The following is a 144,179-nucleotide window of genomic DNA, read 5'->3' on the forward strand; positions in this document are numbered from 1 at the left end:
TGTTTGCTCTGCTGATTATTAATCCAGACACAAACACACACACACACAGACACACACATACAGTGATCAAATCTGTTCGGCTGTTAATAAGTCTATTCAGGCCGTGAGTGCTGTCAGGTAGTAAACACGCACTTATCAGACTTATCAGAGCTTTGGGTTTATCTAACAGAGTACCAAAGCCTGGCTTATTCAGCCTCCAGCTGTCACTCTCCTCACACTATTCACGCTCACTGAAGCATATTTCAATGATGAAAATAACTTACAAAGTTTTTTTTTTATTATTGCAGATTTTGCTAAAATAAATAATGTACCATGTATTGCTGCTCTGACACAAATGAATAGATTCACTAGTGCCATTCATTTTGGCTTAATTAGAACAGACTGAAAAAAAAATTTATATATATATATTTTTTTCAGTCTGTTCTAATTTAGCCACAATTAATGGCACTAGTGAATCTATTCCATTGTGTCAGACAACATTATGGGTTACATACCAGAGTTCAAAAGAGGACAAATTGTTCGTACACGTCTTGCTGGCGCTTCTGTGACCAAGACAGCAAGTCTTTGTGATGTATCAGGAGCCACGGTATCCAGGGTAATGTCAGCATACAACCAAGAAGGAAGAACCACATCCAACAGGATTAACTGTGGACGCTGTAAGAGGTAGCTGTCTGAAAGGGATGTTCAGGTGCTAACCCGGATTGTATCCAAAAAAACATAAAACCACGGCTGATCAAATCACGACAGAATTCAATGTGCACCCACATATACATATAAATATACTCTATATATATACTCTACATATACATATACTCTACATCATCTATTTGCATACTGGTTGTGCCCCAGGGTTCACAAAATATTTACAATCCAGTGTTGAAATTTTAACTAGGAATCAATGGAATGTATTTGTCTTATAAAATATGATCAATATTTTGATTTTCTTAGCTATTTTTCAGCAAATATTTAAATACACTGTGCATATTAAAAATAGAAAGCAACAAATTAAAGTGAGGTTTGTATACAAACCTTCTCACCGAGAAGTTTTTTAAGAGCACCAGTGATAAAATCTCCTACATCCTCAGTTGGTCAGATCATTTGATTCTTCTAATGAAAAACAAATGTCTCCAAAACAGCAACTTTACAGGAGAGAGAAAAAACCTTCTAAACTTTCAATGGAAGAAGAGTTTATTTCAGGTCATTGTGAAGTATTTCTATTGGCCAATTCATCAAGAAATTTGGACACAGTGTAATGGTTGTAGTAAACCAAAAATTGCCATATATGAAGATACTTGTTTTTTTACTGGACAGTGATGATATACAAAAAGTCTGACTTAAGCTAATTTAATAGCTTTCCAAGATGGCAGCTACCTTCACTGAACTAATTTCCATCATTCATCTTCAATGGGTAAGTGATGAAATTTTTACTACTATAGAAAGTTTACTTCTTATTTATTAAGGCTATAGACTATATATATATTGCATAGTTGTTTAGTTTATTGAGTTTATTAAGATTATTTTCTGAATTTTCAGTCTGTGGCTGTTAAAAATTTTTTTTTCTCTTTTCAATCAGTATTATCAAAATTTTGAATTATGATTAGTTGGTTCTACAGCTCGACTGTAGAATAAACCATTGCTAATTTTTAAAAAGCCATTTCAACTGTCATATGTTTTTGTGTTTCCTGTAAAACATGATTATTTTAGAAAGATGTTGGTAAGTGTTGCAGATATGTTGCAGATGTGCGTAAATATTGTGTAAAATGTATGATCTCCTCACGCTTCATAAGCAGGCAGTTAGACTGTTGTGCCACCCTGTAAATTATCCAGCACTCAAATTGCAGTCTAATGAAGTCCTTCGGGCTGTATCTGCGCATGCGTTAATGAGGCTGTGTAATGTTTCTGAGCTACCTAAGATAATTTAAAGCCCGTGCACATGCGTCACGCGCGCTCCCGAGTGGTTTCCCTGTGTTCCCCTCTCCCTTTTGTGTTTCATGTCATTTTGGTCGCGCGCGCGTGTGTGTGTTTGGTGGGGGTTTTGAGATAATGCATGCAGCAGGTCTGCTCGTGAAAAGTCTCCGTGTTTCGCGAGCGTTTTCATTTCAGCGTAACTTTTGCTTTGCTACTTGTTGCGCGCGCGCCCCTCGTGCTCCTCTGCTCTGCGCGTGCTGTCAGTCAGTCAGACAGTCCCTGATGCTGAATCCGATTCCCCCCGATGTCTGACGAACAGCAGGAGGGGGTCCTGGAAGAGCTCAAGCAGCAGCAGCAGCCCCATGCGCCTGCGTCCCCGCCTCTCGCGCCCGGGCCAACCGAAGACCCTTCCTCACACCTTCTCCAGCTCCACCTCTGTCCTCGCGCGCGGCGAGCGTCAGCGCCGCTCCCGCACAGCACGCACACACTCTGCGGCTGCGGGCACGCGCCCAGCATCCCCAAGCCCCTGGTGGAGGTGGGCTCTCTGCTCCGCCCGCGGCAGAGCGCCCAGAAGCGCGGGGACGCGCATCTTCAGCACCTCGGACAGCGCGGCCCCGGCGGCCATGAGAACCACGAGACCCACTACACCGAGCACGGAGTAGACCCCGGGCACCAGCGCGCGCTCCCGCACACGTAAGTTCTGCTCTCTGATGTTCCGCTCGAGGGGGATTTAGGGTGAAGCTGAAACCGACTGAACACTCTGTACAACTGATACTAACTCTGATACTTTCAGACCTGCTAGATATAACTGTTTGTTGATTCATGAAGTGAAGAAAAATGCCATGAAACAGAGTAATAATGTAATAATAATGAATGCAATTCATTAGATATCAATACTAGTGCTAGTACTGCTGCTACTTCCATGATCAATATGATGCTACTACAGTTTCACTTTATTTGCATGAACCATTATACATGGCATCATAGATGCTGAACTAATATTTAACTAACAGTCAACTAAATGTCTATTAAATGCAGCTCAACCGCAAATTAAATGTAATTATTTTCTATAGAACATAACCCCAAGCTTAAGTCTAACCTCAACCAGTAATCAACCCTAACTGTAGCCCAAACCTTGACCTAAGCCTTAGCCCAAACTTAAATCCAAATCTTATTTTAAGCCTAATCTTAACCCTAACCTAAACCTTAAATCTAATCCTAAATCTAACTGAAACCCAAACCTTAACTAAAACATTAAATCGAGTCCAAAACCTAACCCTAACCCTAACCTAAAACTAATCTTAAACCTAACCCTAACCCAAACTTTAACCTAAATATAATCCTTAACCTAAACATTAAATCTAAGCCTAAACCTAACCCAAAACCAAACTTTAACTAAAACATTAAATCTAATCCAAAACCTAACCCTAACCTAAAACTAATCTTAAACCTAACCCTAACCCAAACTTTAACCTAAATATAATCCTTAACCCAAACATTAAATCTAATCCTAAACCTAACCTTAACCCAAACCTTAATCTAAAATATAATCCTAAACATAACCTTAACCCTAACCCTAACCATAACCTTAAATCTAATCCTAAATCTAACACTAACCCAAACCTAAACCTTAAATCTAATCCTAAACCTAACCTTAAAATATTAAGATTAGAGTTGTGGTTAGAGTTTGGTGTGGGGTTAGATTCAACAATTTACTTTCATCTTAGAGTTAAATTGCATTCATTATAAATGCAGTTAAATGTTGTTGATGATGATGAGCTGCTTCATTCTTCTTTTACAAAGTGTCTTGTCATCTGTCAGCACATGGTTCCCATTCTTATCGTTCTGGGCTGGGTTTCCCAAAAGGTTCATAGCACAAGATGATTCTAAGATGGTCAAGTGAGCTTCAGACTGAGCACTGTTCTTAATGCTAAGATGATTCTGTAAAACTGGGCCCTGGTAGTTAAGTCACTGCCCTTCTATGACGGGGCAACTAGTTTATTTATTTTCTGGTCTGTTTGTTTGCTTGTTTAGTTGAATGGTTGGTTGTGGGTTTGGTTGGTTGTTTAGAGTGAAGTTAAAAAGCCTGAGATAACATACCAATTTAAAACACTTAAATAAGATTAATTTTAAATAAACAGCATAAACATTTTGATTTTGAACAATTAAAACAAAACAAACAACAAAGAAAAACAAGGACATTATAGTTTCATGATAAATATAAAGTTCATATAATTTTGCATAAACTTAGAAAGTAACTGATTTCAGAATGTTTCAGAGCTAGGTCAACTTGAACAACAAAAACTCAACTTACAAATTCTAGTAAAAAATATTTACATTAAGAGCAGGCAGTTTGACTGTTGTGCCACTGACTGTTGAACTGTAAAACTACACTGAGTTTATTTTAAGCACTACATTTTTGGAGGGCACAGACACACTGTAAAAAGGTTTGTCTGTTCAACCTAAATATGGCTTCATGAGATAACAAGCAGTTGAACTGGTTTCACTCAATTTAAATAAACACACAAACCATTATTTGATGTAGAGAATGTTCAGAATTTGGGTTAAATAACCTGAATACTGTCCTAGAGTTGACAGAAAACAGTTAGTTAATGTACAAAATATTTCAACTGCTGCTTTATTACTTACTTAGGTACATTTTTAAGTTGAGCTCAACTTAATTTGTGCCTTAATAGTGTGAGTTATGAGAAGCTATGATGGAACTAAGTTGAGTTATTGAAAAATCTGTAATCAGTTGCTTTTTATTTTATGGTAGCCTGATAGCCTTTTTAATATACATTTTAGAAAATAAAACCTTCCAAAATATATTTTTTGTACAGTTTCTATAGTGCTCTCAGTTTGGATTTACTTATGGAGTGACTGACAGCACTCCTGGTTCTGTGGTCAGGAAATCAATGTCAGTTCTGTTTCCTCTTACAGGCAGAGGTAAACGCTTTGTTGGGGCCTGCAGGTAGGCTGCCATTAAACACAGACTGCAGGTTTAACCTTTTCACAGCTTGACATGCCCCACCACAGACCTCCACAGCAAAGCCTTATATATGTAACTTAACAGGAAAGCCACTATGTGGGAAAAGTACTGGGACTTCTGATCATTGATAGTTTGTTCTGATAATTCAAGAGTATTAAATTAAAGATTGCTCTGCTTTGGTTGGAGAAACTGTCTCTCCCGTGCAGAAAAGTTACTACTACTATGTTGTGAAGTATTGATTTAATTGCATTGCAGTGGTAAGACCACTAGTGAGGTCAGGAAGTTGTATGATGATCACCAAGAACCTAATACTAAACCCCCCAACTTATCCTTAATGTTCCACTATTCCACAATTCAATACTGGGGGTTTAGGCATGGTGCCAACAAGTTCAAGTTTTGGTGCTCCAGAGAGTCCTAGTTGAATTTCTTTTGGAAGTACTAGGCTCTCTACAGTGACTAGACAAGCTAAGTGTGTGTGTGCATTTGCACATCTATGCCAGCAAGGAGAAAGGACGTATACAAATATTTGGATATTTTTGACACATAGAGTTGGTTTTCTGAACAGGGATTAAGCCTAGTTCTAGAGCACATATCACTTTCTATAGAGTCTATAAGTAGGCTTAATGACTGTCTGGGAAAACTGATCACTGGGCTTAATTTAATGTCAGTGTGTCTTTGCTTTCGTAACCAAGGGAAAAGTATGCATGTAGTAATTCTCTTAATTAATCATGGGTGTGTGTTTCGGGCGTAACATGCAATAAACCTGGACCTGTCCAACACTTCTGTAACAAGTGTGCTTGTGCTGACAAGTCACTGCCAAGATAGCAATGAAAGTCTGAATGTTGATGTGTGTCTAGGTTTCTTGTTTTTTTTCAGTTAGTGATGCACCAGTGTTGGCTATTGCCAAGATGGCAGTATGCCAGAAATTTACCTGAATACATTCACATCAACATCACCATGCCCATCAGCATACATATAATGTATTCACAAGCACTGCAACTATTTAATCTACACAAGCACAAGGCATCAATATAGACTGTTGGCAAGGTGTAAGATAGCAATGAGCATCGTGATATGCCTTGAGCTGGATTTAAAAAAGGGATCATAGTGAATGTGGTTGATCTTAACTTAACTTGATCCTAATTTATGTATAGAACTACATGGATGTCCTCAAATGTATCAAATTATTGATCTTTTGGCAATAGCTGCATTGATGTAATGTATAATTCATTGAATTGAATTGATGTATGTTTTCTATTCAGTGCACTGCTTTGTCCAGTCTGCCTGGATCCCTGTTTATAATGGTCAAGGGGGGTAAAGCAGGTGGAGTGGGGGTTTAGACGAGGCCTCATATCCACTTTAAAGACACAACTCAGACTGCAGCTCTCCGCCGACATCCCTCTATATCCCGTTCCTCGCTCAGCCCCTCAGACTGCTCACAGTAATGAATCCGGCTGCCTCTGCGCTGATAATGATCCAGCTGGCCTCACGCTGAATAGACTCTGATTAAAACCGATGAGAGAAACACGCTGACTGACCCCAGGACTCACTCACTGCCTCGCCCTGTTATTAGGGCCAGATTTGAGTGGGTACCAGCTTCTTTCTGAGCTTATTTTACAAAGTTCTTCCGGCTTTATTTCAGTCACAAAGCTGTTTCTAGAGGATTTGTGGCACTTTTGGGCACATTGTGCAGTGCTGTGAGTCAGTGGAGGGAATTTGTGGGTTTTGCATGTAAATTATGAGATCATGCCTGTCAGCTTTAGTCGGGAGACTGCAGCTGAGACTGATCTGGGACCAGGGCTAGCTCCAACACTCTGCACTCAGAGATTAAGAAATACAGATTCAGAGATTTGAATGAGTTTATCTCTAGTGGACAAATTTGAACAAATGCATATAAATGAGAGAGATGGACTCTCTAGTGTTCTCTAATTAAAATATAGTCAGGGGTCAGATTGACTTAATAAGGGTTTGTTTAATACATCCAGAAATCTGACTTTAGAGAAGCATGGTCAGTGCAACAAAAGTGAAAAAATGTGTGTGTTTGGCCCTGCCCACCCCCATATGTTTCAATGACAAAAAAAGCCTATTTTCAACCATTAATGTTGTTTAAACCTTTTTCTATTTCTCTGTGTTAATATTGCCACATTTTAATGTAAATCCAAAAATCATTTTTTAAACATTATTCAGCTTTATCATAAGAAGGCGGAGTTAAATTATGAAGGAAATGATTGACAGCCTTGGCCGGAAGTATAGTCCAGCTATAGTTAATCATGCTATTATTGATGGAATGGTGTAGTTCTGTAGGTCACAATAACTGAAGACACTGAATAACGTTTTAAAGTTCTTAGCAGGTTTTTTTTTTGGTAATTCTGATGTTGGTGTAAAATTGGCCAGTGTGACCTAATTAGTTGTTTGCCAGCCAGCTGATGTTGGCACAGATAGACATGCTTAGATCAGCAGTATTTGTACGCTATCTTGGCTAGTTCTCTTGTAAAGTTAATTTTCTGGTGTGGACTGATTGCAAATAGCAATCAAAACATTATTTTTTAATTTTAATAATTTACTCTGTGTTCTGACACTTTTACAACATCTTGCTGGTTAAACTGAACCACAGAAGCTTTTTTCAGTAGCAAACAGTAATAAAGTAGATAAACTCCAAGTGTAGTTTAATTTACTGTTGAAGCATCACACAATCTAGTTTGTTTCTGGTCTTGCAGGCTGTGCTGGAACCTCTGGCTCTTGTGTGTACTATGCAGACTCTTTTCTTTCTATAGAACAGAAGGGAATAGGACCATGGCACCCAAGATTCTCATTAATCCGAAACTAGTTTTACTTTCCATATTTTCTCTTACCTCTACAGTTCAGGAACTGTAAGAACTTTATAAACTTATTTTTTAACAAAAAGACCCAATGGAGGTTTGAAACTTGCATTACTGCATTTCTATTACTTACAGAAATAACATTTTAATTTCACAAGTTTAAAGCAGTATTATGTAAGACCCAGATGTCTACTAATTAGTAATTATCATGTTGGATATCAATGTAAGTGCAGCAATAACAGGGTCAGGAGAACTTGCAGTATCAACAATGCTTCATCACTTCAGATTAGTTAAAAAAACAGGTTTACACTATTAGGATTAATATATAGTCTTCACAATATATAATATACAATATATATATATATATATATATATATATATATATATATATATATATATATATATATATATATATATATATATATATATATATCACATAGTATCATTTTTTTGTATTAGTGAGTAATTTTACGTTTTAGGAAATAATTATTATAATAATAATTCTAGTCACTGATTTAAAGAACACATACCTTTGTACATGACACGACTTGGTGTAAAGTTTGGTATCACTTTATAATACTTTTTTTATAAAACTATGCAGAAATTCATTTTAATGAATGAATTATTTTTTTTTAATATGAAGCAAATATGCAAATGGGACATGAGTGTGTGTGTTAACCTTTTAGAGCTGCTGTTCAGAAAGAGAATCGGAAGAACCCCACTAAGCACAGTGCAGTGTGATACCCCTCTCTCTTCTGAAGTAAGCTCATGCCTTAAATAATGAATAATAATAACAATAATAATAATAAGGGTCATAATCATTTTTATTTTAGACAGCCAAGCGTGTGACTATAATACTGTGTATATTATTAATTGTTAGATTTACCAGGGCACAATATAGTCAGTGTTATTGTTACCAGCAATTAAACAGCAGCAATTATGCAGTTGCAGGAAAAAGTATGTGAACCCTTTGGGATTATTTGGATTTCTGAATAAATTGGTCATTAAATGTGTTCTGATCTTCATCTAAGTCACAACAATAGACAAACACAGTCTGATTAAACTGAATATCACACAAACAATTATGTGTTTGCATGGTTTTATTGAACACATCATGTTAACATTCAAGCAGAGACTGTAAAAAAAGATGGACGCCGTGTCGCCGTTCAAATGTATTCAATGAAAATAAAGCCGAAAATCTTCCGCCATGTTGGCGATTCTGATACCTGAGTCTGCACAGTAGAGACCAGAGGAGGGAGAAAGACTGTGGAGAGACAGCCTACTCATTTAAATAACCCCACCCCTGAGGGCTGCCTCCACAGAGATCACACAGTCTATGGTCCCACCCATACAGTCATTGGTCCCACCACGGCCAGGTGTAACCCCGCCCTTTTACAATAATCACACCTTTTTGAATAGAGCTGAATAACATTTTAAAAAGCGAATTCTGTGAGGATATGAAAATTTGACAATATAAGCAGAGGTAACACTAGCTGTTGCATTTAAATAAAGGAGGTAGAATTACAGTATATTGGAAAAAAACGTGATTGAAATTTGTTCTGTTTTGCCATTGAAACCTATGGGGATGGGTGGGGTTACACAGCTTTCTGCAACTGAACAGCAGGGGGCGCCCGACCTGTGGTGGCTTCACTTTTGAGAGACGATGCTCTGTCCAGCTATACACAGTCTTTGCATTCAAGTAATCCCAAAGGGCTCACATACTTTTTCTTGCAATTGTAAAAGTGTATAGTTAGTAAGAAATTCTCTAGAGGATATACAAAAGTCAGTAATTATTGTTATTTATATGATGGAGGCCACCATAGAGGTCTCTGAATGTTCCTCTCAGTATAAGAAGTCCCTGAATGTCCCTCTTAATATGTTGATGGCCTTATGCACTTACAAACAAGCGAAACAGTGAAGAAAGCATACTTTTCATGTGTGAAAAGCATTTTGACATTTAGCTCACACTTTGAAGCACACTCACTTCCTGGACGTGTGATTATGACACAGATAATGGAAAAGTGGAGGATTCTCAGGATAAAGTAACAAGCCACTCCGTCCACACCCCTCCCCCAGTTTACCAGTGAATAATGATCGCCTGTCTGCTTAAGACACACCCATACACAGCCACTCTAATAGAGTGATATGTGATAATTAAGTTTCTCAGATGTGAGATTGCAGAGTAGATGAGATGACCTGAAGTCCCAGCTGCCGCACAGGTGTTTGGGAAGAAGTCTGGCATGAGCTTCGGAAGATTATCTTAAGACTATCTTAGCTGTCAGAGAGATAGATAGAGAGAGTGGGAGTCTGGTAGACCAGAGAGAGAGAGATAAAAACAAACAAAAAATACATTTAAATGAGCGCATTTCTCTTCACAGACACTCTCCATCCAATATGGCTGAGCTTGAGGTAAACCCCAAAGAAGAATGGGCAAAAATCCTAGCCTATAGAATTGCAAAGCTGGTAGAGACACACTCCAAAAGACTTACAGCTGTATTTAGAGCGAAAGGTGGTCCTACAAAGTATTCAGGGGGGCTGAATACAAATGCACACCACACTTTTCAGATTTTATTCGTTAAGAAAAATGATGTATCTTTTTCTTTTCACTTCACAATTACATACAGTAAAGTTTGTGTGTGTAACATAATAAAAATATGGAAATGCAAAATGTGTTTAAATACTTTTCAAGACTCTCTGGCTATGTTAGTAGACCGTGTCAAAAGCACCAACACATCACTACCTAACACGTTTGAAAGTGTGTATATGTGTATGTTATCTTGTAATGTATCACTAGGCCCAAACAGCAATGTGAGGTATTGCATTTCTGGGTCAGAACGACCTTTAAATAGAATTAATTTGGGTCATAAACAGAGAAACACACTTCATTTGTAAATATATTCTGTTTGTATGTTTACACTAAGTGCTAGTGTAAATTAGCATTACTCTGGGACTCAGATTGCCGGTTCGAATCCTGTTCATGTAGCTTGCCATCGGCTGCCAGAGCCCTGAGAGAGCACAGTTGGCCTTGCTCTCTCTGAGTGGGTAGATGGCGCTCTCTCCCCACATCACTCTAAAGGGTGATGTCGATCAGTACAAGGCGTCTGTGAGCTGATGTATCGGAACGAGTCCCTGCACTTTTCTCCGAGTGTGCTGACTACTCGGCAAGTTCGAAAAGAGGCAGGGGGCTAGTCTTCACCCTCCTGGTGTGTTGGGGCATCACTAGTGATTGGTGGTTTCCTAATCAGTGGGTTGGGTAATTGGCTGTGTAAATTGTGGAGAAAATAGGGAAAAAAAAATTAATAAATAAAATTAGCATATTACTCTCAGTATACAACCAGACAGATGAAGTATTTTTTATACCTACTTTGTAGTTGTGGTTTTGGTATTAAACTTGTATCTTCTCATTAAATTGGATAAAAAAAACAACAACAAAAAAAACGTATACTTACAAAAAAATAGTGTATGTCTGCCTTCTTTGTTTTACTTAATGCTCAATGTTTTGGACACCCCTATACATTTCTCTGTTCCAGAGAGTCCTATCATATTGATAGATACTTCTTTACAGGGACTAGGCCAAAGTGTGTGTGTGCATTTGCACATCTATTTCAACGGTGACTGAACCATAAAGTAGCTGAAACTTCCATTATAATGCGGTGTAACAAACCTCTTTCTAGAATCACATATTCTGAGGAGACTCTACCCATCAGCCTATGTTGCATGAATGAAACATTACAAATTATGCCTTATGTACAAAATATGTATTTCCACATGGAAATATTTACACCTCAATATACAACCAATTCTTAGTCAGAACGTGTGATCTTTAGGTTTAGTCTCTGAACCAGATGAGCTTCTGTTTGAACAAGAATACAAAAAGAAAAAAGAAAAAAGGACTGGCCTTACCAGGTGAGTAGTCAAAGTTCATTGAAGGGTTGATTCACAAGGACTTAGTAGGAGTCGGCCAATCCGAAGCCATCCAGAGTGAGCCATGATCATCACTGTCTTTAGCACCCATGAGGAAGTCCAATAAAGTTGGAGACATTTTACTGTCCATAGTCCATTTAAACCCCAGAACAACAGAGCAGTGCACTCAAAAAAGTCCTTCTACAAAGAGAAACACATCATCAATACCATATCAAATCCAATTTAGAAAAACACAGTTCATATGTACAATGCATTCATTCTGATTTACTTACACAGGGCTAAAAACACACAGGTTTCCCAAAAGAAGGACTTAAACTACACAAACAGCATGTGAGCAGCAAACAAACTGATTATAATACCTGTACCTGTAACCTGTAACCTGTCACTCTCTCTCTCTTTCTCTCTTCTTTTCTTTCTCTCTCTCTCTCTCTCTCTCTCTCTCTTCTTTTCTTTCTCTCTCTGTCTCTCTCTCTCTCTCTCTGTCTCTCTCTCTCTCTCGCTCACTTGTAATTGTGATTCCAGCTGGTCCTTTTGTTCTGTGATGACCAGCACTTGCTGAAAGAAAGAGAGAGAGAGAGAGAGAGAGAGAGAGAGAGAGAGAGAGAGAGAGAGAGAGAAGGAGAGCTTGAGAGGTGAGGTCAACAAGGACAGAGCAGAATAAACAGTCATTACTCGTTTTCACTCTTCTTGTGTGTGTGTGTATGTGTGTGTGTGTGTGTGTGTGGTTTGTTTTTGTATTGTTACTATTTTTAAGCCACATTTAGTCTTCTTTCTCAGTAAAGAGTCTTTGTCTTCAAATAGTCAGAACTGATTTATCCACATAATCCACATATAGTGTGTGATCCTGTTTACATTAGTAGGCTATTGTCACTCAAGAAAACAGATTTTTCATCAACATGTGATAGAGATCTGATTTTTTTCAGGGCTGAGTTAAAGTCAAACAAAAAAGAAAAAATAAATCCCAGTGACAGGTAAAGGGAGTAATTGTGATTATCTTGTGTTAATAGTATTTTTAATTGAATGGATCATACACTAATATTATATGTTAAAGGACATGATACAGGAACTAGCTTTGTGTCCACTGACTTTTGCCATGTCCCATATAAGCCAAAGAACACAGCACTGACCTTTGGAGGAATATGTGTGGATTAGGGTCTCCTGCAACCAGTTGCTTGACTCCAGTCACTGCCAGTCCACTTGCTGCCAGTCACATTTGTTACCACGCACTGTGCTAATGTCCTCTGTGGTGATACCCAGTATACACATGACACTGTGGATGAAAGGGATAAATATCCTATCTATCACCCACTATCAAGCCTCATGCTTTAACTCCTATAGTTCACGTGGCCTTGCCATGAGCACACTGGTCATTTTTAATGAAAATACATCCAGTAAACCAGTGACAGGGTTATGTCACTGTCACCCCATCTTGCAACATACTGGACATACAGTAAATTGTCAATACAACAAAACATCTTAAAGAGGTCTTGTGGAGTCTTTGCCTTGATGAGACAGACCTGTTTTTGCTGGCACAATGGGGGTCCTGCATTAAATATTACCTCAAACCTTTCAAGCATGGTTCTTCTTGCTCTTCATCATTCTTAACCAACTAGGACCTGGCGTCCACATGTGTGGACATCACATTTTGAGTTGTCTAGACCACAATACTAAATAAGGCCATTATACTGTCGCCTAATGGTGGCAGAATAGTTTAACATAATATAGTTTTGATTTTGTTCAGAAATTTAAATACATTTAAACAGTAAATACAGTACACAGTGTTCCAAATTATTGTGCAAATTGGATTTAGTTCTCATAATAATTTTTTTGTTTTTGTTTTTCAATTAAACTCATGGATGGTATAGTGTCTTAGGGCCCGTTGGATCACTGAAATTAATCTCAGACACCTGTGATAATTAATAAAGTTTACCAGGTGAGCCCAATTAAAGGAAAACTACTTAAGAAGGATGTTCCACATTATTAAGCAGGCCACAGGTTTCAAGCAACATGGGAAAGAAAAAGGATCTCTCTGCTGCCGAAAAGTGTCAAATAGTGCAATGCCTTTACTTTGTTTTGTCTTTGTGTTGAAGCAGCACTTCAAAAAAGCCATATTGCTTAAAGGGGCACTATTGTTGTTTCTCCTTTTGTTTTGCACTCATCCAAAAAAACAATGCTGCTGAATTCAGGCCCAAAAATTTTTTTTGCAAATCAGTACTAATTGCGACTTCATTGTGTTCTATCGAAATATAAAACTAAAGTCCTCATATGTGGACATACTTTATGTAAAAAGATTATTCTTTGTTTTTACTCTACTCATGTGCCAATTAGCCCAAATAACAAAAAGAAATAAAAAATGCATGCCATGCAAAAGTTTAGGTCTTAGGAGGTTAAACTATATAGGCTTGGTGAAATAGGGCTTATAGGACCATGCCCATTTCTGGTTTAAACATGGATACAGATTTTATTAAACAGATGAAAAAGGCATTGTGCTACACTAACCTATACAATAATGGTAGTTCTTGGTTGTTTGAAACAAGAAACATTAGAAAATCGTTCATAATTGTCCCATATATCTGCCTGTATGTACTGTATTTGTAAAAAGATTTTTTTTTTTTTAGTTCCAGGCACTGGGTGGGTGACCAACAACCGACCCTCCCCTCTCACTCCACCAACTTCCACACCCTCCACACACACATGCAGACACACTCACAGCTTTATGCCACTGTTCGCTTTCACCCAGCGTGACACCCACTCTCAGGTCTCACGTCCTTTCATGTCCCTCAGGGAACATGCGCTGCCTGAATGGGTTCCATTTTCACCCAGTCGCTCATTCTTTTGATCTCTCTGGACCCTCCGTCTAATCATCTGTCTGCTTTTCCCTCTTTTCTCTTCTCCTCCGTCACCTCTTTCCTTCCACTCTGCTGAACAGGGAGATGAACCATGAGTACCAATGCTAACATGGGTGCTGTTTACATGGGTGATGCTTTTTTTTCCCTGAGCAACTATTGCCAAAACAACTGACCTATCCATGCTTTAGGTTGGACAAGTTTAACAGGATGTTAGAATGCTTTAGCTGTTTTAGCATTTCTGGCTAGGGTCTTTCTGCTGCAGCCACTGAGTAGATTGAACTATTGATATATGGATGGGATGTTAGCTCAACGCAACTATTCAAGCTGTACTACTCAGTTTTCATGTAATATTTACAGTATGTAGCAATAAATATTGAAAAAGTGAAGGTTGTACCAATGGTCTTTGGTAACACTTTATAATAACTTTCATTAATATATATATTTTACATAATGATCAGTATATGTGAACAAAGAATTTGAATATTAACAAATGCTCACTTATGACACTTATTTATCAGCATGGGTATTTATATTAAAAATGTTAGTTTAAATTAAGTAGTTAATTTAAAACTAGGCAAATGTTTATCAATTACAGTTCATGTTGCCTGTGCGTTCATTAGTATTTACAAATGTGATAGCAACTTTTTATTTCCAAAAATGTGAAAAATAAGTTATTATTCATTAGTTAATGGTATATTAATGAAAGTTATTATAAAGAGTTTATTTTTATTATTCCACAAACTAAGCATTTTGTAATAGTAAAATATGAGTGTGAAGAACTATTTAGATGGTTTCAACACCTATAGTTGGTTTGCTCTGGTCCAAATTATTTAGCAAATTTGTAAACTTGGAGAATTTTCCACTTGGTTTGGTTTGATTTTTACACACAAAAAAAAAAAAAAAACAAGTGTATGTGTGTCCCAACAAACCATGTGAAAAAAATGTTCAGACCTGTCTGGGATGGGAGAAAAAAAGTAAATACAGGAAGAAGGTCCTGGTGCACATTTCTGTGTAGTTTAACATAGCATGTTAAAAATATGGATTGTCAAACTGGCTATGGGAGACGTTTAGCTCAGACTCACAGAGAGCTCCTGATAGTTGGGTCAGATCTAGGTCAGATCATGTAATCGCTCCACAAATGAATCTCCAGAGAGCTGTTGCACCGGACAGAGGCCACCTCCTCTCAAGGGTCTTGGTTAAACTGTAAAAATGAACCAATTAAGTGTAATTTATCCAGACTAAAAAGTGCAGGTGTGAAAGCACCCTCAAAGGATTAAAGACTCTTCACTTTAGGTAAAGGTTATTTGTTAACTTAAGGGCACTTCACATTCAAACTCAAATATTTCTATTAAATGTACATGCCACTTGTCATAGTACAGGAACTAGCATTATGTTCACTGATTTGCCATATAACGTAGAAACAAAATGACATCGCACTGGCCAGTGTTCAGCCTCTTTTACAACATAACAGCTTACATCAAGTGTGGACAGTGAGGTAAAACTTTGTAATTTGTTGCTCTGTTGGGCTACACTGAGCGGTTAGCGGCTAATGCTAATGTTCTATCCTTAGTGCTGGAGAAATTTGTAAAGCTAAGCTTACAGTAAGTAAACAGAAGTGCTTTACTCACCCAAAGTTTTCAGGAGAGAAATCTCTGTAGATTAACATCCAGCACTCGTTTGACTTTTTTTTTTTTTTTTAGAATTACAGATTTGTTTACTTAGCTTAGCTTTACTTAACTTAGTTAACCTTCTCCACACCCAGCACCACTCAGCAGCAAGACCTGCTGAATTAGAAGGAAAACATGGCAACACCACTGTTCCTTACTAGTGAAGCATAATGCGCCTAATGATCCGGTGGACCTCATGTATGAAAATAGACCAGTAAATAGACATTCTTTATAATCTAGTGGGCCTTATAGTGTGAAAAATGCAATAATGTTCATTAATGTACGTGTTACAGTTACATGTTTTCCGTTTCCCCCAATTTGTTCAATTTATAAGAATAATGGGATTTATCACTATAAGAGCATAGCTGTGAACAGTAAAAACACATAGACTCTTTCGATAAAATGTATGAAAATTCATAGGATTGGTGAATCAGGCTTAGTACTCTTCCTGGAAAAAAAAAACAAAAAAAAAACATTCTTCTATGGAGTCACTACAAACAACTTTGTAGCATTATTATTTTTTAAAGTACAACCTGAATCCTTAATACCAATCATATGCATGCATAGAATAATAAAAAAAATAAATAAATAAATAAAAATATAAATATATATATATATTTAAAAAAAAAGTAATGACCAAATTAATAAACAACATTTCTTTAAAAGAAAATTGCTCATGGCCTGTAATGCACAACAATAAGTCACATGCCAGGCTTGATTTGGCCCCTGTGATCAGTGCTGTCTGCTGTTTTTGTTTGCCGTCGTCATCCCAGTAAATATGAAATGAGATTATCAGAATATAATGAAATAAGCTGGAATGTCCTGGGGCCCATCAGACGTTAGTAAATAGCTTTTCATGCCAAACTGTTTGAGGTTTGAGAGGAATGTTAATGCTATGTTGAATGTTGAGAAGCAGAGATTTTATCATGCTTTAGTTCTGTGGTCATTCAGTGCCTCAATAAAGCTCCATTCAAATTAGCCTTTAATTTTGTTGGATAGCCTTTATCTTTGATTGCTGCACGCATTCTCTGCAGCATTGTTCCAATAAACGTCTGCAACGTCACAAGATTTATTTCAATCCAGTTTTGCATTGATTTAATTTTTCACCAAGATCTTACATGATGGTTGATGATGGTAGAGTCTGACTGCTGCACATCTCAAAGATTCTCAATGAGGTTAAGGTCTGGACTCTGTGGTGAACAATCCATGTGTGAAAATGATGATCTCATGCTCCCTGAATCACTCTTTCACAATTCCAGCACCATGAATCCTGACATTGTTATCTTGGAATATGCTCGTGCCATCAGGGTAGAAAAAATCCATTGATGGAATAACCTGGTCTATATTCAGTATATTCAGGTAGTCAGCTGACCTCATTCTTTCAGCACATACTGTTGCTGAACCTAAACCTGCAGACCAACTGCAGCATCAACCCCACATCATTTGCTTAGTTTTAAATCCAGGTGGAGATTTTTTTTTGGCCAGGGAGTGCATATTTATAAAGGCATTTTCTTTTCTGAAATCAAGGGCATTAAAAAGAGTCAGAGCTTTTACTTTTGTTGCAGTAACTGTCTCTACTGTCCTGAGAAGGCTTTCTATCACATTCTGGAAGGCTGCTGTGAGGACTGGATTGCATGTAGTACTATTATCCTAATCGTATTGGATGGAGTGCCATTATTCCAGAGAACACAGTTCCACTGCTCCACAGCTCAATACTGAGGAGATTTAAACCCCTTTTGCACATGCCTTGGCAGGGATTTTCTCCTGGAGTCATTCAGTGCAGTAATAATATGTATAGCTAATGGCATAATTGGCCCTATTGGTAGTTTGAAGGGACCAGGGCCCGAGATATTGCATTGAAAGCCTCCAGAGTCTGGTGGCAGTGCCACGTTTTAGCCTTCCTCACCAGTGTACTGTACATATCTCAGCTGAAGATCTCCACAGCAGCAGACCACGTTTTGTCAGATATAATTGCATGAAAAATTAATGATATGATTATGAATTGATGTTGAAAGGTAATCTAATTTGTCTGTGTGTGTCTGTCTTATCGCATTAGTAATCGCTTATCTGAAGCATTAGTTACAGCATATTTTATAATATCACACAATGTGACTCCAGGTATTACTATTCAAGGACTACCGTGGCTCTTTATTCTTAAACTAGTGTTTAATTCTGTGTGAAAAGGGATATTTTTCAGTTTTTCAGCTTAAAAGATACGAGATATATAAGCTTTATCATCTCTTACTCTCTCTCTCTCTCTCTCTATCTTTCTCTCACTCTCTCACTCTAGCTCACTTCTACTTGGTTTTGAATTAGCATGAAAATGACAACTGTTACTTTCCTGCAGGTGGAGGAAGGCCTTGTTTGATCTGGGTTTAGTAAATAGGTCAGCGTCTTTTGTGGATGGCTAAATGTAATTTACAGAGTAGAAACACCCACCCCCCTCCAAAAGACCCCCTAACAACCCCCCCAACAGTGGTGAAAGGTTTATTGACAGGCATACAGTGTGTGTGGAAGTGTGTGTCCATGTGTTTGTGTGCTTGAGTGTTTATGTGTGTGTTTGAGTGTGTGTGTGTGTGTGTGTGCATGTGTTTCAGGGGCTTGTATTGAGTGAATGGATTTTCCTGTGTTCTTGTTCACCCCCCGAGGATTGGGTTAGAAGGCTGTGTGATCAGGGGGAGCTGTCCTAGTCTTGGAAGGTCACATGTGCCACTTATAACACACACACACACACACACACACAGTCACCATGTTTCAGTTTTCCAAACAGAGGACACATGAGGGGAAAGATGAACATCCATCTTGGAAATAAAGCTATGCCCTGGAAGCCTTAAGTTGACCTCTACTCTAGGCACAAATCTCTGTGGATGCAACAACAACATAGTAATACAGTGAATGCTGCACATTAATACATATACTTAATATACTACACACACAAATGTATTGGGACACTTGATCATTCATTGTTTCTTCTGAAATAAACAGTATACAAAAAGAGTTTATCCTGCTCTGTTGTTACTTTTTATTGCATTCAGTGACAAGCAATACTGAGGCCGGGTTATTGTATGTTTCACCACCCCATCTCATCCAGATTCATCCCAAAAGTACTTAATTTCAGAGAACACAGTTCCACTCTTAAGCTAGCAGTAGCTAAGCAGTGATGGGGGTAACGGCGTTGAAATAAATGGCGTTACTAACGCCGTTACTTTTTTCAGTAACGAGTAATCTAACTAATTACTCTGACTGTAACTATAACACGTTACCATTTCAGACACCTCGTTACTGCACGTTACTTTAGCCGCTCAATGAACCTTTTTTTCACTCATACAGACAAAGAGTCACAAGGGAGAGGAGGATGAGACCAGGGTTTCTCTAGGGGTCCGCAGGCTCATCCTCAGAGGAAGACAGTTGTCTGTAGTGAGCACTTTAAATCAGGGGTCTCAAACTCACGGCCCGCAGAGCGATATTTTGTGGCCGTGACTTGAAATTACATTTTACTGTTAGTGCACCAGCACAGCGCATCCTATTCATTTCAATAGAGAGAGTGTAACGCAACAGTAACGCAATAGTTACTTTTATGGTGGAGCTACTCAGTTAGTAACTTAGTTACTTTTTTGTTGAAGTAACTAGTAACTATAACTAATTACTTTTTCAAAGTAACGTGCCCAACACTGTAGCTAAGGCATCCAGTTACTTCTAGCAGAGCTATGGCTTGTTCTCCATAGATATTATTGCTAAAAAGCATGCAATATTACTAAATTACTAAATAAATTGCCTGAAGCTTGCTTGAAGTGTCACACCTTCACCTGTGTTTGTCTTGGGTTTTACCTTTTTTGGTCCCATGTGCTCCTGTCCTCTTTGAGCACATGTCCCTGTTTTGTTGTTGTTGTGTCTTCGCCCCAGCCCCGCCCTGTCATTAGAGTTCCCACCTGTTTCATTTGTAACCCCGCCCCCTAGTTACATTCTCAGGTGTCCCATGTCTGTGCCTGTGTATAAATACCCCTTGTGTTCCTTTAGTCTCTGTTGTGCTTGTTGTTTGACCGGTCTTGTTTTACCTTGCTTTATTGTGTGATTGTTGTTAGTTTGAGCCTCAGTCCTGCTGTATTGTATAAAGTTTCTGATTTGGTCTCTTTGGTTGTTTGTTTCTTTGTTTATTTATGCTTTTTTGTTTGATATACCTTATTAGTCCTTTGTTTGTTTTGTAGTCTTTGTTTTTTGTCTTAGTTTTTGTTCTTAGTTTTTGTTTTGTAATGGTAACTAATAAAAAGACTGACTTGCATTTGAATCCAGCTTTAAAATGTTACATGACGGAACATCTGTGAATGCAGTAACTAGCTCTAGCTGTACCTTGATTAGACCTAAACATATTTTCTAGCTTATATATTCTCCTGGAAAAAGCTGTTAATATATATTTTTGTAACATTTTAAACATTTAAACAAAAAGGATTTGCCTGCTGTCTTTTTATATATATCTTTTTACATCTATATCTGTTTTGCTCTGGTCTGAATCAGTTAATGAGTTTATTAACTTGGATCATTTACCATTGGTTTAGTTTCACATAGGAACAATTCAAGCACGGCAAAATGCATCACAAAAGGTGATGTGAGAACATTTTCTCTACTTATTGGTCAGACCTGTCTGGGGTAAAAGCAAGAAAGTAAATACAAGAAGAATGTCCTGTATTCTGTACAAGGGCATGTTTTTGTGTCATGTCAAATGGAGCAATAGCAAAAAAGTACCTCACTGGCAGCTGAGTTGGCTCAAGGATATATCATGTTCTCACAATAAACAACCATTCTAAAGTTTAGAGACAGCTTATCCTTAAGGGTCTTGATGAAGTTGTTTTATTCTGCCCAAAGAGAGCCTACCAAGAGCAGAATCTGATTATGCTAAAATGTGCAAGTTCTTTTAGTCCAAATATGCATCTAGATATGATTACTGTATTAACACCTGTGCAAATGATTTACACCAAGTGTGAAAACAAACCAGTCCAGTCTGATTCAGGTGGACTAAAGAGTGCAAGTGTGAAAATGCCCATGCTTGTGCCCCAAACAAACCATTCGCAGCCAGCCTACAGTTGCCTTCTTGTATGCACATATCAAGGAAAGACAAACAAAGTTTGACTGGGCATCTGAAGAAGATCTCCATTATGCTTCCTCAATCTTTCCAGTTCAAAGGACTGTTTGGAAAGGCTCTAACCATGGCAGCATCACTGTCTCTCACATGCATGTACAGTATGTTCTTCTTGTTAACTGTCAGGCTGGACGGTCACCAGACATTACACACCTTGCTGCATTTATTGGCCATGTTTGACTGATGCCACAACCTTCATTCCCTCAAAGTTGATGTTCCAGATGAAGCAACATGTCTTATATCTGTGACCTATAAAAAACGCAAAAAACACATTATGGTGGGAGTCACACATGCGTCTATGGTGGTCCTAGTTCTCTGGAGACAGAGGCATTTTCTAATTTCTGAAGTACCCTTGGGATTCCTTGTACATCAAGAAAACTGATGCAATCTCTACAAAACGCCTCTCTGATAGACCTGGGGGAAGCTTGGCATCAACCTGGAATCAGTGGGAGATAGCCTAGGTGGTCTCGGAACAAACATCAATCAGATAAAGCTTCATGCTGCTCATCTGGCACTTCAGGGGAGTGGCAGCTGCACCTGCAGATGAATTAGTACATGCCATGGTTTCAGTGCATTTATTTGCCAGTGGAAACTCAACCTACTGCCACCTCCCTCTCAAATACCCCCCTCGGCCTGGATGTGATGATGCTGGATTGGCTAGAGCAGCTGCTGTGCACTTTCCCCAGTGTCCTTTCATCCTGGCTTTATTATACAGAATTCACAGTCGAAGCCTCACTTGTGCTTCACTGGTGGGCTGCCTCTATTGATGTCGCTTCTAGAGGTCTCACCATGGTCTCTCCCACTCAAAACGCAGGACTGATGTCTAGATTCAAGCCAGCTTGGGAAAGAGACATAACTGATGAACATTGTGCCATCACTCTGGAAACCTATTCATTATGCGAATGCCTTGTTGAGATTATTAATAACAGTCATTTGAAGATGTTTCCAGAGTAGTGACGATTCGCTGCCTTGGCTCTTATAAGGCATTCTGGTCAAAAACAATTTCTTATGAACTATGAACATTTCTGTGTGTGGTTTTGAAATAAATAAGGTATCCCATTACTTGGATAGTTGGCTTATAGATGCTAACATCACATTCATCTAACATTTTACAGTATGTCTATTAAATACAACTTGATCCTAAGCTGAATGTAATTGATTCTATATAGAACCTAAATGTACCTCAGCTCTAACTCTAAGCCTAACCTCAACCATGAATCAACCCTAAAACCTAACCCTTACCCAAACCTTAAGCTAAACCTTTAATCTAACCCTTAACATAACCCTAAAATGTTCAGGTTCAGGTTAATGCCAAGTGTAGGGTTACATTCAATAGAGATTTATTTACCAGTACTTTTAATTTTTTAACTTTTAACCAGTTGCATTGAATAGACATGCAATTGACTGTGATTTGAATGTTAATTGAGCACGAATGAGGTGTCTACATTAAACTATCCAAATAATGTAAAGAAAAGACAATTGACTACGAAGACAATTCAACAAACTTACACTTATAAATCAACTGCATGCAATTAGCCTAGCCATATATTACCATACATGCAGTGCCTATATGTGGCTGAATGTATAAACATGTATAAACATAAAATAAATTAAATGACAGCAAGGTAATTGTGCCAAACATAAATTTGAATTAATGGACACTATATAGTTTTGGTGCACCTAAACTGACATAAACTACTTCTATTTACAAAACTGGGCTGTAGATGCACACACACACACACACACACACACACACACACACACACCAAGTTTAATATTAAAAATCACAAAAAGCTTTGTACCTTAAGAGTGGATTTTCCCTCTCCACTCACCCAGAAGTCTGCTGGGGTTCATTGATTCATTGGGATAAGGTTGATTTTTTTGTCAAGCAAGTGAAAGATTTGCACTTAGGTAATTAAATTTTGGACAAATGAGTGTATTCAGATAAATTGGGTTGCACCTATTTCTGAGACAGATGTACAAATGCACACACACACACACACACACACACACACTGCTTGTATAGTTATAATATATTGTAATTCAATATATCGTCATTGTCCATTGAAAAACAGGTATCTCCATTTTTGTTGATTTTTAGTTTGCCACATAATTTCAAATTCACAAACTCTCCCTTACACTGTGTCACATATTTTTGGTGGAATGAAGCCATATAAATTTTCCAAAATTACCTGAACTAAACTCTTTTAACATTGACTTCCATTGGAAGTTACGTAGGTTTTATCTCTCTCCAGTTAAGTTACTGTTCTGGAGATACTTGTTTTTCATTGGACATTAACACAGTAACCATATTGAACAGTACCAGAAGATTGTTAGCAGGTACCCTCCTCATAGGAAGGGTTTCCTCTTAATTCTCTAAAAGCCCATTGAGTATTGACTCATTCTGAGGTCTGATTAGTTTCAACAGGCTTTTAACCCAATTGAGGCGTTTAAAAATAAGATTGTTGCGATTAGTTGATTGTGCCTATGCCATATCTGTTGATCCCTGTCTGACACTTTTCCATCTTTCCTTGTCTTTCCATGAGGTCGGAGATAATGCATCGCCGGCACACCACCCTGCGGGAGAAAGGGCGTCGCCAGGCCGTCCGGGGCCCTGCGTACATGTTTAACGAGCGTGGCACCAGCCTCACCGCGGAGGAGGAACGCTTCCTCGATGCTGCAGAGTACGGAAACATCCCCGTTGTCCGCAAGATGCTCGAGGAGTCCAAAACACTCAACTTCAACTGTGTAGACTACATGGGTCAGAACGCGTTACAGTTAGCAGTCGGTAACGAGCACCTGGAGGTTACAGAGCTTCTCCTGAAGAAGGAAGGACTTGCTAGAGTTGGTGATGCTCTCCTCTTAGCTATTAGCAAAGGTTATGTACGAATCGTTGAAGCCATCTTGGCTCACTCCTCGTTTGCAGGAGGGCTGAGACTAACACTGAGTCCCCTGGAGCAAGAACTTCGAGATGATGACTTTTACGCATACGATGAAGATGGAACTCGCTTTTCACAAGACGTAACCCCGGTGATTCTGGCCTCGCACTGTCAGGAGTATGAGATCGTGCACATCCTGCTGATGAAGGGTGCCAGGATTGAGCGACCTCACGACTACTTCTGCAAGTGCCACGAGTGCATGGAAAAACAGCGGCGTGACTCCTTTAGTCACTCACGCTCACGCATGAATGCGTATAAAGGGCTCGCTAGTGCTGCCTACCTGTCGCTCTCAAGCGAAGATCCTGTACTGACTGCTCTGGAGCTCAGCAATGAGTTAGCCAGGCTTGCTAACATAGAGACTGAGTTTAAGGTAAGAGCTTATGATTATTATTTTCTTATTAGTTATTCATATAGCTTGAAAACCTGCCAAAAAGACACTGTAGAAAGATACTGTATTTTGTTCTGAATCACTGTGTCATTGCAACAGTAGACCCATTGATATACGGGGGTTGGAAAATAAACTGAAACACCTGTCATTTTAGTGTGGGGGGTTTCAAGATTGGTGACCAATCTTCATTAATTGCACATTGCACCAGTAAGAGCAGAGTGTGAAGGTTCAGTTAGCAGGGTAAGACACAGTTCTGCTCAAAATATTGCAATGCACACAACATTATGGGTGACACACCAGAGTTCAAAAGAGGACAAATTGTTGGTGCACGTCTTGCTGGCGGAGCATTTATGACCAAGACAGCAAGTCTTTGTGATGTATCAAGAGCCACGGTATCCAGGGTATTAAGGATAATGCCACAAGTTGTGCTAACTAGAAATCAAATGTTATGACCAACATTGGGTAAAAATCCCTGCAGAATTACCCAGAAGACCCTGCTCAACAGAAGAGTCAAACTGAGCATGTGCAGAGTAGTTGGCTTGGCCTCAACTAGAGTTCAACTACAGTTTGTAGTTTTATGCCAACACAAATTATTTAGTTAGGCCAACTTTTAACAAGAAACTTAATAATTGTAGTAGTTGAGGCAATTAGTTTGCCATAGTTTGCAGTGCAGTTCAATGTTTTTTTGTTCAGTTGACTCAAAAATCAGAATTAGGAGAACAATTTTAAGTTTTTTTTTTTTTTTACAGTGTAAAATTATTATGACAATTTGCCCAAATTATATCACAATACTCAATGTAGCCAAAGAAAATTCTATAAGATCTTCACAGCATCTTTGTTACCAAAGAGGAGAAAATACTCTTAAATAAGCAAATACCAGGAATTATGGATTTTTTGGTGTCAGTTTCACAGAATTTTACAACCATAATTATAAATAGTTTAGAGCGCCTAGGTTTAAATAAAACTATTGATTTTGGATTCCATGTATCGATAATGCATCGCAAATGAAAACAATATGATATACTGCAGTATTTTGTCCCACCCTTAGTTTAACATGCAAGCAGCAGAGAAGGTGTTTTTAGGTAGAAGGCAGATGGGAGGATGTTAGAGAGGAGGAAAAGAGAGATGAAATGACAGGAGAGGAGTGGAGTGGAGGGGGGGAGGAAAGTGAGGAATTAGGGGATGAAGAGCAGACGTGGCAGTGGTGCGGGGATATTAGGGCTCAGATGGCAGTGTGTGACTTCTCTACAGACTTGTAAATTAAAGAGTCTCTCCTGCAGGAGCTTGTGTAATTACCCGCCACTCATATCTCTACAGATGTGTGTGTGTGTGTGTGTGTGTGTGTGTGTGTACGTGCATGTATGTGTGGCTCTGACCCAGTGAGTGTGTGTGTGGGGGTGGGCGGGTATCTGTTTCCAGGGTAAAGTGAGGTAAAGCAGTCTGGCAGTCATTACTGGTGTAAAGAGAAGTACACTCACAGCATCTGCGTCTTCATACAGGATGACTTCAGAGCTCATACTGACTGCAGTTACAGAGCAGGAGGAATGATGGGACAGAAAATGGAAATTCTCAGGTTGAACTAAGGATGCTAAATTAACCCTTTAAAGGTATAGTTTTGCTAGAAAGCACTTAGTACTTGCTCTTTTTTAAATACAGTAGGTCCCTCTGAGCTTCTTCTGAGGACTTAGGGCTAAACACATCTAAAAACATTACCTGCATTAAAGTGGCAGTCTGTATTATTTAGTTTCTATACTGACAGCAGAAGCACTTCTGAGTGGAGAAGGCATAAAATATTGTGTTTAATGGTACCAGTGTGCTGGAACGACCATCCCTGCTAAGCCTGATATATTCATTCTAAAAACTGGGGTGTCGGGTTGCTTTTGTCGGGAGTTCTTCTTCTGGTCACATCATGCATCTTTACGTACTTACGTCACACTTACAGGCTCTAAAAGGGGATACAGCTCAGTTTTACTGAACGCGAGAAGCTGGTGGAGCAATGGAGACTTCAGAAGGGGGAACTCAGAGCTCATTCAGTAAAAACAAAGTGTACAGTTGAAGTAAAGTTTCTGACTGAGCGCTCTCTCTCTCTGACTGACCCAAATCCCAAAACTTACAGACATCAGCCTTAACCAATAATAAAAAACAAACAGAAAAACGTGTAAATTAGAAAAAGGCCCCCGGACTGGCCTTAAATCTTAAATTAGGATTCATGAACTCAACCACCTTGGCTTGCAACCGCCCACTGCAGAGCTGGGAAGGCAGCTCCACTGTGCTGTTATCCAATCAGTAGCGTTACGTTTGCATATCATCAATATTTATAACGTCGCTGTCCAATGAAAAACACTTATCTCCAAAACAACAACTTTACAGGAGAGAGAAAAACCTTGTAAACTTTCAATGGAAGTCAATGTAAAAAGAGTTTATTTCAGGTAATTTTGAGGAGGTTCTATTGATCCGTTCAGCAAGAAATTTTGGCACAGTGTAAGGGACAGTTTGTTCAAATTATGTAGTAAACTAAAAATCAACAAAAATGGAGATAAGTGTTTTTCATAGGACAGCGACAATAAGTAAGAGACAATATCCTGTCTTTCTTTACTGCCCACTCCTCAACCGAACTTGAAACAGCATTTAGCTGACACTGTTGGTTTCAGCATCACTCTGACAGTGTTTTTTCACCATCTCTCAGGTTCTGGGTTAAACACTGCTCTTTAATTTTTGGTCTGTTTTCACTCATGCTCAGACTGAGAATTCCAAAAATAATCCAGTTAAGAATACGCATGCACTGAGAAATCTGATTACTGAGCTAAAATACAACTCTCTTTACCAGATTTCCTAATCGGATTACTAGTATTCACTCCATGCATGTAAACACTCTCAATGTCAGCTTAGCAGACTTGAGTATAGAACCTAGAACCATGTGATCAGTACTTTTACACTACAACTTACAATACAAGAACCATGTTCACTTCCATTATGGGCCATTATAGAGACTGAAACTGGTTTAGAACATAGACGTATAGTGAATTTTCCTTATACCAATAAAACATTTCTTTTATTTCTGGAAGCATAAGAGTTTCCTTTTTGTCATCAATCAAACAACACTTTGATCCTGCTTTTATTTTAAAGAGTATTCTGTGTTTTCTTAATGGACCAAACACAATCAGACAGTCTGCTAATGGTAAAATCAGGTAGGACTCTCAGGTGTGAACACAGGTTTCTGAATGTGTCAGGAGCTCCTGCAAACCTGTGACTGTGCCTGTTTGCCTGTGGGTTATAATGAGTCTAATGTTTCAGATCTGGAGTTTGAAGGTTTTAATAGGATATGATGGAGATATCATATCACAGAGCATGTCCTTCCTTGGAAGTTTGCCCTGCTGAGCAGATGCCAGTGAGATGAGTGGAGCAGTCGGTGTTTTCTGGATCCAGCAGTGTTTAATAACTCTGTGTTCAGGGAATTAAATCAGTCAGGGGACAGAGATTATCTTCTGAGAGATACTATGTTTCAATTTGTTTTCTGTTAAATGAGCTGTGGGCTAATTAGAATTAGCTCATGAACATGCTCTTTATTTATTTGTACTTTTTTCCCTGTGTTTTCTTTATTATTTTTTATTTAATTTGTTTTTCTCTGTTTTAACCTCAAGCTTTTAATTTCATTATTGTTGAAAATAACTTTTCAAAAACACAAACACTTCTCATATGCTCTGCATTAGGTGCTATATAATTAATATGCACTTCTATGTAATAGGTTAGTTAATACATTATATTTAAAGAGATCCTTATCAAAGCAGTTAGCAAGTATTTACTCTGCAAAACACTACTATTAAAATAAATACAAATAAAATGAATGCGATAAGTGCTGATTTTATGTATTTCAGTGTGTTTGTATAATATTTCACAAGCTTTTTCCTGATGAACACAGTATTTGTAATCATCATGTAATACCTGGTTTGGTTAATCAGTGCTTCATTAGGTGAAATCAGGTGAGCTGCTGGTGGTGGTGAATGTGCAGTAGCACATTTATTGTAATGGCACACTGACTTTCTGAAAACAACAAGAAAAAAACAGACCGCTCTAGTTTTACTGGACTGTAATTCAGTGCATCAAATTATTCATCTTATTTTTTTATCAATCGTTATGCTCTTTATTTCGAAAAAGGTGCTGTGGCATAAAAGGTTATGTGCAATTTTATGTGACCCGGCTTGGTAAAAGACTGGAGCCTTACTTTCAGAGCTTTAAGCTACAGAAGACGATATTTAGGGTCATGGTTGTGATGCTATCATTGCAGTGGTGATGCTAATGGTAATGCTTATGATGCAATAGCTAAGCCATTATGCTTGGTAATGCTAATGCTACCACAATGATGCTAATACCACAATAGCGATGCTGAGAAATCTTTTTTGTTGGAGTAACTGTCTCTACTGTCCACGAAGGTAAGAATGATCACCACTCCACCTCATCCAAAACTCCCCCACTCATGCCAAAAGTACTGGATGGAGCTCCATTATTCTGTACAAATCCACATATCATTCGTTCGTTAAATATTTTATAGAGAATCAAAATTGTTCTTTTTCTAAAAATCTGAAAATTTAAATATTAATATATATATTTTTTTTTGCATATAATACCAAAAAACAAATAATGGCTTGTATTTTCCGTTTTTTCTTTTTTTTTTTTTTTTGATAATCCGCTTTTAAACTGCTGTTACAGGGCTGCTGTGATTACCATCAGTTATCCACATTTTTTACCTACTGATAGGTTGTTTTATATTCCCATTTTTGTTTGGATCATCAAATAAAAAATAGAAACAAGATTTTTTTTGTTTGTTCTATACTATACTATTATATAATTGTAAGATTTTGATGCTCAACTGAATATTAAATAAATGAATGATACATGTATATACACATTGGAGATGCACGTGTGACAATGTACCTGCCCAGCTAGCAATACAGCAGATATTTACCTGAACACACCTCACCCATTGGGGTAGATACATATTAATAAGCGCAGTTGCTAAATGTGTGTGTGTGTGTGTTTGTGTAAAAGTGCAACATCACAAAAACAATAGAAACAGAGCAGCTTTTTTGCAGCTTTGTTTCCTTGTATGGATTAAATGTATACGGTGAATATTACTTAACTTTTTAAATAATTTTAAACTGGAATATCTTGAAATAAATTAAAGTACCTCTTGATGTAATTTTAACGATACGCACTTTCAAAATGCACTTTCATTCCCCAAAAACTGTGAACTTTACACTCATTCACTTTACCAGACTTAAGCTATATACCATATTTGCACTACTGTTATACGGGTTCTATTTATACTGTCATTCCATCTCAATCACCATCAATATTGCACTATTGTCTTATGTCTTACTTATGTTTATTGTGTCTTGTTGTTTTGTACATATCGTGTCTCCCACTCTTTTACATTATGTATCTTATTTCTTTTTACTTATATTTATATATCTATTTCTCCCCACACTACTGCACCTTGTTTCTGTCTCATGTATGTCTATTTGTGTTCATGCTGTATTGTACTCATAGTGTCTCCCATTCTTTCTTATATTATGTCTATTATCTGTACCTGCTGTCAAATTGGGAAGGAGAGTAACGTAATTTCAATAAAACTACTTGACTATATCAAATTAAATTATTGCATAGCACTAATGATGATTTCTGTACTGGGCAGATATTTACATTATGATTTTGGAAAGATTATTTAAATTCTGATTTAATCCAAAACTTTATTTTAGATACTCGTCTGTGAAAATCGAAAGCGCTGTGCCATTTCAGAGTGTTGCACGAGTTTTTCAAATAAACTTAGTGATAAGCTGTCAGATCTGTTTAAATGCTTCTTGCATTGTTATCACCGTCCCTCGGAGCACACTGCCACCTGCAGTGACTTCAGTACTGTTCCAGAGGGCAGCTTCAGTGCTGTTGCTATTGGCGATGAGGCCGGTTGCTGTGGGCGACATGTGTCCTGGAGTTCCGTGGGCTCTGCTGAAGGAATTCCCAGGTTTAACACTGATGATTGAATCAGACTGTTTAAGGCTTACGGGGTATTCTACAGTAGTCTCATTATTCTGTAGCAGAGCTTTAAGAGGACTGGTAGGGATTCAGGTGTATCTCATGAGCTCTTACTGGAGACAGTCTACCATGCATGCTAATGATCATGAAAAGCAGATAAAACTTCATATGCATCAACAAAAAAAAAAAACAATTACAGAGACAACTGGAATTAAAATAAGAAACTAAGGGCATTTGAAATGAGAAGGAAATATGACTTTTAGTCCATAAAAAAACAGAAGCAGTAGCATGACCCTTTGAGTTCAGTCAGCTGCATGTAGTAAAGGAAAATATACATTTTACCCTTCGTCAGTCTGCCTGCTCTGGACTCTGAATGAGACTCAATTCTCAAAGACTCCAATTCCCAGCATGAGCATGCACTCACATTGGACTTACCTGACTTTCCTGGCATTCCCGCTCCCAAGTTACTTATTGTTTGCACCTGGCCTTTCCTGTATATACACCCCTTAGTTTGCTTTGTTTCCTGATGAGTATTATTTATTATCTAGTTATCTAGCTCTTCTACGACACGTTATCTTTGTTTATTGCCTTTGTTTCCGACTCTCGATTTTTTAGCTTGCCCTCGCTAGTGTTTATTTCCTTTGCTGTTTTTTTGCATATTCCACTACTCTTTTGCCTTTTTACCTTTTATTGCTGAATTCTCTGTGCATGACCATGTTGTGCCCGACTACACTCTGGTATGTTGTTTAGATTTGCTGGCTGTTACTGACCCTGCTTGTCCCTAACTACTCCTGTAAGTCTGGCCGCTTTGTAAATAAACAGTGTGTATGGTATCTGGTTTTGTCACGTCTGGTGCTGTTAGCTCCTCTGTCCCTTCCACACCAAGCTCTAATGGAGGTTCTCAGGTCAACAACTACACTACCCAGAATGCACCACCTGCTGACATCACGCACTCACCTGATCACGTGACACCCCACCTGCTTCCTCCAGGAAGTCCCGAATACTGATTACTGGCACTATAAAGGTGCACGCCAAACAGACTACCACGCCGCGTATTGTAGGTTCTCCTCTTTACAAAGCGTTACTTTATCTCTTGTCTCAGTTTACTTTGTGTATGACCTTGCTTTTGTTTTCTCGACGCCGATTATTGCCTTTGCCTCTGATACTGGATTGTTTGTGTATGACTTGGACTGTGTTTTCACTACTGCCTCTTGGATTACCTCTGATACTGGATCTCTCGTGTATGAACTCTGGACTGGTTATCGTTTCTGGTATGGTTTTGCCTTCATTACTCTGTTTACTGGTGATCACCCATTTCTCTGTATCGACTCTGATTACATCTGTTTATTCTTATAATAAACACATTTTGATTTGATCAGTATCTGCACGTGTCTGCCATTCTGTACATACCATGACAGGTTTATCAAATTTAATCATATGGATACTTCATATTTATTTTATTTTATTTATATTATTTTTTCTTTTGAACAAACGTATTGGAACAGATCATCTTAAATTAGACTTAATATTTAGCTACAGATATTTTGCTTGTAATAACTGCATCAGGCCTGTGACCCACGTAACTTTTGCAATCTTCATTTGTGTTGTTTTTTTTAGTTGTTTTCAGTTTGTTTTTGGGGATAACTCACTTCAGTTTCCTTTTTAGCAGGTAATGCATGCACTATAATGCATGCTCTATAGGATTTAAGTCTGGAGATTTACTAGAGCAGTTTAAAACCTTCCACTTATTGCTGCCTATATTGCTTGCATAAAACGTTCTCTTTTTTTAACTGAGAGTGATGGCCTTGAGATGGTGTTGGGATTGTGGCAAACATGTTAGATTACCTCCTATCATTGATAGTGTGTGTGTGTGTGTGTGTGTGTGTGTACGTGTGGTAGTTACAGATGCCTTGTGTGTGGAGATCTCCACACACAAACCTCCTGTCAGACCTCAGTCATAACAATGCGTGACAGGACAGGGGCAGCGTTCATGAGCTTGACATTTTCATCCCGGGTAATTTATCACACTGCCGTCAGTGACACCTCACCAGGAGGGAGGAGGGGCTTAGTTTCAGACAAAGAGGTGGAGGGGAGTATAAGTATAGATTATAAAGAAAGGATGCCAGGTTACACACTTATCTTTGTGTGCATTTGTGGGATTGTCAGTATGACTCAGTATGAGATGTATGATGTATGCAGAAAATCAGATCTGTACATCATTCATCCATACCTGAAATTCCAGATCCAAGTCTTTACCATGTTTCATCTGTTTGTTGTTGCATACATTTCATAAAGAACTACAGTATGCTACAGTATGCTCTGTTTTCATCCCTTGCATGGCCTGCGTCTCTCTAAACTTGATGTTAATTGGTTTGTAGAAGCATGTATTGTCAATTAAATCAGTTGCTTTTCCAGGTGTTTTGTCACCAAATTATGTCTCATTGTCAGAATCTGACTCATGTTGAGTGTGCACGTCTCACAGCAGAATTAGTGTAGCTAATTAGCTTCAGACTCCTTTTATTTTTATTTTTATTAATACACAGTTACAGTAGATACAGCAGTCACTAATGTAATCTTTTGCACACAGACTGCTATGAGATACTTAAAGCTATGGTACACAAAGTGATGTCATATTTTGGAAAACATCACTTCTATTTTTCTTCTTCTATTGTTTAATACGTGATAATATCCTGTCTTGACTTACTGTAATTAATCCAAAAGTCCAGAATCTTCCAAAATAGACACCTTAAGATAACCAATGGAAAACATCCAAGCCTGATCCTTAGTGAATTAGTCATGTTTTTACTTTACCCTCCACATTTATTCTTTTATAACAACTGTTTCCAGCTTCCAGGGCTTTGATGCAGTAAGTCAGATGCAGTAATCTTTACTGTATTTTTATATGGATCAGCTAAATGTAACTATAACCATAACCATAGCCATAACCATTCCTTGACCTGTTCCAAATGCAATCACACACTTGAACTCGTGCATGTACAGGGATTTTTTTTTTTATCCCAGAGCTGTGTAATCCAGTGCTCTCTTATAGAGCGGAGTGCCATTTGTCTTTCCTCAATGCTGAATGACTCTGCTGATTCTGTGTTTGAGATTTTATCTTTTTTCTCAGCTTTTCTTTGGAACACTCTGTCCAAGAACAGAGTGCTATAGAGCAGACACAGATAAGTAAGCATGTATCTGCATGTGTGTGTGTGTGTGTGGGTGTGTGTGTGTGCAATGACAACTACAACAAAACGAAGAACAACAATGATAGGTCCCATTTTATAATGTATCTTTAATAACAATGTAGTTACATATTAATAATACATGTAATGACATTGTAACTACTGGTGAAGTACATATTGTTACAGACTGATTACAGTTTTACAGGTTATGTAATTGCACTTGTGTCAATGTTTCAATTCTGGATTGTGTGTGAGTATGGTGAGTGTACTTACACGTGTCATAGTGTGTGTGAATTGTCACAAGTAAAAGTGTGTGTGTGGAACATTTCTTCAACTGCTCTTGCCTTGTATTAAATTAGGGCCGTGACTCTATTTGATTACTAAATATCATTATTCAGATTTCATTATGGCAAGATGGACCAAATATTCTTTTGGCACTGATACACATGTGTAATTAAATAACCTAAACAGCTGTAATTAACCTGTAATAAAGTGTACTTCACCAGCAGTTATTACATGGATTGATACAATTGCAACTACACAGTTATTAGAGACACTTATTTTTAAGTGGGACCCAATATGATTTAGAAAACTTTCTTAGTTTTTAAAGATTTAATTTCAAGAAACTCGATTCAATACTCGAAGTGATAAGGAAAAAAGGGGTATTTATACTAAAACAGACCGGGTGTGAGCAATCAGAAGCTGGGAGAGTGTGAACGCCAGCAGAGTCAGGAAGGTCCGGTGTGTGTGCATGCTGGGAATTGGAGTTTTTGTTGTCTGAATTAGAGTCCAGAGCAGGCAGACTGATAATGTCAGCCTTTCTATTGGTCTAATCATCATAGAACTTTAATAGAGAGAGAGAGAAGAACACCTTACCGATTTAAAAAAAATCCCCCCCCCCCAAAAAAAAAAAAAAAATTAAGATATTTAGAAAGGTTTTTGCATGACATGGGTGATGTACAAGCTATGACAGTACTAGAACTTGTTGGTGCTGTTCGTGTCGACCAGAGGAGGATGGGTCCCTCTTATTGAGTGTTGGTTCCTCCTAAGGTTTTTCCTGTTAGTGTTTTTCTTTGCCACTATTGCCACCACCTTGCAACTGTTGGCACTATCACTGTGGTGATTAATCATAAGTACAGGCTTGGGCCCATATTTTTGTAAAGCTGCTTTGTGACAACATTTGTTGTAAAAAGTGCCATATAAATACATTTGAATTGAGTAGTCATTCCTAATATTAAAACTGGACTTAATTATACTGCAAATTTGCAGTATTAAATTCAAACACTTACAGTGTGTTAAATTAACTGTGCCAAATTTGCAGCCTTGAACGTTATTTAATAAAATTCATCACTAACTGTCCTGTATTCTCTGTAATTCATGCATAGCATACGCTTTTATAGCTGCATACAGCATACCCAGGGTTGGCTGTTAAACCCGTTCTAATGCTTCTCCTCTAGTTTGCAAGTCTAATATGCTCTGGAATGATATTGCGGAGTTTAGGAGATACATGAGAAAATGATTTTCCAGCAGCTGAGCTGTAAGTGGTCTGCAGGAAGCCGGCCTCACCTGATTGAAGTGGTCTGCTCGGCCTATTGCGCTTCACAGATCAGTGAGGAATGCTGGAGCTGGGATATTAATGGCTTTAGGTGTAATAAGCAAGACCTGGAGGACCTGAAGAGGAAGCGGGCGACTGCAGTAATAAATGCCCTGACTCTCGTCTCTCTCTCTCTCTCTGTAATGAAATGGAGCATGAAGGACATATTCACAAAATGTGCTTCACCTGATATGAATACAAACAATGTATGTAAATGTGTTATATAAATTACAGGAGTGTATTATATTGTTGCTACCATTACATCTATCAGCTCAGCATGAGGTGAAGCATTATTCTGCCAGAATGACCTGCCCTACACATCCATATTACACACACACACACACACACATACACAGTAAATTAGGAAAGGGACAGTAGGGGCTTTGTTTCAGTCAAAGAGGTGAAGGGGAGTGTCACTGTCATGCAAAACATTTAAAATAGTCAATTATATAATATTAAATGTTCAATTCTAGAGCATTTCTATTGGTCCATTTGTTCTGAAATTTGAAGTAATGTATAACACAACTTCCACATTCAAAATGTTAAAGAAAAAATGCAGAATTGCAAACAACGGAGATACTGATGATATATACTGATATACAGATATACAAGCTATAGAATAGAACAGTTTAGTAGTTCATAGTTTTTTTTATTATTTTAAAATATGTATCTATTTTTGTCTCTTTATCTATTTATACATAATAAATTAAATGTCAAAAACATACATTTTACAAATACAAAATGCTTAGATACATTGATACATTTATACGTTGTTGCTGTCATGCAAAAAACCTGGTGCCTCCAAATGTCTTTTTATATTTATAGGATAAGTTAAATAATGTTATACATTTCAATGTAGGTCAGTGTAAAAAGATTCTATTGTAAGTCATTTTTAATCATTTCTATTGGTCCTTTAATCCTGAAATTGTCAGGGTTGCAGCAAGGGAGACATGGAGACGGACGCAAATGCAAATAATATTTAATAACAAAGAAAACAAATAAACATGAAACATACAGGTATAAATTAACAAAACATGAAAAAAACTAGAACAAGAAAGACAAGACTAGCAACTTTAATAGACGTGAACACTTACAAGAACTGACAAGCTAACACTGAAAACAAAGGGCTCTACATACAAGAAAGGGGACATATAGAAACAGGAAACACCAGGGAACAGGTAACAAGGGGGCGGAGCTACAAATGAACACAGGTGAGAGGACTGAAGACAGAGGTGGAGAGAAACACGGGAGGTACACACAGAGCCACATGCACAGAAAAGATACATAAACAAACAGGAGGGCAGGAAAAACACAGATACGGACAGGAGAGACACAGAACTGGAAGAGAACATGACAGAAATTTGACCAAAAATTAAACAAATACAGGAAAAATATATTTGTTTGAATGACCGTATGGTGAATGTGTCAGATCTGTCAGTTATGATAAAAGAAAATATTTAAAAAAAAATAATAATAAAAAGCTGTTTATTTTCATCTGTAGTTTTTGTGTTGCATAGGCTTTTAAAGGTGAATATTTACCCAATATTTACACAATTTAAAGAACAACTTTCAGATTAAAATAATAAAATAAATTAGAACATTGAGATAATGCATAAGGGCTATGATATACAAGTTACAGCTCTGCCAGTAAAAAAAAAAAGAAAAGAAAATCACATTAAAACTAAATAAGTTAATAAATGTATAAAATGCATCACAAGTTGTTCTGCTTTCTCTTTTTTGCGTGTTGTAAGGTGTTATCTTGTTATAATGTGTTGTGTGGCCTTTAACACCTGCGTATACTGTGTTGGCTGTTATTCAGGGAATGTTCTTCACCTGATATGAAAACAAACACAATGTATGTAAATGTATTATATGTATTATTGGAGTGTATTACATTGTTGGCCCCCATTACATCTAACAGCTCAGCATGAGGTGAAGCATTATTCTGCCAGACTGTCCTGCCCTACACACACACACTCCCTCTCTCTCTCTCACACACACACACATCAGGCAGTACATTAGGAAAGCGAACAGTGCAGTGGTTAATGTAGTGAATCTGGGCTGGATCTGCAGCTGGAAATGTCTGTGAGATTAGACTGCAGTTTTGAACATTAGGCCTAAAAGCATACTGTAGTATGAAGAGCAGTGTTTGTGTGTGTCAGACTGACCTGCACTGCACTATGAAAAAGAAAAAGCAGAAAGGAGAAAGCAGGTCCTGGTAAGTTTGAAATTCAATTGCGTCTACAATAGTCTCCTCACATTCATCCTGTTACCTGAACCTACGGGAAAACCTATCCACACTCCGCCCACAAACATCTGTCTCATAGCAACCTTTAAGAGGATGCTGTACAGAGCACTAGTCAAAACGCTGTTCAGCCTGTTATCTACAGGATCTTTATTTGGAGTCATAACAGGAAGGGCTAATTGTGTTTAAAGTGCTACACTGGCTGTCAGGTGGTGCGTCCGTCAATGAGTGTGTTTTTATGCACTCAGTAATCCGATCACAATGGGCTTTCTGTTGTTATCTGATTATTTAAGTGGTCAGGTAAACAGAATACTCTGATTTCTTAGATAGAATAAAGACCTTAGAATTTCAGTTAAGAAATCTGATAAAGAGAGTTTAGCTCAGTAATCAGATTTCTCCTTTGGTCTGCAGTGTAACTGGATAGGACATACAATTGTTAAAAAATAATACTCCATCTTAGCAAGCAAGAGAGAGAAAGTGGTGACCTTATAACTTTTATATTTATATATGTATATATATAGCTCTGGAAAATTTTCTTTGATTTTACCAATTTGTAAACCTCTGGAATATAATCAAGAGGAAGATGGATGATCACATGCCATCAAACCAAACTGAGCTGGCTGAATTTTTGCACCAGGAGAGGCATAAAGTTATCCAAAAGTAGTGTGTAAGACTGGTGGAGGAGAACATGCCAAGATGCACGAAAACTGAGATTAAAAACCAGGGTTATTCCACCAAATATTCATTTCTGAACTCTTAATGCTTTATGAACGTTATGTGAACTTGCTTTCTTTGCATTTGAGGTCTGAAAGCTCTGCATATTTATTTTTATTTTAGCCATTTCTCATGTTTTAAAAAGGTTTATCCTTCATTGCTGTTGGGATTTGACTGCATATAGTGACCCAAGCATTAGCAAACACACATATATATATATATATATATATATATATATATATATATATATATATATATATAAATATATATATATAAATATATATATATATATATATATATAAATATATATATATATATATATATATATATACAGTATATATGTATTCTGTAGTATATTTAGACATATAGTGTCCACAGAGATGTTCTTCCTTCAGAAATCACACACCCACATGACACTGATAGCACTTGTATGTGTAATCTTAGTGCCAGATGTGCTAAAAAGGAAGTTTTGAGAGATTTTAGGAGAGTGCATTCGGCTCTGCGTCTCCGAGAGTGATGTTTTATCGAACAGCTCTGCTAACTAGAGAGGAACATGTGGGAGATAAAAGTGCAGAGTGTGGTGCTAAAAGCAGAGGGGAGATTTTAATCTTGTAGCAAGTTAGACAGTAGAGTGCAGATGTTCTGGTTGAGCTAATCAGATTCCAGTGTGCTGAGCGTCACCGTGACAAATCCAGACAGCTTCATGGTACTGCAGTTTGGTGGAACTGAGAATGGTGCTTTTAGTGTAACAGTGATGAAAACACATTTGAAGGCAGGATGCAGTGGATGCTTCAATACTTCAGTAGCTGAAGAATGACAGACAGAAAGACAGAGAGAGAGAGAGAGAGAGAGAGAGAGGCAGGCTAATAGCCTGTATTAACCACTGTCATGATATTCTTTCTCTTTCTCTCTCTGTCTGTGTATGTATGCGCATTCTATGTGTACATTACACTGACATGTCAAATATCATGGGACCGGAACCAATATTAGTCCAATCAAATCAAATCCAATCTAATCCTGATCAAATCAGATGTACACTGTAAAAGATGCTGTTTGAACAAATTTAAACCTTTTAAATATCATCTAAATTACTACAACACCGACACTAATTCACAAAAGTCATGGGACAGTGTTTATGGGTGTGTTTATGTAACAAGCGGGAGTGCATGTGCCAAAAGTGCATGTGGTGTACCTGTGTTGCCAAGATAGCAATAAACATCTGACTTCTGATTGCTGTCTTAGTCCTATGCAGATGGGATTCATTTTCTTTTTTTATGTGGGGGTCCCCCAATGTTTGCGTACGTCCTTTGAGAAAATTACAAGCTGATTTACCTTCTGTTTTTCGCTGAACTAGGTTTGTGGTCATATGGTCATTTTAGTCCCGTCGGGGCGCACAATTCCGAGTTTCATCACCTCACGTTTAATATGATAGCTATTGTTATTCCACTGCTACGCACTATAATTACACTGTTTCCACGGAGATCCATGTAAATACAATAGCGTGGAAATGGAGGAGCTACTGAACTTGATGTCATGTGACCGAGAAAGCCTAAAGACTCACTGAAGTGTAAAATCTCTTTTACAGATATCCCCTGTTAAACTAAAGTTAATTTCAGTCAGTGGTGCACTTGTGTTTTCCGTTGCCAAGATAGCAATACACCAGAAATTTACCTGAACACACCTCACTTCCAGATGCAGGTCCAAGGCATTAAAATAGATAGTTTGTGGGGTGTGTGAGCATTGCAGTGTGCCTTGCACAGAGTGTGTGATAGGGCCCAAGGTTTCAGTGCAATACATTTAAAGAAGTCGGCTTACAGTCTCAAGATATTTTCACTCTATCATAACTCCTCCAGCCTGAAGACCAGCAGTGTAAAAAGACCCAGGTGTCTGGCTCACAGAACGCATGAATTCATCTTCAGCATTGTGAATCATTCAGCATGGTGTCATGCCTTAGCTCCAGCTTTAGCAAGAGTCTAATGACTCTGGAAGCTCATTACGACATTCTTTATAAACATAGCACTCTGCATGCTGGCTTAAGAGCTGCACGGATGATAAGGAGCACTCGGGGAACTTTGTAGTCGTTTTGGTTTAAATTGCTTCTGCTGCCGAATATATTAGTGTAGCATATGAATTTGCCAAGTAATTCTCCTCACATGTTCAGAGTGCTGGTGATAATGAAATGGCTGTGGAAAGTCTTTAGAGACTCGCAGTTATCTAGTTACTTGCGACTGCTGAAACGTTTATGAAAGTAAAATTAAAGCATGCTTTCTAAACCTAAAGTGATTGGATAGCTCAGTGGATAACACCATTCATTCAGGAATCTTTGGGCAACCTTGTTTTCATGCAGTTTTGTTAGATACTGTAAAACGTAAAAAAAAAAAAAAACATTAAACTGACATATATTGAAAATAATATCAACCTATTGGCACTATGAATAATACTAGATGCTGGAGAGGGATAATGCTCCCTACCTCTGGGAAAAAAATGGGAAATTTTGGGATGAGGTTGGGTGGGGAGGTTGGGTTGTTCTCCTGAATATCCTGAAAACTGCCACTACTGAATGCAATCATATACTCACAGAAATGCTCTAAAATAAAGTAGAAAGTTACCTTAGAAAACAGGGACAGTTCTTTCCAACAAATATTTTTATCCATATAGAGTAATATGACAGTGCTAACTGTACCAGCATGTACTATCACCATATTCAAAATGACAGATTTCAGTTTGCTGATTGCTTGAACCAATCAGAACATTTCTACAGCCTCACCTATAACACAAAGCAAAGCAGAAATTGTTTTAAAATAAACTTTTATTTTGAAAGCACTACAATTTGCACCCCTGCATGAAATCATTCCCTTTCTGAAGTGTGTTTCTAATTAAAGTTAAAGCTAAAGCAATTGTCCCCACTTTTATCAAGATGACGGTATGTACGCGCTGCTGAGAGGGGGTGCTTTTCCTGGCGGGGGTGCTGAATTCGGCACAACACCGGCTTTACATGCAAGGTCAATGATGAGAGCAATGAATCACAACAATAACAATACACTGCAATAAAAATTACTTTTAGGTAATTGTCTTGTTCTGCTAACAGACTGGGAGGGTTTGGATTATCTAACATTTATTTTTACTGCTACCAAAAATCTCTATTAAAACATTAAAAAAGTTACATTCTTTTAATAATAGGACACCATCATGAGAAGTGCTTTCAGTAGAACAAATTCAAACACAAGACCTAACAGAATATAACAGAATTGACATGTCAATACAAGTACAGAAAAAAAAGTATTTTGTTTGTTTGTGATTAAGTGTAATTCCACTACTGTTGTTCTACAGGGTGGATATTTATTCATTTTAGCAAATGTGTCCCCCCAATGTCAAACCCACTCCTACGCCTTTGAACACACCAAAGCTCCATCTCTTACAAATTTGCCATATTAATAACATTTCTCTCTCTCTCTCTCTTTCTCTCTTTCTCTCTATACAGAATGACTACCGTAAGCTGTCCATGCAGTGTAAGGACTTTGTGGTGGGGGTCCTGGACCTGTGCCGGGACACGGAAGAGGTAGAAGCCATTCTAAACGGAGATGTTGACCTGATCCCGCCCTCAGAGCACCAGCGGCCCTGCCTCAGCCGCGTCAAACTCGGCATCAAATACGAGGTTAAGAAGGTCAGAGAACTGCAGATAGACCACCTGCACATTTCCCACTGTCCAGCCCAGCTGTGTTTATTTACAGGGAGAAGTTACTGCATGTATCCATGGCCAGAGAAGAGCAGAGAGTGAACACTACTAATTTTAATGTAACCAGAATAGCATTAGCCGCTAACAGAAATGCTAGCTCTCTCGCTGTTGAGGTAAGTATATCAGACTGTAGCCTGGGTGTTTACCGTTTTAAAAGAAGCTACGTGGTAACGACCGCTAACTGATAGCACCCTGGCTTACCGGAACACTTCTTCAGTTTAGTGCTGCTAACCAAGGCTAGCGCTGCTGCTAACCACACTAAAATACTGGAAATCTAAGCTTACTGTAAGTAAACAGAAGAGCTTTACTCACCCATATAAACAGGAGTTTTCAGCAGAGAAATCTGTGTAGATTAACATTCAGAGCTTGTTTGACTATTTTTTTAAGAATAACAGTTTTGTTTACTTATGGGCCCCCATTTAGAAGGGAAACATGACGACACAGTTGTTGCTTATTAGTGTCACTTAAAATGCACTTTATAATCCGGTGCACCTTATGTATGAAAGTAGACCAGAAAAAAATAATAATAATAAATCAGAGAGAGTTATAAACTTGTATATAAATGGGTTTTTGGCAAACTGGTGAATGATGCAACTTCCTGTCTTTAAATTGGTTTCAACATAAAAGTCCCAAAGTAGTAGTTTCTTGATGGTCGAACCACGATATTCTATAAAAGATCGTCGGATAGTTTGCTTGTATATTACAATGGAAATAAAATTAAAATTAAAATTACAAAACACTTAAAAAATTATGGTCAAATAGTCAATAATTTCTAGAATAAATTTAGAGTATTTTCAACTGCTGAACATGTGGTGAAAATCTCACTGCCCACTGCAATCTGTGAGGAAAAAGGTTTAGTTTCAGTGAGAAAAAAAAAAATGTAAAATTTACTTTGGCATTTAAAGTAAAATTTACAAATGTATTTGACGACAAACAATTACAAAGAAACACTAAGTAGTACAAATGTTTAAGTAACTAGACTGTACTACATTATTCTTGTAGATAGTACTTAAATAAACTTAATTATATTTACAAAATAAAAACATTTTTTACAGTGTAGAGTGCCTTATAATACTGTGCACCTTATGGTCTGTAAAATACGGAAGACACAATGTCGTGACATTTTGAAGTGAATGTTTACATCTGGGAGAATTATAGCTGTGTGCTTATACCTGCAGTCTGTCTGTCTCTCACAGTCACACTGTAAATATCAGGCCTATTTTGGAGGTGAATCGGAATCCCCTTAGCTTCCTCTGTCCACTCTTTCATTTATGATAAATGTCAAACTATCACACTCAAATACACTTCCTGCAAAAACCAGCAGCAGCTGAGAGTTAATTATTAATACCGATCTTCCTTCTGATCGGTGTTAGCCTGTGAGGTGAATGCTAAGCACTGTACTAAGAGGGGCAAGGTGGCCAGCAACACTGTCATTATCATCAGCACCAATCAGAGCACACGGAGTGGGGAGATGTTACCCTGACAATCAGGTGCAGTGTTAGGATGACCTTAAGGTCATGCATACATTCTGGTACCTGAGTTACACAGATCATGTACACAAACACACCCCTGACACGTGCAGCAGTGAATTTGAAGGCCACTGTAGAGCTTTCAGGGCACAGAGGTCATGAGTGTGTGTGTGATTAAAAGCCTTATTGATTTCTATTGAATGTATGGGAGTTAAAGAAAAAGAGAGAGGGGGCATTTCCTGTGCTAGCCACTGTCATTATATACTGATATACTAAATTTATATCTCTCTCTCTTTGTCTGTATGTGTGTCCCATGACTTTTGCCATGTCCAATGTAAAAAGGACAAATGGTGGCTTTTTATCAAATCAGAAATATACTGTAAAAGATGCAAACCTCTTAAATATAGTCAAAAGTTCTACGACACTGACACTAATACACAAAGGATCATAACTAGTAGGACTAGTAACAAGTATTGTGTCCCATATCATTTGCCATGTCTCATGGAGGCCATAGAACACTGCTTACCTGCAGGATATGGGTGTGGTGTCACCTGCATTGAAGGTGGATGATGGAAATGATGAATTTACACAAGAAACACTTGTATGTTTTTTTTTTTTGTTGTTTTAAATGGACAATTCTAGCCAGACGGCTGGCTGATTTTTAGGAGCTCTCTAGCAGTGGTTTGCAGTGAGGCCCTTCTAAAGGGGTGACAATAAATGCATGTAAATAATTACATACATTTTATTCAGGAAATATACATCATAGCTTTTGTAAGTGTAAGAATTTATTTTATAAATTAACTAAAATAAAAAAACAGCAACTAATTCAAAGCATTAGTCTGTGTTTTTCAGTTGCTATGGGGCTCTTATCTGACTGACAGCGGTTTTAACCAATCAAAGCTTTTTTAAAATGTCTGGGTGGGTGGTTGCAGAAGAGTTACCCACAATATTCACTGCACGCCACTGCTCTCTAGTAGCTGTACTTGGCTGTAGACCTAACAGTTCAGAGATGCAAAGGTGTGGTGGGTAAATGTTATACTAACTGTAACAGCAACAATAGGAGTCCATCTAAACTAAAGAGATGAAACTAGTTTTGATTGGATGCATGAGAGACAGTACAGAGAATGAGATCTGACTGTAACAGCCCAAGTAAAAGGAGCATGCCAGAAGGTAACATAGACACAAAGGTACCCTGAAACACAGGCCTTCATCCGCTCCACTGTCAACAAACCTGAGTGAACAAATGCAAGTGTTGCAGGTTTTTTGCTTTGCTAAAGTCTGGGAACTAATAGATAAATCCAGCTACCTGTGATCTATGTCTTCATGACCCTTAATAACAAGAAATGAGATCTTGAATTCAGATACTGAGTGGGCATGTGTAGGGTTTTATACATCAATAGAATCATTTTATAATCAATATAGGTTTGGATCCAATGCAAATAAAAAAGCACAGGAGAATTAATAAAAAGCAAGCAAGGAAAGAAGACAGAAAGCAAAAACTCAAGTAAGCAAGAGAAAAGAAAAAATAAAAACTAAAGAGAAAGAAAGAATAAGCGTGAAAGACAGAAAGAACGAGATAGAGAACAATGCACTGGTTTGAGTGGGATCTCTAAATGGAGCTGAGATTGGAGCTGAAGTCAGGCAGTGAGGGAATGTTGAGAGGAGAGTAATAGCACAGATCAACGGCCAATCTTTATTCTTTCATACTGTGTATGTGTGTGTGTGAAAGAGAGAGAGAGAGCGGCGTTCCTCACCTTTTTACTGGTGAAATATTGTAGATTCAATAATAATGTGCTCTGCAGGTGCCAGCAGAGCCAATTACACACACATTTAACTCTGAAGTGCACACACACACACACACACACACACGCACGCACACACACATACACACGGTGTCTCATAGATCGACCTTACTCATAAATTGTCAGCAGAGATCGATATGTATTTGTGGTTGTGTTTAAATGTGAGCTCTAGAGGTCAATTACCCTTACTGTACTTTTTATAAGTGCCATTCTCACTGTGGTCTCAATGAAATAATCTGTCTCTCTCTCTCTCTTTCTCTCTCTCCCTCTCTCTCTTTCTTCTCTCTGTAGTTTGTAGCTCATCCTAACTGTCAGCAGCAGCTGTTAACTATCTGGTATGAGAATCTGTCTGGTCTGAGGCAGCAGTCTATAGGGGTGAAGTGCTGGACTGTACTGGGAGTGACTGTGGGGCTGCCATTTCTCGCCATGGCATACTGGATTGTGCCCTGCAGCAAGGTAAAACATATACACACACAGGATGTGATGTTATGCATATTTCCAATGTTCCCATGGATTACAGTCACATTAAAACATACAGTTGCAAAAATATTAAGCAACACCAGGTACATTTGAACATTTATGGTAATTACAAGCCTTAACTACAACACATATTATAGAAAATTTACTAGATTTTAGATTTTAACTTTAATTTGGCCTGTGTAAAACATTGTAGCAACTTTGTGACATTCAATCTCGCCAAAAAAGTGATGTTTAACCCAAGATGTACTTTTAAGCAGACTAAAGCAGCATGTTTCTCAGTCCCAGTGACAGAAAACATCACCATAGCATGATGCTGCCACCACCATGCTTCACTGTCGGGACAGTATTTGCTGAGCAATAGGCTGTGTTGGGTTGGCTCCACACCAACTGTTTTGGACAAATTTTGACAAATTTTATCTCATATTTCAGCTGGGCCATGCTGATGCTTTCTGGCAAACCTCATACACACTTACTTTGAGAGTTTGCCAGATCCTGTTGTAGCGAATTGTGCATAGTTCTTTTTGATTCCTCTGTCCGAAGCACATTGTTCTAGAATTTCTGGGCTTTGTCTCAGTAGAGTCTGGCTGCAGATGTCCTTTATGAAGCGTGTACCACTGTGGGACTCCCATCATTTTAGAAAACAGAAATTGTGTAATGTATATTGTTTTGTATTGGAAGCGGAATTGTGCATGTTTTTTTATCTGAAATGTTTGAAAATTTAAGACTAAGGAATGTGTATTTTATTGAAAAGAGAAAATATATTTTATGAGGCACGTTAAAAAGTCGAGTTCACACTGGCTATTTCAGTTTTAAAATAAACAGGTATGTGAGGATTTGGAGGCTCTGTGTTTGTATATGTCCTCTGTGTTCTCTAAACGAGAGTTTGCCTATAATTACATCTCGTTAAAGCTTCTTCTTTAACTGACAGAGACCATTAAAAAAGAGACAGAGGGACCAAGGGAGAAAGAGAGGGAGAGAGTAAAGGGAGGGGTATGATGATGATGAGAGTGTTTCAGAGGGAAGAGCAGAGCAGACAGATCAGTGAAAAGTGCGCCATCATAGAGGAGATCAGACGTCAGAGTGATTGCATGGACAGTGTGTTCTTTAGAGACACAGGAGCAGCAAGAGTGTGGCAAACGTGGTAAACATGGTGAACATGGTGAACAGTAGAAGCAGTAGTGTCTAATTAAGCTTCACTGCTGTTGGGCTGTGTGAGGAACCTGTTGAGATGGTTGTAAAAGTCTGTAGATTGTGTAATCATCCAGCAGAAGCAGTGTGGAGAGCAGGAGCTGAGAGAACAGAGGGTGAGATATTGCTGATCTTATTGATTGGCTTGTTTACACATAGAGATGAATAAGAATGCTCAACTACACGCCAGCGGCAATCAGCACTGACCAGATTATAGATCTCCTGTACCGGTATGGTGGGTGGATACTGTCTACTGTGTGTGTGTGTGTGTGTGTGCGTGTGTGTGTTTGTGTGTGTGTGTTTGGGTGTTCCTGGTGTATCAGTAGAGTGTAATGAGGCAAGAACGGATATGGAATTACACCCAGTCTCCGTTGATTCAGAGTGTGTGTGTGCTGTATTAGAACAGAACACACACACACACACACACACACACACAAAATTAAACTGTATTCTTTAACAACAGAGCACCTTCCTCACCTGTACCTTTATCATCCCCTCACCGTCCATCCATCCATCCATTAATCCATCCATGCATTACCTACTATATATATATATCCATCTATACATCTTATTTATCTGTACATCATCCATACATTCACACATTATACATTAAGCCACCCATCTATGCATTACTCATCCATATATCTAAAATGCATTACCTATCAAACCCTCTACCTGTTAATTCATGCATTCATCCATCCATCCATCAGCCAGTGTACCCATTAATTAATCATGCATCTGTCCTCCCATCCATTTATTCATCCATGCATCCCTCCATGCAATGCACATCTATGTATTCATAAATTACCCCTTCCTTCCATATACTACTCATCTAGATATCCATCTATCTATCCATCTATACGTCCATTATCCAGCTATCCATGCAGTACCTATCCATCAATCCATATATCATCCATCTCTCCATTAATTCATGTATAACTGTTCCTTGCATTCACTACCCATCCATCCATTCAACCATCCTTGCATTACCTACCCTTCGATGCATACACCATCCATTTTTTCGTTCATTTTTTCAGGCATAACTGTTCCTTGTATTCATCCATTCATGCATTCCCAATCCATCAATTAATATATCCTCTGTCTCTCCATTTATTCATGCATGCCTTTTCCTTGCACCACCCATCCATCCATCCATCCATTCATCCAAGCATCACCTATCCATCGATCTTTACACCGTCCATTTCTCCATTCATTCATGCATAACCGTTCCTTGCATCCATCCATCCATCCATCCAGCCATCCATCTGTACACTGTCCATTTCTCCATTCATTCATGCATAACTGTTCCTTGCATTCACTACTCATCCATCCCTTCATTTATCCACTATCTACCATGCATCCATCAATCCAACCATCCATGCATTACCTATCCATCGATCTGTACATTGTCCATTTCTCCATTCATTCATGCATAACCATTTTTTGCATTCACTACCCATCCATTCATCCATCCATCCATCCATCCATCCATCCAACCATCCATACATTACCTATCCATCGATCTGTACACCGTCCATTTCTCCATTCATTCATGCATAACCGTTCCTTGCATCCACTACTCATCCATTCATCCATTCCGTCATCCTTTAACCAGTCAATAAATCAATCATGCAGGCATTACACATCCATCCAGCCATCACTAATTAATCATCCATCATCATCCATCCATCTATTGTTCTTTTTTCTTGTCTATATATTTAGTTCTGTTCACTGCTCTTTATCTCTTCCCTCTCCTTCAGCTGGGTCAGATTCTGAGGAGCCCCTTCATGAAGTTTGTGGCTCATGCCGTCTCCTTCACCCTGTTTCTGGGGCTGCTGGTCCTGAATGCCTCTGACCGCTTTGAGGGTGTGAAGAACCTTCCCAACGAGACCATCACGGACCACCCTCGCCAGGTGTTCCGAGTGAAGACCACCCAGTTTTCCTGGACGGAGCTCCTCATCATGAAATGGGTGCTGGGTAAGACCTGATGCATGCTGACAGACAATGTGGAATTGTGCTGTGAATACTATCCTTAACTGTTTGATATCAAAGTTCTGTTTATTGCTGTAACTGAGGCAGGATGCCCCATTTATTAATTATTAATATTACTACAGACATATCCTTATATCTCAACTTGTCGCATATGTCTCATTTGTCTGGTACTAAAAACCTATCCACAAATATTACAACCTATGTACAACTTTTCAAACATTTTAAAACCTATACAAATGATTGATCATAAAGTGTTACCTCATTGGGTGGCTTGGGAATGCCCACTCCTGTATAAGTTGTGAGGTGTTATCTTGTGAGTGAGTTGGAGTAAAGCTTAATCGTCGGTGCCAGATAAAGCTCTGGGGAACAAAAAGAGAGCACTTCAGTTTCCCAATCAGTTTCTCTGATTTTGACATTTATATGTATATGTTTGAGTAAAATGAACATTGTTGTTTTATTCTATAAACTACAGACAACATTTCTCCCAAATTCAAAATAAACATACTGTCATTTAGAGCATTTATTTGCCTAAAATGAGAAATGGCTGAAATAACAAAAAGAAGCAGAGCTTTCAGACCTCAAATAATGCAAAGAAAACAAGTTCATATTCATAAAGTTTAGAGTTCAGAAATCAATATTTGGTGGAGTAACCCTGGTTTCAAATCAAAGTTTTCATGCATCTTGGCATGTTCTCCTCCACCAGTCTTACACAGTGCTTTTGGATAACTTTACACCACTCCTGGTGCTAGAATTCGAGCACTTATTTTTTTATTTTTTCAGAGCTGTAGATAGATGTTTTTCTTTTATAAAGTTGTGCAGGTATTTAACATTCCATGATCCATGGTATCAGGTGTAAACAGGGTATACATCATAGAAGGCATTACCATTCACAGTAGACAGCGCAGTGGGTGATAGTGATAGTGATCGTGACCGTCGGTTTCTAGCTAAAATTGTTCATGCAAACAGACTGGCAGAAATTATATTCCCATTCAATGAAGGAGGCAACAGAAACAGATCCAACAGCTCATCCTTTAGCTTCCATTGAACATGGCAAAAGTCATGGGACACAAAATAAATTTTACATATCAGTGTATGGTGCAATTACTTTCATTTTAGTCTGTTTTTTACCCCTAATAGAACCCATTTCTCTCACGATGTTTGGATTCCACTTAAAGTGTTATGACTAGCCTAGCCTATGAGAATTATACATATTATAAAGCATGGCTTCATCCTACTGCTGTCATTTTTAAAATATAACTATATATCAAGTGTCATCCTCATGATGAGGCCTCATGAGTTTTGATCTGAGCACAGAGAATTCTTAAGACATCACAGAGACATCAACGGTCAACTCAAGGCTTTTATTTATCAGATCTAATCAGATCAAATCTACAGAATCAGCTTGATCTTATAAGCTAACTGATTATCTGCCAGCTCTGCTCACCCCCTGACAGAAACAAGATCAATGAGGTCTTAATCAATTCCACACCTGATTGACAGATGTGAATGCTTAGAAAACACATTTGAACAACACTTCAGAGAAAGATGTTCTCTGAGAACAGCTGAGAGATAGAATGCACAGGAGAGATGAAAGAGTTCTGGGCCTTTCTCACTTTTCATCGCCTCTGTGATCTAACCTCTCTTCTATCTCTCTTTCTTTGTGCCTCGCCCAATTTTGTCCTGTTATTGTGTTTGTGTGTGTATGTGTGTGTTTGTATTTGCTCATAATGACACTATTCCATTCTTAGTAAAGCAATCTCTGAGAGAATATGAGCTCTGTTTTGTGTGTGTGTGAACGTGTGGGACTGATTCTCATTCCAGCACATTTTCTGCCTGCCACCATAATTGCAGCAGAGATGACTGTGATTAGAGATACATTTCAATAAGCCATTTGCAGCATTAGAGACCATTTGTGTGTGTGTGTGTGTTTACAGGTGGCAGGTCTGTTTAATGAAGAGCAGCATAGTCTAGGTTTCTATCCACACACACAGACACACACACACAGTTGTAATGAAAGATGCTAACAAGGTCGCTACCAACAATGCCGCAGGATAAGGCTTCCTAAGAGGCCTTTAGTATCATGTCACATGACGTTTGCCATGTCTTGTAGAAGCTAAAGGACTCTGTGTGTTTTAACTGCTCTCATATTTGTTTAAATTAACCTCCACTGCATCTGCCCTGTTTGTATTCCGTGTCTCCACCCCTGGCTTTACTGTGCTTAACTTTTATTTGTAGCTCCTCCCCCTTGTTACTCGGACCCAGGTGTTTCCTGTTTCTTTTCCCCGTCTGTGTGTATATATATACTCTCCCTTGTTTCAGTATCCTTTGTCTGTGGTTCTAGGTCCTACAGTCAGTCAGGTTACGTGTTTCCTTTGTTTTTCAATGTGTTCATGTACTGTTGTTTTCCTAGTAGTGTTTTCCTGTTTCTTTTGTTTTTGGTTTGTTTGTGTGTTAATCAATAAATACTCGCAAGTGCTTCTTATCTCCGCTCTCCTTGTATCCTTGCTGCTCCCTCTCTGACACCTGCATTAAATGTGGATGTGATTTCTGCAGTTGTGGTGTGGTTGCTCATCTGGACAATTCTAGAAAGACTACCACTGCACTGTCCACTGCAGGTGGTAATGCCTTTTATAATGTATTTCCAATATACACATGACATTGTGGATAGAGAATTCTGGCACCCACTTTCAGGCCTTGCTCAAATTCTGATAATTAACATTACCTTGCCATGAGCATGCTGGCCAGTGTTCAAGCTCGCTCACCAGATAACACCTCACAACTCAATACTTAATACACGTATGAATGTTCCCAACTTGTCCACTGAAGTAACAGGTCATAATCAATTTACATTCTACTATTACATTATATTTTTTCCTACTTTTTTCCCACAATTATCCCACAATGTACAGCTCTGGAAAAAAATAGTCCACTTCAGTTTCTGAATCAGTTTCTCTGATTTTGCTATTTATAGGTATGTGTTTGAGTAAAATAAACATTGTTGTTTTATTCTATAAACTACAGACATTTCTCCCAAATTCTAAATAATAAATTGTCATTTAGAGCATTTATTTGCTGAATATGAGAAATGACTAAAATAACAAAAAAGATGCAAAACTTTCAGACGTTAAATAATGCAAAAAAAAAAAAAAAACAAGTTCATATTCATTTAAGAGTTCAGAAATCAATATTTGGTGGAATAAGCCTGGTTTTTAATCACCGTTTTTGTGCATCTTGGCATGTTCTCCTCCACCAGTCTTACACACTGCTTTTAGATAACTTTATGTCTTTAGTCCTGGTGCACAATTTCAAGCAGTTCAGCTTGGTTTGATGGTTTGTGATCATCCATCTTCCTCTTGATTATATTCCAGAAGTTTTCAATTGAGAAAATCAAAGAAACCCATCATTTTAAGTGGTCTTTTATTTATTTTCCAGAGCTGCATGTATATATATATTTCTCTCTTTTTTTCTCAGGTATGATCTGGTCTGAGTGTAAGGAGATTTGGACTGATGGTCCGCGAGAGTATGTGATGCACCTCTGGAATGTTCTGGACTTTGGCATGTTGTCCATTTTTGTAGCATCATTCACGGCTCGCCTCATGGCCTTTTTGAAAGCATCGAAGGCGCAGCTTTACATAGACCTCCATGTCCCCAATCACGACATCAGCAATGCCTCCCTGCCTGCCGATGTCGCCTACTTCACATATGGTGAGTAATTTACAGCAGACAGCGGATTGTCTATATAATGACAGAATGACGTCTGTGTACAGTACACACAGCTCAGGCTGTACAGATTTCAAAATTGCAGCCAGTGACTGATTGGAAATGCTCTCGTTATCAGCACAGCACAGTATAGCCACAGTGCTTCTGTATTTCACAATCCTCCTCTTAGCTCTATGCTGTCTATCAAATGCATCTCTGTGCCTTTCTGACTCCCTGCAGTAGTCAGCGTACTATAAAGAAGCAACAATAGTTATTTCTATATCGTTCCTTATTTAAGATTACTACTGATTTAGGACAATGCACAAGAATTCTAACAGCATCTGTAAAATCATTGACAGCTAAGGATTATATTCTGTCAATACAATAGTATGGTGTTCTCCACAACCTTGATCAGTAGCAGTGGCAGCTCAGACAAAGGATTAACATATAATTGACTCTTCACGTGAGTCAAAAGTAATGGGTTCTTGTAGAATGGATAAACGCTAATAATTTGGTCCATCCAACCATAGCATAAAGGTATCCTTTTATCCTTTTATCTATCTAAGATTAAACCACCAATTTCAACCTTTTCAAATGATTGACTGAGGGGCATTTTTGAGTGTCAATACCTCACAATAATGGCACTCTGAAAGCATCACTGTGTCAATAACAGGTTCTATTATACATCTAGGATTACGTCTAGGATTCTACAGTCTGCCTGTCTATCTAAGATTCTATTACATATCTAAGATTTAAAATCTATTACATATATAAGATTATATGGTCTGACTGTCTATGTCAATGTTCTCTATCTATGTTTTCTGTTCTGTCTATTCTAAATGTCTATATAATGTTCTATGGTCTGACTGTCTATTTGAGGTTCTATATCTATTCTATCTGTTCTGTCTACTCTAAATGTGTATCAAAGGTTCTATGAAATATGTAAAGTTCTAATATCTATAATAATGTCTGTCTATCTAAATTCCCATTACATACCTATGATTACGTACCTAAGATTCTAAGATTTTGTGACCTAACTCCATATATAATGCTCTGCTAAATATCCTAGATTCTAAGATTCTGTGGTCTGTCTGTCTGTCTTTGGTTCTATTATTATTAAAAGATTCTATGTTCGAACTGTATATTATAAGTTCTAAGATTCTATAACGTGTAAGATTCTAAGATTCTGTAGTTTCTCTGTGTATCTAAGGTTTTATTACATATTTAAGATTCTAAGATTCTGTAGTCTGTATGTCTGTTTTAGGTTTTACTACATATTTAAGGTTCTAAGATTCTGTTGTCTCTTTGTCTTATGTTCTATTACAAATCTAAAATTTGAAGATTCCATGGTCTGTCTATCTAAGATTCTATTACATATCTAGGATTCTAAGATTATGTAGTCTGTCTGTCTATCTAAGGTTCTATTACATGTCTAAGATTCTAAGATTCTTTCTGTCTATCTAAGATTCTATTACATATCTAAGATTCTAAGATTCTTTCTGTCTATCTAAGATTCTATTACATATCTAAGATTCTAAGATTCTGTAGTTTCTCTGTCTATCTAAGATTCTATTACATATCTAAGATTCTAAGATTCTTTATGTCTATCTAAGATTCTATTACATATCTAAGATTCTAAGATTCTGTAGTTTCTCTGTCTATCTAAGATTCTATTACATATCTAAGATTCTACGATTCTGTAGTCTGTTTGTCTCTCTAAGGTTCTATTACATGTCTAAGATTCTAAGATTCTGTAGTTTCTCTGTCTATCTAAGATTCAATTACATATCTAAGATTCTAAGATTATATCTCCTAACTGTCTATCTAAGGTTCTATTACATGTCTAAGGTTCCAATATTCTGTAGTGTCTCTATTTAATAAGGTTTTATTACATATTTAAGATTCTAAGATTCTGTAGTCTCTCCATCAATATAAGGCAGTAAGTGCAGTATCATGTTGATTTATGTTGATTACAGTTTAGATATTAAACCCTAAGGAACAGTATCAGAGCGGACGTTCCACACCACGCCAGAGTGTGCTGTTTGCTCTTTTGCAAGAGATGATATCAATGCTGCTATCTGCTGGTGTACTCTGGTTATGACATGCATGACTGCTCTACTGGAGCGCCATCAGAGAGAAGAAAAGAGCAGCAAGAAAGAGAGAGAGAGATGGAGAGAGAGCAAGAATGCTGAAAGAGATTAGCAGAGAGAGGGAAATAAAGGGAGAAATTAAAAGAAAAAGTAGAAAATGGAAAAAGAAAGTGAGATGTGTGTGTGTGTAGACTTAAACTTATTGACAAAAAATAGGAGTAGAGAAACTTATATGTGAATGTAATTATGATATACATATGTAAGTGATTACAATATTATAATACAACATATCAAAATATACATTTTAAGCTTGATTGATGGTTAATTTGTTGACCAGGCGGACCAAGATAGTGCTGCACTGTGGTGACGACATTTCTGAGAAACTCTTGTTGTGTGTGGGCGAATATTATCCTGCTGAAAATTGCTATAAGATGCAACATGCAATATTACTTTATATATTGCAGGGCTATAAGTGTACCTTGTCTCACTACTAGAGGTAACCGACTTTTTAATGCAGAGACGCAGTAAAACGAAGGTTTTACTCAAACTTTACAACTGGCCAATTCCAAACAGAACCTGGATGATGTAGATCTACTCCATAGCAGTCAAGCTTTCTTATTCACGACACTTCTTCAAATGAATTTTAATGTTAAGGTGGCTGTTTAATGGATGTCCTATGTGTGGATTGTTACAGCCCATCTAGGGTTAGGCTGCAACTTAAAAAGTGTCTCCCCCCAAACTTTTAACCCACCAGACCAAGCACAGACACAAAAAAAAACTAGTTTCAGTTGTTTTATTTTGAGATTAACGAAGAAAAAGACATCAGGGATGGTCTCAGTCCAAAATAATACAAAAGCATTCCTTCCCAAACTAACATACTTCAGAAAACAAAGAAAAGAAAATATAATACCAGAACCTAACTCCTCACCAAAAAAAACATAGACAAATCCCCAAAAGAAATAGGCTACACCACCAACAGCTTCCAAACTAGAAGGTTTAAACATTTTACATACCGCTGCAGAGAACCAGTAAAATATTGCAAAAGTTTTAAAGTACATGGAGAGCAGGCCACAATAGGAAAAAGGAGGAGGAGCACAGAGGTAGTCAGCCATCTTGAGTTTATCCCATCCTCCAACTTCAATCCAACCAATCAGAATACAGTTCAGTTCAGCTCAGCCAAGCACACCTGTAGACTGTTAGATAGTGAGAATCGACGGAGCTTAGAAGGTAAAAGAGAGAGAGAGCACATGAAGAAACACACTCTGCACTCTGTAACATGATCAATTAGTCAAAAAGACCATTCTGCTTCTGTCTTTCCAGTGATGCACGCCCAATAAAGTATGCCACCTGAGCAAAATGTCTTCAGGTGTGTCGTAGAGACATGTCTATCTTACCAGGATCTCTCACCAAGAAGAACACTACCTCTGAGAGACTTTTGATAGGGCAGTAGGGGAAGCACTTTTGCACCCTGTTGTGGCATCAGACCCAGTATCTAGTTACTGTAGACTACACCTGTAATCATTTACAAATCCCAAGTGTATTTGTTCTGTTCTATGGCTTATTATAATCATTTTTCATGTTCTCTGTCTCTCTCAGCCAGGAATAAGTGGAGGCCGTCGGATCCTCAGATCATCTCCGAGGGTCTGTATGCCATTGCGGTGGTCCTGAGTTTCTCCCGCATCGCGTACATCCTCCCAGCCAATGAGAGCTTTGGGCCGCTGCAGATCTCACTGGGTCGCACCGTCAAAGACATCTTCAAGTTCATGGTCATCTTTATCATGGTCTTTGTGGCCTTCATGATCGGCATGTTCAACCTGTACTCGTACTACCTGGGGGCCAAGTACAACCCCGCCTTCACAACGTAAGAGAAGTGTCTTTTTTTATACATACACGTGTACATCCACACACACGCACACACACGCACACATATATACACTCATATATCCTTTATTACTGTACTTACACACAAATACATTATTCCATAATGCTAGCCATTGCTAAATGTCACCGTTACCCTACACAGCACACACATATAAATATTAACATCCACTGACATTTGTGCTGTGCTGCATGTAATCTGTCATTTTAAGGTCCTGCTGTCACCAAACCTGCGTCAAAGGCGCTGTCAGACAGACGTTTAAAATGCTTTACCTTGCTCTCTCTCTCTCTCTCTCTTCTCTCTTTCTCTAATGTCCGTCGTCCCTTATTGAAGAACGCTGCTCTGCACTGCAATAAGACTTATTGATATTCTCTCTGCAGATTTTTCAGAGATAGCCGAGAATCGCTCGGTCGTAATCTTTCTCAAATCACTCTGCAAATGGATCTGAGGCTCTGTTTGACGTCCACTCCAACAATCCTTCAACTTCATTCCAGTTGATTGTAAAATAACAGAGCAGTCCTGCACCTGGTCCCACTGAGCAACCAGCTCTTTAGATAAGCACAGCTAATTGCCTTCTTTGTGCACAGCACTGGATGTGGTCTGTGCTAGTTTTAAGAATATCTGGACACATATTTTTTTCCTCTAGTCTAGCAAACAGAAACAACTTCCTTTAGCAAATTTAGCAACTGTGCATGCCAGCTGGCATTTCACCATTGAATCAATGTGTTGTTTTGGTTAAATCAACACTGGATTGTGTGTTAATTTAAAAAAGTGAATTTCAACCTTTAATAAACCGTAGCTCACATTCAAGATGCTTAAACTTGTATGGAATAGGAAAAAAATGGGAATATACAGCTCTGAGAAGTAGAAACTCTACAACTACAAACAGAAAGCTTTAATTACTACAATTAGCTAAAAATAGAAAATCCTATGTTTAACAGAGTGTTAACAATAAACTTACATCACTGTAGTAAAGCTGAGTATAAAGAATGTTACCCACCACTACCAATCTGATTCAACATCTGATCTCAAAAACACTAAAACAGTAATACAAATAGAACATGGACATACCCCCAAGTATGGTGAAGAATTGATGCCAAATTAAAAACAAATTAAAAAACAACTTTTTCATCCCTCCATTCAACCGATTTTTAAAACTGAATGGTGATGAAATGTAAAATGCTGATTCAAAAGGCAGAAGGTTGAGGACATTATGTTGATTCAATGTTAAAATTTCATCGTTTGCACAACCATTGATCATTAAATGATGTTTCAACATTGTTTTAATGTTGAAACAACAACAGACATTACTTCAACCACATTTTAACTTTAAAGTTCGGTTCATGCAGTTCATGCAGTAGACCAAAAAAAGAAGATCTACCCTCTCTAAAGAAAACCGAAAAAATATATATATATATATATATATTATTATAATATAATATGGGCAATTTGCAAGAAAATACTAATACGGGAGGACGGTGGGAAAGAGGGGTAAAATACGGTAGTTTCCCGGCCAAAATGTGCGAATTGACAGGTAAGAGTCTAACTAGGCAAAGATAGAATCAAAAAACAAAATGCAAAAAATCCAAATAGCACAAACATAGAGAAGAATCTGGGAAAACAAACACAACATTAAACCGTGTAGTATGCGACTAACAAAGTTGGCAATACTTTGAAAATTCACAGGTAAAGAAAACAGGCATAAATATACACAAAGATAATGATACTGGTATTACAAAACAGCATTCTGGGCAGAAACTGGGCAAATAATCAATAAGTCTCTGCTTGGTAATGCAAACATCTGTGCTAGTGTCAGTCATGCTGTGAGGCATTCTGGGAAATGTAGTACATGGACTCAGAGACAGGGACAGAGGGAGAAAGTTGTTATGTTAACTTACTGCTTTGTTCTACTGATCTATTTCTTTTTTATTTTCTGTTTTGTTCATGCTTATATCTTCTAATTTAATTGATTTATTTCTAATCTAAAGAGTCTCTGTGGCTCTGTGTTAGGGATGTGCTTTCAAGCAAATATTGAGGTAGTCTGGTCCTGGAGTACCTCCATCCTGCTTATCTTTGGGTTCAGCTCAGGAAAAGTGGCTAATTAAGGAATTAGTTGCAGCAGGTGTGTTGGGAGGAGAGACAACCCTGAGTGATTTCCAGTATCAGCTCGGCACATGTGACTGTTGTGATTTATGGGCACGATTCCCAGTCTATTTACACGCATGGGCAGGCAAACGCATCTCCTGCCAACCCAACACACTCTGGCTTAGACTGCAGAATTGCATCATGTGAGAGTGAACAGCAAGCAGAAATCATGGCGACGGATGTTGAAACTGAGCTGTGCTGCCTGAATCCAGCAGAGTACCAGTGCTACCAGCACTTAAACTGGGATCTGTGGTCTTGCTGCCTCATAGGAAGTGAGCAAGTACTGGTAACTGAACTGCACTGACTGTAATGTACAGGGTTGGGAACTACTGGCTTAGTTCCTCAGCTGTCAACAGCTGTACCATTTTCCCAATTACTGCTGCTCTCTCTGTTCATCTTCTTCCTCTTCTTCTCTCTTTAACTCCTCCCTTTTCTTTTAGAGCATGAAAGAAACAGTAGTGAAGAAGGGGAAGGTCAGGACCTAGAGCTCAGACTCATTAGTTCATGCATAGCCTCTTAATCCCTATGCCTATTTTTAAAGTTTATATTTTAACACCTTTAACACATTCCGAAACTACTGTGAATGAATTTGTGTATATTAGGATGTATTAACTGAATCAGAAACTGCCGTAAATTATTCAGTTCTTTAGGCTTATTTGTTAGTATCTAATATAGAGAATGTAGAATGCTCTATGAATTATTTAGTAACCACTATACTATTCAGTTATTCGCTATGCATTAATCATATTTCCTTTGAAATATTAATATTAACTAATATAAATGTTTTATTCATTAAGAGTGCAGAAAGTCAAGTCTCTCTCTCTTTCTCTCTCAGACTCTGGCTGCTGATGGCAAGCAGCATATTGACAGAGGCTTAGTCTGCTGGACCACTCAGTGGTCATAAAACAGTGCTAATAAAACAAATCTGTCTACAATAACCAGTGTTGGGAGTAACGGCGTTAAAACTAACGGCGTTACTAACGCCGTTACTTTTTTTCAGTAACGAGTAATCTAACTAATTACTATGACTGTAACTATAACGCCGTTACCATTTCCGACACCCCGTTACTGCACGTTACTTTAGCAGCTCTATGAACTTTTTTTTTTATTTCGCTTTGCCCTGGTTAACCCCTCCTCTGTCCGGTGAACTTGAGCTTCTGGCCGCTGTGCCTGTGGTTTGGCGTGGTGAAGTGCGGCACAATTGTGACGATTTGCGTGCTCTAATCAATTCAGTGATTGCCGTGGACAACCCAAGTTCCGGATTCTCTGCCCGAATCCCACCTGACCTGAGGACCGACCCGAAATCAGGCAAATTTTTATTTTATATAAAGCTCTGGTGTGATAATCACAATGTTGCTAAGTAACCAATTATTATTGTTCACTAAAGCGAACGAAATAGCGAAAATTGAAAGTGAAAAACATTTGTGTTAACTGAATCTAATAAAAACGGTAATTAAAAGGAAAAACATAACTATCTCGAACTGTATTTTGTGTTTATAAAACTAACTAAAACGAACTGAAATTACTGATAGAATACCCTCATTTTTGTGTTTAATTTATTTATAAGCGCTGTTGTACAGCGGAGTTGTACAGCGGGAGTTGTTGTGCGGAGCGCGCGGCACTCGTGGTCCGTTAGTTCTTGTGTAAAGCGCCCGCGCTAGCAAGCCCACCCTAAAATGAACAGAAAAAATAAAAACAAAATAAAATTAAACTATAATAAAAATGAAAAATGTAATCACGTAGCTCTGGGCGCACGTGAACGCCTCCGCGTTTGACTTGCAGCACTGTGTTTAGCTGTTCTTAAAAATCATTTAAATTAAATAATAGTTCTATGCTTCTATGTTACAGTGTTAATTAACATAATTCTGATTATATTTCGCTCATTCAATCAGCCCGAAAACAGACAGTTTATGGGGCGGATCGGGTCAGGCTCATAATGACAGTTTATGGTTCGGGCTTGGGCAGAATGTGCACGGGCTCCGGCTGGGTCGGATTTTTTGGGCACGATCTAAGCTCTATTCTCTTTTGGTGAAGCTGTTATATTAATACCATTTTAACGGGCATTAAATTGTTGTTTTTGTCCATTATTTTGTTTTATATATACATATTTCTTTTGAGTGTGGCTTGGTTTGTTAAATTTCATCCCCAGACGCGTTTTTCCGCTTTTTTCAGTATTACAAGTTTTAGTAATTTTCTTTGGTTGTGTGGAGAATTTCATTTTATTTTTTTGAAATTCGTTAGATTATATTTTTGTCAACATTTTGGGTTTATTTTCGTTTGTTATTTTTTGTTATTTTTCTAATAATAATAGTAAATGCATAATTGATTTCCTTTTTTTGACGGGCGAATAATAAAAAGTAACGCGATAGTTACTTTTACTGGTAACTAATTACTTTTATAGTGGAGTAACTCCGTTAGTAACTCAGTTACTTTTTTGGAGAAGTAACGAGTAACTATAACTAATTACTTTTTCAAAGTAACGTGCCCAACACTGACAATAACCCATTTTTTTCCCATACAAGATTCCCTTCTAAGCAATTATTTAAAACAAACTCTTGAGTGTAACACATTTAAAATCTCAATTAAAGCTGGAAGCCACATTAAACTTTATTTTTCACAGGCTGGTTGTGAGGATGCACTATGATAAGTCATTTTAAAGAAATGTGACTGTCACCACAAAGGGGGAATAAAGCTGGATGCAGCTGTAGGCAGATATTTATTTATTTACAACTAAAACAGTCCAAGGAAGTCCAGGCAAGGGGTCAAATCACTGGCAAACACAGCAATCAAAGTCTGAGACAAAAGACAAGGTCAGTACGCTAAGCAAAGGTCGGAATACAAAAAAATAATTGGAATAAGAGGTCAAATGAATGAAATACTAAGACTTTGCAACGAGTCTACATCTTGAGGCTCATTTAAAGAGAATGTCAGGGTAAAGAGAACTCAGGTGAGCAGGGCAGGTGCCAGTCATCAGAACTCTGGTGAGGCTGAGCGCTGTTGGGCAAGACAGGGTGGAATTGGAGGGCCGACAGATGACACAGTTTTCTTAAACTTGTCCAAAATTTTCAGAAGCCCAAATTCTTCCCTCTTTAACAGCTGTTAATTTAATTGCTACTGCAACCGCCAAACCAATCTGTCAACCATTCAAAATTAACAAAACTAAATTCCAGGGAACATGGAAAGCTGGCAAGGTGCATGACTGGGATTCAAACCAGCGATCTCCTGATCATAGTGACAGCATCTCAGTCCACTGGAGTAGACACTCTGAGCCCCTAACAAATCAATTTTTGAAAGAATCTCATAAACTTGAGGGTCTTACACTGAAACATTCTCTCCAGCTCCTTCAGAGGTGGATTAGAGTGTTGAGACGGAACGCTAAGTCTCCGCATGCTGGTTCTACTCTAACGCTGCAGCAGCTTGTTGGGTTCAAGTGTTTCTTTGGAAATGATCAGCAGGCTCCATTTGGCAGCAGAGCGTTTAGTCCTAATTACGCCTCTGTCTAGTCGCCGGCAGCTTTGTTCTTTCGCAAGGTGAAATTAGAGCGCTGATTAAAGTCTGCCTCTGCCAGCCATATCACTCGCTCAGATCAGCCAACCGCCAAAAAACAGCCCGGCAAACCCTGCCGCACGCGCGTTGCCATGGCTGCGCTCCAGCGCGTTTAGTTAACGGCCTTTTCGACGGCCGGCTGGAAAGCGCGGGAAGCGGCGGCGAAGTCTTCAATCTGTGAAAGAGAAGCGTGAGAGGAGCCATTGATTTTAGCTGCTTTGCTTCAGCTCTCTCGAGGCTTTTTATTTTTCTGACGGGCTTCTCTGGACACACCGAGTCAGGGAGCAGATTCAATCAATCGATTGCATTCCAGGCAGCAGGCGACGCTATAATTTAATCAGAAATGGTCAAGTCTAGTTTGTATCGCCCTCTGGGTAGTGCACAATGAGGGGGAACGACTGGCTGTGAGGGTGTAAAACATCTGTCTCTGGCAGATGTGAGCAGGGTTTGGGGGCTCGTAGAGTTTTATGTCTTGCTGCTGTTGGGTTTCAGCAGGACACCAGAGGGGACAGAGCAAAGCAGAGTGCAGCAGAAGCAAATCTCAACCAGCTTTGACATTCCAGAATTACAAGATTTCATGCTGTTCCTGCATTAAAATGGTCTTATAATTGGTGATGAGTTAAAAAAGATCAGATAATACAGCCAATAGCCATGCAGCAGTTAGCCATATCAAAAAAGGCTTTGTATAGTTATTAACTCTTAGAGCCCTAGAGAGCAATGCTTCATGTGAAGTTTCAGTTTCATCCATGACAAAAATCACAGGAGAAATGAAAAAACGTGTTTTTGAGCTTGCAGTAAAAAGGAAACGTCAGTTACCCACAATCACTTCTTAAACTTCCTTTTAAGCATTTTTTTTATTTGTTCTGTGCAACAATTAACTATGTTAAAAACCCTTTTCGGGGCTTGTAAATAATTCCTAACCCTATAACACCACAGGAATATTACATACTATAGCATATTACTCATATTACATAGCATATTATGCATATTACTTATTACATGTAACATCTGGGCTTTCTGTGCAAAATGACTGGCGTTATTCCTCAGGTCATGAATCGTGTAATGACACTTTGGCATATTAAGAACCATAAACAAGAAGGTTCTTCCGCATAGAGAAGACAAAACCCCCCAAAAAAGAACCACAGAAGCATTTAAAAAATGATTATTTGCAGCCATTGCCTGTACTTGAAGAACTGCTTTTTAAGGGTGAAGGGCTGTTATGAATTATGCAATTATTTGATTACAAAAATAATAATTAAAATCTACCATCTGGGTGAATGGCACCGTTTTGAAAACATTTGAAGAACCTTCTAAAGGGTTGGGGGGGCTGGCAGAGTTTACTGAATAAACGTGATTACTCAATGACACTGAATAATTACAATGCACCATCTGGATGAATGGCAAAAAATTATTAGTGTGTGCTGTCAATAAGTGGTAAGCTGTCAGTGTATGATGATAACTATTTTTCTATTCTTAAGAAAGAGTTCTTTACAGACATTATTGGTTAGGAACCTGCTGTAGTTTTGGCTTGGGGTTTAATAATAATGGAATGGTTCTTTGGGTTTGTCAACACTGACATGCCAAAAGTTATGAGACAGGTACAAGTATCATGTTCCATGACTTTCGCCATGTCTTATAGAAGTTTAAGAATGCTGCACTGATAATTCTTGCCAGATTCCGCTGGTCACAATAAGTACAATCCACTGCACTGTCCACTGTGGGCAGTAATGTCTTCTATAATTTAATCCAGGTACACACATGACACACACGTGTGTTTTCACTGATGAATGTTAAATACTCCCACAACTTCAGAAATGGAATCTTCCATCCATCTATCACCCTCTACCAGGCCTCACTCTTCCTCCAGTAATTCATGTCACCTTTCCATGAGCTGTCCCCTGAGGTAGTAACATTTGCAAAGTGTTTGAGTTGTTTGTAAGTTAAACCAAGAGTAATTTGGGGTGTTGCAAATGATTGACTATACGTGATTACTTGATTACATTGAATAGTTAAAATATACCAAATGGATGAACGTCAAAGATTAGCTCTCAGTATATTGATAATACATATTTCAAATTCTCCTTAAAGTATGAAAAGGGGGTTCCTAAAGGGTTCTTTAGTAAAATACATGGTTTTGTATAGAATGTGACAAAGAACTTGCCTGATAAAATTGTTCTTCAAAAAGTGTTTGACAACAGGAAGGACCATCTAAGGCTACGTTCACATTACCAGGCTGAAGTGACTCAAATCTGATTTTTTCATGGCTGTGTGAACGTGCCAAATCTATTTGTTTCTAATCAGATTTGAGTCACTTTCATATGTGGTCCTAAATCGTATATGTATACAATCCATGGACATGAGACATGAATGTGAACGGTCAAATTGGAATTCATGTTTCATTTTGCTTTACACATGTTCTTCAGACGAGCTGATTGCTCTTCACTCCAGCAAAAGATGCTGCACATACAGTACGGACCAAAAGTTTGGACACACCTTCTCTTTTTCAATGCGTTTTCTTTATTTTCATGACTATTTACATTGTAGATTCTCACTGAAGTCATCAAAACTATGAATGAACACATGTAAAATTATATACTTAACAAAAAAAGGTGAAATAACTGAAAACATGTAGTCACCTGAAATAGTTTTCCAACAGTCTTGAAGGAGTTCCCAGAGGTGTTTAGTAGCACTTGTTGGTCTTCTTTGCCTTCACTCTGCGGTCCAGCTCACCCCAAGCCATCTGGATTGGGTTCAGGTCCGGTGACTGTGGAGGCCAGCTCATTTTTTGTTAAGTACATAAAACTCTACGTGTTCATTCATAGTTTTAATGCCTTCAGTGAGAATCTACAGTGTAAATAGTCATAAAAAAAAAGAAAACGCATTGAATGAGTGTGTCCAAACTTTTTGCCTGTATTGTATGAGCTGCTAACGCATCCATTTCCCTTTATAAAGCTACAAGACGTCTCTCAAATATGAGGGGTTTTTTTATTGGACAAATTCGTTCGCATCATACACAAATACAGGTCACTTACATTTGTGAATGTGAACCGTCAAGATCTGAGCCACATCTGATCTAAAAATCTATTATTTGATGATTCATCAACCTTCAGACAGATAACAGGTCCTTAAATGGTGTCAGTCAGTGTGATCCTCCCATGGGAATGAAAAGGAGGGAGGAAGGAAGGGATGGCAGGGATTTCAGTGTGAGCAGTAGAGGGCAGTGTGGGATTTGTGAAGTCCAAAGCGTCCTGTACTCTTCTGAAAAGGAAACGACACCGCTGATCTGAGGCAAGAGAGGTGTTGATTGGAGTGGGTCTTATGTGCGCACACACACGCGCACACACACACACACACACACACAAACAGCTATAGGTTTCAGACTTATTATTCGTTCATATAAGAATGACTCAAAGTTTGCAGTTGCAGTTGTGAGAACAGTAGATGTGGAAGAGATAATATTACTAGTAATATTACTAATTTTGTTGTGTTTTTTTTGTATGCTGATGTGTGTGTGTGTGTGTGTGGTTCAGTGCAGACTGGTGTCTCACTGTGATCTCTGGCTTTGTTTTGACGGCCGAGTGTGACAGACATGTCTCAAGTGTTTGTGTGTGGTGGGGGCAGGTAGAGGTGATAATGATCTCCCTTGGGCCCGAGTGTGTGTGTGTGTGTGTGTGTGGGTGTGTGTATAAGTGAGTGAAAGAGAGAAGGAGAGGAATGGAGCGAGACAGAGAGGGAGGAATATATGGACCGGATTGTAGAAGATTGCTGGAGGGACCAAATGCATGAAGGATGGCACAGCACACACACACACACACACACTGTCACCCACTGACTCACACAGAGAGCAGTCTATCCATCCACACACTGACACCTGTCAGCACAGAGCCGGCCGGGGGAGATGAGCAGAGATAGGGGGGGATAGGGGATGATGGGCTGAAGCTGGAGCTGAGTGGTCAGATGCAGTAATTGAGAAATCACTGCTGAAATAACCACGCTCACACTGACGAGTTCAAACACCACTGTTCACCAGGAGACACCCCCAGATCAACGTCAAACATGCTAACAAGAAGACCAGAGAGAGAGAGAGAGCCATAGAGAGCGAGAGAGAGAGAGAGAGAGGGGGATAAGGGGTAGAGTGGATGGAGGAAGCAAAAGATGGCAGCAGGGAAAAGATTTGTCAGGGGAGCAATTACAAGTGAAAGAGATAGAAAGAGGGAGAAAGTGAGAGGGAGGGAGTGTGTGTCTCAAAAAGAGAGAGAGAGAGAGAGAGAGAGAGAGAGAGAGTGTCAGAAATAAAATAAGAGAGTGTATCAGAGAGAGATAGAGAGATGGAGATGAGGACAGTATAGCAGCAAGTAGAAGACCAGGGAAATACAGGAGGGAAAGAATCTGTAACACACAAAGACAGAAGAAAGAGAAAGAAATAGCGTGTATGAAATGGTAAATCAGGTGAGCTGCTGATGGAACTGAACATATACACATGCTGACTGAGGAGCATCCAGGAGAAATCTGGAACTACACTTATATATATCAGGAAAGAGAGTGAAAAAAGGGAGAGAAGGGAGATGGAAAGAGAGAAAACGGAAAAAGAAAAAGCAGTGAAAGACAAACAGAGATACAGGTAATAGAAGAAGAGAGAAAAAGAAATGGAGCTAGAAAAAAATAAATAAAAAATAAAAAGAGGTCTGAGAAAAACACATAGTGAGGTAAAGAGTAAATATACATAGAAGTAGAGAGAGAGAAAAGTGGAAGGAGAAAGTGAGAATGACAATAGGAATGAAGAGAGAGGGGGACATTTGAGGAGTAGGGTAAGATAAAGAGGGATATAGAAAGAGGAATTAAAAAGTTTGGGAGAGATGGAAGAACTGAGAGGATGGTGGCAGATAAATAAATCAATAAATAAATAAATCAATCAATAAACAAATAAATAAATCAATAAAAAGAAAAAAAAACAGAGAAATGGAAAGAGTAAAAGAGAAAGACAGTGGGAGAGTGGGTATTTTTCAAGAAGAGGGAGAGAAAAACCAAGGAAATAGATGGAAAATAGAAAATAGGTACAAAGAGTAAGATGAGGGAAAGTTGTGGGGGGAGAGAACTAAAGAGAAAAAAACTGAAAAAGAGAATAAGAATGGGAAAGATAAATAGGGAAATAAAGATACAGAGATACGTTGAAAGGAAAGAATAGATAAAAAAGATAGAGGTGGAAAGAGTGAGAAGGAGAGAAAGACACATGGAAAGAGATAGGGGGAGTGATAAAAAAAGCTGGAAATATTGGATGAAGACAGAATGGAAAGGGAAACTAACAGAGAGAATGAGATTGAAAGAGAATAGAGGAGGAGAAAAGAGGGAAGGATAATTAGAGATAGAAAGATGAAGAAAGAAAGGTGTGGATGCGAGAGTGAATAAGAGAGATATATATAGAGAGAGAGGAAGGGAGGGAGGGGTGAGAATGAAAGGATAGGCTGGGTGAAGCAGCACTGCGGGCTGTATTTTCAGGAACTGAAAGAACAAAGGATGGATGGAGAGGAAGTTCAGACTGAAGGAGAAAAAAAAATGACCCCAAACTGAGAAAGAAAAACAACACACACACACACACAAACAGTGAGTCCCGCATTTAGAGGGTAGCTGAGTTATTTTCAGCCTGAGATTTATTTTTAAGTAATTGTGTGTGTGTGTGTATATGTGTGTGTTAAATGCTTACTGTGAGGTGTTTTCGCTGGAGGAACTTTTAAGGAATGCTTAAAGAGCACTTTAACACACTTTTACCCTCAGAGTCCGCTGACAAACCAGGGATTCTGCCTACACACATGTATTCACACACACACACACACACATTTTTATCATCATCAGTATTCAGAGTGCGCTCTGAACCCCTCTAGACCACTCTGACAATCAACAACCGTGTGAATACGATTCTCTCAGTAAGAGATAGAGATAGAGAGAGAGAGAGAGAGAGAGAGAGAGAGAGAGAGTTGGGGTGGGGGTGGAAGCAGAGAGAATAAATGGGGTAGAAAGAGAAAGAAAGTCAAAGACAACGGGCAGCAAGATGAAAAGAGATAATGAACAAGAGTAATAAAGGGAGAAAAAGAGAGGGAGCAGGACAGGAAGACAGGAAGGTAAGAGAAAGAAAGAAAAGGAAGAAGGTAGACAGAGAGAGAAAATTGGGGGGGAAGAGGGAGATAATAGCCTGTCTCAACTTTATGCAGTTGATTGGAAAGTCTGAACTATAAGGCTGAGCAATATTGTTTCAGCATCATCATCATTGCAATACATGCGAGCACAACAGCCACAGCGCAGGGTGTGCAGCGACACATAAGCTAAAATTTTGCTGTTTGATTAAAAATAAAAATTCATACCGTTCTCATTTTCCATGACACATCTACCAGAGGCAGATTACATCTGCATAATATCATTTCTCTCTAATCATAGATTCACATAGTGAGTTATTAATATCACTTCATTTTGGATCACTGAGTAATCCAATATATATCTCACAGAAAAAATACAAATACTGTAACTTTCACAATATTAAAGTTCAGTCCAAGAGAGGCAGGTGTGCACTCATAATAAATAAAAGAGATGGAGAGAAAGAGAGAGAGAGAGAGTGTACAGGTTAGAGGGTAAAGGTAATGGTAAATCTTGGAGGGTGAGAAAAGAAAGCGAAAGAATTTGTTTCTATGTGTTTATATCTTTTCTCATGCCTGTCCGTTTTCCTAACCATGTGCTTTTCATGTGTTCTTGTCCTCTGTGGTCCCATGTGTGTCAGTCGTAGCTCTGCCCCCTTGTTACCTGTCCCCAGGCGTTTCCTGTTACTTCTGTGTGTATGTAGTCCCTTTGTTTCAGTGTCCCTTGTCGGTTATTGCGTGTGTTTGGCTGCTGTTTCTTTGTGGGGTTTTTTTTCCAGTCTAAATGTACTCTGTGTTTCTTTGTTGTTAAAGTTTTTGGTTTATTGTTTGTTTGTTTGTTTCCGTTGTTTATTACAAAATGCTCACAATTGTGTCTGCCTCCACATCTCCCCAGCGAATGAGAGTGCAAGAAAAGAGAGCAAAAGATTATAGAGTCTACAAGTTAGAGGATGGAGGGAATTGTAACTGGAGAACGAGAGAGAGGAAGTCTACAAGTTGGAGGATGGAGGGAATTGTAAATGAAGAGAAAGTAGAACAGTAAGAAAGAGAATAAATATGAGTACAAAAAAAGTGGACATGTTGAAGGATGGATTGAATGGAAGTGGTTGAAATGAAAAAGAGTGTCTACAGGTTGGAGAGAATTGTAAATGGAGAGAGAGTAAAAGAGTAAGAAAAAAGGAATGTAGAGGAATTATAAATGCAAAGAGAAGGAAAATAGAGGATGTACAATGTGGAGGGAGGAGGAAATTTAAAATCGAGAGAAAGTAAAGGGAAAGACAGGGAGTGAACAAGTTGGAGGATGGAGGGAATTATGAATGGAGAAAGAGAGAGAGGGAGTCTGCAAGTTGGAGGATGTAGGGAATTGTAAATGGAGAGTAAGTAAAACATTATGAAAGAATACATTTGAGGCAAAAGAGAGAGTAAAAAAAGGAAGTTGAAGGATGGAGGGAATAGGAGTGGTAGAAAAGAAAGAGTGTCTAGAGATTTGGGCATAGAGGGAATTGTAAAGGAGGAGAGAGATAAAGTAAGAAGAAAGGGAGTGTAGAGGAATTGTAATTGCAGAGAGAAGGAAAAGAGAGGATGTACAGTTTGAAGACAGGGAGTGAACAGGTTGGAGGATGAAGGGAATTTCAAATGGAGAGAGAGAGAGAGAGAGAGAGATGTCTTGTCCAGGATGTGGGCGCGAGTATATCAGTACTGATGCCAGCTATCAGTCCAGATCCTGGGCACACATTAAAGAAGCGCTAGAGAAAGCAGGCTGCTGTATCAGGGTGTATCTTGTAGGCTCCTGCATCTTTTGGAGTAAGTAGAAAATAAGTACAGGCTGGAATGGAGGAATTATGGGCTGGTGAGAAGCAGACGCAGTGTGCGAGAGAGAAACCCGGTGAAAGAGGGAAGATAAGAAAAGGCTGTGGGAGAGAAAATCAGGGCTTTAAAAGAGGGAGAAATGAGTTTGGTGTGTGTTGAAATGACGCTAATGTGTTTGGGGAGATAGACACGGAGAAAGAAAAGGAGAGGGAATGATTGATAGAGGGAGAGAAAGAAAGCGGGAGAGGTATATGGCCAGATATGGAGAGGTAGGTGCAGGAGTGAGTGAGAGAGAGAAAAAGAGAGATAGAGAGAGAGAGTTATTGTGTAAGGTTTTACTGAATTCAGTTTCATATGAATAGCATATTGCATATCTGATTCATATTAAATGGCAGCAGTGATCATAATAACGAACAGCAATTAGATTAGTTCTTATGATATGATTATAATAGGTAACTACACTACACTACATACAGTTTAATGTATTACTGCTATTAACACCTGATTTAACCCCTTAATCACTTGGCAATCAACTTGTCTAAAAGGTGATATATATATATATATATATATATATATATATATATATATATATATATATATATATATATATATATATATATATATACGTATATATATATAGTTATATACGCATCTAACGGACGTGCTATGTGAACTTTTTGAATGTGTTCCATGACGTTTTCCATTTCCCATTGAAGCTAAATGACACTGTATAACCCTATGAAATGTACTTGTGAGATAACCTCCTGCATTAAATGTGAATGTGATTTCCATAAACATTTCAATGCAAAATATATACCCATGTGCCTTATCCTGTATTGCAAATTTATTTTAAATATTTAACTTTGTAACACTTCCTATGAATCCTGTATTCATAATGCATAATAAAAGCATTTATATTGCATTATGTAGCATACATAATACCTTATAATGACTGGCCTTATGCATGCACAGTAACTCCTAAGTACTTATAGCAACATACAGAATACATTATAAGGTACAGTCCTGTACTTATAATGCTTTATGAATGCATTTATAATGGATTATGTAGCATATATAACACCTTATAATGACTTCCATAAGCATATGCCTGCAAAAAAAAGACTATCAGTACTTATAGCAACATACAGAACACATTGTATGTTGCAATACTTTATTTGTAATGCAATATGTAAGTGTTTATAATGTTTTGTGTAGCATACATAACACCTCATAATGACTGCCGTAAATAACTATCAGTACATACAGAATCCATTATAAGGCAATGCATTATGAATGCATTAATAATGCATAATGTAGCATATATAACTACTTATTATGGTTTCAGAACACATTATAAGGTACAATCCTGTATTCATAATGCATTATGAGTGCATTTATAATGGATTATGTAGTATATACATGTATAAACACATTATAATAACAGTGCAAAGCTTGCAAAATAACTATCAGTACATATAGAAACATACAGACTACAATCATGTCTTTACAATGCATAATAAATGCATTTAAAAAAATTACTGATCAGTACTTAAAGCAATAACTTTATAAAAACAGTTTTTTTGCATTATATGTATAAATAATACAGTATAATGCATTATATTAGTTGGTCATTGTTCTTATGAACAGATATTATAAGGCATGACACCTGTTTTATGCTTTATATTACTATAAAAAAAAAATATAAACAGTTATTATATAAGCATATGATGGCCGTAGTAAGGCATAATGTATCCTATATATAATTAATTTTATATGATTCTAATTTTATATAATGAATTCATAATGCAGTATGTATACATGACTCATAGGAAGTGTTACTGTAACTTTTAGTGTATTGTGCAGAATTGTGCTGCTGGATAAATGTGGTACAGTGTGTTCATTGTTCAGCTGTGTTTAATTCTGCTGATCAGTTTCACTCTGGTCAGTGTGAAGATCCAGCAGCCCAGCATGAGGCAGATTTTAATGAGGTAAAGAAAGCCAGCACAGCGATCCTGACTCAGAGCAGTGGCATGGTCTGACAAATCTGCAGGTGTGATGAACCTTGAATTTCACTCCGACGGACACAGAGCTTCAGTGCTAACCTACCCAGACTGAACACATCCCATAATAGAAAATGATTCCTCGCTGTGCACAAATGAGCAATAATGTCCACCCAAAGACCATACATTTCCATCTGCCATTTGTGTATTCAGATTTAATGAGCCATATTCCACATCAGATAAGTCTTTGAAGATTGTGTTTACGTATATTTTTATTCATGCTCAAGCTTTAGAGCTGTGTTCATATGCTTCAAGTCTATGATTCTATCCATCCATCCATCCATCCATCCATCCATCCATCCAACCATCCCACACTAGTTTTCTCATTGGTTGTAGCCAGTCACTGCTCTTCCAGTCACAGCAACTTTCTCACAGTACATGATTTAGAGTTACCAATAGATCCAGATAAACCTGCTAGCTCGAATGCCTGCTTACCTTCAGCAGCCAGAGTCTGAGAGAGCACAACTTGTCCCGCTCTCTCTCTTAGAGTGATGTTGGTACACACCGGAATCTGTTAGCTGATTAATCAGAAGTAGGGATCCGGTGCTTTCCTCCAAGCGCAATGGCTACTTAGAGATACCCAGGTTGAAAACCGATGGTGTCTGACTTCACATGTATCAGAAGAGACATGTGTCAGTCTTCACCCTCCTAGTGTTGGGGGGCAAAAGTAGTGATGGGGTAGGGCTAAGTAATAAGTGGGTGGGGTTAGTGGCATTCCAAATAATAGACCGAAAGAATACAGAAACAAGGGTTCAACCTGTCTACACAAGCTCTTAGCATTATACACTCGTACAAATGTTTCACATTATTTGAAATGCAATAAATAGATAACTTTTGGAACTATATAGAAAATACAATTATTTAATAAAATTATTTAATATTACAATAAATGGGCTCCCTTAAATATGCTACATTATTTTCCTAATGAAGTAATTATAAAAATAGATATTTTCTTAATTAAAACAAATGGTTACTTCAATGTAAAAAATCATTCATTTGGTGCAATTAATATGTTTACTTTGATATGGTAAATCATCCACTTGATTTAATACACAATTGTTCTCCTAATTTAATGAATAATTACCTCAGTTTTATTAAATCGTTCTGTTAATTTAATAAATAATTTCCTCAGTTTTAATATATACATTTTTGTTAAATAAGGGAATTCTGTAAGAATTTCCTCCTGGTTAGTAGTATAGTGGAGTAGCTGCTGGTTTAGTGGTGTATTTTATGTGTACAGGTGTATAGCTAGCTCGGTTCTGTTCCTGCACGGAAACTTAACATTTATAAGACATGAATAAATTTAACTTAAATAGAGAAGCACAGATCTGTTAATATGTTTTTGAGGGGTGGTGTTCGGGTTACTTGCTGTCCTCTAGTCTGTGACATGATGTTCCGCATATATAGCATGTAATTATTGCATATATTAAAAAAAATGAATTTTCCAGTTTGATTGAAGTTTGAAGGCCAAATAATCTCAGCCATCACATTAGAATTCATCAGGAATTTGAGTTCAATCTTTACAATGTGTCTTTCTGATGAGACCAGTCCTACCTTGGCAGCTATTGGAGGTTAAGCGTGCACCCCTCGCCTTTAAGTGTTCCCAGTTGAAGGACACTGTGGGGATTTGATCTGAGCTGCATCTAGAATGTGACAGCTCTCTTTATGGAGATTTATGATTAGCGACGGCCGACCTGATCCCGCCCTGTTCCTATTTGTCTGGGGTTCCTTTGAACAGTTAAAAGGTCCAGCACAGTCACATATCTGAATAAATCTTTCAGAATGTGTGAAGGGGCAAATGGGACAGTGGGCAATATGAATTTTAACGAGACCACCCCAGTCCTCCCCAGCAGTGGAACATTTTTATGAAGAACCACCAGGAAGCGAACAAAGAGCATTTTCCTCAGCTTTGAGATGGTTTAGTGGGGGGTTGAAAAAGAAAATCAGATTTTTATGCGCTGATGCCTTTCAAAAGAAGAGCATATTGTGTTGGGCCTTGCCTGTTTTTTATTTGACGTATTTGAATGCAGCCTCTGTTGGATTCTTGCCATTAAGCTGAATCTGTCAGTAGCTCGTATTTCTTTGTAGCTCAGGTGCTGAGACAGTTTTAAATCAGATTTTTGAGTCCTGAAATTTATTAAATCACCTTGTAATCACATTATTTGCCTCTGCCAGAGCGATATTTGATTTGAGCACTGAAATATGTAGATATATCTTGGCTGGTGAAAGCTAATATACTGTGTAGTCATAATATCATCACTCTCAGAACAAAACCTCCCTTATTAATTAGTTTAATCTCGAGTATCTGCTGTCTTCAAGTATCAGTTTTGTCATCATTTTTTTTAAATAATTTGAAACAGACATGCCAAAGTCTATAGGAACAAAATTAGCATTGTGTCCCATGACTTTTTGCACCTTGAAATCTAATAAACACTGCAATGATCTTTAGTAAATGAGTGTGATTTCTGTCAGAGTCCTTGAGTCTGTTCACATGGACAACTCTAGCCAGATGACGTTGGTCACAATCATAACCACCCACTGCACTTTTCACTGTGGGTGCCGTTCTATGACATATTTAAAGTTAACCTCATCTTTTTCTGAGTATTTTCTTTTTTCAGAATATAAACATGTCCAGGAATTAATTTAGACTTTACATCTCATTTGCGTATTTTTTTCGCACTATAAGGTGCACTGGTATATAAGGCATGCTATCAAAAACCATCTATTTTTTGGTCCATTTTTATACATAAGGCACATTGGATTATAAGGCACCTTTTATGTAACAATAGTAGATAGAAACTAGTAGTAGGAACAGGAGTGTCGCCATGTTTTCCTTCTAAATTCAGCAGGTCTCGTCACTGGGTGTATAGCTAAGCTAAGCTAAGTAAACAAAACTGCAATTACCGAAAAACAATTTAAGACGAGTCAGACAAGTCAAATGAATGCTGGAGGTTAATTTACACAGATTTCTCGACTAAAAACCTGTTTATTTGGGTGAGTAAAGTGCTTCCATTTATTTACAGTAAGCTTAGATTTGCTTACAGATTTACACTAATGCTTGAGCATTACCATTAGCAGCTAAACGTTAGTGGTTAGCGGCTAATGCCACCAGACAGAGATACACTGAGGAACCCTGAGTGCTCCAGTAAGCCAGAGTGATATTAGCTAGCAGTTGGTCCCAGTAGCTTGTTTTAGCATGGGAAACATGCAGGCTAAAGTCCGATATACTTGCTTCTGAACAGCAAAAGAGCTAGAGCGCTGTGGTTAGCTGCTAATGCTGCTCTAGCACTGCTAGAGCAACATTAGCAATAGCAGCTAACCACAGCGCTTTATCTCTTCCGCTCTGCGTGGTTAATAGCTAATGCTAATACTGCTGGAGAACCATACTGAAAATCCTTTATAACGCTGCAGAGTTATAAAGCAGAGTGGTTTTACTGCTCTTTACAACTCGATCGCATTAATGATTTTTTGGCAAAATTAAAGCACACTGCTGAGATAAATGGATTACTGTAATTTACTTTGGTGATTAAAACTTTTGCACAATACTTTATTTGTTATTAAGTGCAACTTAATAGTGCTGAATAGAAATTGTGTCCACAAACATGTGGGCATGTAGTGTACTTTAAGGGAAACAGATGTCAGATTAGGCATTGTTCTTCAGGAAACACACACACACACACACACACACACACACACATGCATTGCCCTGTGCCTCTCTCTTTCCTCCGCTGTCTCGCTGAGGTGACAACTACTGATTTTCATCTTTGTCACAGGGCCTAACAGCACCTTTGGGTAGTCTGCAGAAAAAGAGGAGATTTTTTGCAGCTAGAAATGAAAATAGCAGCTTTTTGCAGTCACATAACCACATCACATCACCACACTGTCACTTGTCTGACTTGCTACCTAAGCAGCCCCAGAGTAATTGGACACTAGAATAGAACTTTCCTCTTGAGATAAAAAACAGCTCTCTGGCTTCTCCTTCCATTGTGTCTCTGTGCAGCTGTGAGAGGGGCGCTCAGACAGCTGCATGATCTCAGCTGATTTTAGATCAAGAAAAGCTCATTTGCTCATGTTCCAGCTGCAGATAATATCACAGCGTATCTGCTGTGTCCTCTAAAGCCCTCAGATATGCTGCGCTGTGTTGCATGTAAGGCTATGTTCACACAGCAGGTAAAAGTGGCATACAGCCTTTTTTATCTTTCTAATATGACACAAATCCTGTATTCGTATGAATAGACCATGTTCCTAAACTGAAGCTTTTGTGCAAAAGAGCAATGCTTCACGTGAAGTTTCGCTTTTATCTTCTCCAACATCAGTGTTCCAACATCTGTAGCAAAATGTAAAATACTGTAACACATTACAGGTTAATCAGATAATGAATACCTAATACTTAATAAATACTGTTATTTTTTATTAGTGAACCTCAAAAAAAGGACATAACATAGTCTAAGCTGTTTTCAGTGTCATTTGTATTTAAGCTTGTTTAGGCCTGCTGTTAAAAAGGCTTATTATTTGGTCATGCACTATTCTTTGCGTTCCTTAAACTAAATTTTTAAGCTTTGTATTTTCCTTTGATGCTGCCATATATTCATATGCCCACATTCAGACATTTTTTTTTAAACGCTGCAGTTGCCAGTTTTCCCTTCTGCTCAGTTAATCTGACTGGTCAGACTACATCATAGTGCCATGAGTCAGTCATGCATAGTAGATTAATACTAAAGTCATCCAAACTATGAAGGAAAATATATAGAATCATTTAAAAACAAAAAAAGAATATGTTTAATATTTTGAATTCTTCCAATTCTTGTTTTTGATGACCTCATCTTGGCTGAATTTTCTCAGTCAGCTTTATGAGGTAGAGTCACCTGAATTTCAGGCTTTCAGTTAACAGCTGTGCTGAACTCGTCTAGAGTTAATTACTTGAATTTCTTGCCTCTTAATGTGTTTGAGAGCATCAGTTATAAAGATGTAAAGAGGTAGAGTTACAGGTATACAGCTCTATTTGAGTAATGTTTAATCCATAATATGGCAAGAGCATTTTTTAATTAAGTAAAAAAAAAAACATTTAGAAATGAAATTCAGTCAATCTGGGGAAAAAAAATCTAACTTTGAAAGTATCCTCAAGACCATCAACACTGTTGTGATGAAACTGGCTCTCATCAGGACCACCTCAGGAAAGAAAGAGCAAGAGTTCCCTCTGGGTAAGTTCATCAGTTAGTTTCCAGACTCAGAAACCACAAGTCAACAGCACCCCACAACCTTTACAGAGTAATTTGATTTATTTAACACTTAAAATAAAAAAAAATTACTACATGATTTCTTATGTGTTCCTTCATAGTCTGAATGAAAATGAATGTATTTTACTGGTTCTCTATGGAAAAAAAAGGAAAAAACATTGGATTTGGGCTGAGATCAGTTTTATACCTGTTGTGCCAGGAAAAGAGGAAAAATGAAGCTTCAGGAAAAGTGCAGGATGCGGAAAAAGCATAGCTGTGTGTGTGTGTGTGGAAGAGTAGGATTACCATGTAAAGAGGCTGTGTGCAGTTTAAGGAATAAATCATGTGTGCCACATAAGCCAGCAAAACCCTATGAAGCAATAAGCACTCACACATTTTATAGGCAACATGTACACACACACACACACACACACACACATATACACAAACACACACAGTCTAGTACACATATGATCAGCTAGACAGCATTAGGCTTTCTAATATTAAACTGCCTTTAAAAGGCCAAACCTGGGAGAGATGAGATCATCTCAGCGCCGTGGATCCTGCTTTGATGGACAGCTAATCTTTGTTTAATATTTATACACGTTCAGCATGCCTGAGGGGTGGAGGGAGGGAGGGACTGACGAACAGATTAAATGTGAATGAAAGAGAGGTAGAAGGAAGAATCTGTGGCCAAAGTGACTGTCAGCCTGAGCCAAAGTCATTGCTTTGGAAGGCGTTGTTTATTTACATGCATATACTGCTTAATATAAGCTGCGTTCCAAAGCCTATGCTGCAGTCGAGGTATGGGTCATTGTTAAAGTTTTGGAAAACCTGTTTGTTTAGTGTTTCTTCAACAAATCAAGGGTATTAAAAAGAGTTTATCCTACTTTTGTTGGAGTAACTGCCTCTACTGTCCAGTGAAGGCTATCTACTAGAATTTGAAGCATTGCTGTGATGATTTGTTCAAGTCGTTAGATAATTATCACCCATCCAACCTATCCCAAACTCCCCAGCTCATCCCAAAGTAGTAGATGGAGCATCGAAATTCCAGATTATTCCAGCAGTTCCACTGCTACAGACAGTCTTATTCTATTGACTAGACTTCTCTACAGAGACTAGACAAGCTCTGGGTTTGCATTTGCAAATTTTTTCAGCAATGGCTGCAACTTAAATTGGCTGAATAGTATCATTTATTAGAAGAGGTGTCCACAAACCTCTGTAGAAATGGTGTATATCCAAAGGATCTGAAGGCTGCATATTTGTTGCATGTTTTTGAACTGAACAAATGTACAAGGTAACAATCAAACCATGAACAAAAGGCCTAAATGGGCATAAATGGCTTTAGCTGTTTGAAAGGCGGTGGGTAGAGAGGGAAACGGAATAAACTTACCTCTGGCAAACCTATCTACTACTGTGAGAACCGTGGTGTAACCATCAGATAGGGGCAAATCAGTCACGAAATAAAAGCCTATATGTGACCATTGTCTTTCTAGGACTGGTAGGGGCATACGTTTAACAGCTGAGTATTCTATCATCTCTCATGGTTAAGCAGAATTCAGACATGCGCTGATACAGCAAACACTGTTTTTTAAATAAAGGAGCAAAACAAAGAGTGGTCAGCATAAACAGGGTCAATACCGGCAGACAGGAGCAGCAAGGGTTAACTATACCAGAGTAGATTGACATACACAGGGGTCATACAAAGGAAGGTGATATCAGAGGTCAGGCAAAAGTCAGGGTTAATTAGATTAATAACTCAAGGTCGATACACAAGAGAGCAAAACACAAGAATCAGAAACATGTCGCAGGGGTGATAGTGAAAAAAAATCCTGAGCCTGAACTTTTTTTTCCTGTTCCAACAGGGTGAGGAAGGGGGGGGGGGGGTTGTTGGGGAGGGACAACAGACTGCATATGTGACGTAACATAGGCATAAATGTTGACACATTATTCAAACATTTAATAGTCTGTGTATAACCTTATTGTCAAGTGACACATTTTAGATAACGTTTTCATTTTCATATTTACATTTTCTCCACTCTTCTAAAAAAAAGTGCACTTTTTTTCTACTGAGAGCTCTTCTTAAGATGGTGTCCTTGTGTAAAATAATGTAACTTTATGTTTCATAGAGATTTTTATATACGTCAGGACATGTGGTCTTACTGTGAACTACAAATGAACAGAAGTCACATTACAGCAGTGTTTCTCAACCCTGATCCTGCATATTCTACTGCATATTAACACTGTTCTGTATATTCTTCTGCATATTAACACTGTTCTGTATATTCTTCTGCATATTAACACTGTTCTGCAGATATTCTTATGATTTTAGCCGATCTGATTCAGGAGTTTAGGGTTAAGCAGTTTATCAGAGCTGTGTGTGGATGAAACTGGTGAAACCGGTGAAACTGCTCACTTACAAGAAGCTGCAGTTCCTCATCCAACCACTAGTGGGAGCTGCAGCAGCACAAGCCCCCGCTGTCTTTACTCAGTCACAGCTACAGCCCAGCCACGGCCTACAGAGCTCAGCTCAGCCAGTCTGGAGCGTTTTTACACGTTTTTTTTAAGTTCATCTGTGTAGGAAAAGGTTTTAAAAACGGATAATACAGCTCTCTACAGTTCACCTTTCAGCCAAAGCAGCTAACAGCAGCAGTTGTCACGGAGGCACTGCTCGGATTACATTATAAACAGGTCAGTTAGCGTGCTGCTAACCTCATGGCTGCAAGGTTAGACTGTTGAAGGCTACTGAAGACTATTAAAGGCTATTGGAGGTTATTGAAAGGGTTATTGGAGCAGAAATCAGTAAAGGCTGGTTAGATAAGTGATTCACCTCCTCGTCCTTTACTGCGGTGAAACTGCGACTAGCGCTGTCACAGTGATGTTTATTTAACGTCATTAAAACTGATTTTGTCAGGTATTGTCTTATAAATATTTACACAGAACTTATATCTCTCCTAAAAAGCGTTTATTTTGGTCAGTAACATTCATGTTTATTTACTAGCAGCGTAAATTACCAGTGTTTGCTTTGGTGTGGATGTAATTAGGGGAATCTGTACCAGCCAGGTTTGCCAGGCACCTGTGTGGCATTAATGTGGCATTTGGCCCCGCCCAAGATCGGTATCGGCGATCGGCCCATCGTGGTGAAAGACGACCGGCGATCGGAATCGGCCCCAAAAACACTGATCGGTTCAGGAGGTGTAAAAAAGGAGGTGAATTTTGGCAGTGCATCTGCGATTCTTTTGCTCTCTGCCCGTTTCTTTCGTTTAGCACAACCACTTTCATAACTCCGCTTCATTTTCACTGTGACAGCTGTCACTCTAGGTGAAAATCAAGATCAGGTGAAAATCTAGGTGAAATGATTGTGGAATTGTGGAAAACACAATTTTAGTTCAGTGATCAGGGTTAAGAAACTGCTTTAAACTACAAACATAAAGTACTGTACTAAATTCTGACTATCCACTACATCTGGCTTCTAGCTAATTAGCTATATTCATTTTTTTCTCCTGTAATCCTAAACTAATAACGACAGTGAAATATGTGAAATAGTGATTAGCTGATCAGGTACAGGGCAAGTTGAACATTACATATATAGTTTATTTATTTTCTAAAACCTTGACTCCCTATCAAGCTAACTCACTAACACAGCTGCAGTTTATTAATCACAGTGGGTTTAATCTGTGTGCTGATACAAGAAGTGTATTTTTAACCAGCTATCAGAAACATATCATCACAGTTTACGTGTTTAGCCTACCGTTATCTTTTTTTGAGAAAAATCTCCGTATATCCAGATCTGTTTTTAAATCAGCTGAAGCTGCTGCGTCCGATCCCGCTGCTAAATCTCACAGCAAGGGAGGGGCTTCCCCCGCTCCTCCGCAAAAAAAAAAAACAGCAAGCTGATTGGCTGTTTCTACTGAGAGGCGGGACTTAATACCTGAACCGGCTCTATTTATTTATTTATTTATTTTATTTATGTATATATATATTTTTTTTTATAGAGCCACGCTACGCCGGATTTCCGGCGCGGCGCCGGAACGCTATCACCCCTGATGTCGTAAAATGGGGTTAGCCAAACAATACCCAGCAAGGGGTGAGTGGATTGAAGGTGTATTTATACTGATTGGGACAGGTGTTTTCAATAAGTGGGTGATAGGCTTCCAGGTAGTGTTGTGTGCAATGTGGTTGCGTGAGGGAGTGATGTCAGCGTGTGGTGCGGAGAAACAGGTGCACTTTCAGCACCAGGCATGACAATAATGGTGGAGAGACGAACAGAACTGGACCAGCAGATCATGTGGACATCCCTAATGTGAGTACAGCTGAAAGATATGGGCAAAACCAGCAATGGGTTCGCATTGGAGCTAAACCCAAACGGCATGCCACATACAGCTCTGTAGTATCCTCCACTCCTGCTAACATAGCACATCTGGCTAATGCTAATGCTAAAGCTATTGCTCGGAGATCAGAGCACAGAGCCAGAGGAAATCAGGTCCAGTCACTTAGTTTGCAAAACAGATTTGAGCCACTGCAAGACCTCAATGACTTTCCTAATACCAGCCAGTATGATACAGAAAGAACCAGAAGATTCAGCCATTCAAAACACCCCAGGAGAGCCACAGGGCTCCAGGCTGTGGCCACAGCAGACACCCTTGTTTTGGGGGATGACTCTGTTCATGGCATGAAAAATAATCACAAACTCATCGTTCGATGTGAGCCAAACATCACAGTTTCTGAACTGAATGAGAAGCTTCCAACACTACTGGCTGAATACAGAACAGTGAAACGGATTATTGTTCATGTTGGAAAGAACGATACAAGGAAAGAGGAGTCTGAGGTGTTAAAAAGGGACTTTAATGATCTTTTTACCACACTGCACAAATTCAACATTCAGACATTCATCAGTGGTCCTCTGCCTGCAAGAGGCTGCAATATGTTCTCTAGGCTGTTGGCTTTAAACATTTGGCTTCAGAAAACCTGCAGGTCAAACGGACTGAACTTCATTGACAATTTCAATCTGTTTTTTGGAAAGAGAGAGTTTTTCAGGCGAGATGGACTGCACACCAACAAGAGAGGAGTCAAATTCCTGTCAGAGAACTTCATTTTTTCTCTGTGCAACTTCTCTGTTCCCACTGGTGAAGACACGTCAGCTTTAACACCCAAGGACACTGTCTGCAGTACAGAGACACAACATCCTCCCCCCACAGAGACTGCGGAGTTATCGGACGGGAGCCATGATCTGCTGTATCAGCTGCCGGAAACACCGCAACTGCATGAACACTCCACACCATCCTCCATCTCCACCTCATCATCATCATCCTCCATCTCCACCCCATCATCACCCCACCTGAACTTCCCAGCAACCATGGAGAAGCTGGTATCTGCAGGGACAAGGCTGACGCTTTCTCTGTCAGCGAGTCCTCAGGTACAGCGGAAAATCAGCTCAACTTCTCCTCCACAGTCACCTACTGCCTCACGGACACAGCAACCCCCATCCTCACCACCACTACACTCCCCAATCAAGGAGTTAGTAAAGGGGACCAAAATGAAGCCCAGTGAACATGAACATGAGGAAGTATTAAACAAACTCCCCCCACAACCCAAAAAGAAGAGACAAGCTCCTAAACCACCGGACAGACTGCTCCGCTCTCGACTTCTTCACCAGCAGGAGCCCCTCCCACCTCCCTCCACCATAAGGGAAGAGGCCGCCACAAGTAATCCAGCAAACTGATATATTTTGGGTCCGTGCTGCTACAGTGGTGAAGTCAGCAGTACATGTTTTCAAAACAAGTACGGACCCTGTGTGCCAATTATCTCCCCCATTCCAGTTCTTATCAGAAGCAGAAAGAACAGAGAGTATAGGTCACATAATGTGAATATATCCAACTTGCAGTATGTAAATTGTAACCCACAGGCTTTGGAACAAAACACACAGGTTATTAAGTTAGCTCTACTAAATATCAGATCTCTTACAAACAAGTCCTATCTAATTAATGATTTTATTACAAATTATGGGCTTGATTTTCTGTTTTTAACAGAGACATGGTTAAATTCATGTAGTGCTGAAAGTGTATTAATTGAGTCGGCTCCACCAAACTTTAACTTTTTAAATGTCTCACGTACCGGCAAGAAAGGTGGAGGTGTAGCTATGCTGTTTGATGATACTTTCCAATGCAAGCAGTTATCACTTGGTGACTTCACATCTTTTGAATATTTAGGTGCAGTTTTAAAAGGGACACCAAGAATATTACTAATAATTGTCTACAGGCCTCCAAGGTACAATGCTGATTTTATTGATGATTTTACAGATATGCTGTCTTTTATTTCTACTGAATTTGATCATTTTATTATTGCTGGTGATTTTAACATTCATATTGATAATTCCAAGGATAATTATGCCAGAGAACTCTATGATGTATTTGACTCTTTTGAACTCTCTCAGCATGTGACTGGAAGCACACACTGTCATGGTCACACCCTGGATTTGGTTATTTCAAAGGGTCTCAACATATCAGCCTCTATTAAGGATGTTGCACTATCAGATCACTACTGTGTATTCTTTGAAATGTGGACTTCAATACACAGTGAAACCAGACAGATTAGGTACAAGAAAAGGCAGATAAATGACATGACAGCTGAACTTTTTGTGAGCAAAGTGTGCTCTGCACCATGCAAACCATCAGACTCTGTAGATACTCTGCTGGATAGTTTTAAATCAAAAACTGCTAGAGTTTTAGATGAGATTGCACCAGTTAGAGTTAAAACCATGCCATGCAAGCAGAAAGCTCCATGGAGAAATGATGCTGCAGTTCAGCTCCAAAAGAGAGAAAGCAGAAAGGCTGAGCGCAGATGGCGTAAAACCAAGCTTCACATTCACAAAGAAATTTTTAAAGATAGATTGCGTGATTACAATAAAATAATGTGCACATGTAGACAAACCTACTTCTCCAGCATTATTAACAATAATATTAACAATAGCAAAGTTCTTTTCACTGTGGTTGACAGACTAACTAACTCACCTACATATATGACCTCTGAGCTAGTTTCAACTGAGAGATGTAATGAGTTTGCTAAATTTTTTAATACTAAAATCCACAATATCAGGCAAGACATCAGTACATCTCTATCCACCAAGGAGCCCATGTGCTCTCCAAAACCATGCATCATAGTCAACATGTCCCAGTTTAATACTATTAATGAAGAAGTTTTAATTGATACAGTGAGACATCTCAAATCATCCACCTGCAGTCTTGATACATTACCAACCAAGTTTTTAAAGAATGTGTTTTACTCAATATCAGCAGACATTCTTCAAATAGTAAATACCTCACTCATGTCGGGTGAATTTCCAAATTCATTAAAAACAGCCGTTGTGAAGCCTCTCTTAAAAAAGAAAAATTTAGATACAAACTTATTAAACAATTACAGACCAATTTCTAATCTACCATTCATTGGAAAAATAATTGAAAAAATTGTCTTCAAGCAAGTTATGCACTTTCTGTCCATAAATAACTGTCTAGACCAATTTCAGTCAGGTTTCCGGCCCAATCATAGTACTGAGACTGCGCTTATTAAGGTTATCAATGACATTCGCTTAAACACAGACTCAGGAAAAATGTCTATTCTACTACTGCTGGATCTCAGTGCTGCTTTTGACACCATTGACCACAACATTCTCATAGATAGACTTGAGAACCGGGTTGGACTTTCTGGAACTGTCCTAAAATGGTTTAGTTCATACCTTCAAGGAAGGAAATACTTTGTGGAAATGGAAAATAATGTGTCTGAGACTGTGCCAGTGACCTGTGGTGTACCCCAGGGTTCAATTCTTGGGCCACTCTTATTTAATTTATATATGATTCCTCTGGGTGAAATCATGCGTGACTATGGGATATCTTACCACAGCTATGCAGATGACACTCAGATCTACATGGCCCTCTGCCCAAACAACTATGGTCCCATTGACTCACTGTGTAAATGCCTTGAGCAGATAAATAAATGGATGGGACAGAACTTTCTGCAGTTAAATAAAGATAAAACAGAGGTTATTTTATTTGGGAATAGTAATGAGAGGCACAGACTAGCTACCTATCTGGATTCAAAAAGTCTAAAATCTAAAGAACTAGTGCGTAATCTTGGTGTACAAATGGACTCTGATCTCACTTTTAACAGTCACGTCAAAGCCGTCACCAAATCAGCATTTTATCACCTCAAGAACATAAATAAGATCAGAGATTTTCTGTCTAAAGCAGATCTGGAGAAACTCATCCACGCCTTTATTTCTAGTAGGATTGATTACTGTAATGGACTCCTAACTGGACTCCCAAAAAAGACCATCAAACAGCTTCAGCTGATTCAGAATTCAGCAGCCAGAGTTCTGACTAGAAGTAAAAGAAGGGAGCACATCACCCCCATCCTTAAATCCCTACACTGGATACCAGTATGTTACAGAATAGACTTTAAGGTACTGTTACTGGTGTATAAATGTGTTAATGGTGCAGGACCAGCATATTTATCTGATGTGCTCCAGCAGTATGAGCCGAGCAGAACTCTCAGATCATCAGGAACTGGTCAGCTAGAGCTGCCTAAAGTAAAAACTAAACACGGAGAGGCAGCGTTTAGTTACTACGCTGCTCTTAAATGGAACCAGTTAACAGAGAGTATTAGAAGAGCTCCAACACTAAACATGTTTAAATCCAGACTGAAAACCTACATGTTTGATCAGGCTTTCAGCTCAGTTTAAAACACTGCAGCTCCGCCCACTTTTATTCTGTAACGGCACTTTTATATTATGTTTTTTCTTATTTTAATTTTATTTCCAATTCCTTGTTGTTCTTTTACATGTTTTTAATTTTACTTCTCTTTGTTTTAATCATGTATGTTTTATTCATGCTTTATTCTTATTTTATTTTTATTTCAAATTCTTTTTGTTCTTTTACATATTTTTAATTTGACTTATCTTTATTTTTATTTTTTTATTTGATTTCTCTGTGTATTTTCTAATTTGTAAAGCACTTTGAATGACCGTTGTGTATGAAAGGTGCTATATAAATAAACTTGCCTTGCCTTGCCTTGCCTTGGAGTACATAGAAAATACCTTTTTTCTAGTTTATAGGATGCAATTTGGACACACTCACACTCTTTTGTGAACAAAGAGGGTTGGTTTTACAGACAAGGATTGAGCCTAGTCCTGGACTACAATTTGCTTTCAGTGAAAAATCTCCATTTAAAATGCTCTTGAGTCCAGGTCTAGGCTTAGTCCCTTAGTCTGGAACAACTGCTAAAATGTATGTGGCTAATGTTATTGTGCTGTGCTTTATCTTAGTGCTAACACACTAAATAAACTGTATATAGGTGATTGTCAAAATTAGCTTTGCAGTACAGAAATGTAAGGCAATGCATTAACAATGAAAGAACACCAGTGTGTGGAGCTTGTATGGGTACATTTTTTAAGTCTGTAAAATGTTGTTTTGTCACTGGCTGTTGTTTTTTATATCAGAATTCTGCTCGGTTGTGTTTTTTTATTCTTGAATATCTGGCCTGTTGCTTCAGACTGGAAGGAACAACAGAGCTGGAGAGTGAGAGATAAAGGGCAAGAAAGAGATCATTTACTGGAGGGGAAGTGAAAAAGAAACGGGAAAGAAAAATTCCAGGCCTGTAAGCAAGCCCCTTCAGCATGTTGAGTTTTTATTCAGTGCTCCTTTACTCTCTCTTGGCCTGTTTAATAATCTGATAGCTTCTGGCAATTTACTACATGCTATCTGAACCATATAATAAACTGCCTGATGCTGGGGGTGATATTACACCCCTAATCCACCAGCAGTAACTGTAATAACTGCTGCGGGACCACATTCCCTAAAGCATCTCAACAATAGCATAGAGGGAGTGCCACTTTTATTCAGTCTACTTATTTTTTACTGCTTTATTAGTGCCATAGAGTTGTAAAATGTTGGGGGAAAGGAATAAAAGATTTAGAAAAAGACTTTTAAGTCTACATTATACAAACAAATGTAGTGGAACACTCCTTTTTAGGAGATTTTAGACACCTCTAGTTAGTTTGCTGTGGGTCGAATCAGTTTAACAAGTTTGTTCCAAAAAACGTAGAGCATTTTCAAACAAGTGCACCACAATGAGTCACAACAGACCACATGCAAATGTTGTCTCTGATTATTGGTTCAACCTGCTTGGGGCAGAACAAGAAAGTAAATACAGAAAGAAGGTCCTGACATGGCATTTGTTCTTAGGTATAGTAATGATCTGGATAGTTTACCATGTTAAACTAAAGAATAGAGTTTAGCTCAAACTATCAAAATACACCAATTGAGTTAAACTGAGGTTGGATCATGTTCTCACCATGAACAGTTTGTTTGGGACTGGACTATAACCAACTCCTCTCAATGGTCTGGATGTGGTTATTTTGTTCCACATACGAGTATAACCACTAGAGAATGACACCAATATTATAAAAAAACATAATCTCTACAGACGCAGGTGTGAAAATGCCTAAATTAAATGGGACATACAGTATTATGCAAAAATCACATTACATGTTTTTTATTTCCACTTGATTATCAACTGACCCTGTAAACAATCCATGCACACAAAAAATCCATCCATCTGCTTTCTGTGAATCAGTTAAAAGAGTTTAGTGTTATGAATCATGCGGAATTATCATGAGCCGTTTGGATGATTCCCTTACTGTGGTGCTTTGAACTACCCTGGCACCACCCCTCACTTATCAATCCCCATCAGAGCTCCACTCATTAGATCAGTTGAAGAAACACTATTTCACTAAAGTGGTAGAGAACCTCAGACAGTACACAGCAGGATAAGTCAGCAGACTTTGTCTGATGGAGGGATCTGTACCTACTGATTGCAACAAATCAACAGATGAGGAACATTTTATTTTATAGCACTTTAAAACTGAGTTTAATAACAGTTAAGCCCAAACTAACTTATTTGTGTTTTGCTATTTAGCACAAGCTAACACTAAGGTGTGGTAAACATGATGTGGCCAGCAACAATTTATTTGCATAAAAGTGACAGAGCCCTTAATCGGCTCATTCTGAAAGGCACTGTAACTGGCAATAATAACTGCAATAATAAATGCACCACTCCATTAACAATATTTTAACTTGTGCAAAAATTTACAATATGTTACCTTTCATGTGGATAGAACTAAGCCCCTAGTCATGCAGTCTGCCTTTACAAACATGATTGAGACAGTAAAATATGATGGAACCTCAGCAACAAGTATGTGTTCTTCCTTTGCTACTAGATATTTTACCATCAGCGTTTCAGATCCACAGCAACACAGCAAAGCGGTGAAGTGCCAAACTAAGTAAAGTCACAGAGCGGGGTCTGAGGAGTATCTGAGGAGTATGGTGTATTACTCAATAACCCCAATCCTGCTGTTAGCTTAGAGATATTCTTGCGCTTTGGCCATGTGTTTATGTAGACAGCTGGCTGCTTCGTTGATGGGACTGTTCTCATACAGTAATTGCCAGTGTCTAATGCATGTTACTGGAAACCTCCACTAGAGGCCTCTACTAGCAGTGGTGGCAAGGACATGTCGTATAGTTTCAAAAACCTTCCTCCATTTAAACGCTGCTGAGTGATTGGACAGCCCCTAGTGTTATTGTGTGTGTTGCACCTTGTGTGTGCAACATGTAGCATCCCTTTCTAAGGACATGCAAAATCGATGCATCAAACATAATCTTTGCTAAACCAAATCTTTAGCTTTAGAGTTAGAGAGCAAGGGGGGCCGAGACCACGCTAATGTTTATGGATGTAGAATGGGATGTCATTAAAGCTTCTGTAGGTGTAATATGCAGGTATACCAATACTTTCGTCGATGTGTGTGTGTGTGTGTGTTTGTGTGTGTAGGCAGGATATGTCTGCAGCAGAAGCAGGGTATCAGCACACATCAGACAGACAGACAGACAGATCACTCCACCCTGCTGTAGAGATGAGATGAGAGGGAGATGGTAAAGTTTATCTCCTCATCAAATTAACTCACACAAAGAGAAATGGGCTGAGAGAGAATGAGAGAAAGAGAGCGAGAAAGAGAGAGAGAGATTAATTGGATTTTGTCATCGTGAGGGTTGCAGCTTGAATTTCAGCTGAACCTATCCGGCAGGAATCTCATGTGAAGAGAGAAGTATATGTGTGTGTGTGTGTGTGTGTGTGTGTGTGTGCTTGTCTTCACACCACAGCAGAGCTCAAATGAAGGACTGGCTAGAAATGCCTTAATAGGGTTTACTGAAATACATGCGAATAGAACATTTATTATTAAAATCTCCCTTCACACCTCCTCACTCCTCCTGACACTTCTCTCCGTTCCTCATCCTGCTCTCTCTCTCTCTCTCTCTCTCGTATTAGAGTGCAGTTAATGAACACAGAGAACGGGAGGACACCTGTAGCAGACCATCCGCCAGATTCATTAAAAACACAGCCAGATTTACTGTGATATTAACAGCAAATAGCGCAGTAACACGTTTGCTCAGTTTCCTGAAGGAGGATTACTGAAGGTTTAAGCATTTCTGTGAAATCTGGCACCACCACATTTTTCCCTTCATTTACAGTGCGTGTGTATTAGCAATTAATAAAGAACATTATATTTAAGCAAAATATATGATAGTGAATGTACTGGTGAGACACTGGGTTAGTTATATTTTCTGAGATATGAAGCATAGGGGTGTGTTAAAAAAATCGATTATTCGATTTAAATCGATCCTCATTTGAATGATCCGATATCGATTTATATAAACCCGAGATCGATCTTTATAACTAGCCCCTTTTCCCCGTGTATGCGTAGCTTTAACGTCTCGCGTAGATCTCGCGAGACCATCCTTTTTTTCCGAGCAGCGCGCTCTGGCTGGGGTGATCAGTTAAGCATGGCTGAAGCAGGAGTGCAGGCGCCCAAGAACCTGAAGGCAGACGTGTGGTTGCATTTTGGATTCAGAAGCTATGGCGGTAGGGAAGAGCTGGATAAAAGCAAAGCTGTGTGTAAACTGTGCAACAAGGAGCTGAAATATTGTGGAAATACCACAAATCTGAGAAATCATCTAACGCAACACCATCCTGATACTCAGAAAACGGCAGAACCCACACAAACTCCACTAGAGAAAGCATTTGCGATGAAACTACCTTCAAGTTCTCCTCGTGCTAAAAAAATATCTGAAGCTCTGGTAACATTTATATGTAAGGATATACAGTTCATAAGTGAGTGTTCATAATATAAACTAATATTTTAATAATGAAATTTGAGTGTTCCTTGTATAATTACATTTCATATTCAAACTACAATTTTTATGGTAACTGAAATTTCCCTAAATTAATCGATGTTGAATCGAGAATCGAATCGAAAATCGATTTGAAAATCGAATCGAGACCTTGTGAATCGGAATCGAATCGAACTGGGAAATCAGTGATGATACCCACCCCTAATGAAGCATGTATAGCAGTCTGAATGCATAGTAATGGTTTAGATATATTTGCATTTGTTTATAGCAGTAGGAATTATCTGGGTAGTAAATCAGATTAAACTGCACCTAAACAGCTAGCTAACCTAGCTAACAGAGAACATTTAACAATGTTTTATTAAGCTTTCAGGCTAACCTCTAACATTACTGAAATAATGTTCCAATATCGTTCTGAATATAGTTGACATAATACTCATTTGCATTACAACAAACATCAGCTAGTTAGGGAAGGAAATCTCACTATTTTAGGTGTTTTTCTCAATGGGTTTCTTGTAGATGATTTACCGCACTGGGATGTCATTGCGTTGTCAAGTTCTTTCTAACCATATATGGATTATGTTTGTGTGTGAAGGGATTCCTGAGTAATTAAGCTGGGAACACAAGGTGCAATTGTGGACAGAAACTCTGTCTGTAGGGTTCTAAGGGTTAATAAAACAGCTATTTGTCCACTGCCACGCACAGTAATTACACTTTGGGTGCTCGTTTCCACGGAGATCCACGTAAACACAACAGCCAGTGGAAATGGAGGAGCTACTGAACGCGATGTCATGTGACCGAGAAAGTCTAAAAACTCACTGGTCCTCCTGTTTTTTTATTTTTTAATTGTAGTCCGAATTCAAGAGTTTTATTACTGAGAAGATGTGTGAAACATTTTTAACAAACTAATCCCATTCAGATAGGGCTTATTAAAGTTAATTGTGGTGTTCAAAATATATTCTTTTAACCCAAAGTTTAAATTGTTGGCTGGACTCCTGTTTTCTGAACATTACAACTAAAATTCTTTGCATTTTTAATCTGTCAAATTTGAAAATCACTCCAAAATTAGCTTGAAACCAACTCCTCTCAATGTTTTTGGTGCAGATGTTTATATTCAAACCTGCATTTGATAAAAATGTGTTCCAGCTTAGCGTCTCTGGCTTAAAGTTACAGGTGTGAAAAAAACATGAATCACTGAATTCAGGCATTTTATTCATTCCTTTTGATACAGGTGTATTAAATCAAGATTTATAAATAGTGAAAGAATGGATTAATGAAAGAAAAGCAACCAGAGTACTCATGGTCAGCATGTTACTGTAATAGAATAGAACAGATTTCCATAAGTTAAAATTTCCTCCTTCCTAGATACACACAATCAGCTCAGTAACCCCACTGGGCTTCATTCTGAAACCTGAGCATTCATGAAACTTTCATTAAAAATGGACCTTCCTGAAAACTTTCCACCAGAACGTGTGTATATTAATGAATAACATTGAAATTCCACATTTTGGCACACTTGCAAATTCCTTTACCGCACAAGAAAAATCTCCATAATGCAACAATGCATTACAAATGGACTGAGTAATTCTGAGTGACAAGAAGTGGGGGGGCAGGGGGTTCCAACAGCATGTCTACATAATTACTGACACCAGTGTCACAACCTCAGCGAACCCGTGCAGATCCGCTGTGATGTGCGGACCCGCAACTTCCAGTACCCTGTACAGAGCAACTGATTGCTTCCTTTTTTTGTTACTTGTGTGTCGATCAATTACTTAATTACCCTGCTGATAAAACAGCATGACCAGAATTGTTTATCTTGTTTTGAAGGACACTATAGACTTTTTATTTAATAACAAGTGTGTTTTAAAAATAGATAAAAAGTGACAAATTTCAGTTTCTGTGCTGAAAGATTCTGGATTTCAGGATTTTTGTCAATAGTCTGATATTACAGCACTAAATCTTGAGGATTTCTATTTAAGCATTACATAACAAGCTTTGATGTTTGATAAGGAACGTTACTGAAAAGCATCATTGTAATTGTAATGAAAACATAATATTTAAGTAAATCTGCTAATGTCAAAATATATGAAATTGTCTCTTTCCTGAACTTAATTTTAAAATCAATATTTTCCTGAATACAAATCAAACAATTCATGTCCTCCAAACCTTTAGTTTAATTATGTTTGTCTAGTTTTTACATCTATTTTCAAACTTGCAGAATTTGGGTTGATTCCTGTTACTGATCTGGAATCATTAAGTGGAGTAGAGATTAGACACCCAGCTTCTAAGGGTGACCCTCATTTACCATTTTGCCAAGCATCAAAGGGATTGAAAACATTTAATAAGAAATCAGAAATAATATGGAATAAAACAAAAATAACTAAATAAAAAAACTATATTTAAATCAACATTTAATATATATGAATGAAATATATATGTAAAATAGAAATTTCTAAGACAAAAAAAAAACGAACTGAAACATAAAACGTAAAGAATTTACAAAATAAATAAAAATAAAAAGGTAATAAAAGTAAATAAGACATTAAATGAATCCTTTACACCAGGTTAAACAAAAAATAATTTTAAAACGTGTTTTTATGCAATAGTTTAAGTAGTGATAGAATTATAAATATTGGTTGATTCGGAAAAATTAATTGCATTTAACGTTAATCTTGAGCAATGATGCACATCCCTGCATGATGATGCATTACCAAGTTTACCTGAAAATTGTCATTTATAATTAGTATAAGCAAACTGCTGACTGTTACAATAAATATTGAATATCTTATTCATATTTCAACTACTGACTGGTCTCTTCATTTAGAAAACATGTTTGCTGTTGTGTACTGTGTTGGGTATTACTTCAGGACATTTCTATATGGATATCACTTTTTGGACTAGGGTGCTGGTTTCCTACACAATAAAAATGCTATTAAAGTTAATTTTACTGTGTATGGACATTTTAAATCTTTACCTTGTTATAAACACATAACTGCCTCTTTTAGCTTGTTTATGTAGCAGACTTGAGCTCGTCGCCACATAGAAAGAGAGCACACACACACAGGGACTGGAGGTCTGAGGATTTATTTTGCTCTGCACAAAATATAGCATGGAGCACAGTTAGCACATGCAGCAAGCAGCAGCTCTCTGTCAGCCACTGTACAAGCATCCACTATGCTTCTCTTCATAACAATTATTTATAAGTCACATTAGCATATATACTATAGAAATTCATCACAAGAAAAAAAAGGCAAAATAGTCCAATAAACAAAAATATGACAAACACTGTGGTGTAATAATACATGAAACAGCACAGAGCTAGGATGCAGGACAGATTAGCTTAATTTTCATATTTTCAATCACTTTAAACCCTATATACAGAACAAAAATATGTATATTGTATTTATAAAAATATATAAAATAGTGATATAAAATAGTTACTGTAAAAGACTAAACATTTGATCGTATAGTGGCTTATTATGGTATTTTAGAACGAACAAGAATTCAAAATTTTAAGCTTAAGTCATTAAATGGCACAAAACGTTATACCTGCACAAAAAAAGGCTGAACTAAACTTCTCTAAAGTCATCAAAATTCGGTTTTGACGCATTTATATCAGCTCATATTTCTCACACACAGTTCTAAGCACTTGCTTTATAGTAGGGGGTTACAATTTTTTCATTTTAGCGCTTTATTAAAACTATGGGATCAGAGCCACAGAAAAAACACGTCTTACCTGTACAAGCATCCACTATGCTTCTGCTAAAAAATAGCGCGAAAGCTTGCATGTGCTTGCTGCAGGTGTAGCGCTAATTAGTGCCCCACCTGCAACAAGATACGGAGGAACCAAAATTAACTACTAATAAACAAACATACAACATATAAAAACATTTTTATATAGCAATATTGCTTCAGATAATTAATGACAGTTCAGTTTAAAAGGTTTTGGTGGAGTTCACATAAAAATAAAAATTAATTTAAAAAATAAAATTAAATAATTATTAGTTATATTTGCATTAGTAAGTCTTTAGCATATGCTTTGAATTTCATGTTGTTTTTGTATATAAGTTTTTTGTTTGTTTGTGAAAAGCAGACCATAGGTATTAGAAATCATTATTTAATTAAAGTAACTTTCACTTTTATGTTTACCTGAGTGGGCTTATTTAACTTTCCCACTGCATTAGCCTCATGCTTGCTCTTATTCACTCTACTGATCCTCTACTGTTCATTCCCTCCTCAAACACATCTTAATTAACTTAATTAAGTATTGATTAGGCATTGATTGGATGGTAGCTACAGATCACATACACCTAGGAATGAGGTTTGCTTAAGCTTACACATTGACAGGCATTAAAATCTCAATTTGTTGTGGGAGTGCACGGTCTCAATCGGGCAGTTATTTTTAGTCGCACAACATCAGACTCTTTTCTCTGTGAGAAAAAGAAGACACCAAAACCTAAATGTAAAACTATGCGTCAGATTACCATTTCTAAAGCATATTTAATAAATAAATCACTAATAAATCTATCAAAATCTCATGCATGAACATTTGGCTCAATAATGATTGGCTGAATAAAGATTTTTTGGCTTTTTCTGGCTACTGCGCTTGCACAGATCTCCACACTGAGGGATACTTTCTCAGGGATGTTATAAATAAAGAAACCACTCACTGATTAACAAATGAATGGAACTTCTCATAACTCTCAGCATGGTGTCTTTTTACAGATACAGCCCAACAACTGAACCCTGCATTTGACAAAAGAAGCAAAAACATAACATTTAAACAAAGGTTTTGCAGAAATAAAAGCCTCTAAACACTTCCTATAGCTTCCAATGAGAGTTAGCCTTCTGGTTGAAGGTATTTTGGATCTTTCTTCTTTACAAAACATCTCCAGTTCAGTCAGGTTTAATGGTTTCTGAGCATGAACACCCCGCTTTAAATCACACCACAGATTTTCAATAATAATGTGCATTGCAATATTTTGAGCAAAACTGTGATCTTACCCTGCTATCTCTGCTCTTACTGGTGCAATGTGCAATTAATGAACAATGGCCACCAGGCTGCTCCAATTTAGCCATGAAACTTCCCACACTAAAATGACAGGTGTTTCAGTTTCATTGTCCATCCCCTGCAGCTGTCTTCAAACAGGTCAGCCCAGCATATCTCTCTTCCCTACTTACTCTCTACTGCTCTCCACAAATCCTGCATGTCATATCACTTCCTTCCTCACCATCATAAATTCATATCTGTCCTCCAGTGTTGAGTCCCTTAAAATGTCAGCCCTCAATCATAGCAGTCATTTTCACCGAATCCAGTGCCGACCCCACTGACTTTAACAATTACAGACCTATCTCTAGTCTTTCTTTTTTTCTGCCAAAATCTCAGGAGTCTCTCATTACAGATGACCTCTGAGAATCCTTTCAACACCTTTCAGACTACTGTACTAAACTTTCTACAAGTATAAGTCACAAATACTCTCATTTCTACATCTGATTCTGGCACATTTCCTAGTCTTATCCTTCTGGAACTTAATACACCGCTTTTTATAACATTGCCCACAACCTTACCTAGAGTGACCTTTACTTCCCTAGTGCTTACCAATGTACTTCCTTTCCAGCTATTACACATGGTGTCCCCCAGGGGTCAGTACTTTGCCCTCTTTTCTTTTCATTATTTTTTCTTCTGTCTTCCACTTGACCATATAATGAGATGCTATTACATTAATTTTAGCTGCAGTGCTGATGCTCATCTGTTGTTGTTCTTTGTTATGAAGACGAGACATAAAAGAACATGCTAAGCTTGAGGAGTATATTACATTAGCAGGTGTTTATAAGAGTTACAATATACAGCTCTGGAAAAAATTAAGAGACCACTTCAGTTTCTGAATCAGTTTCTTCGATTTTGCTATTTATAGGTACATGTTTGAGTAAAAATAACAAATTTTAAATAAATATATTGTCATTTAGAGCATTTATTTGCAGAAAATGAGAAATAGCTGAAATAACAAAAATAGGTTTCAGTCTTTAAATAATGCAAAGAAAACAAGTTCATATTCATAAAGTTTTAAGAGTTCACAAATCAATATTAATGGAATTACCCTGGTTTTTAATCACAGTTTTCATGCACCTTGGCATGTTCTCCTCCACCAGTCTTACACACTGCTTTTGGATAACTTTATGCCACTCCTGGTGCAAAAATTCAAGCAGTTCAGCTTGATTTGACGGCTTGTGATCATCTTCCTCTTGATTATATTCCAGAGGTTTTCGATTTGGTAAAATCAAAGAAACTCATCATTTATTTTTCCAGAGTTGCTTTTGATTAATTGCAATTTAGGTTTTTTTAAACAGTTTTCAATTAAAATTAAAGATGCAATATGTCAATTGCACATTATTACAATTGCTGTTTGCAGAGTTACTGTATGTATTATTCAACACACTTTCCCACAGGAGTCTTTGTGGGCCACCACACACATTCCAGTGGATTCATCACCGTACGTCTTCACAGACACACACAGAGTTTCTGTTCCATTTTTTTTTTCAATATTTATCTCAGGGAATGAAAACTAACTCAGTTTTACACACTCTCTTCTTCTTCTTCTTCTTCTTCTCTTTTCTTGCTCTGCCTCTCTGTCTTCATCTATCTCCCTTTTGCTTCCTCTCTCGTTTGTCTCCCATTTGTTAGTGTAACCGACCACACACTTCTACACACTTCAGATTACACAAACAGAACCAGAAAAGGAGAGGGTGAGAGAGAGAGACAGAGAAGGAGAGAAAGAGTGAGAGAGAAGGGGAGAGAGAGGGAGAGAGAGAAGGAGAGCTGATGGTTACAAAGCTGTAGTGAACTTCATAGACAGTTAATTTGCCCCCTCACCTTCAAAAGTCTGAGACAACATTTACAGTCTTTAAAACAGGAGAAGACCCCCATATTTACCATATTGTGTTAAACACATATAGAACAAGCTGTAAAGGCCAGGATATTAATGAGTTTAATAAGACCTGATCATATAGTAAATCAATTAAAGTTAACTATTAATAACAATTAATAAATCCTCATATAGGAATGTGTGAAAACAAATCATGGTAATATTATTTATTTATGTATTTATTTATTTGGGTGGTTGTCGTGGTGGGTGCGCACAGTTTTTTTCAGTTGTACCAAGGGGGGGGGGGGGGGGGTTGGGGTGGGTTTGGATGCTCGCTGTTCTTGTTCAGTTGTTCACCGACGTGTGTTTTAGAACTTTCGAATCGGACAGTTCTTTGCGCCTGACACTCTGGCTGAAACTCCACCCTCTTTGACTAGGTCTGCCTAACAACAGAGCGATCTATATTCTGATTGGCTCAACAAGAGTACATTATAATATACAGCCGATGGATTGGCAAGCGTGAGACTTGAGAACAATGGGTATATAAAGCCCCCCCAGCATTAAGCTGTGGAACAGTGGAACTGTGATGGAGCTCCTCCCAGTACTTTATGGTTGAGTTGGGTAGTTGAGGTGAGGGAATGGTGGGAAGTGGGATGACCACACTAATGCTGTCCTTACTAATGCTCTTCTAATGGATAATGGAAAGTTAATTTAATCCTCACAGCAATGCTCCTAAATCTATTATAAATAATAAATGCAGGATAAACACTTTTTTTAAATACTCTTTATTTCAGAAGAAACACTGAATGAGCAGATGCCTTAGGACTTTTGTCTATTTAGTGATATAGACAGGCCAAGGTGAAGTCTGTTCTCTTTAGTTTATAAATATTGTGTCACTCTGGACTTTCTTTTATATATAATTAAACCATTTAATAGTTTTATTTAATTATGTCCTCCTGCTTTCTATGGGTTTTAAAATGCTGTTTTAAAGCAGAAGCAGCAAGGACAGTTAAAGCACAATGATTAAAGCTCCCGTCATTCTTTTTTATTCGTTTTATAAGTTAATAATGGCAGAACAGTCTGTAATTGGTGCATGCTTGTGTTGGATCACAGCAGTAAAGAGCTGAACAGCGAGTTCAGTTTCACATGCTGTGTTCAGATAAAGGTACTGTAGCTAGCGTCCATATGTCTAAAACATTCACACCAAGACTAAAGCACTCAGTCCTCAATCTTTCACCATCAGCAGCCGGAGTCCGAGAGAGCACAATTAGCCTTGCTCTCTCTGAGTGGGTAGATGGTACTCTCTCCCCTCATCAGTTGTAGTCCCTGGTGAATATATATATATATATATATATATATATATATATATATATATATATATATATATATATATATATATATATATATATACCTAATTGTACTAAAAACATATTGAGAAACGTCTGAATATGCTGTAAATATACTATAAACAGATTTATCTACTTACCTAAAACATATTAAAAGTACATTATTGTTATTCTTTCATCAAATGTTTGAAAGTAAACGTTGATCATACTTTTTACATAAGTATATAAAATAGTGTATTTTAAAAAAATTGATTACTATAAAGTGCACTTTTAGTTTAATGTATTTCAATTTACTTCTAAAATACTTATTTTGTACATTTTTAGCAAAGTGTGTTAAAAACAACTGTTACAGGAGTCCACTTAAAGTACAGTATATCATGTAACTCTTTAGAAAGTAAATTAAGTTACTACATTCATACAAGTTAAAGTAAATTTGTGTATAATATAGTACAGTATAATAAAAAATATATTTTTATACCCAACGAAGTATATTAGAACTGTGCTACCTACAAAAGCAGGAACAAGAAGCATATTTGTACTCTTATGTAAATATATTTAACATGAATTATTAGTACATTCCTAATTTACCTGGGGTATAATAGTGATACAGTTGTAATACTCATTAAATGTATTCTAATTTTACTATAAGCATATTTAAAATATGGCGTTACATACATGAAGTTCTGTGTTTAAATGTTACTTATATGTTAAGTATATTTAAAATAGTTCTATTTTAGTACAGTTAAGTATGTTTAGCACAATTTAAGTAAGACTTTTGTATTATTTTGATATAATTAAAGTATAATAAGTACGAAAAAGTTGTTCCATAATAGCACTTTTTAAATGTACTGATTAGAAATGTGGCTACAAGAACACTTTAGTGCTTTATAGCAAAAAAATGCTTAGTATATTTCTATCTACTTTTTTTCAATAGGGGTGTGATGTTGATCAGCACTAATGAATGGTTTGGATATTTGGGTAATTGAGGAGAAAATGGGATTTAATTGGACATAAAAGTGTTTTATCTTTTCCACTGTAAAATAATTCCACACTGGAGACCCATAGACTGGTCTCTCGCTGTTCCTGGCTTGTTTTTTGTTTGTGCAGAGCAAAAAAAAAAAAAGGCAAAGGGCAAAATACTGGATAAAACTGGATAACAGAGCCAGCAGCCAATTATTTAAAACATGCCTGAATTATTATTAATGACGTTACACTGGTTCATTTTGTCCTGGTGTCATTAATGAATGCTGTAATCTTTCTGTAATCCAGATGGACCACCCAGGTTGGACCATCCGGTGATGCTATCAATGCTATGTAGTCATTTTCTTTTTTTCCCTATTTTTCCCCCACTTGTTTTATTTTTTGATAATTGCTCCAGTAAAAGTATTGGAAACCTTGGTTTATCACGTTTTTTATGAAATCAGGGGTATTTAAAACAGTTTTCTCTCTAGATAAGACGTTTTACTAGGTTTTAAAGCATTGCTATGAGAACCTGATTGCATTCAGAGAGTGGTAGTGATGTCAGGAGATTGGATGGTCACCACTCCACCTCATTCATATCCAACTCCCCAACCCATACTACAAGAATTAGATGGAGCACCATCATTCCAGAGATCACAGTTCCACTTCCTTCCAGGTGATGCCAGCCAACTGCATTTCTCAAAATGCTGCTAACACCATCTTTAGGCAGCTGAGCACACTTGGAGGAGAATGCTTGTTGGCTAGCATCACTCTTAGCTGGAGAGAGTATGAAGAAAATGAGGACAATCTCTCCCACCAAGGGACAGTGTGGCCAATTATGCTCTTTTGGACTTCAAGCCCCAGATGGCTGTGGTATCACCAAAATCACAATCACTCTGTGATTGGGCCATTGCTTAGAAAGTTGCACCAATGAATAGTCCATCAGTTCAGTTTTCAGTTTATACAGACATATTTAGCATGTTTTATGTCCATGTTTATGTCATTGAGTGTTTAGTGTTGTAGTTTGTCCACAAGTTTGTCCACAAGTTTCTCTGATTATAAAGGTCATTCTTGCATAAAACATTTACATTTACATTTACATTTACGGTATTTAGACGCCCTTATCCAGAGCGACTTACAACAGTGCTTCAAAGTTACTTAAGATATCCAAAGCTAGTTTGTAGACTAGGATCAAGAGATACATAGAACTTAATCATGTTTAGAACCCTAGGAACCTCTTTTTTTTTTTTTTTTTTTTTAGTTTAGGAACTCTTTGACAACAATCAAATGTCCTAAAGATAGATCAAAAAGACAATTTATTGACAAAGGGGTTTGGCTTACAGGAGTAATCAAGGACAGGCAGGGTCAGTAACAGTAAAGCAGCAATAATAAACAACATACCAGAGCGTGACGGGCAAAACAGGGACAAACACAGGAAATCCAGCAAAATAAAGGGCAAGGCAAAATGGAAGTCAAAATGCAAAATGAGGAAGGCAACGGTAAACAAAACAACAAAAAAGGCCAGGCAAGAGAGTTGTCAAATATACAAAACAGGTTGATAACAAAAGCAAAAACAAAGTAAATGCATCGTAGAAGAGCTAGCTAACTACATACAATACCCTGCAATGAATAGGGGAAACTGATGTGTATATATACTACACAGACCAGGGACCAGGTGTGGACAATCAGAAGCTGGGGGAGTGTGAACGCCGTAGCGTCACGTGATAAACAGAGTCAGGAAGGTCCGGTGTAAGTGCATGCTGGGAATTGTAGTCCAGAGCAGGCAGACTCACAGCAACTATTGTTCAGCACCTCCAGAAACTCCACCTCCAGACACTGAGATTAAAATACCTGTTAATATCGAGGTATTGTTGGTACAGTATAATGCTTCCTGGAGTGCATACTGTGTGTGTTAGGAGAAAATGTATAAAGCGAGTATTGAATTATTCAAATAAATATTTGAATAAAGCACACAAAAACTTAACCCTTCACAATAACTGATTAAGCAAGCATTAGACTAATGAACATAATTACTGTTATCTATTAAAAAACTCTAATGAATGTCACAATCACAAAAGGTGTTTTTAAGTAGGGATTGGGTGGTGAATAACGCCTAATGAGAGCAAACGGGTAGAATATAGAGGGCAGAGCGCCTGAAAGGTACAGAAACGCCTGCGTGTTTCCTAATTGAGCGCTTTTAGGTCGATACTGGCTGATTGTAGCCGTGTGCTGCTGATTTCTATTAGACATGTCTTCTGTTTGACATATTGAAGACTAGTCTTCTCGGCTCAGCTTCAGTGCGGAGCTTTCGTGGCTCTGTATCAAGCGTTGCATAAACCGGGGCCTTAATGGCTACCTGGGCTGATGACTGATGATTTGTAAAATGCCAGTGTGTGGCTTCTTCAGGCTTAAGTGCTTCAGCAGGTGTCAGGCTTTCAGAGAGAATGGAGTATATGACCAGTGCTGCCACTGCTTTAGAAAAGAGAAAGAACAGGAATAAAGGAAGGTAGTAATTAAAACCTGCAGAACGCATGCTCTTTAATGGACAGTTTGGTTTGGTTTTGTTTGGAGTGCAAGTGTGTGTGTATGTCTGTGTGTGTGTGTGTGTGTGTGTGTGTATTGTAATAGAAAAATGTGTTCTTTTGTATTGTGTGAACAGGATACATTTTAATAACACTGTTTTACACACATACACACATAGAGACTTGATTTAATTTAAACCATGTGCTTCAGAATTTATCTCTGTAAACTGCATTATTTAAACCTTTTAGGTGTGTGTGTGTGTGTGTGTGTGTGTGTGTGTGTGTGAGAGAGAGAGAGAGAGAGAGTGCTGTGTTAGAACAGCGTGTTCTTTCTGTTGTTTGGATGTGCTCTTTGTTAACTGCTAGCATAAAACGCAGTGACATTTTAATACACACTCTTGCACTCACACACCCCCCACACACACTTTCATACTGTACTTTAAATCACATCAGCTTTATTTATACTGCACATCTCTGCATTAGCCCTGCATTATTCAATTCAAATGTCGGTGTGTGTGTGTGTGTGTGTGTGTGTGTGTGTGTGTGTGTGTGTGTGTGTGTGCATTTGTAGGGTGGAGGAGAGTTTTAAGACCCTGTTCTGGTCCATTTTTGGCCTGTCGGAGGTGATCTCGGTGGTGCTGAAGTACGACCACAAGTTCATTGAGAACATCGGCTATGTGCTGTATGGAGTGTATAACGTCACCATGGTGGTGGTGCTCCTCAACATGCTGATAGCCATGATCAACAACTCCTACCAGGAAATCGAGGTGAGCAAAGGTTCTGCACAAATGTCTGACAGATATTATTCATTTACTGTCTCAAAGTCGCAGTTACAAAAGGTTCCTTTAATGGTTCTTGGCTTGAATATGCGGTTCCTGAAATCTTTTGCTTACGCTGATGTGATGAGATTCCTTTAACCCTACAAGAAGTTCTTTATTGTAGGGCTATTTCATTTTAAACCAAGGCAGACTTCATGTCTCACAGTCTTAAAAATAAAGATTACTGAAGTGTTGTTGGCCTGGATGCAAAGTTTAAAAAAAAAAATCTCATTAAAGACTTAAGAACCTTTTCTGTATATATATATATATATATTCCTGGAACTTTATGTTTTATTTAGGTACCAAACCCTCAGATCTTAGATCTGAGAACATTTTAAAGGGGACATATTATACCTATCTTTACACAAGTTAGAACAGGTCTATGGTCTATGAAAGACATGTTCTTGAAGTTCTTTACACAAAATCACTCTAACATAAAAAAAGATCTGCTTAACTTTAGAAGATAGAAGCACAAAGAAGCACTCATTATTTGAAAGTACTTAAATATCAGCTGCTGACTTGACACAAATAGTAGGTACAGATCCCTCCCTCAGAAGAAGTCGGCTGGCTAATCTTGCAGTGTACTGTCACAGGTTCTCAACCACAATGACTTAACTATAGAAGATAGAAGCACAAAACCCCTTATTCAAAAGTATTTACATCTCATCTGCTGGCTTGCCACAAACAGTAGTTACAGATCCCTCCTTCAGACAAAGTCAGCTGGCAAATCCTGCTGTGTACTGTCAGAGGTTCTCAACCACAATGACTTAACTATAGAAGATAGAAGCATAAAACTCATTATTTGAAAAGTAGTTACATCTCACTTGCTGATTTCACACAAACAGTAGGTACAGATCCCTCCCTCAGACAAAGTCAGCTGGCTAATTCTGCTGTGAACTGTCAGAGGTTCTCAAGCACAATTACTTAAAAATAAAAGATAGAAACACAAAACACATTATTTGAAAAGTAATTACATCTCATCTGCTGACTTCACACAAACAATAGGTATAGATCCCTCCCTCAGACAAAGTCTGATGTCTAATCCTGCTGTGTACTGTCAGAGGTGTTCAACCACAATGACTTAACTATAAAAGATAGAAGCGCAAAACTCGTTATTTAAAAAGTAATTACATCTCATCTGCTGACTTCACACGAAGAGTAGTTACAGATCCCTCCCTCAGGTGAAGTCAGCTGGCTAATCCTGCTGTGTGCTGTCAGAGGTTCTCAACCACAATGACTTAACTGTAGAAGATAGAAGCATAAAACTCATTATTTAAAAAGTAGTTACATCTCATCTGCTGACTTGCCACAAACAGTAGTTACAGATCCCTCCCTCAGACGAAGTCTGCTGGCTAATACTGCTGTGTACTGTTAGAGGTTCTCATCCAAAATGACTTAACTATAGAAGATAGAAGCATAAAACTCATTATTCAAAAGTATTTACATCTCATCTGCTGGCTTGCCACAAACAGTAGTTACAGATCCCTCCCTCAGATGAAGTCAGCTGGCTAATCCTGCTGTGTACTGTCAGAGGTTCTCAACCAAAATGATTTAACTATAGAAGATAGAAGCACAAAACCCCTTATTCAAAAGTATTTACATCTCATCTGCTGGCTTGCCACAAACAGTAGTTACAGATCCCTCCGTCAGACGAAGTCCGCTGGCTAATCCTGCTGTGCGCAGTTCTGAGGTTCTAAACCAAAATGACTGAAATGGAGGATCTTGAATTGATCTATAGCGTGGAGCTCTTGTGGGGGTTGACAGGTGAGCTGTGGTGGAGGGGTGGTTTATTTTTTGTAATGTCACAATAAGAAAACCATCCAAACCTTTGATAAATAAGGTTTGTTGCCTGTGGAAATCATCATGTCATCATAGATGGTTAGGTCTTTTATGTATATGGTTAAAGATGAAAGAACCTCAGTGTAAGGAAAAGTTCTACACCCATTAAGCAGGTTCCTTGTAACTTCACGCCCAAGCCAAGATCCATTTAGGAACCCTTTATTATTGACAATGTGAGATGTTAAATCTGACAGGGTTAAGGGTTAAAGAACCTAATCATAAAGAACAGGTTGTATATTAAATAAAGGTTTTATTTTACAGACTGTAAGCTGTTATTCAAGAGGTTTTTGATAAGTATTTTTGATTTGCACACGTCAGATATTAATCAGTGCCTCATGTTGCAGTAGATGTGTTTTTAGCAGTCTCAGCTGCATTGTGATTAGTTATTGATCGAGGATTATTAATTTGACAACACTTCAACAACGCTGTCTGCAGGAGGATGCTGATGTAGAGTGGAAGTTTGCTCGAGCGAAGCTGTGGCTGTCGTATTTTGATGAGGGGCGTACTTTACCTGCCCCTTTTAATCTGGTGCCGAGTCCAAAGTCCTTCTACTATCTGGCGCTGAAGACCAAAGCCTGCCTCGTCCGCCTCTGCAAAGCCAAGAGTCACCGACACGACAACGAGGTGGAGATGGGTATGCTCAACTCACGACCAAAGGTACGACAAAAGAGCAAAGAATTGCCACTTTTTTGGTACCATACCAAACCATCTAAGATACTATAGCAAACATTTAGCAAAACCACAGCAACCACCTGGGATTTGACAGCAACCATGTAATAACACCATAGCAACCACCTATAAATGACTTGGCAACACCATGGCAACTACTATACTACACTACTGTATAACAAGCACCTGCAATACTTAAAACAGCAACACTAAGACTATGAGCACCCATTCAAAAATACACTTAGCAACAACAGAGCAACCACGTAGAAGGCCATAGCAACCATTTGCTTGCATTTGCTAATAGTATTTTGGAATCTTGCAACACTATTGTCATAACGTAGCAACACTATACCAGCCACCTAGCATAGTGCGATAGTGGTTTTTATATAGTACATTTCTATAGAGATGACTGACTGACATCATTGTGCTACATTGTGTGTACAACTTTTTCCTTTAAAATACCACACCGAATCACCTAACATACCAAAGCAAACATTCAGCACCACCCAGCAACCACCTGGGATTTGACAGCAACCAACTAATAACACCATAGCACCACCTAGAAATTACTTAGCAACACCATGGCAACTACTATACTACACTACTCTATAACAAGCACCTGCAATACTTAAAGCAGCTACACTAAAACTATGAGCACCCATTCAAAAATACACTTACCAACACCAGAGCAACCACCTAGAAGGCCATAGCAACCATTTTGTAGTATTTCACAATTTTGCAATACCATTGTCACAACCTAACAACAGTATACCAGCCACGTAGCATAGTGCGCTAGTGTTTTTTATATAGTGCATTTCTATAGAGATGACTGACTGACTGGCATCATTGTGCTACATTGTGTGTACAACCTGTTCCTTCGAAGTACCACACCGAACCACCTAACATACCAAAGCAAACATTTAGCACCACCACAGCAACCACCTGGGATTTAAGAGCAACTATCTAGTAACACCATTGCAACCACCTAGAAATGACTTAGCAACACCATGGCAACTACTATACTACACTACTGTATAACAAGCACCTGCAACACTAAGACTATGAGCACCCATTCAAAAATACACTTACCAACACCAGAGCAACCACCTAGAAAGCCATAGCAACCATTTAGTAGTATTTCGCAATTTTGCAATACCCTTTTCACAACGTAACAACACTATACCAGCCACCTAGCATAATGGGATAGTGTTTTTATATAGTGCATTTCTATAGAGATGACTGACATCATTGTGTGTGCCAACAAGAGGACTGTACAGTTTAAAAACACACACAAACACACACACCTCCGTACAACCTGGCCAGCTTCCATATGCATCTGTGCTGATTACATTGTGTGCTGTTCTTCCTCATAACACTGCGGAAGTGAAAAGTTCTTTCTCTCTTTTTTCTTTTTCATAATTTTTCAGAGTTGCTAACGTTCTCCTTCCATTCAGCTCAGAGCTCATTGTGCATTCCCGAGCCCGAGCACCTTACTCAATCAAACCGCCTCTCCACAGCTACTGATCAAGCCAAAGTAGTTTATAATTCCCCAGAATAATACCAGCTCCTTATCATATTCTCTTTCCAGGGACGTTTCAGTAGATCTTTTCTTTTTTTTCTCCATTCATTTACTTTCTCTTTTTTTTCAGCAAAAGTTTTGGCAAAAGTGTTTCTCTATGTAGAACTAAACCCTGGTATAGAAACAAACATTAGAGGCAATAAAGTGAAAGACAGTGGAGGCTCTTTGTAATTCTTGTTTCTGATAATAAATTATAATATAATTTATTGTGTGTGTGTATTCTAGGATCGATACCGAGCTCACTCCAGAAACAGAGAGGACTACACACTGAAGAAACCAATCAAAAACCCCACCCGCTATCAGGTACACACACACACACACACAGGGAGAAACCACGAGTGTCAGCAAGACAGAGAGAGAAGAAGAGAGAGAGACAGACAATTAGAGAGAGACCCAAGCAGAGCAGACGCTGGACAAACACTGGAGAACATGCTGTACTCTGAGGGATAGATTATGTTTGCTGTGGGTAAATGTGTCTGCCAGGCAGAGAGATAGACAGACAGACAGACAGACAGACAGATAGAGAGATATACATGCTTACCTGTTCACACCGGGTCCCTGCTCATGTGACTAGTATCTGGATTGTCTCTTGGTAAGATTTCCACAAGACAGTCAATTCCATCTCCAGTTATTCAGACAGAAATCTAATCTGATTGCTGTGTGAGACAGAATATGCAAATTAGCTCATTGTGTAGAAGTTAGTACTGGTGTTACAGTTGTACTGGGAGGAGTACAACACTTCCAGATACTGTGGGCTGGATTATTATTATTCATATAGCTTAACTTTGCTCAACCTAGCAGTGACAGTCGACAATGGACAATTGTAAAAACTCTAAATTCATACAAAACCCTCATACTACACTCTAAATAATGGGTTTTATAGTAATCAAGGGTTGACAGACTGACTGAGGGACAAGTTCATACTTCATGGCTTAAACACTATGAGTTTGTTCAGGACTACATTCACCAGAGGGCTCCACACAATCAGTGTGTGATTTGCTTTTTGATCCTCTCTTTATTTCAACATAAACTACAAAAACTGTAACATATCAATTTGTCCCAATTTTGTCATATTCTCAGTTTATAAACTCAGGAATGCCTTAACATATCAGCATATTGTTAATTAGGTCATGGTGCGATCGAAAATGTTTCTGAATTTTCTGACTCACTCTTTAAAAATAGCCATAGTCATTGTATCACGTCCCCTTTTCTCACTTTTGATGAATGAATGACAGACTTTATGAATGCCCTGTTTCATTACCTACTGTAATTATGAAATAATTAATTAATTAAGGAAGTTACACTTATATAGCGCCTTTCTAGAAACCCAAGGACACTTTACAATCAGATTTTTACACACAACCATTTATACCTACATATCACTTACAAACACACATATTATTATTTATTTATTTATTTCCAGCTGTAAGATCTGAGAACATAAAGTAGGTTGTTAGGGCTTATTTAGGTCATTAGGATTTAAACATGCATTATTAGTGCTGCTTTGGGAGGTCAAAAGCTGACATTCTAAACTGATGATAGTCCCAGAGTTTAATAAGAATGTAAAAAAGAGTAAATGATTTGATGTTCTTTTTTTATGGATGGATGAATGGATGGATGGATGCATGGATGATTGGATGGATGGATGAGTGGATGGATAGATGAATGGATGGATGGATGAGTGGATGGATGGATGGATGAGTGGATAAATGGATGGATGGATGAATGGATGGATGAGTGGATGGATAGATGAATGGATGGATGGATGAGTGGATGGATGGATGGATGGATGGATGGATGGATGGATGGCTATCTTGCTCCAAAACTCCAATAGTTTACACCACCATGATATGAGCATGCTGGCCAGTGTTCAGCCTCACTCACACAATAACACCCCATAACTTATGATCATGTTTCATAGTGTTATCCCATGACTTTTGGGTGTATCGAATGAGTTCTGGATGGGGCAGTAAAATGTGAAACAGGGAAAAAATCTAATTAGAAGGGATGGAAATTTAACATCTCAAAATTTTAGGTTTTCATAGGTCCTTGAGCCTATTTTTCCTGTTATATTCGAAAAGAAGCATTCATTTCATGTACTCTTTTTCCTCTCTGAATCTCATATAAATACACACAAGCTGAGGAACAGAGCAGTGCACAGGGTCTCTGCTTATGAATGAGTAAGTGTGTGTGTGTGCGTGCGTGTGTGTGTGTGTGTGTGTCTCATCCAGAGAGTAAAGTCTCTGTTTAGCTTTGAGATCCTGTAGTGTCATCCTGCATTAAGCCGACTGACAATGAAAGAAGTACAGGAATGGAAGTTTACAGAACATTAAGCAGTGTATTTTCCTCTCTCTCCTCCTCCTCCCTCACTCTCTCATTCTCTCCACCCCCCCTCTACCCTCCCTATCTCTCTCCCTCTCTCTCTCTCTCTCCCTCTCTCTCTCTCTCACAGAAGATTATGAAGCGTCTCATAAAGAGATATGTTCTGAAGGCACAGGTCGACAGGGAGAATGATGAAGTCAATGAAGGTAAAAATCTGAGATGCTTAAAGGATTATTACATTTTCCAGCACACTCAGTGCCTGACTGTGTGTGTGTACACCGGAACATTTTCTATCTATCTATCTATCTATCTATCTATCTATCTATCTATCTATCTATCTATCTATCTATCTATCTATCTATCTATCTATCTATCTATCTATCTATCTATCTATCTATCTCTGTCATATAATTCTATCTGTATATCTCTCTATCTGTCTGTCTAGGTATCTGTATGTCTTTCTGTCTGTCTGTCAGTCAGTCTGTCTGTCTGTTCACACTATATGCCCAAAGGTTTGTGGACACCCGTTTTTGTTGGAGCAGGAAAATGAATAAGCAGATAAACATCAACCTGCATACTAGCATTAACCAAGCGTTGAGCTGTGGAGCAGAGGTACTGTGTTCTCTAGAGTGATGGAGCTCCAGCCAGTAATTATGGGTCAAGTTGGGGAGATAGGAATGATGAGGTGGGGTAATAATCATCCAGGACCCAGAATCCTGTCCTTACTAATGCTTTTGTCACTTAATGCAATCAAATCATCACAGCAATGTTCCAAAATTTAGTAGAAGATAGTCTTTCTGGACAGTAGAGACAGTTATTCCAGTAAACTCTGAATACACTCCTTTATCTCTTTTTAATACCTTTGATCTCAATAAATAAGCAGGTGTCCCAATACTTTTGTCCATATATTATATCTACATGTTGGTCTGTTTGTCGCTCAGTCTCTTCAATGTAATCTGTTCTTTGTGTTCTTACAGCTTGTATTTATACTCTAGATTTATATTGTGTGTGTGTGTGTGTGTGTGTGTGTGTGTGTTTGTGTGTGTGTCTGTGTGTGGTGCAGGTGAGCTGAAGGAGATAAAGCAGGATATTTCCAGTCTGCGCTATGAGCTCCTAGAGGAGAAATCTCAGGCCACAGCAGAACTGGCCAACCTCATTCAACAACTCAGCGACAAGTTCGGCAAGAACACCAAAAAACAGCCCTGAGAGAAGAACGAGAGAAGAATGGAAGAAGAGCAAGAGAAGAAGGAGAGAAGGACAGGAAATGGGGACACAATTATAAAAGTACAGGTGCTAAAAGGTTCTTAAACAGGTTTAACTCCCAGAGGAATCTTTGAATCGATTGTTCTTGAAAAAAACTGGAAGATAATTTAGGAAAGATCCTAAAGAAGTGGCTGTTCTGTTGCATCACTGCTTTCACTGCTAAGATTGCTTTTTTGCATTGTTATTTTAAGTAATGCAAAACTGAGACAGAAAGAGAGAGAAAGAGGAAAGAAGGGAGAACAAGACAAAGGGAGACAGAGTGAGAGAGTGAGACAGACGATGCAAACAGCAGTGAAGTGTGATTAAAGTGAGGAGAGTGTGATTAAGAATACAATAAAGCCTTTCTCAATTGCTTTGACACATTTCTGAACTACTTTTTAATTTTGTGGAACAAGCTCTCTCCACTTGTACATGAAATTCATTTGTCAAGTGCAATCACAAGCCACCACGAATCACACTTGAGAAAAACATCCAGCTCCTTTCTTTCTTCTCCACTTTATATAATCGTTGTATTTGTCTATCTGACATTATTGAAGCTGAGAGTATGAGGGTGCTCTTACCTTGATGTACCTTGCTTGGTGCCGACCATTAAACATTAATTTTAGTCGGGACCAAACCAAAATAGCTTGTGTTAAAAGGTGCAAAAAATATGGTCTGGAACAAAGAGCCAATATTTTATGGACCTTCCAACCATTTCCAACAATAGAAGAAGAAAAATAATAATAATAACACACTAACTACTTCTAACCTCATTTCCTTCTTCCCCTCCTTCACTCCTCTATCCTATTACTCCCCTTTGACCTCCTTTTATCCCTATCCAAAGATTTTTTTCCTTTAAACTTATTTTACATTGTACTTGACTATTGTAAGTCGCTTTGGACAAAAGCGTCTGCCAAATGTAATGTAATGTAAAAAAATAACTGGTTTTAAAAAAGGAAAAGAACTGGTGTCTCACATGCATTAAGCAGCAGTATGTGTACAATAGCTTTTATGCTCTGGATTTCTATATCTACTGTAACTGTAGATTAAGCCTTATTTGTTAACAATTGTAAATGGAAGTAAATCAGGGCAAGTCTGTTATGCTCATTCTGCTGTGTGTGTGCACTCACTTGCATAGAGTTTGATTTTGGCAGGTATGCAGCATCTGCACAGCACCTGGAACAGCAACTCATCAAATTGACAACATTCTAAAAATCAATCAGGGAGAAGTATAGGAAGATGCAGGGCATGTATTGTGGTCACTAAAAATGTATTTTAACTACAAATTTCACCACATTACAAAAAAAAAAAATATATATATATATATATAATTTTTAAAATTCAAGTTTATGATTTTCGCTAATCTTTCAAGTTGATCAAAATTCATGTAAATTATAATTAAATATACAAAATGCAGATTCAAATATCTTTTTCAGAATTTCGGCTCAATAAAAATGAAGACAAAAAAAATTATATCCTATATACAGCTCTGGAAAAATTTAAGAGACCATTTATAGGTATATGTTTGAGTAAAATGAACATTGTTTTAGTCTATAATCTACAGACAACATTTTTCCCAAATTCCCAAATAGAGTTTTTTTTTTTTTTGCAGAAAATGAGAAATGGCTGAAATAACAAAAAAGATGCAGAGCTCTCAGACCTCAAATAATGCAAAGAACAAGTTCATATTCATACAGTTTTAAGAGTTCATAAATTAATATTTGGTGGAATTAGAATGGTTCTTAATCGCAGTTTTCATGCATCTTGGCATGTTCTCCTCCACCAGTCTTACACACTGCTTTTGGATAACTTATGCCACTCCTGGTGCAAAAAAATCAATCAGTTCAGTTTGGTTTGATGGTTTGTGATCCTCCATCTTCCTCTTGATTATGTTCCAGAGGTTTTCAATTTGGCCAAATCAAAGAAACTCATCATTTTTAAGTGGTCTCTTATTTTTTTTCCAGAGCTGTATATGCAGACACAGCCTTGATTTGATTTAAAAAGAGTTTTAAAATATGAGCAGTAATATAGTTAAAGCTTTCTTTGAACAACAAAATTAGCGTTCAGTTGTACAGTCATGTTACACTGCTCTTCTCTTCATTTTAATAAGGTATTTTGCAGGATTTTCAGTACAGTCTGGGTTAATTGTGATGAAAATGTGAAATCTGTTTCAGAATCTTGTTAAAGCAATTGAGAAAACCGCTGTGAGGCAGAGGAGAGTGGGCTGACAGTTCTAAAGATTATCCCTTGCTCAGGGTTACAGGGCAGAGAGAGGAATGCTGTCTGAACACTGAGAACATGGAGTGAGGAAAAAATAGCAGTGTACTCCTCTCCCTGTTTGTGTCTAGATACAATTAATTCCCTCCTAGAACACTAAATATGATGTGTGCTGTCTGTTTTTATTCTGGGTACAGATTAAGCCTGGGCCTGGCTTATACAATTTTTTTCAGTGTGCAAGCACCTTTTAGCACACTTACCTGAGTGCACTGTGTTAGATTTACACTAATTAAAAAATAATAATATGCACCAAGAGAGAGTTGTGGGAATTAGATTAAACTTTATATGTGTGAGTGTAACTGTTACACAAGTGAGGGGATGGACGTAAGTGCAGAATAATTATTTTATTAAACAAACTAAAACAAACTAACAAACAAACAAAATAAACCAAAGTTTCACTGAATATAATCAGAAAATAAACACGGGTAAACGCAAGACAAAAATACAAGACTGAAATAACTAAAATAACAAAGATGAGAATAAAGTATAAATCAAGACTAAGAAACCAGTAACTCTAGAAACAAAAACCAACCTGACAGACACACAGCAAGGAATCACACAAACCTGATCACAGACAGCAAACGAACTAACAAAAGACTAGACAAAGAAGGCTTGAAACAAAGGGGCTTATATACACATGGAGGGAACAGGAAACTGGAAACACCTGAGGATCAATCAAGAGGGGGCGGGGTTACAAATCACTAATGACAGGGTGGGGCTAGGGCGGAGACAGGACCAAAACACAACAGTAGCACATGGCTGGGAAACATGACAGGAAAACAGAGGGGCAGGAGCACAATAGACCAGGAGAGGGAGACACAACGAGACAGACACGGGCTAAACTGTGACATTACCCCCCCTCAACGGCGCCACTACCAGAGGCGCAGAGAGAGAGGGAACAAAAAAACAAGACAAGGCTAGACAAGACCAGAGAAAGAACACAGGGGCAGGAACTGAGACAGGAGACTAGACAGGAGAAACATACTGGGACTGGCATGGAGACTGGGGAGGCGGAAAAAACAGAGACTGGACAGGGGACGAGAACTGAGACTGGACAGAGGGCTGTACATTGGGCAGGGATGCAGAAAGGGCAGGGGACATGAACAAAGACTGGACAGGGGACGGAGACTGGACGAAAGACTGGACAGGGGACGGAGACTGGACGAAAGACTGGACAGGGGACGGAGACTGGACGAAAGACTGGACAAGGGATGGAGACTGGACAGGGGACCGAGACTGGACGAAAGACTGGACACCGGGCTTAGACTGGACAGGGGACACAGACTGGACAAAGGGCTGAGACTGGGCAGAGGACAAGGCCTGGACAAAAGACTGGACACAGGGCTTAGACTGGACAGGGGACACAGACTGGACAAAGGGCTGAGACTGGACAGAGGAGTGGACAGTAGACTGGACAGAGGGCTGGACACTACACAGGGACGGAGACTGGATAGGGGGTTGAAACACAGACTGGACAGTGGCCGGGAACTGGGACTGGACAAAACTGGGCAGGGGAACTGGGACAAATACACTTACTGGGACTGACACGAATATGGTGATAGGGACGGGAATAGAAAAACCACCGGGGACAGGAACGGGAACAAACACAGACACGGGGACTAGGACAGGGAGAGACATGGGTACAAATACACACATAGACTGGTGCCCAGGACTGGTAAAGTTCAAAGTCTGTGGACCCAGCCTGGGCAGAGTTCGAGGGGCTGTAGCAGGAGATCTTGGAGCAGGTCTGGAAGCACACGACCTGGGGGTGTGCTTATTTCTGGGAGCAGGCACAGGGGCGGCCGGAGCCGCGGGCACAGGGTCAGAGGCGGCCGGAGCCGCGGGCACAGGGTCAGAGACGGCCGGAGCCGCGGGCACAGGGTCAGAGGCGGCCGGAGCCGCGGGCACAGGGTCAGAGGCGGCCGGAGCCGCGGGCACAGGGTCAGAGGCGGCCGGAGCCGCGGGCACAGGGTCAGAGGCGGCCGGAGCCGCGGGCACAGGGTCAGAGGCGGCCGGAGCCGCGGGCACAGGGTCAGAGGCGGCCGGAGCCGCGGGCACAGGGTCAGAGGCGGCCGGAGCCGCGGGCACAGGGTCAGAGGCGGCCGGAGCCGCGGGCACAGGGTCAGAGGCGGCCGGAGCCGCGGGCACAGGGTCAGAGGCGGCCGGAGCCGCGGGCACAGGGTCAGAGGCGGCCGGAGCTGAGGCTGGAGCAGCGGGAGCTGCTGGAGCTGGAGCTGAGGCTGGAGCAGCGGGAGCTGCTGGAGCTGGAGCTGAGGCTGGAGCAGCGGGAGCTGCTGGAGCTGGAGCTGAGGCTGGAGCAGCGGGAGCTGCTGGAGCTGGAGCTGAGGCTGGAGCAGCGGGAGCTGCTGGAGCTGGAGCTGAGGCTGGAGCAGCGGGAGCTGCTGGAGCTGGAGCTGAGGCTGGAGCAGCGGGAGCTGCTGGAGCTGGAGCTGAGGCTGGAGCAGCGGGAGCTGCTGGAGCTGGAGCTGAGGCTGGAGCTGCTGGAGCTGGAGCAGCGGGAGCTGCTGGAGCTGGAGCTGAGGCTGGAGCAGCGGGAGCTGCTGGAGCTGGAGCTGGGGCAGCAGGTGCTGGAGCTGGAGCTGGGGCAGCAGGTGCTGGAGCTGGAGCTGGGGCAGCAGGTGCTGGAGCTGGAGCAGCAGGTGCTGGAGCTGGGGCAGCAGGTGCTGGAGCTGGAGCTGGGGCAGCAGGTGCTGGAGCTGGAGCTGGGGCAGCAGGTGCTGGAGCTGGAGCTGAGGCTGAGGCAGCAGGTGCTGGAGCTGAGGCTGAGGCAGCAGGTGCTGGAGCTGAGGCTGAGGCAGCAGGTGCTGGAGCTGAGGCTGAGGCAGCAGGTGCTGGAGCTGAGGCTGAGGCAGCAGGTGCTGGAGCTGAGGCTGAGGCAGCAGGTGCTGGAGCTGAGGCTGAGGCAGCAGGTGCTGGAGCTGAGGCTGAGGCAGCAGGTGCTGGAGCTGAGGCTGTAGCAGCGGGAGCTGCTGGAGCTGGAGCTGGAGCAGCGGGAGTTGTTGGTGCTGGAGCTGTAGCAGCGGGAGCTGCTGGAGCTGAGGCTGGAGCAACGGGAGCTGCTGGTGCTGGAGCTTGGGCAGGCGCGGCGGGTGCAGCTTGGGCAGGCGCGGCGGGTGCAGCTTGGGCAGGCGCGGCGGGTGCAGCTTGGGCAGGCGCGGCGGGTGCAGCTTGGGCAGGCGCGGCGGGTGCAGCTTGGGCAGGCGCGGCGGGTGCAGCTTGGGCAGGCGCGGCGGGTGCAGCTTGGGCAGGCGCGGAAGCAGAGGCGGCGGGTGCTGCTGGAGCTGGGGAGGATGGACCACGCACTTGGGAAGCCTGGAACAGGTATTCATCCAGTTCAAGCAGTCTTTCGAAGGTCCAGTACTCCTCCCCCAAACCCTGCCCACCTCTGCGAAGATATTCTGCTACGTCCATATTTTTAGGTCTAGTCTTATGTTACACAAGTGAGGGGATGGACGTAAGTGCAGAATAATTATTTTATTAAACAAACTAAAACAAACTAACAAACAAACAAAATAAACCAAAGTTTCACTGAATATAATCAGAAAATAAACACGGGTAAACGCAAGACAAAAATACAAGACTGAAATAACTAAAATAACAAAGATGAGAATAAAGTATAAATCAAGACTAAGAAACCAGTAACTCTAGAAACAAAAACCAACCTGACAGACACACAGCAAGGAATCACACAAACCTGATCACAGACAGCAAACGAACTAACAAAAGACTAGACAAAGAAGGCTTGAAACAAAGGGGCTTATATACACATGGAGGGAACAGGAAACTGGAAACACCTGAGGATCAATCAAGAGGGGGCGGGGTTACAAATCACTAATGACAGGGTGGGGCTAGGGCGGAGACAGGACCAAAACACAACAGTAGCACATGGCTGGGAAACATGACAGGAAAACAGAGGGGCAGGAGCACAATAGACCAGGAGAGGGAGACACAACGAGACAGACACGGGCTAAACTGTGACAGTAACGATGATATATGGAAGTGATTACAATTTTAGACCAAAATTATATGTATTTGGGATTAAAATCCTAAATAATTTAAAGAAGACTCTAATAGGCACTTTATCGTAACTTTCATTAATATATTTTTAACTAATGATCAGTAGATGTGAACAAAGCATTAGTTCATTAGAATCTGAATATTAACAAATGCTCACACATGACACTTGTAACGCAGGAGCAGACGGGAGGCGGATTTATACGCGGGTAAGACAGACTTTAATAAATAACAGATAAACAAATAAACAAATAAGGGAATAACGAATATATATATATATGTACATAAACAAACAAACAGGGAGAAACGTGAAACAGATAATAACAAAACAGGGCTAGGGAATACATACAAGAATAAATACGGAGATATGTACAAAACAAAGAAATAACGTGACTTGGAAATAAACATGAAAAAAATCAGACTAGAAATAAACAATAGCAGTAAATACAAGCAACGTAGAGAAAGCTATAAAGTGAGCGTGGCGAGACAGACAACACAGGAAGGTGCAAAGACTGACGGATAAACAAGGACTAAAGAGTACTTTATATAGTAACATAAAACACTGAACACCTGGGGAGACAGGTAACGAGGGGCGGAGCTACAAATTACACACACGTGACGGAAAACTACTGGAGAAACACACTAGGAAATGGGGAAAACAAAGGGAAACATAGCGAGACCGTGACAATGCTTATTTATCAGCATGGATATTCATATTAAAATGTTAGCAAATCATGAGCTCATCAGAATTTGAACATTAATAAATGCAAAGTAAATGCAAATTTTAAATGTTTATCAATTGCACTTCACTTTGACAATGCGTTCATTAATATTTACAAATGTGATAGCAACTTTTTAGTTTCTTAAAATGTGAAAAATAACAGTCATTAATCATTAGTAAATTAAATATTAATGAAAGTTATTATAAAGTGTTACCCTCTAGTACCCTGTAGGGACATGGCTATCCTGGATACAAGATATGTTGCAGTTTGGCATGGAGGTATACAGGGTCTACATATATGGCATCCTGGTATATATTTGCCCACAGATGTTGCAGCTGGGCCTTAGGATCCTGCTCTACACTGCCAATGTTGGCATCCCAGCTGGTTCTATAAATTCTTGATTGACGAAAAAAATCTGTTGACTGAGCAGGCCAAGGAAGTGTTGCAGTGTGGTCAAGACATTCCTGAGAATTCCCTGTTGTATGTGGGTGAGCATTGTCCTGCTGGAAAATACCCGTTGGAAGCCCTGCGTGAGAACTGACTGTTGTATGTGATCTTGATTGACTGAATAATTGAAACCAACAGTTAACAGATCCTAAACAGGAACTAGATTTGTTGCTAAAGATGAAGTCCACTGCATATATATACAAGGGCATCTCATAAAATTTGTATATCACTGGAAAGTTACTTTATTTCAGTAATTCAGTTAAAAATGTGACACTCATATATTATATAGATGTATTACACACTTTTATTGTTGATGATTATGGCTTACAGCTAATGAAAACCCAAAAATTAGAATATTAGAATATAATATATAAGACTAATTTGTACTTTAGGCAGTGTGGGCAGTGTACCAAGTCCTGCTGGAAAATGAAATCTGCATCTCCATAAAAGTTGAAATATCAAGACTTGGACTTGATATACCACAGTGGACCAACACCAGCAGATGACATGTCTCTCCATGGTTTAAAGTCCTATAGCACTTCATGCTTCCCTCTGCTGACAACTTTTATGAAGATGCTAATTTCATTTTCCAGCAGGATTTGGCACACTGCCCACACTGCCAAAAGTACCAATTGGTCTTATATAATATTCTAATTAATATAATAACACTAACTTTTGGGTTTTTATTGGCTGTAAGCCAAAATCATTAACAATCAAAAATTTTAAATAGATCAATATGTATGTAATCTATTTAAAGCACCTATATTGAGCATCTATATAATAAAGTCGTTTTATATTTTGAACTAAATTAGTGAAATAAAGTAACTTTTCATAGACATTCTAATTGTTTGAGATAAACCTGTATTATCAGTGCTAATAAACAGTAGTCAGTTGGGTTGTTTATTAATACTGAATGCTCTACTCTCGGTGTAGAAGGCAACACTTCTAAAAATAAAAAGGTAAAGGAAGGTTCTGCATTAACTCTCCAAGGCACGATTCATGATACTTAAAAAAAAAAGAAAAAAAAAACATTTCTATAATTAATGTGTGGTGTGAAGAACCTCCCACGCAAAATAAAGATTCTGGACTACCAGAGTAAAGGTTTTTCCAACCTTCCAACCAAGCCAGGAGCCATTTAGGCACCCTTATTTTTAAGAGTGTACACAGCACCCTGCATATCAAATAGGGAGGCATTTGAGATTCAGCCAGTCTCTAGCTCCAGTCCATTTCAGTTAATATACACCTTAGCTCCTGAACCCTCCCCGCATCCTGCAAGTGACATGCATGCAAGTGGGCACCGGCTCAGGCAGCAGGAGGGGGAGGTGTGAACAGTGGTGGGATTCAATTGGAATGCCCTACAGCAGCGAAGCTTTCAGAATCTGAATACCCCTGCAGAGGATAATGAATACAATAATCTAGAACATACCCTCAGGGTTCCTGCAGCATCTATAACGTCAAGTTCAAGTCACGTATTCTTAAAAGAGGTGTGTATATAACCTCTAAACAGCGGGCCATTTAGGATGCAGATCGAAAAAACATGAAACAGAGCTGACTTAAGCAATTAAAAGAATGGTCCACGTATACATCACTTATAGTTTTCCTCTTACATCAAATTTAATAAGTCAGCCAAGACATGTATGTGTATGTGAAGTTTGCTTCTGTTTTAAAGGCTTTTCACAAGGTGATAATTGTGCATCATCTACCAAGAAGAAGCTCCCTATTTAACCCTTTCAGACTTGAAATATCTCCAGTGATGGAAAAAAAATGTAAGAATGCTGTTTGAGACTCTAATGAGACTCAAATATTCTACTAAAAAAAATGTATATAGCAAATAAATCAAATTAACTAAAATATTTATTTATTTATTTTATTTGTATTTTTTTGCACTGGATCATATTGCTATAAACCATCCCTAAAAAACATGTAAGAAAAATGACAATGTGTTCTAAATCACATTAAATTAGTAAACAGTAGCTGTCACTTTGCCTCGGAGGCTCTAGTACTACAGTTTTTTTCAGTGCAGTGGATGGGACCAAGTGTCCATTGTAATGGATGCAGGGTCTGAAATGGTTAAGGAACTAATCAAGGTACAACATTATGAATACAAACAAACTGTATTTTTATACTTTATACAGTTGTGTTCAAAATCATTCAACTTCCAACTGCAGTAAAGTGTTTTTAAAGTGCAAATTTAAGATTTATTTTTTTTATCTTGTTCTTAATCAGATCAAATAAGGACTTGTATGTAATAGACAGATGCAACAGAAATTTCAACAATATTTTTCTAATATACCAACAAATGTCCTTTTTGTGATTTTCTCATTGACAAAATTATTTAACCGCTAAGTCACACACAGCATTGGTACTCAATACAACTCCCTTTGGCAGTAATAACGTCCTTCAGATGTGAAACATAGCTTGACACAAGCTTCTTTGCAGCGATCAACAGGTATCTCAACAGGCCTCCAGTTATTTGACATTCTTGTGTTTGCGTGTTGCAACTGCCTTTTTCAGATCTCACCAGAGATTTTCTATGGTATTTAAGTCGGGCAATTGCGATGGCCACTTCAGAATCTTCTATCCCTTCTTCTGCAACCAAGCAACGGTAAAATTGAAAGTATGCTTGGGATCATTGTCCTGTTGGAAGGTCCAACGTTTGCCAAGCTTCAGCTTTGTCACTGACTGCATTACATTTCCACCCATGATCTCCTGGTAGTTAACTGAATTCACGGTACCTTCCAGATGGTGAAGATTCTCTGTACCTGAAGAAGCAAAACAGCCCCAGAGCATGACTGACCCACCACCATGCTTCACAGCTTCATAGGCTTTCTGTAAACAGTAAGCTTCGTCCAGACATATCTCTGAGCCAAAGGCCTGAAGAGTTCCTATTTTTTCTCATCGCTCCAGAGAAGAGTAGCCCAAAACCTTTGTGGTTTGTCCACATGTTTTTTTGTCATACTGGAGTCGACTCTTCTTATCCTTTGGAGTCAGCAGAGGGGTGCACTTGGGAGTTCTGTCACAGAGGACTTCATCTCACAGTGTGCACCTTATTGCCTGGGCTGAAACCTGAGTTCATACCTCTGACAAGTCCTGTCACAGTTCCTCCGCTGTCAGACGGGGATTTTTCTCCACCTTTAGTTTCAGGTATTGGACCGCAGTCGTCAAAAGCATCCTCTTTCTGCCGCGCCCAGGTAGCGTTTCCACTGTGTCTTTAGCTTTAAACCTGCAAATTATTCTTCCAATTGAAATATTTTGAAGTGTTTAATGTCTTTGATATCTTTTTTATATCCATATCCTTGCTTATGAAGAGCAATGACCTCCTCTTTAGACTTGTTTGAGCATTCTCTGGACTTCAACATGTTGCAAAGACACCATTAACTGTCTAGAAGGAGCTGAGTATCTAAGTCATTTTAAATCTGATTAATTGCTGCTTTTTATGGTTCTGTTCACATCTACAGGTGATTTTAATACCTGATTTAAAACAAACAAACAAAAAAAAACCTGATTGAAACTTTTGTTCTAGAGAGTGGTAATCTTTAGGGGGTTAATTAATATGACCAAATGAGGAAATCACAAAAAAGGACATTTGTTGGTAATTTGCTGTAAGTTGCACTTGTCCAATTTGTAAGTCCTCATTTGATCTGATTGTTAAAAATATAAGAAATATACTAAAATAAATGCAGAAACACATTGCTGCAGTGGGGGTTGAATCATTTTGAACACAACTATACATCTACAGAATGATGCGGAGACCATGGCTGAAGCAAAAAAATAGCTGGAAACTCCATATATAGTGACCTGTCTGTGGTGCGAAAGTGGGTAGTGGTGGTTAGGGGGCTGGGTTATTGATCCCAGGGTTGTGAGTTTGAGACCTTTTTCCCGTAATGGCATTTTTCCACTGTGTGGTCTCTACACTACTATAACGCTACTGAGCATTTTTGCTTTTCCATTAGGTAAATTTGAGACCTTCTACCTTTTTTAAGATCCTGCTCACTAATGGTTCCAAGCGAGCCAAGTAAACTATGCAGGCCACTGTTTATCATTAGCTACATTTCGACAGGGAGCCATGATAGTTAAAAACAAAAATAAAAGAGCAGTGTTGAGAATCACTCCCCATTAAAGAAAAATATTGTCGCTGTCCAATGAAAAACACTTATCTCCAAAACAGCAACTTTACAGGAGAGAGAAAAAACCTTGTAAACTTTCAATGGATGTCAATGTAAAAAGAGTTTATTCTGGGTAATTTAGAAGAGTTTCTAGTTGTCCGTTCATCAAGAAATTTTGGCACAGTGTAAGGGACAGTTTGTCTGTTCAAATTATGTAGTAAACTAAAAATCGACAAAAATAGAGATAAGTGTTAACAGTGCATTCTATTCTCCACATAGTTCACAGTTTAACACCCATAATGCATCATAAGTGACGTTGCAGTGTACAGATGATGTTTGCTAGAATTTCCAGGGTATACTTTAACACAATGCAGTAGTGTTGTGCCAGATTGACACAAATATAAGACTCTTTGTTGATTGGTTGTTCCTTAGTAAGTTCACTATATAGTAAATGCTGCATAGTGAATACAGTGTATGAGATAATGAGTGAATCATTCCAAACACTCATAGTGGAGATGAGTGGAGTTCAGTAGAGGTGAGTAATGCAGGTGGCATCCAGTGGAAAACCCTTTTAAGCTAACCTCTTTGGACTCCAGAGCAAGACCTTTAAACCTCTCTGCTGTAAGGGAGCTGAAGCATAGCCGACAGCATAGCAGTGCTCTGACCCCACCTTTCACAGCTAGGATGTAAGTAAAGAGACTATTTCAAGGAAAATGACCGTAAAAAGTATTAAAATTAATCTTTCAATTAATAGCATAGCTGCCTGCATCTTGTTTGGTTTGATTTTTCACCCCAGTACATAACCAATTTTCAAATTCCACTATAAAAAATGGTGCTTTAAAGGCATCTGTACTGTCATTTGTACACTTTTAACAGCCTTTTATTGTAGATAAGCCCAGTTACATCTTACTTTCTGTGTGATCAATAACTTTACAACCAGTAAAGTCAGGTAAAAGACACAAGGAAATGTAAAATGACTTTATTTTAAAAGTTATTAAAACAGTCAGGTTCTAAAACTGTTGTCTTCTCAAGTACCACACTGGGAGAACCAAACTGGACAGCCCCAATGAAAAGAACAAAACAGAACTGCACTACCCTACTGTCACAAAATAGGTAGCTAAAAAAAAAAATAGTGTTAATATAACTTTTGGTTGCATTTTGGAGCATTTTACCATCTTGTAGCTCAGTGAGGAGGCTGTTTAAAAAATCTTGTTGCTCCTGCATTGCCAATGATTGACAAAAAGACTAAGAACAAAAATTGGCACAAAGAAACACTGAGACTGAAAAGAACAAAGACTATAAAATAAACAAATGACCAACAAGTTTTATCAAACAAAGAAGCAAAAATAAACAAAGAAGCAAATTAACTAAAACAGAAACTTACACAATAAGGCAGGACTGAAGTTCAAACTAACAGCAATTACACAATAAATCAGGGTAAAATAAAACAGGGTCAAACAAAAAGCATGACAGAGAACTCATTTAAGGAACACGTGGGGTATTTATACACAGGCACAGACAAGGGACACCTGGGGAAGGAATGAGGGGGTGGGGTTATAAATGATACGGGCGGGGCTAAGGTGGAGACAAGACCAAAAGCAAAACAGAGCCATGTGCTTTGGACCAAAAAAAAAAAAAAACACAAGACAGACACTGTTACTATTTCACAGGTTTTCAGAACATCCCTGAAAGTCTATTTTTTTGTAATGTTACAGGCTAACCTTTGTGGGACCTGTTTAAAACATTGCTAAAGGTTCTTATAACATTCTCTGTTAGCTTAGACATTTTGACTTTGACTGATTGTGAAGTAAATTATATGTGACAAATAATGGGGGATGAATTCCCAAGTGCACATGGTCAAGTTGAAGACAGAAAGTAGCTATTTTTTCCATTTTTTTGTGTGCACTGTAACGTGATCACCTTACAGCAGTAAACACAGGTCACCACATCAGCGTTGTTGGAGTTTAAATAGTTAAATATACTTTTTTGTGGAGCTACTTATAAATGGATATGAGCTATGAGCAGAATCGTACTGAGACCCCAGAATAAGGAGGAGGCGGAGAGAGTAGAGAGACAGACAGGAGGCATATGAAGAGGAGAGAACAGCACATGGGGTGACTGCAGACGTGCATTGCATTCTGGGACATAATCTCCTGACCAGAATAGAGACATCATCACCTCATAAGAAGCAGGGGGTGTTAAAAAAAAAAAAAAACACAGAGAGAGAAACCACTGTGACACGGCTGGCATTTGTGGCGACTGTAGAACTGTAATGATTTGTCCATAAATGTCCACAGAATCACTAACTGTCATTTCTCTTATGCTCCTCTCCACTCTTATCTATAACAGGCTGTCTAATTAACTCATCTCTCTCTCTTACACACACACACACGTCCTCAAAGACTGTTCTCTGCTTTTACTGCATATTATACTCTTTCCAATCCAATTTAGCCATGGATATTTTATTATGTTATGTGCAAATGTGTGTTTTAGTGCCATTACTGGCCTTTGTAATAAAGAAAAAGGCAAAAAAAAAAAAAAATCTAAATGAACAGTCTTTTAATATTACCAGCTTAACCTTGCATTGAAATTACGAGATAATAACATGTCTTTTACCTCAGAAGTTGGATTTTGCTTTAAAGGGGACGTATTAGGTAGAACTGACTTTTTGCATGCTTTTGTATTTCCACTTGTGTCTCGATTGCCCCTATAAACACTTCAAGTTCCCTTTTAATCAGTTGGAATCAGTTGAAAGAGTTTGCTGTCAGGAATTGTGTGATTCCCCTCACCCATTAACACCACCCAGAACAACTCCCACTAGTTCAGTTGAAGATCTGCCATTTCAATCATTTTGGTTAGGAACTTTAGACATACACAGCAGGACTAGCCTGCAGACTTTGTCTGAGGGAGGAATCTGTACCTACTGTCCGTGGCAAGTCAGCAGATGAAGGAGATAAGTAAGTCCTTTCAAACAATGAGTTCTGTGTTTCTATCGCAGTTAAGCATGAACTAGCTTGTTCATGTTTTTTTTTTTTAGCACAAGCTAACAGTAACATGTGGCAAACACTCAGCGTATTCATGGTGTGGCCAGCGACAGCTTATTTGCCTAAAAAGTGACAGAGCCCTTAGACAGATAATTTTGAAAAGGACTGAGCTGGTGAGATCTTTTTACATAAGAGTGATTTTATGTCTCCTTTAAATGTTTCCAAGTTTACAACAACTGGTTTGTAAATCTTTATCTTTATCTGTCCCACTTTTTATGCCCTTTGTCATTTTTTCAGGTTAGCATTGTTAGCGAGACAAGTTGATTACAATGCATGCATTAGATGAAATATGCCCCGGATTTTATGCCCAATTTTGTAACCATTGTCAGCAATTGTTAGCGATACCAATTCCAATGCATTTAAACATCTAAATGCAATGAAAACAGATAAAACAGGCTACATCTTGGACAGTACTATGTGCACTGTGTTTACAGTGCTAATACACTGTATAATACTGCTACTTATACTACTCTTCAATGACATTCAATGCAGCCATCTTGGATTCTGAACTCAGGGTTGGTGAGGCTCTCCAGACTTTCCGAACAGGAAACTCATATTCCTCCGAATCCGATATTCAGGTTGATATAGGAAGCAGCACTGATCACGGTTCTTTCAGTAATGTTAGTATCCAAAATACAAAAAAAAAAAAAAAATCTTAATTGCTGGCACTCCTTCATGTGATGCTTCATGCGCCCTCTGTTTCTGAAGATAACAGCCGTGAGTCCTCTCTGAGTCATGCTGGATGAAATGGGAGAACACGCATAATGCAATCTGAGACATCCCTCAATACAAAGCACCTCCATGCCATTCAGAGTGGATGGGCTTTTCTTCTGGAATCAGCTCTCCTGCTCAGCCCACAGCTTTTCAGCAGGGTTCAGATCAGGGCACTGAGGTTGAGGAGCTTAATTTGGGGTCTTGTTTAAAGGTGTTTACGGTGTGTTTTGAATCATTCTGCTACTGGAAGACCCAGCTGTATCTCATCATGTTAGTTGAAGGTTCTTAGAACATTTAATCTGTCATGTTGTCTAGATGTTCTTATAATGTTTTTATTTTATGTTTTTTTCAATGGTTCTGGTAACACCACTGCTATATCACTTGTGTCAATGTTGTTTAGTAATTTGTAGTTACTCTTAATATGTTTATAATGTTATTATTTGTCTAGCTGGGAATGTTATGTAAGACACATTCTTATAACATTGTGATGCAAACCATTATTATGTCACACGTTTTCAGAACGTTCCTGGAACATTATTTTTGTAATGTTACAAGCAAGCCTTCCTGGAACCTTTTTAAAATGCTGCTAAACATTGTTATAGCATTCTCTGTTAGCTACAGAGACTGGATTGGATTTTCAAAACAAGATTAACATTCTGCTTAAAGATGAAAGGAGTTGAAGCTGAAACTGATTATATTGTTCCTCAATAATGGGAAAAATTATCTGATATTTTGACAGAAGACATGTTGAAGATTTGATAAACTGTGTTTATTATAACCAGAGACATGATCTAACAATACACTGACATGTCAAAAGCAATGGCATAGCAGGGGCACCGTGTTGTCCAGCAATCTAAAGCACTGCGACTATGATAGAGAGATCACTGGTTTGAATCCAGGTCATGCAGCTTGCTATCAGCTGCCAGAGCCCAGAGAGAGCACAATTGGCCTTCCTCTTATTGGGTGAGTAGATGGTGCGCTTTCCCTTCATCACTCCTAGGGTGATGTCGATCAGCACAAGGCGTCTGTGAGCTGATGTATCAGAACAGAGTCGCTGCCCTTTCCTCCAAGCACGCTGTGTGATGTTACTCAGTAATGCTTCATCAGCAGCAGTTCAAAAAGTGGCAGTGGCTGTGTTGTCCCTTCACTAGTGATGGGAAAATTTGGCTGATTAGCCACTGAATGGGTGGGAGAATTGGCCTAGCTAAACTGTGAGGGAAATGGGAAAAATAAGAAAGAAATAAAATAATTTATTTTATTTATTTAAATTGACCATTTTTTGAAGATTTATCTCAGGGGAGAGCTGAGGAACACCCACACCTTGAGTGGAGTTGTAAAGGGAGGATAAACACTAGCCAGGAGTTTTCCCATCCAGGTATGAACGGGACATTTAATTGCTTAAGTTGTGCAGGCATTTAATATTACTCAATTCTGACTGTCCTGCTTGGACTGGAAATACATCACAGCAGGCATTATCACTCACAGTGGACAGTGCAGTGTGTGATAATGGTTGTGACGAGCAGCATCTGGCTAGATTTATATAAACTGTCCACATCCACAGTCAGTGTAAGAGACCTCTCATATCACATATCCTGCAGGTCAGTGCAGTGTTCTTTAGCTTCTATGGGACATGGCAAAAACCATCATATACAATACTAGTTCCTGTCCCATGACAAATGTCATATCAGTGAGCATTTTTTTTTTTCAGAATTTTGTTTTTTAGGTTGATCCAATGTTTATGTTTTTTTTTTTTTTAGGTATATATCTTCTTTGTAGTTAATTATGGAAATCACTGTACATATAGCACTTTATGTGCACATAACACCTCATCAATTATTTTTATTTTCAAAGTCAAATATCAAATTTGACTGAAAAATGACATTTAGAAACTATTTTTCACCTGCATGGGAACAATGTTAATTAAGTTGTAATATTAAATCCTCTATGTACTAGTTTGAAAAATAAAATGACTTGATTTTAACTGATTTTTTAGATAGAATATCTAAATAAATCCTAAACTCTTACAATTGTGGACTATTTGTTTGTTTGTTTGTTTTTGTGTGCATATGTGTATGTATATGTATGTGTGTGTGTATATATGTGTGGGTGTGTGGGTTTTTATGCCTTACCAAATGACTGTAAATCAGCCAGTCTCTGCTCTGCATTCTGGCTGAGTGTGTGCTGGCAGAACGTTGCATTATTTTTCATGAGGAAATCTGGAGTAGAAGAATAAACTGAATGTTCCCTGCTGCTTGGCGAGCTGGACAGTGGGGGCGTTCCTGCGCAGGACATGCCTGTTACGACCACTCCAGTCATGTGTCACCTTTTCGGTGACATAGTGCATGTTTACGATGACGCCGCAGCCTCGGTGGCATCTTCACAGTTCCATTAGTCACTCAGCAGAGGGCACTCCATGCTATCAGGACACACTTGGCCGTCCCCAGGCACCTCTGACAGGTTATTTTGCCCTTTTGATGATACTGTCACTGGCCTGTCATTACCGCCATGTCGAAAGTAAAGCCAGGGGGAGCATGACTGATGGAATTAGAGATGGACACTGCTTCTCTGGAGGTCTCCCTCCCTCACATGCAGTCTGTTCCAAACTGTGATTTCCCCGATGGCTTCTAACAGCATGAGGAAATCAAACAAGTGTTATTTTATTTACCCAGTGTGATATAGCCTTTTTAATAAAGGAGGGATAGAAACTATGTTTTTTTTTTTTTTTTTTTTTGTTCGGCACTGCTCTAAACTAATGGAACACATTAGATGTTTTAGTGTTATGACTTGATGTTATAGCCTTCATCAGAAAGCCTATGAACATTCCAAGGGACACTTTATTGATCCACTAAAGGGATATTTCTAATAATTAGGGGTCCAAGCACCCCATTTCCTGCTAACATAATGTTTTGTTCGGATTTTACTTCTCTATGTTTTCATCACACATCATGATTATTAGACGAGATGCTAAAACATTGTAATAGAGCCCTAATGGCACTCTAATGGCACTCTAATGGCACTCTAATGGCACAATCTGTACCCTGACGAAAGATTGAGGTTTAACTGATTCGAATGCAAAAAGCCTCGACATCCCCTTTTCATCTATCCTTCCATACTCTACCCCATTACATCACCACGCCATCCTCCACCGGATTCCATTCCCCGCTGCGGCGCCTCGCAGGAGGACGTGTCCTGTTCTGCAATGACAGCCACTCAAGCAAGACCATCTGAACATCTGGTTATCATTCCTTCTCTCTCTCTTTCTCTTGCTCTCTCTCTCTCTATCTCTCATATACAACACAATCACAGGCAATTACATATACAACATGACAAATACACAGATAATGAACAAGTATAACATCATAAAACATCATATGTACAGTATATGTACACACACATACTTAAAGGACACAACTTTAGGGACACCTGCTCATTTATTCTTTCCACTAAAATCAGAAGTAATAAAAAGAAATAGAGTTGTCCTTCTTTTGTTGGAGGAACTGTCTTTACTGTCCAGGGAAAGCTTCCTACTGAATCATCACTCCACCTCATCCCAAACTGATTGGATGGAGCACCACCATTCCAGGGAATTCCACAGTTAGACTGCTCTATAGCTCAATGCCTCAGGCCTTTTTATAATTCCCATCTAGCCCATGGATGGTGCTAAGCATGGTGCCAATATATTGCCTGGACAAAAAAAAGGTCAGCACCAAAAAAAAAAAAAAGGGTCAAACGTAATATTTGTTTGGATCGCCTTTAACTTTGATTGTTGCATGTTTTTGCTGTGGCATTGTTTCAATAAGCTTCTGCAATGTCACAAGATTTATTTCAATCCAGTGTTGCATTCATTTAATTTTTCACCAAGATCTTGCAGCAGCATTGATAATGGTAGAGTCTGACCACACAAAGTCTTCGCCATCCAGCACATCCCAAAGATTCTCAATGAGGTAGAGATCTGGACTCTGTGGTGAACAATCCATGTGTGAAAATTATGATCTCATGCTCCCTGAATTACTCTTTCACAATTCCAGCCCCATGAATCCTGACATTATCATCTTGCAATATGCTCGTGCCATCAGGGAAGAAAAAATCCATTGATGGAATAACCTGGTTTATATTCAGTATATTCAGGTGGTCAGCTGATCTCATTCTTTCAGCACATACTGTTGCTGAACCTAAACCTGCAGACCAACTGCAGCCAGGCAGTGTATAATTCTGTTTATATCCTCCAGTAATTCTTATTCTATTGCCATTACAATATATATTACAATATATGATTTTGCACATCTGTGTTAACAATGGGTTTAAACTGAAAGTAGCTGAAAGCACAAGACACTTTATACATTGTGCAGGTATTTACATAATGTTTCTTAATCAACAGTGGACAGCACAGTGGGTTGTAATGATGGAGACTGGTGGTATCTGGGTAGACTAGGTCCTGTCCCATGACATTTGGCAGGTAAGCATGTAGAATAACAAAACAATAACGTTCCAAAAGAAGACGCAATTTATATTTCACTGTAAAGTACATACAGTAAATGTAAACTCATTTTATTGAAAGTCATTTTGGACTATTTCTATTGGACGGTTATTATAAAGGTTTCCACTGTGCTGATCAGGGTCCAGTTTCCCAAAAGCATCTTAGCATTAAGATTTTTACAAGGAGAGAGAGAGTGCTCAGTGTGAAGCTCCCTTAACCATCTAAAAATTATCTTAGTGCAGAGAACCTCTTTGGAAATTCACCCATGTTTTATTTAAACCAGCAGCTTAACTGGTGTCACAAAATCTCTAACCACTTTCAGGTAGCCTGCCACTGTTACAGTTGATGTTAGGTTTTTATTTAAGTTTTTGAATTATGGTCATATTTAATTTTTAGTTAACTTTTTTTACATTTTGGTTTGTTTTAGCTGTCTTTTTACCCTTCTTTAATAGTGTCTTTTATTTTTATTATACTTTTATTGTCTTTAGTTATTACTAATTACATATATTTTTATGCTCTTTTATTATATGCTCGTTTTATTTATTCATCTGTAGTTGCATTCTTATCATTTTGATTACTTTATTTTTTTTTTACCTATGATTTTATGATTCCTACTAATTTTTCTAATAAGTCTAATTGATTCATATCTTAAAGTAACTTATATATCTTTCATTTATTTATACATTTTCTTTGACAATCCTTTCTCTATGTATTGGCTCTGCTACATTGTAAATGAGAACCACCCTCAATGTTCGAGTTTAAATAAAGGTTGGTTGACTGATTGATTGAGCTGAAGGATTTATTTAATGATGGATTGATCAGATAAACTTTGGAGGCTTTGGAAATGGTTGAACTAGCCAACATATATACAAAACAAATCACATTATGTAGGAAATTAGATTGCTATATATTCTGAGATGCATATATAGATACAGAAATGCAGAGATAGAAAGATAGAAGCCAGTATTACAATGAAGTAAACATGCATTACTCAATGTCACACCAACCCACACACACACATAAACACACACACTCACAAATAATATAATCGAGCAGCCTCAGGCTGGATCTTGTGATTTCTAATTGATTAAACCGTGTTTCGTTCTGTTCATTTAAACAATGCAATATTGCTCTGCACCCAAACAGCCTCCACCGCAGAAATAGAACATTCTGTCTATTTTCACCACACTCTAAAAAAAGAACTGGATTTGCAGAGTGTGTGTGTGTGTGTAGTGTGTGTAGTGTGAGACCTGTTTCTGGATGTTCTCTGAATCTGAGTTTTCCTGTAAATTCCTCAGTAAGAGCTGCATTTCCCTCTCGGGTGTTCTGGCTGAATCTGAGGTAAGGTTATTACACCACACCAGGGGTTTCACTTTTTCACACCAGGAACTCCCGCTGCTCCTCAGCTGGACAGGTTTTCTACTTTATTCAACATGATTGAACACAGCGGTTAACTGCCAAGCTCTGTGTAAAGCAGGTACATATAAACAGACAAAACACTCAACTGTGAAAATCAATGTCTATCCAGGACTGAGCTGCAGAAGCACTCTACCGCTCTCCTCTTAATTCTGCCTCTGTAGTTAAGTGAGTAAACTGTGGGTTAGTTAATAAGTTTTATTCATTTTTCTCTTCCTGCACTGGTGTAGCATATATAAGTTTTCAGTTTTTTTACACTAAGGCTTTTCACTAAAGCTGTGTTCAGACTGCCAGCTAAAATTAGATTTTTTTTTAGATTAGATTAGACTCGATTCAACTTTATTGTCATTGTGCAGTGTACAAGTACAGAGCCAATGAAATGCAATTAGCATCCAACCAGAAGTGCAATATACAGTGCTATTTACATACAGTGCATAGATATAAGTATATATACATAAGTATAAATATATAAAGATACAAATTAGATCTACAGAAGTATCTTACATAAATGCAATATGGATGTACAGGGAGCAGCAATACAGTTTAATATATAAAGTGTAGAGCAGTGTAAACAGTGGAATACAGTAGTGTATACAGACAATATATACATGAGTGGAATAAATACCAAACTGTTGTATAAATGAGCATATAGTAATATGTTGGCAAATATAAATAAAGTGCAATAATAGTACAGAGTGTGCAAAGATGCAGATAGGGAGTGCAATGTTAAAGTGTATATGCAGAGTTCGCCATAATCACAGCTTCAGGGAAAAAGCTCTTCCTGAGTCTGCTGGTGCGGGAGCAGAGGCTCCTGTAACGCCTGCCAGATGGAAGTAGGGTGAAAAGTTTGTGGTTTGGATGAGAAACGTCCATGATGATGTTCCTCACCCTGCCCAGGCAGTGTTTGTTGTAAATGTCCTGGATGGTGGGTAACTGGGTGCCTGTGATGCGTTGGAGTGCTTTTTGGTCAGCAGCGCAGCAGTTGCCATACCATACTGAGATGCAGTTGGTGAGTATGCTCTCAATGGTACAGCGGTAGAAGAATCTAGATGTCTTGATTTTTAATAGTGTCATAGTATCCAACTCAGGGAGCTATTTTACATGCCCATTACTATCTTACACCCCGCCAACCCCCTCTATTTTCATTAAATCTATTTTATTTTAATTTTCACTCTACTTACAAAAAAAATGTCGGATTTAAATCAGGCTTGGGCTCATAATGAGAGTTAATGGGGTGGGTTGGGTCGAACTCGGGCTGTTAATTAGTTGTTAATTAGTTGTTAATTTCAGGCGTCCATACTACACATGCCTTACTCTGCTACCAGATTCACTAAAGCTAATGTTACAACAAGCACTGCTAATATTAACATTAAAGAGACAAGTGGAGAGAGACAGTAGTATTACAAAGCAAATATATTTTACAGAGGCTTCAATCGGGTCCTGTAGGAGAAAGTTGGAAAGGACATATCAGTGATGAGGTCAGCTGTCAAATAAAAGTAGAGTTTGGACTCAACAAGGTTCTTGTGTGAAGTGTATGTCTTAAGAATCACTGCTGTCCTCTTGTAAACACCAGACACCAGACACGGCCTGCACTTCATCAGCCGAACACTCTCTCTCTCTCTCTCTCTCTCTCTCTCTCTCCCTCTCTCTCTCTTTCTCTCTCTCTCTCCCTCTCTCTTTATGCTCTGTTCCTTTCAGCGCTTTTCTCTTTTTATCTCCTTGTTTTAAGGACAAACAGTGAACATATGGGTAGAGATAGGGCACCTTTACACTCTTTACAGAAGCGAGACAGCATGTGTTTCCCCAGGGGGTTATTTACATATTTAGTAACTGATTAGCAATGATTGTGACTACCTTCAGATACAGCATTTTCACACACTTCTATTCAAAACTTTTTAAAGGAGACTGACAACTGACCTTTCTCTGCTCCGCCCGCAAATGTGTTCTATTTACTGTTGCTAGATTGGACAAGCTTCACAGCACAAACTGATCTAACAGCCTGCTCTCAAGATGGATTCGTACATATGAGACTCAGAGACCATTTGAGGATTCGTATAATGTGTACTAAATATAGCTCAACCTTCTTTCATATGCTGAAATTACTGATACAAGACCAGCAAAGATCCAACAGCTTGTATAGACAATATTACAAAACAAGCAATGCAATTTTATTATCTGGACCTGCATTTCAACCCTTACCCTTAACCTAAGGTGGTTTTCACACCTGTAGTTTGTTTTTATGGTCCGAATCAGTTGATTAGTTCGGTTACTTGGAGCGTTTTCTCCCTTTGTTTGGTTTGGTTTCACACAGGAATTAATCTAAATGCACCAAAATGCGCACCAATAAACCATGTGAGCAGGCTGTGTCCTCTGATTGGTCAGAGCTGTCTGACATAGAAGTAAATATAAATATAAGAAAAAAGCAAATATAGTGAGAAGATTCTGTGTTTTTACACTAAACACTGAAACGCTGAGCTTTAAACACAGTCTTTCTACGTGCAGCACAGATGTACTCATAGTAAACCGTGTCACGCAGCTGTGAGCAGTGAACACAGCACAGACTGCGCGCACATGGACACAGCATTTATTCATAGCTGTGGTAATTAGCGTTATCTGGCTAATATATCAGTTTAAACTGCGTCTTATTAACAGTTTAGCTCAAATAAATGGACTATATTTAATAGCTGGGTCGGATCGAGACCGGATCACGTTCTCACCACAAGTGAACCGCTCCAGAGTTCGTTTGGTACCAGACTGAGACCACCTCCTCTAGCAGGTCTTGGTCTGGTTCTTTTGATCCGCACCCGAGTGCGATTACTGGTTTTCACACCTGCTCAATTGAACCGCACTTAAATCACAAAACGGACCAGTGTCAGTTTTAACCAGACCAATTAGTGCTGGTGTAAAAATGCCCAAAGACTAAAATATAAAATTTGTACGGTTTCTGCATGAGTTTCTGTCCATTAATGTATGTTTTAAAGCTCCATAACAAAAAAAAGCACCATAACAATAAAAGCAGGGTGATTGAAGATGCAGCGACACAGTTTTCTCAATTCTTCTTCAAGTGCATGGCAGCAGTGCATGGGAGCTGTTTTGTGAATCCTGTAACACACTGTATGAACACTTAGTGTTGTACAGTTTGTACTACTTATAATGATGATATAATGATTGTTCCCACTTATTTAAACCTAACAGACAGATATATGCTTCTCATGTCATGTTATAATTATGCTGATAATAATACACACTATTTATTGTGCAATGCAATGTCCTTAGTTCACTTTTTGAAGTTCTAACCAATGGCACAGCTCACTCTCTACCTAGACAATACTGGAAATCAAATCCTTAATGGGCAAATTTCTTTGTAATTTAGAGCATTATTTAAATACTTTTATTTTATTTTAAAGACAAATATGACTGCATCTGTTTAAAAAATGTCCTGTGTTGTTTTTTTTTCTTTTTTTTTCCTTTGCACAATCACTTTTTCTATTTGTAATCTGAAAAAGAACATCCACTTAATTATTATGTTTTATTGTTTTAAAAAAGCATGCTTATGTGCAGAATTGTGAGATTACAGTTTGTTATGCTCATTTAGTCACATAATGGCTTTTAGATTAGTTTTCTGTTTTATTGTTTTTACTAAATTGTGTTATTAACAAACCATGCAAATTCATAGCTTTTAGAACTTTTAAAAACAGAGATTTTGTGAGTTATGAGTTTATGAATTTTAATGAACTCTAACTCTTGTCAGCCTCCTGTCAGCTAATTTTGTTATCACTTAATGTAGTTTAATGTAGTTAGAATATTAAATTCCAGTGTCTATTCTATAAGATATACACCAAATATAGGATTTAACCCTTTATTGGCAGCTGCAGTTTTTTTTTATCACAGCTGTGAAAGGTTCCTCCTCTGTGGATATGTAGTAAATCTTCTGCAGGTTTTCTGGTAGGACGGCAGTTTTTCTTCATTTGTTGACTCTCCCACGACTCAGGCTTCGAGTTAAAGACAGATTACAGGTGGTAATGTATTTGCTGGTCAAGCTATTTATCCTGCACCAGATGATGTGGTAATGTCATTAATTCTCCGTCTGCCTGAAACCCCATTTGTTAACCTGCTAAAGGGCCTTCTAAATCGTTTCCAACTCAAATACTTATGCAATTATACTTTTCCATGCCCTCTTCATTGCCATGGAGACAAGGCTGTTCCTTCAGGGGTCTGGGTATGAAATATGCCTTTAATTTTCATTCACCTCTTCTCTCAGAGCTCCAGCGTGATTCATATCCCCCCGATCCAGAATCTATTACAGTCTGCTTTAAACCGCGCTCCCGGGGGAACACGCCACATACACAGCCAGTCTGCGCATTGAAAGAACAATATAGTATACGATAAATGAGCTTCACTTAAGAGCTTTAGATTTAAGAGGATCGTTTCATTTTGCTTATCTTGTCTTCGGCGTGTCATCACATTATAGGTAAGCACATTACAGTGGATTGATTGTGTATAAAGTACTGTTTTAACATTTATGCTTCTGTGAAATGTCTTAAACAAACAATTGCCCACTTGAATTGTTATCAGGCTTAATATTAATATAATGTTCACTTTGTTGTTTAAATGTCATACAAACACTGCGTAACAATACATTTGTCAAGATTGAGTGAACACATTATTACAAATATAAAGGAATATTTAATAGGAATCCTTTACTTTAAAGAATGTTTTCTACATATTTGTCATGTCACAGTTGAGCGATTAAATAATATATTTGTAATATAACTTTTCAATTTAATTGAATTTAAAATGATTAATTTTGTTATTTTGCATAAAATATCAAGCTTTTTAACCATTTCCAAGAATCCCTGTCCACCCTGTCACGTTTGGATAGCCGCCCTATTTTAACATCAGTGACTTCATACCTTCATATTCTTTTATTTTGTTAAAGGACTGAAGACATTTACTGCATGTTCAGTCATTACTAATATTCATTTCACTTAATATTTCTTGTACTGTCCCCATACATACAGTAGCTTAAATAAAGCATACACTGTCCACAGTGTCATGGTCAGATGAAAAAATATTTAAAATAATATTAGAAAATTAAAATGTATCTTTGAAACAAAACAAGGCCAAAATGAACTATTCGACATGTGTGTGTCAGGGAGCAGCAGCAAGGAGTGGACGTGGAGAGCGGAAGCAAATGCAAGTCATTTTTAATAATAAAGTAAGAAAACAAATAAAGAAACAATAAACCAAAACAACAAGCAAACAAGGAGTAAACTAATACCAAGAAGACATGCAACCTGAACTGACGAGAAGACAAAAAAACAACAACTAACACAGAAAACAAATGGCTTAAATACACATGGAGGGAACAGGAAACAGGAAACAACTGGGGACAGGTAACGAGGGGGTGGAGTTACACTGAAGGAGGAGACGTGGGAGGAGACTGGAAATAAACACTGATAAGCACTTCACAAGCAAAACAAGGCAGGAGGGCAGGAAAATAACACAGACAGGAGAGACATGAATAAAATAAGAATGTGACAGTCTGCAGCTTACCATGTCAATAATTCAAAGTGAACATATAAAAAATTTTTTCAATAGGAGACACAAAAGGCCCAGTTTTCTGAAAATAATGCAAGGAACAACTAGAACAAATTGAATTGCACCAAAATAAAGGGGTTGGACAATATAACTGAAACACCTGGTTTTAGACAATTTAGACATTTATTGTCCCGACAGACAGTTCTGGTGGAAACAGGAGAGTTGAGGTGCACATTGAATTCTGCCGTGATTTGGGCAGCCATGGTTTTATGTTTTTTGGATACAATCCGGGTTGGCACCCGAACATTCTTTCAGACAGCTTCCTCTTACAGCGTCCACAGTTAATCCTGTTAATCCTGTAACCCTGGATACCGTGGCTCTTGATACATCACAAAAACTTGCTGTCTTGGTCACAGATGCGCCAGCAAGACGTGCACCAACAATTTGTTCTCTTTTGAACTCTGGTATGTCACCCATAATGTTGTGTGCATTGCAATATTTTGAACAAAACTGTGCTCTTACCCTGCTGATTGAACCTTCACACTCTCCTCTTACTGGTGCAATAATGTGCAATTAATGAAGATTGAACACCAGGCTGGTCCCATTTGGCCATGAAACCTCCCACACTAAAATGACAGGTGTTTCAGTTTCAATGTCCAATCCCTGTACATCGTACATAGATATGTGTTTTAAACTCATTAATAATAAACAGGGTATCATTTTAATGCATTTTTTTCTTGTGTAATGTTCCATACAGCCAAGCCTTCAGTATTAAAAATAAAGTACTGAATAAAATGGGCTGTCCAGAGGTTCAGAGGGGGATTATCAGGGTTTTAGGTTGCATGGGACCTCTCCTGGCCTAGAGCCAAATGCCCCTGAGGAAGAGGAAGAAGAAGCGTGAGGAAGGAAGAACAGTGATGATGAGGAGTCCGTGCACCAGGCTCTTGGCTGGCAGTGAACAGTGGGTAAGCAGCGCTGCAGTGCGTGGCGGGGTGAGCTGCCATCCTCAGGGGGCAAAACAGGCGCGGGCACGGGGCGTGACTGACACTGGCATGGGTTTGGGGACAGCTCTGAGAAGTGTGTGTGTTGTGTGTGTGTGTGAGAGACAGAGAGACAGGGAGAAGAGAGGTGGGCATCTGGCATGGTGGCTCTGCGGGGTGAGGTGTGTGTATTTGTGTGTGTGTGTGTGTGTGTGTTTCTTTATCTGCTAATTCAAGATGGTAGCGCAGTGGGAGAAGGTTACAGTGCTGATGGCTACACTGCTTTCTTTCCATTCCCACACAAAGAATGCAGCAGCACTGAAGCTGTAATACATTCTCTTTACTGTTTACACTCAAACAGAAGACGTAGTAATCACGCATGTTTAGAGCTATGTTTAGAACTAGCATACCACACACATGACTAACCCAGACACAGTCAATCAGCCAAGAGAGGTTAGGTATTTGAAGACTGCTTCTTAGAACACTTTAAAACAGCAGAGGCTAATCTAACATTGCTCTCAATAAAATATTGAATGATAAAAGCTTATAAAAGCTTTGTAAATACATATAATCACACAGCTCTGGAGAAAAAAATATAAGAGAGTACTTAAAAATAATAAGTTTCTTTGATTTGAAAATCAAGAGGAAGATGGATGATCACAAGCCATCAAACCAAGCAGAACTGCTTAAATTTTTGCACCAGGAGTAAAGGCATAAAGTTATCCAAAAGCAGTGTGTAAGACTGGTGGAGGAGAACATGTCAAGATGCATGAAAACTGTGATTAAAAACCAGGGTTATTCCACCAAATATTGATTTCTGAACTTCATGAATATGAACTTCTTTTCTTTGCATTATTTGAGGTCTGAAAGCTCTGCATCTTTTTTGTTTTTTTCAGCCATTTCTTATTTTCTGCAAATAAATGCTCTAAATGACAATATTTTTATTTGGAATTTGGAAGAAATGTCTGTAGTTTATAGAATAAAACAACAATGTTAATTTTACTCAAACATAAACCTAAAAATAGCACAATCAGAGAAACTGATTCAGAAACTGAAATGGTCTCAGAGCTGTTCATAACATTAACTAACTCATTTAATAAGCTCTGATTGGTCTAATTCAATGAATTAGACTGAATTAGGATCGATGTTTTGAATCCTGGATTATGTTGTTTGCCATCAGCAGCCGGAGTCCGAGAGAGCACAGTTGGCCTTGCTCTCTCTGCGTAAGTAGATGGCGCTCCCTCCCTACATCACTCCTGGTGTAATGTTGATCAGCACAGGCATTTATTGGTATGATGTGTCCGAGCTGGGTCACCCAGAGCATCAGCAGCAGTATGAAAAGGTGCTGTCTGGATTCACATATTTCGGAGGAGGTATGTGCTAAGATTCACCCTCCTAGTGATAACAGGCCTTACAAATTGTGGAGAAAATGAGCTAACATTTCAATTAAATATATAAAACATTAATTTAACTTTAATATGAAACAGACATAGTGGTTTGCCACAAGACAGTGGCTGTCTGAGCTGGTTTGTGGTCACTGTGGATGAGGCACAGAGACCAGTAAATAAAAGCTGGAGACTTGTGTAACTGCTTTACTCCACGTATTAAGATTGCTTTTACAGAGATATGTACAGCTCTAAACACATAATGAACAAATAAATAACAAAATACATGCAAAATCTTATTTGATTAAGATGCTATTATCATGCCACTAGTGGTTGGAATGACTATTTGAATGCAAATAATAAGCTTATAAATTATTAAAATGAACCAGCTGTCTGGAATAAAACTGGAGAGGCTTTATTAGGAAAACAAGCTTATAGGGTACCGGGAGCCCGATTAAGCCCCGTGCAGAGAACCCTTCATACTGATTGCTTTTATTTTTTACCTAATTAAATTTTCTGATCCTTAAAAAACATGATGCGGCCTTGTGTTATAAAACTGAGTTGAGAAATTAAATGAAAACAAAAAGGGCCTCAAAAGGAATCCCTTACGTCTTAAAAAAGCTCTCCTGCTATATTAATCATTTTTGGACTAATAATTGTGAAGCAACTGATCTTCTGTATAATTCTGTATAGAGCACCTCACTCTGCAACAGGTTCAAATTGATGGTATTTCTAAATTATTTGTTTTGTCGCAGGGCGGCACAGAAGCACCACAGGTAGCGAGTATCACTAATGATCATGAATGATACTAATGTTTTCATGAATCTTGGCATGTTCTCCTCCACCAGTCTTACACACTGCTTTTGGATAACTTATTCAAGCAGTTCAGTTTGGTTTGATGGCTTGTGATCATCCATCTTGTTCTTGTTTATATTCCAGATGTTTTTAATTTGGTAAAATCAAGAAAAAACATCCTCATTAAGTTGTCTCTTATTTTTTTCAGAGCTGTATATTGTGCATTCCTGAGACCAATGGTACAAACTATTAATTAAAATGTATGGGATTTTATCAGTGATTTAAAATATGTTTGGTAACACTTTCTTTGAATGTCATCTTTATAAGACTTTATAAACATACTCATAACACATTATAATGCATTCATAAGGCTTTATAAACATGGCTATACATATTTATAAAAATGTATAATTCATTATAGCCATGTTTATTATGCATCATGGACTGTGATTATAATGCATTAATAGCTGTGTTTATAACATGTTATACATCAATACCAGAAAACTCAGTCCCTGCTTGTAGACTTTATCATGACTAAAAAAGCTTCCAACTTATAAACACACCCTCAATAATCCTATACATATAGTTTTAACCACTCAAATTATTCTTGTCTTGAATATCATATTAATTATAGTCAATTATAATGTATTATAACAGGTCTTTGTGCGCTCTAAGTAAAGTGCCAGACTTTCATTGGACTAGATTATTAATAATAGAGATATACTATTTTGACATATATTATAAGCACAGCTTATAATGTATTATAATCACAGGTCATAATGCTTAACAAACCTGGCTATAATGGGTTATGCATTTTTATAAACATTTATAGCCATGTTTATAATGCCTTATGAATGCATTATAATATGTTATGAATGTGGTTATAGCGTCTAATAAAGATGACATTCATAGAAAGTGTTACCATATGTTTTACATTTTGTGACTGGAAATAACTGCCTGATGGCATTAGTGGCAAAAGATGACCACAGAGCACAAAGTTCCAGCAGGAGACTCATCATCTGTGTGTTTTTACTGGTGCATTCATGTTTGCATTGCTCTACAGTTTAACCACAAAGTCAGGAATGTATAGGTGGAATCACAGCCGCTGCTATTTACATTTCTGAAGACAGGCAACAGCATAAGCTATGCCACAGGTTTGACGCAGAAGTATAAATTGCCCATAAAACACCTCCTCTGCTTTCAGATGATGTTTTGTTTGCACTCTTTCCATCCCACCCCTCCTGGTTGGCTCCACACCCTTCTATGTACAGCAGGATCTGCAAGTGTACAGAAATTACAGACCTGGTCTGACAGTCAGGATTTTTAAAATTTGCTATAATAGTTATCCCTCATGTTATTAATAGTATCAGGATTAAATATTTCGTATTGCATGCTGACATCTGGAGTCTTCCTGGCAGAACAGGTTTTTCTATAAGGACTTTGGAGTCGCACAGCTTTATTGGCCTGGGGTTATAAGTTCAGTCCTCACTCTGTTCTTAAGGAAGTTGGTGTGTGTGTGTGAGTGTGTGTGTTTTCTGTAGTTTCCTCTGGGAAGTCTAGTTTCCTCACTGCCTTATGGCCAATAATTCCAGGTAGGCTCTGGAAACACAGCGGCCCTGAGTGGCATTGGCTCCAGTCAGCTTTCCATCTAATTCCAAACTCTTCTTTTACTTTATTACTTCTTTTGTTTTACTTGCATTTTGTGCTGAAGTGAACAGTTGCAGTAAATTTAAGCTGAAGTGAAAAATCAATCCAGCCCTGATGAAGCACAGTTTCATTGGTTTACTGTTCAGCTAAAATATTACACTGTAATGTAATTCACAGTACACGCTGGTAAGAAAGCAGATAAAAACAAAGTTTCTGCAGTTATTCTTTAGAGAGAGAACAAGTGTGTGTGTGTGTGTGTGTGTGTGTGTGAAACTGAAAAACGAGGGAGTATTGATTATGTTTCAGGACTTTAGGGGATAAACCCATTGGTGGATGAAGAGAGAAAAATGACACTTATTCCCTTTCTACCTCGTCCTTAGAGACCCCAATCCACTAAACTCTCTCTCTCTCCGTTTCTCTCTCTCTCTCTTTCTCTCTCTCTCCTATCTTTCTCTCACCCTCAAGAAAGACATCAGTCATTATTGTCATCAGCCATTATTGTCATAAACTACATCCCCAGCATCATCATCATCATCATCTTCTTCTTCTTGTTCACCATCACCATCATCATCATGCCTGCTTCATATTGCCTTGACCTGTCTCTTTAATCAGCCGTTGGCGGGTTGGGTTAGATTGCAGAGCTGGTGAGGTGCACCTGTGTCCTGGGCGTGATGCTCAGTGATAGAAATGCAGGATGACTCTGCAGATGCTTCTGGTGAAAAATCGTCTACATTACTGAAACTGTGGAAAGGTTTCATGTTTCCTGAACTGGGAAACAGCAAGCTGAAAATGATGCTGCCTTCAAGTCATGTCAGAAATATGGTGTTTGTAGGAGATGAGTGCACAAGAAATGCCACCAATATACTTGTATTTACCAGTGGGAAGCTTGGGGTTTGTGATAAGCTCTGACTTTCTAAGTTAGGGGCATGTTAATAAAACATTGCTTATAGTTGTTTTGTTTTGGTTTAAATCAGTTATTGAGTTTGTAAACTTGGAGCTTTTTCCACTTGATACAGAGTTATGGACTACTGTATATTTCTACACATGGAGCAACAGCAGAGATGGTATCTGGGTAATATAACAGGTTAAACTGGCTATTGGGTTGGATGTGGCCATATTAAGTTCTCATCATAAATGGACTGCTTCAGAGTTTGTTTAGGACTGGGTCAAGACCGTCTCTTCTCAGAGGCTTATCAAGTGTAAAAATGATGCAGAGTCCAATAAAACTGGACTAAAAATGTTAGGTGTGAAAACGCTCTTAATGGCATCTTACACAGCTCTGGAAAAAAAGACCACTTAAAAATGATGCGTTTGTTCGATTTTACCAAATTGAAAACCTCTGGAATATAATCAAGAGGAAGATGGATGATCACAAGCCATCAAACCAAGCTGAACTGCTTGAATTTTTGCACCAGGAGTGGCATAAAGTTATCCAAAAGCAATATGTAAGACTGGTGGAGGAGAACATGCCAAGATGCTTAAAACACTGTGATTAAAAACCAGGGTTATTCCACCAAATATTGATTTCTGAACTCTTAAAACTTTTTGAATATGAACTTGTTTTCTTTACATTATTTGAGGTC

At 38.5% G+C, this 144,179-nt stretch overlaps 1 protein-coding gene across 1 annotated transcript; it reads left to right on the top strand.

Moving 5' to 3' along the window:
* Positions 1–2,027: 2,027 nt before the first annotated feature.
* trpc7b (transient receptor potential cation channel, subfamily C, member 7b) lies at positions 2,028–112,229 on the top strand. The gene is made up of 12 exons (XM_022665722.2): positions 2,028–2,601; positions 23,837–24,599; positions 41,864–42,046; positions 45,681–45,845; positions 48,818–49,034; positions 52,521–52,754; positions 56,435–56,699; positions 103,113–103,308; positions 105,634–105,855; positions 107,672–107,749; positions 109,899–109,974; positions 110,832–112,229. The coding sequence occupies exons 1-12, from the start codon at positions 2,213–2,215 to the stop codon at positions 110,972–110,974; spliced, it is 2,931 nt and encodes a 976-aa protein (XP_022521443.2). The 5' UTR covers positions 2,028–2,212; the 3' UTR covers positions 110,975–112,229.
* The last annotated feature ends 31,950 nt before the right edge of the window (positions 112,230–144,179 follow it).

The sequence above is a fragment of the Astyanax mexicanus genome, chromosome 2 (assembly GCF_023375975.1).
Source record: "Astyanax mexicanus isolate ESR-SI-001 chromosome 2, AstMex3_surface, whole genome shotgun sequence".
NCBI classification, from domain to species: Eukaryota; Metazoa; Chordata; class Actinopteri; order Characiformes; family Acestrorhamphidae; genus Astyanax; species Astyanax mexicanus.

Coding starts and splice junctions, on each gene's coding strand:
- trpc7b (XM_022665722.2), top strand. CDS start 2,213: ATGTCTGACGAACAGCAGGAGGGGGTCCTGGAAGAGCTCAAGCAGCAG. Junction 2,602..23,836: donor CAGCGCGCGCTCCCGCACAC/GTAAGTTCTGCT, acceptor TCTTTCCATGAG/GTCGGAGATAATGCATCGCC. Junction 42,047..45,680: donor TCAAATACGAGGTTAAGAAG/GTCAGAGAACTG, acceptor TTCTCTCTGTAG/TTTGTAGCTCATCCTAACTG.